This window comes from Molothrus aeneus, chromosome 17, assembly GCF_037042795.1.
Source record: "Molothrus aeneus isolate 106 chromosome 17, BPBGC_Maene_1.0, whole genome shotgun sequence".
In the NCBI taxonomy this organism is placed as follows: domain Eukaryota; kingdom Metazoa; phylum Chordata; class Aves; order Passeriformes; family Icteridae; genus Molothrus; species Molothrus aeneus.
Genome location: NC_089662.1, coordinates 6,540,250 through 6,644,395, shown reverse-complemented (window position 1 = coordinate 6,644,395; position 104,146 = coordinate 6,540,250). Strand labels below are relative to the sequence as shown.

The following is a 104,146-nucleotide window of genomic DNA, read 5'->3' as shown; positions in this document are numbered from 1 at the left end:
GGATGGGGGTCCCGAGCCCCGCGGCAGGGGCAGGGATGGGGGTCCCGAGCCCCGCGGCAGAGGCAGGGATGGGGGTCCCGAGCTCGCCGCTCTCCCCCGCCCGGCCGCCGCCGCCCGCCCCGTCCCGTCCCGCTCTCCTCCCCCGCCGGGAGAAAGGTCAGCGCTGCCCTAACAAGGCCATCGGATCCCAGGAGCTGCTCCCAAAAATAACCCCCCTGGAGCCCGGCCCCCGCCTCGGGGCCCTTTTATGAAGGAGGGGAGAGACACATCCCACCCCCCCCCGCCGTCCCCCGCCCCGGGCAGGGATCCAGGCGGAGAAGAGGCTGGGAAAGTAAATGTCTGCTTAAAATAGAGTCTGGGAAGGGGCCGCCGCTCCCCCGGGCCGGCAGCCGCTGTCCCGCTCCGCCGCAGCCCCGCGGGATGCGGGGCCGGAGCACCCGGGGCCGGGTCACTCGCACCGTGTGTAACTGGGCAGAGGTGGGACAGGCAGTGAGAGCACAGCCGTCACCGAGTGCAGCCAACACTCACTCAGCCCCTCTGCTACTCCCAAAGAGACCTTCCAGAGCTGCTTTGGGGCAGTGAAAGAAGTTCAGCAGTAGTCATTTACCCCTCTGTCCCAAACAACAAAATCCCCAAATTTCCTTAGGTTTAACAGCCAGCAGCATAATTCAGTCTGTGTGTGGAAAAGATGGTAGACAGCTGCAGACACAGGGAGTAGTGACAGGACACCTGGTGTGTAATAATGTCATCAAATAGATGGCAGAGGACAGGGACTGAAAGACCAGCTAACAGGCTAATCCAAGCCCTCTCTTCTTCCAGCACACCCATCCCACTCCTAAAAACACACTCCCAGAAAGACCTTGCAGAAATCACCATCCCTTACTGACCACCACGCTGAGAAGCTGCAGGGGCTGTGGGGAGTTACCAGCCCTTCCAGGGGACATCCCAAAATCCCACCAAACTGGGGCAAAGCTGCCACAGACAGTGGTGGGTTCAGACTCAGTTTTTCAACTTTCAATCTCCACATTGGCATTTCTAGGAAGAAAAGGTACAGAGGAAGCACACAATATATAACTGTGAGAGAAGCTCTGTGTATGGACAGCACATAAACACAGAACACCTGCAGGCACAGGTGAGAAGGACCAAGTTAGAAAGTTAATTACAAAGGGCTTCACTTTTATTCAGCCACAGGAAGGAATGAGCTCTTTGTTAACGGACTCCAACATGACTCAAAAGTGCCACTTGGCAGAACCAGCCCTCTAAAGCCTTCTTTAAAAATAAGTCAGATTTTGAAATTGGCTCGAGTTAATTTTTTTTGTTGTTTTAAACTAAGTTTTTAGACTGCTTAGGCAAGTTTTCAAGGTTCTGGCTGCATGATTAAAGGCCATAAATTCACATTTTCTCAAAGCAAAACCAGAAGGTTTTGCTTTATGGTTTCTGTGAAGACCAAAACATCTGAAAACAACTTGTGGTAACAGAAGAGAAAGCGTTAAGGCAGCGGTTGCTGCAACTCACGGGCTTCTATTCCACGGTGTTCCAGCACTTACAAACCCAAAGATGTCGTAACTGTCCCAAGAGGATGCCAAGTTCAGGACTATGTAATTATTTACTTAGCAACTTTTCCTAATTGCACAGCACAGTTGTGAACTGATGGCACACTTTGTTTAAACATTAATAACTTATGCAGATTTTGGCATTTAAAGAGCTTTTGTTGACCACCAACAAACCCACACAAACTTCAGAAAGCACTGACAGTCTGTGTGCACAAAGGCACCACACAGAAATAAGAGGCACCAAAGAAATAAGAGCTGCTCTTATTTCTTCATTTTGGCAGAAAAATTCCCATTTTCCCTGAAGACTGAGCCTGCTGCAGCAGCCAGCCCCAGCCTGGGGCTGACCTCTAGTGGCACTGCTCATCCCTTCTCAGTCAGCACCAGCTCACATTTTTCTACTATTTTTACATCTCCTGGATTTCAATCCACTTTAACACAGTACTGAGCAGTGGACAGTGCAATCCTAAACCCTGCAGTACAGGTCTGTGGTCACTAATGAATGAAGTGCTAAAAGCAGCGCACTCTTGAAAGGCACTTTCAGCCCCACGACACTGCTGTGGTTGGAATTTGCATTTGAGAGCAGTTAAGAATAATTATTTGAGAAATAAAGTCATTCTGCACTTTGTAGCCCAGTTTTGTAGACAATATTCACCAAAAAATTGCCTTGACTTCAGAACACAGGTGGCAGAAGTGCAGCTATTGCAGAGCACAGAAGGAGATGTGGGACACAGATATGTTTTGCATGGTGCAGGTGACATTTCAGAACTGGCAAAACAGGTAAACTTACATGGCCACTTGTTCTGAGACACCAGGTGCTGCCACAGAAATTGCAAAAAATCCCCAAGAGAAATACCAAATGATTTTGCAGGAAAATGTTTGTCTCCATTCCATCTCCACATCTTACACCTCAGAAAATTGAGGTACCACAAATAGTAAAGACAAACCAAACACAATTCTTCTTACCCTCAACAAATTATATTTGATGGGATGCTCCTTTGCTGGACACTCATAAAAGAGACACTGTGCTGATGCACACCATGTATAGAGAGCTGCTTGCTTCTGAAGCAGTCAATTCCAGGAGAATGCAAAGCTGGATAGGGCAGCTAAAATGATGATGGTTTAGCAGGACTGGAGTGGAGAGAGTGCTTAAGATTCCCCTAAAACTGATAACTGTTCACTCCAGTCTATGGGTTTTAATGCCTGAAGGAAGGGTAATACTTGGTCCTATAGAGCAGGCTAAAAAAGAAGCTAAAAAAACCCAGAAGTGACAGACAGTGTATGAATTAAGACCACTGAAGTGAGCAAATTCTGGTTTGCTCACCATAACAAATACAGTGAGCAGAGCCCATGCCCTCCCTTTTCCTTTGGTTAACCACAGCAGCAACTTCCCTGAAGAATGCAGGGTGTTTCTCTTGCACACAAGTCTCTAAGGCCTGTTAGAAATTCAGTGAAAGGTTTGCTTTCCACTTTTCCAGTAAAAGTACCTAGGGGAGAGTAGGAGATGGTCACACTCCTTTATGAAATAAAATCAGAGGCACAAGCATCCAAAACCACAAGCCTGAGTCTTACAACCTGAGGTCAAAGTGATTTCAAAGGAGTTGAATGACACCAGGTGTCTCACAAGAAGAGCTCCAATCACTGAGCAATCTAGTGACTCCTCTCCAACAAAGCAAAAAGAGGATTTTGGAACCAAAGTAGAATTAGAGTGTTGGGTCTCTTAAGTATGGGTAGGTACACTCTAACTTCATTTACCACATTATCTATTCCAAGCTTAAATTATAATGCTGAAACTAAACTGTCCAGCTTAAATAATCAACATAAACAATCAACATAAATAATCAACAAAGAAGTGTTTTTATTGCAAGCACAGTGAGCAGGGAGTGGGTTGCATGATGTGCCTGAGGGCAGACTTCAACCAGCCACCCTTCTGGTTTTAGTGCTCCTTGCTGTCAGGTGTACATCATCTCTGCCATGTGAGACATTTTCTTTGGAATATACAAGTAATACTCCATGTACCCCGAAAGATCTTCAATTGTCACATCATCCACAAAGGCCCTGGCTTGCTCAGAGCAAGAGCGTGGGGAACTTGAGGGAGTTCTTGATGGCAAGGGCTGGGAGTGATCCTCACAAACCGTTCTATCAGGTGCCAGAGGGAGGGTGTTCTGCAAGCCAGAGAATTTGTACACTTCCATATCTTGCCACAGTTTGCACTGGCAGGCTTTACCTGCACATGCACACGGCTCACTCGTGGTCAGCTTGGACACAGACTGGAAGTCAGAAAGCTCTGTAGTCTTTAGGCTTGTTTTGGATGCTGGAGAAGCTGCAGCTGGAGAGTTCTCCTGTATGTTCTCTGATGTCAGCCGTGCAACAGAAACTCCCAAAGGTTCGTCAGCTCCCTTGTGGCCAACGTCCGGAGTGACACTGCAGTGTTCGTGTGCACAAGCTTCCTTTGGGACTGGCACCCCAAACCCACTGCTGTCCTCCTGGGCATCAGCCTGGCTCTTCTGCACCAGCTGGCTGCATGTGGAATGTGATTTTGTGCTGCAGTGGATAAACTTTGGAGGGTGAAGAATTGGAGACTTGGAACGCCTGCGACGCTGGGTTCTCACAACTCCTCTCGAGGGCTTCTTTACAGACCTGCCAGGAAAAGGCACAAAGGGAATGAAGATTCACCAAAATAATTATTGTTGGGTTTTAAGTAACACTGGGCAAAATCTCTCCTGTATTTATATTGCATGCAGAAGCTTTAGGTTTGGAGTATTTGCTCAATGTAATCTGCTGTCTTGGAATTTGACTCAGTTCTAGACAAGCAGTTGTATAAAATATAAAAGGAACATCATGGAAGTGCATCTCAGAGAGTGGGCTTTAAAGGTCAAAAAATGAGTAAAGCTTGTGAGACATGACAAAAGAATCACTAAAAGAAGGACAAAGCACAAGACAAGAGCACAAAACTAATGAATCAAGGGCAAAGGATGGTTTTGCTTCAGATGAGCATGAAGTTCTGCAGAGATACTCTAGAAACCAATTATTTTTTTTAATCTAGTTCCCAAGGCACAATGACAGCTTCTGCATTGTCAAACAATGATTGAAAGAGATGCATTCATGATTGTCTGATTCAAAACCAGCAGCTCACATTTGCATTGAGAAATATCTACAACGTTTAGCCACCTACAGGTGACCAGCATTTCCTTTCACTTCACGTAACTGTAAAGAACAGCAGTCATATATGAAGACAAAAAGCTGCTGTATTTTATAAAGTTCTGTGGTAAAGACAATTCAGGTCTCTTGTTTAGAGGGACACCAACTAGAAACTGTCTACTTAGTATTCCTTTTCAATGCAGTATCATTTGAAATAGTCTGATAATCCCAAGCTTCTCTTACCCATGCCAGGTTTCCTTAGAAGCACACACATTCTTAGGTTTGGTTTCATCTGCCACTGTTCTAACTATTGCTCTGGGACTTGTCCCATCACCCACAGAGAGAGAAGTGGTACATCTGTGAGAGACAGAATGAAGAGTTAACAGCCTGCTCTGGTTAGCGTTACGAATATGAAAATAAACCCTTGTCCATCTTTTCTGACAGAAAATAGTGCTCCAAACCATTTAGAATACATCTTCAAAGACCTGCCCACAAAGACCCACATCAGAAGGATGAGTGCTGAAGGATGAGTGTTGGCACACTCCCATCCCCAAGGTTTGTGTAACAGACCCTTTGACCGAGGGACGCCGTTCAGCACCGCAGAGCCAGCCCCACGTGTCAGTGACAAACACACACAATGGCCAAATCTCAGCTTCCCAGGACAGGGGAAGGCAGGAACACCACCACTGAAGAAACACGGCTCTTTTTCCAGAGACAAATAAGCCATTCTTTCCTAAAAATAAATGTTCTTTGGACATAAATAGACTTTGTTTAGCTGAAGAACACTTAAGCCTCTGTCTAACATAGCCTGTCAACATAAGCTAAAACTCTTCATACTCCTGCAAGTTGAATCATTTGAGCCACAGAGTTGTGTCAGTCCTTCAGTTTCTATTCAAGGCAGGGGCCCTAGCACATTTAGTAAATTTTCTGGTGCTATGAATTCATTCCACATCCCCATTTTGAAGGACTCACAATAATCCCAGAACAATTCTTTCAAGCTGTGACATCACATATTACACTGGAAGTCCCAAGAAAATTATTTTCCAAATCCTATGCTAAATCAGTTTGTAAACAGGACAAATTCCCTGAAAAGGGAAATTAGGTCCCCACACACTGATCTAGGATGGGTTTAAGAGAATCCAAACTATTAATCAAACTAATTTCCATTTGAAGGACAATGAATACAGAACATAAGATCAAAAGGCATCAGTAAAAACTTCAAAGTAATCAAATATGCCCAGGTGGACGATGGTATTAGAGATACTGAAGAAATTAGAGGTAATTCATTACTAATGAGTTTAATTACTTAAACAAAAGATAACTTTAGAAGCCCATCTACTCACAATCTCAGTTCTGTGCTAATTCTAGTTACCATGTTGATGCTGCCTTACTTGCCCTTTCATTTCAGTGACAGTGTAATTGCATCACTGACAACAGCTTATGGGATCCCAGATTCTACAGGTAATATACAATGGTGCACATTTGTCAGCAGAAAAAAACATTATATGGAAGCCTTCCTTTAATTAATTTCAGGTAAAAATTATCATTACCAACAGAAGACATGTGGTGCTTGTGTTCTGCCACCTGGGACAGTGAAGGTAAGTGCCACGTGACAGATCTCCACAAACCAAGGCAACACAAAAAGCATTCTTTCCCATTTAGTCATTCTGGTTATTAATAGAAATTTTGTGACAGCAATGAAAATAGTTTGTGTGGGAATCGTGCACTGAATCTAACTATCTCTCCCTTACTGACATGGAAAGAAAGTCTCTCTCCTGGGAAAAGATGTGACTTTACCATGGTTCTGAAGGCCTGTCATGAGAATAATATGCTAACTTCAACAGCAGAGTTCTAGTCCTATGGACTCTAGCACTGGTAACCTCTGGCAGCCAGACTCATGCCAAAATTCATTTCAAGCCCTTTGTGAGCTGATCATGATTGTGAGGTTTCTTTCAAACCTGCTGCAAGCTTACAGCAATCAATTTACAATTCCTTAAGAAGTGCAGTCTGCAGGTAGTGAATTTATTTCAGTCTGTTTAACTACAATGAAAGCTTTCTTTGCCTAACCTTCTGCAATTACCTCATTCCCTCAAATTTCACAGCAAGGGTGTTCCCTTGGAGTCCATTTGTAAGATGTTATGTCTGTCCCTTCCTGTGCTGTTACTCACCCAGCTGTGTCAACCCTCAGCTTTTTGAATGCTGTCTGCAGGCTTTCCTCTTCTCCATCCTTAGCTTCTGATTTCATCATTGGGATGGCCAGGAGGTGATGGAATTACGATGTACTGTTACAATCAGAAAAAAGATACATGAAAATAAGGGCCAAATCCTTGTTAAAAACATTAGTTGCCCAGCAGCACCATAATACGTGAAAATAAACTCAAAATAGCACACTGAGCACACAAAGCTGAGGTCATTCTAGTAGCACATTTTTGAGAGCTGACTCAGAACAAGCTTTATGGTACCCAAGAATGAAATGAACAGTCTCTTGTACAACTGCAGGTGAATTAACAATTCAAAATCAAATTTAGTGTCAACAGCATCTTGCACATACATTACAGCCCAACCAGACTCTTCTTTTTGTCTTACAGTGATATCAGAATAATTGCAGAAGAGGTGAAAGTGAGAAGGAACAACACTATTAGAAATAGTCAACCTTCTACAACTCTTCTTTCCAAATTTGGGATTCAGTGTTACACATACACTTGAAAAAAACCCAAACCAAGAGATTTTTTTTTTAAAAACAAGATAAGTTTTAAGCCAAACAAAACTTTTTGACCTTATGTCTAGGTCCCAGCAACAGCTACACAGTCCTATCAGAACATGGTATTATGGCTACAAATAGTTGTTAAAATTTACCAGTATCAGCTTGTGAACAAGTACAAATGCAAACAAATGCAAAAAGCAAATTGAAAGCCTTGCTTTAAATTAAAAAAAAAAAAGGCTGGGTTGTTTTTTTTTTAATCTACCCTGGCCATCATTTAGTCTAGCTACAAAGGACCTCAAATCTTTCTAAATTTGATGCTCTTTGGGTTTGCTGGAGGTCAGGCCCAGTGGTGTACCCCAGGGGCAGGACTGTCCAGTCCTTCATTAATGACCTGGGTGCTGTGGCAGGGGACCCTCACCACGCCTGCTGATGCCACCAAACTGGGATGAATGGCTGAAACACCAGTGGGACCTCAACAGGAACCTCATGAGCTTCAGCAAAAGGAAGTGCAAAGCCCTGCACAAGGGTTTTTTTTTGTAGCAAGGAAAAGAATTCTCTCTTCACTGAGATCTTTTTTGTCAGAAGCTCTGCAGCTCAGTTACTCATGCAGAGGGATGGGGGAAATCTCTGCTCCCTCTCATTGCAGTTGGAGGTGGCAGCTCTCCCTCCCCACTGCTGCTCTGGCTGCTCTCAGTGCTGTGATTCTGCCTGGATTGCACACAGCTATTATGACACACACACACAAGGATAATGCAGCATAACAATTTCAAGGCACATGGTGTCCCATGAGTCAGACAGGGAGTAAACAGGAGAGGAAGAAGCTTAAACACTAACAACATGATGCTCATCTGAACAAGTTACTATTGCATATTTTCTCTTGGCCAAATATTACTGCCCTAGTGAAACAGATAGTCTCTACTTCACTTTTATTCCTTAGCCCCCAAGTCATCCTCAGATGATTCTTTGAAATTAAAAACAATCAGGCTATATAAGTTTGGGTGTTTTTAACAGCAAACTCCTGTATTATAGCCTTAGCAGAAGGATAAAAGTTTTAAAATCACTGTACATTACTCACAATAGAGTACCAGTTTTTAGACTAAATAGTTTATCGTGTTGCCCTTCATCACCAACACGGCAAATCCTCAAAACAATGCAGAATTTATTTAAATAGAAGTCTCACTGAACGATAACAAAGTATGAGCTTAAGTATTTTAAATCCACCAGCAAACGAGCACACACATTAAAAAAAAAATCAATTACTGTGAAAACCAGTCAAACTTTACCGTGTCAAAAAACACAGTGAAAACTTACTGTTTTTTACCTCCCAGGAAAACACGCACCTTTCCTTTTCCATTCGATTTTCGGCTGTTTCCCAGTACCACCGCACTACCAGCCCACCGAGCGCAGGGACAAGGCTCGGGCACCTCCATCCCCCGCGAGTAACCACGGGCACGGACGGACACACCCCGGGCCAAGGCCCAGGGGGAGCACACGGGCCGCGGGACAGCAACTTGTGTATGTTTCATTTCTATTTTCTATTTTTTCATTCTGTGTTTTGAAGCGCCCGGAGCTCCATCCCCAGCCCTTCCCGCCCGCACTCCGGGGAGCCCCAGCAGCCCCCGCCGCTACCCCCGGGCCGTGACTCAGCACCGGCCCGCGCCCGGCGGGGCTCCCCCGGCGCCCTCCGCCCTCACGAGGGGACCGGCGGCGGCGGGAACCGCGCGGGAAGGTCTCGCCGCGGGGACCGGACGGCGCTCACCGGCGCTCAGGGGGAGCAAGGGGGACCCGCGCAGGGGAGTGGGATGAGGACGCGGAGGGGATGAGGATGAAGATGGACACAGGGACGGGAACGGCACTCACCGCGCTCCGCGGGCCGGACCCGCCGCCTCCCGCCGCCCCCCGGAACCGCCGCCGCTCGCGCACGCGCTCCCGGCGGGGCGGGCGGGGCCGGGCGCGCCCCCGCGGGCGGTGACGTCACGTCCTGTTGTGCTGCGCGCCCCGGGCAGGCGGCGGTGGGTGAGGGTGAGTGGCGGCCCCGGCCCGGCCGCCCCGCGAGCGGAGCCGAGCGGAACGGAACGGAGCGGAACGGGGGGGCTGCCGCGGGTCTTCCTGGCGGGGCGGCGAGGGGAGGCCCCGGGGCAGGGGGCGGAGCGGGGCCGGCGCTGGGCGGCTGTGGAGGCTCCGGCGGGCACGGGCAGCGCGGGCCTGGCTCGGGCCTGGCGCCGGTCCCGGCCCCTTGCCCGTGCCAGCGGGGCTGTCACGCCGGGCAGTGCCCAGCCGGCCCCGCGCTGCTGGCGGTGAGAAAGGGCTCGGGAGGGATCTCAGCAGAGTGGGAGATGCCTGAAGGGTGGGCACAGAGGGTACAGCCAGGCTTTGCTCGGTGCTGCCTGCGGACCGGACCGGGCACCATGGGCACACGCTGAAACGCTGTCTGAACGTAAGGAAAAGCTTTTCTCTGAGGGTGGCTGAGCACACGCTGTCCAGGGAGCCTCTGGAGTCTTTCTCCTTGGGGTTATTCAAAGGCTACCTGGACATGGTCCTGGGAAACCAGCGTGGGGTGGCCCTGCCTGAGCAAGAGAGCGGGACCTGCAGGGATCCCTGACATCCTAAACCATTCTGTGACTCCTGAAACCTTTCTGAAGCTTTGCTGCAAGTGCCATGCTCACAGCTCAGTTACACAGGTTGCCAGCATCTGTATTCAACCATTGATAAGAAGACTCTTTGATATTTTTAACACAGGCTGTGCTTATTGTGAAAAACTCAGACTTTGGAGTTCCCAGTGTAAAGCCCAGAGTGGGTCTGGTCAGTGACATTGCCCACAGAAGAATGAGCACCCATCACAGTGTCAGTCAGTTTTGTACAGAGCCTCTGTGTTCAGACTTCAGTATCAAATCCCAATATCTGTGTTTCAGTTTATTCTATATGGCACGGTTGGTTACCCACTGAGAGCACATCAATGGACTTGGAAGCTAAAGATGAAGAGGAGGAGAGTCTACAAACAGCATTCAAAAAGCTGAGAGTGGATGCAGCAGGGTAAGTGAGCAACAAAAAAGGCAATGTAATTTGTCAGGTTTTTATTACCTATTTGTATTTTTTTCTATTATTTTACATTTCAAAAAGAAAAAGTCATTTGGTGAAAGGTTCTTTGCTCTCTCTGAACTGCATCCCTTCAGATGAAATACAGTCATTATAACTGTCTAATATGCAAAGCAATAGTTTATTACAGAGTAATTTTGACTAATATCCAACTGAAATCACACAGTGACTGCATGGAAACATGAAAAAACTCACCTAAAGCAGTGAACCCACTTTTAACTGTCGTCACTGTGGTCACCTGGTGTGACACAGAATTTGTTTGTCTGTCCCTGTAAACACTGGTGTCTGCAGCCACATTATAAGCCTTTATTTAGTGCAGAGAATTTTGCTTGGAAAGTGTCTGGACAGCAGCACCAACACCTCAGAGTGTGCTGGGGAGCCCAGTGTCACTGGGAAGGGCCAGGCTAAATATGAACTCTAAGCATTTCTGGTTTCAGGGGATTTTGTGGAATCTGCAAACATTCTTACTATAAAAACTTACTCAGTAAGATACTGGGTGTGCTGATAATATGTAGTGTAAGAGCTGATAAAATTATGCTGTCTAACACTCTGAGGCAGTTCATTTGAAGTCTTTTAGGAATTTACAAACACAAGAGGAAGTTATGTGTTGACAGTGTTGCCTTGTGAATTCATCCCCACAGCCATCAACACTGTGAATTCAGGACTTCCTCTGCATGGGGAAATATATTTTGCTTTGCTCCTCGTTCCCTCTACTTCAGGGTGTCTTCTGAGCAATGTGGAAAAAAATAGCTGTTCTCTATCAAGGAACTATGGTTATTAATCATAACACTTCTGATGTAGTACCACTGGCAGACTGTGTGGGCTTCTGGTTGATTCCTGATGACATCTTAGGCATAAAAAGATCTTGTTTTGCAGGCATGTGTTGTGAACAGCTCAAATCTTGTGACTAATCCGTTAAGATCAACTTTGGGCAGAGTATTTGGGCTCTTTGCTGAATTTCAGCCTCATTTCTTAAAATTTCCTGTGTTCCAAATCACACCTGCAGCCATCATAATTATAAATAGAGATTCATGTGCTGAGGCATTTATGTTTGTCATCTAGACCTCTAGGGTCAGATGCTTTTTTCATTCCATGCTTATCTCAAAAATTTAATGAGAACTAAATAAATCGGTAATCTGTCCTTGCCTGTTGTACCTCCTCCACTTCTCCACCAACTCCCCCTCAGCCTGCTGCTCCAGGTGCCTGGCTTTGCATTTCAGAGGAGTAGGAGACTGTCTTTAATGACTATAGTCTGACAAGAATGTTTGGAACCCGAGTTTACATTCCTTTAATGTGTCATTTTGGTACAAATAGGGCATGACATCAACCTCTGGACATTTTGGCTGCCTTTTATTTCATCTCACCTATCTTTAGGCACTTGACCAGGCCAGTATAGTAAGAGGGCTTGTATAAATCTCTCTAAGGCTCTGTTTCTACCCACTGACTACAGAGGTAGCAAATTTGATGGGCTTAGCTGAGCATCCAAAGCACAGAGGCTGGATGTGGGCCTCTGGAGCCGTGTGTTCAGGCATTTGTGTGATGTGGCATTTCCCTTTTTACCCAGATGTATTGCAGCTCTGTCCGTGGGCGACGGGACCATTCTCAGAACAGTGACAAGAGCAGCCATGGATGGAGCCAAGCAGCAGCCTGTCAGCTCCAAGGAAGCATGGCATGGGTAAAACATGACTCATTGAACAGTTACAGGCTGCTTTCACTGCCACTTGTTGTTAATTAGTTGCTTCAAGATATCTTTCCTTTCCATCACAAAATGTTTCCATAACTGATATGTTGTTCTTTGATTTCATCAAAGTCTTTAAAAACAATATTGCATCTTCTCTGAGAGAGGGTTCCTAAAACTTTCTTTCCTGTTGATATCATCAATAATACTTTTCTGCAAGTCTTAAACCTTTGCAACCCCCTCTCACCTCACTCTTGGATTCTTTTATTGCTTTTGAAGTACCTGGAGATTCAGTGTGACTCTGCCAGCAGCTCCAACAAGGTTCTGCACTACAGTTCAATTTGGGATGGCAGGGTATCGTTTGCTTAAGGCAGAAGACTTGGGGGGAAGCACCTTGAGTAAGGGTTCCTTGTATGTATCTTTCCTTTGGGGGAACCCGAATTTCTTCAGAGTCCTCCACGGTTTGTGTCCGAGATTGTAAGTGTCCAGTCATCTGGTACTTCTAAACGGAAAAATAACCTTGTAAAATGTTTTTAATCACATTTTAGAGCTTCCTGAGCTGTAGTGTAGATTCTGGAGTTACCCACTTGCTCACCTGTTGAACCCTGCAGGTGTGTGAGAAAGCCCTCCCGAGGATCAGCGAGGGTCCCGCGGCGCCGGCGCTCCAAGTCTCCGGTCCTGCACCCTCCCAAGTTCACCTATTGCAACATGAAAGCCAACAGCCAGCTGAAACACAAACCCCAGGCAGACACTTCCAAGGGTGTCATCAGCTCAGATGTTTTTGTCCCAGCAGAACATGGTACAAAGGACGGGCAGGATTCTCACCTTGAGGCCAGTAACGACAGAACTGAACCGTTGGAAGCTTTCACCGCCGAAGAGCCTTTGCAACAGCTGGGGGAGAATTGCCCTGCTCTCTCCTCATCCTTTGAGAACAGCTTGCAAACCTCAGATTTCCAGTCCTTATCCATGCTCAGCAAGGGCAGGCAGTGCCCCTGCAGGGACAGGAAGTGCCAGTGCCAGCAGTGGCGCAGCATGCAGGTGTACTCCTTCTCCGGCCTGCGCAGCGTCCTGTCCGAGTGCGAGAGGGCTGTCCTGGGAGTCCATGCCCACTCCCTCCACAACAGATCTCCCTCTGGCACAGCCTCAGCAAGCTCTCCCAGGTCTTGTTCTGAGCAAGCTCGAGCCTTTGTGGATGATGTGACTATTGAAGATCTTTCGGGGTACATGGAGTACTACTTATATATTCCCAAGAAAATGTCTCACATGGCAGAGATGATGTATACTTGACTGTAAGCAATAGAGAATCCTGAAGCAGAGTTTGATACAATGGTTGGGCTAATTGCCTTGTCAGTGCCATGTTTTCACTGTTGTGTGTTTGATTAAATGTTTCTTTGCCTCATACAGTTTAGTTTTCTAATAAAATGAAAAATTAAATATAGTTTCTGAGCTTAGTTCTAAAAAGAATGCACTAAAGTCTCTGAATACCTTAACAAAAGCACTCTAGATCAAATGAGCTCTGGTTTTTGGTTTGTGCTGTGGATATTGAAGCTCTATATGCTATTTTCACTATGTTTTGGAAAAAAACCAAACAAAACCAAAAAAACTTCTATTTTTTTCTGATATTTTGATGTGTTTGGAATGTTCATTCTTAATGTACCTCCATACTTAGAGAAAAGTTTCACAGCTACAGCTCCATCTTCTTTATCCTGCTCTAGAGAGAAGGATGAGAAGACATTCAGCATTTTGGATAGGATGAATCTCCTTTCCTTGAACACTGGCTGGCTCCTTTTTTAATTGGATCAAGTTGTGAATGCTTCTTCCGTACAATTTTTTTCGGAGGTCCAGAGCGTGTGTACTTGGACCCTTCCTTAATCTAAATCGCTCACTCTTAAGCAGTTCTATTTTTCTGCAGATAAGTGAAGCTCTTAGAAGTAAAAATATATTTTGTTATTTGTGCTTTACAGATGGAATAATTTAGGGGAGAGTGGAGCAGGCTACCAGGTTTTTTGGGCTGTGCAGTCTCAGAAGTGGAGAGGGTGGAACCGTCTATACAGGATATTTCTGAGCACATCTGATACACAAAGTGGTGTGGAAAGGGGGTGAACAAGATGTGTGTCATCCTAGCTTTGTGCTGTAGAGCTATGACATTCCTGCTGGTTGAAAATAACTGCAATAAAAAATTCTGTTGCCGAGACTTGCATTAATAAATGTTTGTCAAAACCCAGCAACCTAAAGTCTGGATAATTTGGCACATATTCCTCTTCCTTCAAGACCTTTTTAGTTAAAAAAAAAAACTAACAAAACTCTGGTTTCAGTGTCAGCTGTACATGCTCAACAGCCATGTCTGAGTAAAGTACTGTAATTTTTACTTACATGCTGAAAAATAAGTGGTCAGCAAGCCAAGGAGTCACAAGCAGTTGTGTAAAAATAGATGAAGAGCAGATGTGGACAGTTGGCTTTGTATTCTGTGCTGGAAAAGGCTCAGACATTCTAGATGATAATCACTGTAGATTTTCTTCTCACCATCCCAAAAATTTACAAGTCCAGGAAGCTGAGATTTAAAATCCAAATAAATCAAAAACCATAAGAATACAACTAAAACTCATTTTGCTCTTAGTTTTCATGCATATATTTAGCATGAAGTATTTGCTCTTACTCAAATTAAATGTAACTGATTTCTACATTTCCTCCTGTCACCTCCCTCTTCCAGCTCTATCCTGCAATACCCACACACACTCTGGGTTTTCTCCACTTTCCCTTCTTTCTCCCTACAGAAAATCTGGTATCATATGTACTTTGCTTGTAAACATAAATATTTAGTACCAGCTATCTTTGCTGCTGCTATTTTTTGGAGGGTGTTTCTGCTTCAGCAGAGGGTATCTGCTCCTATTTTTATTCATGTTTTGGTTCTGTGCCCTCTTTAACACCATGGGAATTGTTGCTAGACAGAGGGTTGTTTCACCTGATCCAGATTCCATGTGTGTGAAGCTGAGGCACAGCTCTTCCACGTGCACAAAAATTCTTATTTAAGCCTGGTATTGGTTGTCCCCACTCCTTTCTGCATCTGGAGCCTAATGAAGGGGCATAGCAAGGCCCTTCTGTAGAAATGTGGAGTGGCAGCCTGCTCAAGGTCACCTTGGGGCAGTTTTGAATAAAGTGTGCAGAACCCTGGGAAGTGTCTGGGCTGGTGTTACATAAACCCAGTATGGATGAGCAGCGTTGGAGGGCACGTTTTCAGCTGTGGAGCAGAACAATGTGCCACACACCTGCTGTGTCCAGGGAGAGAGGAGGAATTGGGGAAATCGTGGAGGTTAAACTAGTCCAAGATATAACCTGAAATTGAGGGATGAGAAATGAATTTCAGTTGCCAGAACACCAGGTGGGAGGGAACAGCCTGAGAGCAGGTTCTGAGGGCACAGTGTCCTGTGGAGGACTGGAAGAACTGCTAGTGAAGGAGGAAGGAAAAGGGAAAAAAGACAGTAACTCAGTCATTTTGTTTTCTTCCTGAACCCCTGTTTTTGCCAGTGTTTAAGCACATCTAGTGCTGCCTGTGGCAGAGCAAGGGCAGATATTTTGGTTCTTGACTGCAATTGTAAGGTTTGCAGCAAATGTACTGGAACATTGCTGGTGACATTTGCACAGCACAGACCAACCCCTGGGGGTGAATGATAGGCCCTAAGAGGGGCCCAAACTTACTGTTTCCATCAAAACCTTCTCAGTTCAGCTCATCCATGTCACTCTGATAACGCAGTGACTTATTTTTGCTGCCTGCCTGAAACCTCAGGATTTATTGGAAAACTGCATCTTCTCTGGGAATGCCTGCACAGCACCTTTAGTTTGATTGATGGGTAGAGATGCTCTGGTACAGACAGTGCTGAATGCAGCCCTATTGCTCCCAGCTGCTGCTCTACCTGCCCCAACAAGCCTGGGGGATTTTTTCTGTGTGTGGATGCTCTAGGATCTGTTCCCAGTCAATCTACAGAATATGTCTGAAATATTCTGAGAAAGCACCAGTGGACTTGCAGTGCTCCCAGGACTTTCCTGTTGCCAGATCCCAGCTGTCTGCTTCCTATCTCAGCAGAGCCAGCCTGGGTGTTTTCCAGCAGCACAAGTCCCTGTCCCTCTGCTTTCAGGACCAGTTAAACCAAAGCAGGAAGCAGAAGGGTACCCTGCATCAATGACATTTCTTTCTTGCCTTACAGAAGCCAAATCGAATCCAAACTGAGCTTTACATTGGCAGACACTTAATCAGGCCACTGGGGGGAAAAAAAAATCAATGGAGCCTTTTCTGGAGCCTCTTTTCCACCCTCTCCTTCTAAAACAGGGAGGGTTCTTCTGTGCCTGCAAAGTCCCGTGACCGACTCCATCCTCCTGTTCTCTCATCTCTGTAATCTTTGCATCAGCTCTGAAATTCCTCCCCTGGATTCAGTATTCCCAAACTGCCAGCAGCACAACCCTGCTCCCGTGGCACCTTCTGCCAGGGCTGTGCACAGATCCCATGGGGCAGCCCCACACCAGCCCCCCTGGCAGTCAGGAAGGCTCTGTTGAATGCTGGGGATGATCTCAAGGTCACACAAGGTCAGGGGGGCTGGCACCCCTCGTGCCCTTCAAGCCTTGCTCAGTTTAGCAAGCCAAAACCCAGCTAAATAAATAGTCCCCTACAGAGGCTCCGTGTACCGGCAGGACCCAGAGGGATGCAGTAAAACCCGCCGTGTTTTGCTCCCCACACTAACTCATCACAAGCTGTACCACTAGATGGGGCCTTCTGGACAGCGATCCAGGGAGAGCAGCTGCTGCCTGGCCAACCTGCTCCCTGCCTTTCCTGCACCCACCGTGTCCCCTTCCCGTGCAAGGAGCCCCCAAAAATGCCTGCAACGAGGGGAGGCTGTGGAGCAAAGGGCAGGATGGTGCTGCATGGGGTGCCAGTTCTTCAAAGCTCAGTTTTCCCTTGTTTTTGCAGCCCCAAAGCAGAGGCCAAGCAAGAGCCTGTTCCTGTGGGTGACCCTGAGGCCAGTTCAGGGACTTGGGAGAGAGGTTGTTATTGGGGGCTGTTGCTTATGGGGGGACAGGGAGGAGCCAGGGCAGAGCACAGCATTTCCCAACCTCACCCCTCTCATCACCTTCTGCACACCCTGAGGAGCACAACATCACAACAACCAAATAATTCATTTCATCCCCCAGTCTCTAGAAAACTGCTCCTTGCACTATATTCATGCAGCTGGGTACCAGTTTAGCCCTGCTCCCTGCCAGTGCTCCTGGGTGATGAAGCGTGCCTCAGTTTCCCCACTCAAACCAGCTCTTCCAAACCATCCTGTTTCTCTCCTCACCAGCCCCAGTGGTGCACAGTGAGAGCCCTCACACAGCCCTGAGACACAGGCTGGCTCCCTGTGCCTGCAGGGCCTGTCCCCATCCTCACCAGAACCTGCCCCTACAACACCCCTAACGAGACTGGCTTTATCCCCTGGCACTGGCAATAGCTCCAAGGATGGGAAAATATCTCCAGGCTCCCAGATTGCTGGAGATGGGGCACGACAAAGCCAAGTGTCCAAAGCACAGGTCCAGATGTCCAGGTCACTGTGTCCAGCTGCCTACACACCTGTGCCTGCAAACCCCTGTGTGATGCTCACAGGGCTTGGAGAGCAGCAGCAGCTGCAGAAGCCCCAGTGCCCTCTGAGTCTCCTGGCCAGTTTGGAACTGTGACACACCTTGCTAATTCTGGAAGTGACCCCCAGCTGTGCCTACTTTGTCCAGTTTGGGATCTGGCACACAGCAAAGGCTCCTGGGCTCTGCCCCTCTATGGGCTACATAACACCCAATAGGCAGAAATTAATTTGTGCTCTCCAAAAATAATTGAATACCTTTAAAGAGCCATTGCTGCTTCATTCCATGAAGGCTGCAACGACACCTTCTAGGCATTTTAAAGCCAGTGTCCATCACTGTGGCTATTTATTACACATCCGCCATATCTAAAGCACTCAAAAAAAAAAAAAATCATCTTAATCTCTGCTGAAAAATGTTCTTAGGAAGCCGCAGGCGTTGGAGCTGCCCCGGATTGCCGAGCTGGCAGGCGGGAGCCTCCTCTGCTGACTCCTCTCTTGAAGTGATGCCTGCACGTTTCCGTGGGAGCCCCGCCACGAGCGGGGACGGGCAGCGCCGGCGGCACCGGGAGCGGCGGCACCGGCACCGGCACCGGCCCGAGCCGTGACCCGCGCCCACCGCCCGCGGAGCCGGGGCTGCCCCGGGGATGGGCTGGCAGGAGCCCATGTGATGCTGGGCTGGCGCCGCTCTCCCCGTCCCTCTCCCGCTCGCTCGCTGCTGTCATGGCGACTCCCAATAATGTTACTCCCACCAACTGCAGCTGGTGGCCGATCTCGGCGCTGGAGAACAGCGCGGGGAAATCCACGGAAGGGGAGGAAAATCACGACCCGACAGACCCCGCTCTCAAATCCCAGGACAGACTGGTTTTGTACCACTGGACCCAGTCTTTCAGCTCACAAAAGGTAAAGAGAACGATCGCTCGGCCGGGCTCTCGGGCGAGAATCACCTCCAGGTGCCAGGGCATCGCTTTGCTCGGGAGGATGGATGGATGGACGGACGGACGGATGGATGGATGGATGGATGGATGCACTCGGGGGAGAGCGAGGGGCTCAGCCCCGTGGCTGGCCGGGGCAGCAACGTGCGGCCAGGCAGATCTTTGTACCTTTTACAGCATCTGCCTGGGGAGGGGATGGGGATGAGGATGGGGCGGGGGGGGGGCTCAGCCAAATCTTGCCTTTGCTTTGGTCTCACGGCTTGCACCGGGAGCCGCCTCGGCTTTTGTGCTCGCTGCCAGCCCCACACTGGCGTGGCCGGGAGCGCAGACAAAGGCAGAGCCCGGCCGGGACCACCCTGCTGCTGCTGCTGTGCTGTGCTGCGGGAGGAGAGGCAGCCCGAGCCAGGCTGGTACCCGGGAGAGGATCCCGGAGCCCGGCACGCAGCGATGATTCACCCCTCACACTGCAGCAGTGCCCTGGAAATTCTATTCCCGGATTGCCCCGGCAAGAAATCCCTTTTTTCCAGACAATAGTAAATGCTCATTTCGCAGCACGGCAGCTGTGTAGCAAACCCAGCCTCGTCCCCCGGCCCCGAACCCCCCATCATTCCCAAGCCATGAGCACCATATGGAGAATGGGCTGTTCGGAGGGGTGGGTGTTGGAACACCAAGTTCCCGGTGCCAGGGCCTCCCCGAGCTGCACAGCCCGGCGGGAAGGCCGGGCAGAGGTGCCCGTTCCTGCCAGCAGACACAAAGGAGGGAGGATGCCCAATGCAGCAGGGTGGCTGCACATGGTCGGGGCTGCCGCGATCGGGATCCGCACTGCCGGGGATGCTCGTGCCCGGCTCCCCGCGCAATTCCCCGGGAAGGTTTTGTCACCCCAGCCTGGGATCCCCTTTGGGGTGCTGGCAGGGACCCCGGGCTGCCTCCTGCCAGGCCTTCAGCTCCTGAAAGCAGCACAGGGAGCCTGGGGCTGGATAGCCCGGGTGGTACTGGCTGAGGTTTATTTATCAGCTGGGAGAAAAAGGCCAGGAGCGAGTTACAATTGAGGAACCCAGGCTTTCTCTTGTTTGACTCTAAAAGAAAAAATTAACTTGCCAGTCCTGTGAATAATTAGTGACTAATTCCCCAGGAACTCTGAAGTACTCACAGAAAGGCTTATATATGTTAAATTGTATTTTTAGCTGCTGCTAGCTGGATGAAAACAAGTACTTTTGCCTCATTCAGTGGTTCTGTAAATCATGGCTTTCTCACATCCCCGGTGGGCTTTTTTTTTTCCGTGTTTGACATACTTAGTTCATAATAGTCAGGTTTTATAACCCAGAAGCCCAAAATGCCATCCCTGAGTGCATATTCAGCACAGTCTCATGCACAGAGCAGAGCAGCAGGATCAGTCCTGAGAGCTGGTGATTGGGGTGGGGATGGTGATGGTGTTCCACATCCAGCCCCACTCCTGCCTCCTCCTGCCCCTCTGCAAGGCTGGACTCACCTTTCCCACCCCTGAGATGTGTGGGTGCCATCCCTGCCGTGCTGGGCAGGCCCAGGGATGGAGGAAGGCAGGGGAAGGGGAAGGGGGAGGCAGCAGGTTTGACACAAGAGGTGTGAAGGTGCTGGGTGATGCCCTCAAGCTAATGTCAGCATGGAGGAAGAGGAGAAGGAAAACTGTGCAGGGTCACAGGGGCTGCCTGGAACTTCTCACAGAACAGAGCCTTCACCTGGTAAAGGCAGAGTCCACTCCTGAGAGTGGGACATACCTGAGTCAGCATCCAGGTCTCCTTCAGCCAGACAGCAGCACTCACTGGGTGCACGTGTAAGGCATAACATTGCTGCAGCCCTGCTTCCTCCTCTTCCTCCTCCTTTTCTTCCTCAGGTATGTGCTGGGCCATGCTGGGATCCACAGCAGCATCACTCCCCCAGCTGGAGAGCTCCTGCCTCCCTCCACCCACTGCTGAGGGATTGGCTCTCCTCTGCCTGTCACACAGGCCACCAGGACCAGGGAGGATGGTCCATGATTCTGAGAAGACAGGATGGGTTTGGGTATCCCCTCTTTGCCAGGAAAGTTAATTCTTTCCTGGCTGCCTGGATTTTGCAGCTGTCCCATGGCAACAGCTGCCTGGCTTCTTGCAGGTCAAGCCCGTGATCCTGGCATGTCAGGATTAAGTTTAAGTTAACTTAAACTGTGTTTAAGTTTTAGGGAAGGGTCTGAGGGCATAATGGGGTAGGGGGGACTGGAGACCAGCTCAGAGTGTTGGGCTGAGCCCTTTCTCCCCGGCTTCCTGCCCCAGGTGAGGCTGGTGATCGCAGAGAAGGGGCTGCCCTGCGAGGAGAGGGACGTCAGCATGCCCCTGATGGAGCACAAGGAGCCCTGGTTCATGCGGCTCAACCTGGGCGAGGAGGTGCCCGTCATCATCCACAGGGACAACATCATCAGCGACTACAACCAGATCATCGACTACATGGAGAAGAACTTCACGGGAGGTAAGGCAAGGCTGGGCTCTGCCTCAGAGGAAATTCGTATCTAGTTCACATTCTGTTTGCTAAACTAATCTACTTTTTTCCTTTAAAGTTTTATCTTCACCCCAGAAAATCAGCAAGCCACCAGCCCTCTCCAGAATTGTATGTTTTCCCATGAAAGTGAAGAATTTCCAGCAGAAATCCTCTGCTGGAGGGCTCTGAGGGGTGTGGTAGCTAACTTCCCCTTTTTCTGTCCTGGAAGTCACGCTTCCAAACCAGACAATTTCTCTCAGTCCCCATGCTGCATGGTGGCATTTCACCAGAGTCCCTGCTGGGGCACAGCCCATGGGAACACTTCTGACTTCAGCTGTATCTGTGCTTTGGCCCTGGCTAATTGTATAAAGGGGCAAAAGGGCCTCTGCTGACAGAAGGTGGGTGTAAGCTGTGTGCTGCTGCTCCTCTTCCCTCTTCCTCCAGGATTCCTGGGCCATTCCATGGGCAGAGGACCCTGCTGTCCCTGCCGCTGCTGTGCCTCAGAGAAAACAGCCTCTTTAAAGTCAAAACCAGCCAGCGGTGCTGAGGACCATGGGAGGATGATGTGACACAAACCCAGAGGAAGGGACAGCCAGGAGAGGGAAGCTCATATTCCCCTGGAGCAGGGCTGCAGGCCTGCTGAGCCTGGCACACCGGGGTGCTGAGACAGAGCTCAAAGCCACCTTTGCTCAGCAGCTGCACTGAGCAGCCTCTCCCTGGCATCTCACACCCCTTCACCCTCATCCCCCCAGTCCTGGGACACCCACCAGGCAGGCTTCAAAGCTGAGCAGGGATCTCAGGCTTTGCCATCATGATGTTCAGCCCAGCATCCATCCCCTTGCAACAGAGACATCAAAAACATCCCAAAATAGCTCCCGGAGCCAGGGCTCCTTGCCAGCTCAGCTGCTGTCCTCTCCTGGCCCCTCCACTGCGCCGCTGCTCCACAGAGGCACAGAGCTCCCTCCCAGTGGGGCAGCAGGGATGGCTCCATCAGGAGAATCCCACACCAGCAGCGTGTCCTAGGGAATGGCAGCTGCTTTCCTGCCTGGCAGCAGCCCCAGCACCAGGGGACATCAGGGGGTGTCAGTCCCTGCACCACTTCAGTTGGTCTCTGCGAAGGGCAGGTGGTCTGACATATGTGACAACAGGCTGTCCCCAGCAGGAGGGGCACACAGAGCTGTCCGAGTGCTGGGAAACTCCTGTTGTTGAGATTTCCCAGCCAGGTGCAGTTTCTTACCTTTTTGCTGGGAAATGGAGAGGGGAAGCTCCAGGAAAGAGGACCCAGAGCATCACTCCGTGCTCCATCCCATCACCCAGCAGTGCAGCTGCCAAAAGCATTACCAGGATGTGGCAATGCTGATCTGAGGGGGAATCAGCCACCTTGCAGAAATGTGTACAGTTTGAAAAGGCTTTTACAAGGTATTTTTACTGAGCTGTGTTTTCCCCTGGGCTAAGGGCATGGCCTTTATCAGCTGCTTACACACACTGGGGTCCAGCTATCAGTAAAGTGTAGTGTGTGGAGAAATGTTTTCATTTTCCCCAAAATAGTAGTGACTAGTGTCAATAAGCCACGTTTGAGAATGCTTCTCACTAGGACACTGCCCAGCAGTGCCCAGAAACCCAGAAAATGATCAGGGCAATATTTCTTCTTCTGGGCAAGAGTGTCCTCCAAGGTCTGCACCCCCTTGCACAGCCACAGAGTGCAACAGCAGCCTCTATGTGCAGGTTGCTGTGGCATGTAAAGGCAAGTCAGGCCATCCCAATGAAAAACCTCCCTGGAACGTGCTGAAGGGCGTGGGCTGGTGGCCAGCACGCTGCTATTTCATTGTGGTTGCTCCATCTTCCTGCGGGATGGAGCAGTCCCTCTGCATGTGCTGTTCCCAGCCTCAGCCCCAGCCCTTTGGCTGCTGGCCAGGAGCCCTGTGGAAGGAGCACACAAGCTATGGGTCAGTTGTTGTTTCACTCATCTGGTCACTTTTCTCGGGTGGAAAATCCCCACTTGGAGGGCTGGAGCCCAGGCAGTGCAGGCAGCAAGCAGCCCATGGCAGGGAGGAGCCACCAAAACCTCCCTTGGCTCAGGGGACAGTGACACTGATGCCTATCAGTGGAACAACTCTGTGGAGCCTTCCAGCAGGGACAGTCTGGGTCAGAGCCCTGAGATTTCAGGAGGTACCAAAATTTCCTGGTTCTTGTCCAGCCGTGGGCACCAGCAGGCATCATAAAGGCAAGGCCAGCTCCTGCCACCAGCTCCTGTCACTTCAGGCCCTGAAACAAGGGGCTGCCCTGCTCACATCTGCTAAAATCCTGCCAAAATGACCTAACTCAGGTGGGGACACTGGCATGTGGAGAGCCCAGTGCTGCAGACAGGATGTGGGCAAGAGTCAGAGTCCTGGTGGTGGATTTACTCACTGCCTCTAAACACTATAAACATTTATGATCCCTTAAAAAACTGGGAGAGTTAAAATCTTGGGGGAGACAAGAGCAATGTTTTGCTTCTTCTGGTGTCACCTGCCATGTATTTTGAGCTGACAGTGTCATAAAAGGCACAATGCAAACCACTATCCATGGAAAGTGAATAAAACCCAACAAGGCAGGGAGGAGCAGAGCCAGCCAGGGCAAGGGATGTTCCTGCAGCTGAGACACTGGCTGAGCATGGAGGGAAGATGCACTGGGCTTCTTTGGTCACCTACTCTGATTGCCATTTTAGGGATTTTCAAGGAAGCCCAAGAGAATGAGGTACCTCACTGCCACTGGAGTAAAGAACATGTAACTCAGGAGATCCTAAACTCAAATCCCCATCTTTTAGCTCTTTTCTGCAGACCAGGAAAGTTTTTCTCCCATTCTAAGAGACGTGAAATTAGCGTGTGGAGACTCAGGGCTGGCTGCACTCACCCCAGGGAACACAAGGGCTGTGGGGCTGGCTAATGCCATCCCTACACTCCCTGTGATCCTGTGGGTTTGCCCATCTCGGGGCACGGGCTGGCTGCACTCTGGCCGGGATGGGCAGCAGGGAGGGCAGGGCAGAGCTGACAGATTTGAGTGAAAGCTCTGCCCCAGGCAGCCCCGCTGTCTCAGCAGGATTGCTCCCTGCTGTCCCAGCAGGCTGAGGAGCCCCTAAGGAGCGCTTGAGCCCTCCCAGGTGCCGCTGATTTGTGGAAGCAAAACAACTCCACAACTTTTGTGAAAGTTGTGAAGCCGGTATGTTTATTACAGAGCTGTGTTTATTACAGAGCTGGACGCATGTGGGGACTGCTCCCTTCGAAATATATGTGTACCTCTGGGAACTCTAGATCCCTTTTTATCTCTCCCTCAAATACATATGCATGCAATTTCACAATAGGTTCATACATATTCATTCTACTGTTTTCGTGTGACATTGCCACTAATTCTTCTTTATCAGAAAGAATTCCTGGGCCAGGCTGCCCCCTCTCTAACAGTCTCTCTGTCTGCCCCCCTTATCTCTGTCCTTTGGCTGAAGCAGTTTCTCCGAGCCTAGGCTTTCTACAAGAACAGGCAGTCACACTAAACAGCTGTGTTTTCAAGCTAAGACTCAAAGATATGTGGGAATCCATAAATCAGAAAGTTTTGGGAAAGCTGCAAGAGGCAGGCCTCAGAGACAGCAGAACTGTGATTAGAGCTAAGCAGTAGCCATGAGATAGATCAGCAGAAAAATTATGTAAAAAGTAGAAAAGCAAGGATAAATAGAACAGTGGTCTGTGTATTAACGCTTGTCTAAAATAACTCCCTAAGCTACAGAAAAGTTTATCTAGCAAGATATTAGGAAGTTTTAAGCTTAATAATGGAGCTCTGTGCATTGTGTTTTAAGACTCCTGCCTGGATGAAATATTGCCTGAATATTATTGTATTCAAAATAAGCAAGAATTGTTTTAACCAAAGGTATGTGTGCTTAGAGTGGTTGGATGGAACTACTGTCAGTATGCTTTTGTTTTGTGTGATTGGTCAAAAACTTATAAAATAAGTTGTAACGTTAAGTTCTTGGTCTGCTGCCTGGGATGTGAGCTGATGGCATCTTCCCATTGTCATAACCATGTAATGAGAGTGATGCTGGAAAATCAAACAGCTCAAGGCACGTTCCCAGCAGTCCCGTCCCGTTTGTGATTTGTACAGCGATAGATGTGCATTTCACCTAAATCCAAACTGATTTCTGCTCTGGAGAATTTCCACTGTGTCTCGCTGCTAACACCCTTTCCTTGGCCCTGCAGAGAACGTGCCCCAGCTGATCCCCGAGCCGGGCAGCCCGCTGCACTCGCGGGTGCTGCAGTACCGGGAGCTGCTGGACTCGCTGCCCATGGACGCCTACACCCACGGCTGCATCCTGCACCCCGAGCTCACCACCGACTCCATGATCCCAAAGTACGCCACCACTGAGATCCGCAGTAAGTCAGTCGCCTTCCCAGGGGCCTCCCCAGCTCCTCTAGGCTCCACAGCCCACCGTGCTCCTGCTCATCTCCCCTTCCTGCCAAAGGACGGCTGGGAAATGGCAAAGCACACAGAAGCACCCACAAGGTCCCCACCACACCCAAGAAGCTCTGCCTGCAGCACCCGCACAAGTGCAATTCTCTGATCTGGGAATTGCAGGCATCCTAGAGAGACTTCCTAACTCAGGGCGTGTCCGGGCTCCCATGCTTCTCCTCAGCTCTTTCTGGGGCACAGGAATTTGCCCCTCTCCCTCCAATAACTCTAAGGGCAAAGGCAGGAGGGAGCAGCCAGAGTGAGTTGCAGGCGGTGGATGAATCGGCATAAGTCTGTGTACCTGACCTTCAAGTGCTCATGAAACATTGACGATGCTTAATATAACTCAATGGCAGGGATTGCTCCTGGAGAGAATTCCTGGCCAGAAAAGTGACCTTGTCAGGAGGGTGTTGGCATGTCCCAGGTCTCTCCCTTCCTTTAGGCTCCAGCCCCAAGCTGAGCCCATAGAAAGCACTGTTCCCACCCCCATCCCTTCGGTTGCCTGGGTCCCAGATGGCCCTGCTGAGGTGGGATGCACTTGTGCACAGAGAGAAACAGGCAGCTCCTGAGGTGTAGCCTGTGGTCTGCCCTGCCTCTGCTGACACCCGTCACAGACAGCTTTCCCAGCGTCACCAAGTGTCACCTCCACCCCCAGACCTCAGGCCGACATAGGCCAGAGCCCCTCCCTTCCCCAAAGGGTGTGGCTGTGATGGCTTCAGCCCCCATCTGCCTCACATCACCTCCCCAGCACTCTGCCGAGGTCTCTGAACACAACTCCTTATCCAAACCTGGACAAGGTGGCATTTTTCCCAAGCCACAGAAGGGGTACAAGCAGGTCCATGGGCAGATGGTGTCCTCCTCCCCAGCTCATCTCCTGCCCTCAGGCAATGGCTCAGCTGCCCTGTTGCCGTGGGTGCTGAGGGGAATTGATGTCGTGGTGTCCCAAGGAGAGGGTGAACCCAGGTTCCAGGCTCTCCCAAGGGCAGGGAAATCAGGATGATGTCCAGGTTTCCATCTGAGCTGCAGCCCCAGGAGAGCTGGTTGGCAGCCTTAGCAAGCACAAGCTCGTGGCAGAAATGGGAATTTCAGCATTTTATAGCGGTGCACAGCCTGCTGCTGGCTCCCACCCCAGCTGGCCCTGGCACCTCCTGCACCAGCACACTGGCAGAGCCAAGGTCTCCCTTGTTGGAGGGAGCAAGGAGGGAAAGACAGATGGTCCCTGGCTGGAAGACATTAGCCCAACCCTGGTAATTTATGCTGTCCCTTAGGCGTTACTCTTCCTCTAGGATTCCTTTCTTCATTTCACTCTGCCCCTTTCCCTCCTTTAGCTCCCTTGCCCAAAGCCCTTCCCATTCTCCCTGTGCCCAGAGAGGCAGAAGGGTGAGCATCTCTCCATGCTCCTGATGGGCTCCACACCATGGAATTGAGGGACAGCTTCACCCAGGAGGGAGCACTCCCTCCCTGCCCCACTGCTCTGAATGTACACCTGAGTGTGGGCAGCCAGCTCAGGCATCCCAAAGGCTCAGCCTGCTGGGGATGGAGCTGCAGGAGCCTGGTCATGGGCAAGCCCAGGGCTGTGCTTCACCAGCAAGAAACAGACAGAACTTCCAGCAGCTCTACCATGAGCCCAGCAGGGGAAATTAAGAGCAGAAACTTCCCCTGAAACTCCCAGGCTGGGACTCACCACAGGGAGGGGGATTGGCCATACCTTGGGGCCAGCCCTGCCCTGTGAGATCCCCGTGTGCAGGGACAGCTGATGGAGCCACAGGCCCTCAGATGTGGGAGCACAGCAGCAGCAAGCCATGAATTTGGCCCATTTTAGCTCTCTGGGATGTTTTCCCTTGGTGCTACAGCCATATTTTGGCTGCAGGATGAGGTGATTTGCTATCACACACACTGGTCATCCCAGCCTCTCTGTCTGTGCCCCCCAGGACATTTAGCTAATGCCACCACGGATCTGATGAAGCTGGACCATGAAGAGGAGCCACAGCTCTCTGAGCCTTACCTCTCCAAGCAGAAGAAGCTCATGGTGAGTGGGTCAAAGCCACACACATCCCTGGTGCTGGGGGAACACAGACCTGCCATGGGCACCTGATGCTTTGTGTCCCTGCAACCACTTATTCCACATTCTAACCCTGCTCTCCACCCAGGCCAAGATCCTGGAGCACGATAATGTGAACTACTTGAAGAAGATCCTTGGAGAACTTGGGATGGTGCTAGACCAGATTGAGGCTGAGCTGGAGAAAAGGAAATTGGAGTACCAAGGTAGGCACTGGGCTGTGCTTATGGGGTGTTTTTCCACAGGAGGCTGAGGTGGAACACCAGAAACAGCCAAAAGCTTTGCACCTGATGAACAATTCTCATGGAGCAACCACTGCTGGGTCTGGGGCTGCCTCTGGGCTCTCCTGGTTTTGGGTGCACTGCAGCCAAACCAGCCCTGCACCCCTTGCCACAGGTATTAGCAGGAGCCCTGTCCTCATGGGTGCTCTTTGGGAGCCCCAAAGGGATCTCAGGGTGATGGCAGGTGCCCTCTACCCCAGCAAGGGACTGACACTGATGCTCTGCTGGTTTAGGAAGCAGCAGGCTGGCCCCAGCACCACCAGGAGCACTGGCTGCTGAAAGTGCAGAGATGGGGACATGTGCCACAGCCACACCCTCACATCACCAGGCTGTGGCACATCCCAGAGGAGCACAGGCAGGGAAACCCAGGAATCTGAGGGGCCCTGGAGGGGAGAGCCTTTACAGAGCCTGCATCCCATGCCAGCAGGTGGGAGAGAGGGACACCAGCCATCCCTGACAGGCAGCAATGGTGCTGGGAGCCTGCCCAGAGCAGCCCTGGCAGTCAGGGGTGCCTGGGCACAGCTGGGCAGCACTTGTCCTGCCATCACCCCTGGGTGATGCCAGCCTTCCTCCTCTCTGCCTCACTGCTGGCAGGGCTCAGGGCCCTGGCAGGGCTGCCAGCACCGGGTGCCAGCTGCAGAGCAGAGCCCAGGCACAGGTAATGAGGGGATGAACAATTCTGGTCCCACAGCTGGCCCTGCCCTGGGGAGCCCTGCGTCACTCAGGGCCACCCTGGAGAGCCCTCGGAGGTGCCAAGGTCGGGCCCTGCAGGGCATGGGGCTGGGGATTTACCAGGAGCCCTGATGGGCTCACTGTGGCGTCCTGCCTTGCCCTAATTTCCTCAAACACCCTCATTAACCGGTGTGAGGGCTGGGACAGCAGAGTTCAGCCTAATGAGGTGCCCTGGGAGGGCATCCCAGGTGCCTGGAGCAGAGGCATCGCTGCTGCTGCTGCTGCCAGCACCCAGGTGCTCCAATGCCTTCAGTCCTTGGGTGCTGCTCCCGCCCTCTGCTCCAGAACCCCAAACTCCCACCCCGTGGCCATGGTCAGGATCTCAGCAGTGGGCAGGATCACCACTTTGGCAAGCTCCCAGGAGCTGCAGTGCAGCAGCTCTGCTCCCACGCAGCCCAGGCTGCAGCAGGAGCAGGGTGGGAGGTGCTGCAGCAGCACCAGGAGACCCCGGCCACGGGCACCCCCTTCAGCTGGGACAGGCTGAGCCCAGCTGGGGCTGCTGGGCATGCAGAGGGAAGAGGAGTCTGTGCTTCCACCCCCTGGGCGCTGGGCAGGGCTGCAAGGGGCTCCAGACCCCAGCAGAGGTGCAAGCCCAGAGGCAGGAGGGACAGAGGGACAGGGCTGGATCACAGCTCTCTCCCAAAGCCACCATCCCCACATGTGCTTCCTCCTTCACCTGCAGCAGCTCCTGGAGTGAGGCAGCTGCCGCAGCCCTGCTCCCCTCACGCTGAGCAGCAGCACCCACAAGGTCCCCAGCGCACCCGGGAAGCTCTGGCTGCAGCACCCGCACAAGTCATTAGTCACTGAAAATATTTATTGATTAATTAGGCACCGGCAATCTGTCCACTTGGGCAGTGCCTCCAGCAGGATCTGGCAGGCTGCCGAGCAGCTACAAATGAGGGTTGCTAATTACCCATAATTGCCCCAGGCTGGTCCTGCAGGCAGCCCTGCAGCAGCTGCAGTGCCTGCCCTGGGGGGCTCTACTGGGGCCTCTCCTCTCTTTCCTGATACAATAGCCACAGCACAATGAAGGGCCCCAGAATCAGGAATCTGGAGCAAAGCTGACTGAGGGTGGATTTTTGTGTCCCTTCTGAGGTTCTTTACCTGCACCTTCTTTCATCTCCCTCAGCTCCATCCCAGCCCAGCTCCTCGGTATTGAAAGGGCACTGAGGGAGTGCTTAACAATACCCTGGCCTGAAACTGCTTTTTCCAGCCTAACAGCAGCTTGGTTTATTTTTGGATGTCTCTCTGGTGGGGTTATTTCTGGGATCACCCATTATCAGGGGTTCTCAACCCTTCAGTGTCTTTCTTCATGTCCTGCACTCACCCTGAGCTCTGTCTCCCCAAAATCCTGGCTCTTGGCACAGAGGTGCTGCCAGTTTTGGTGTCCTGGAGCAGGGTCCCTGGTACAGGAGAGAGAACAAAGGCAGAACCTCCCCAGCAGCACACATGGGAGAGCAGCCAGGCCATCCAGCAAATGGTTTTGATTCCTGAGGATTTCTCACATCCCTAAAATAGGCCAAGTTGACGTGACACTCCTGAAACAGCTCCTGGTGCTGCCAAGGGCTGACACTGCTGCTCTCCCTGAGCACTGACACAGCTGAAGGGGTCACTGCACAGCATCTTCCTTCAACAGGGGCAAAGGGCTCTTCTCCAGGCACCTCCTGGGTACAGGAGGATGCCATCTCCTGCTGCTCTTGACTTGAGGGAGAAGCAGCAGAGCTGCTTTGCAGCCAGTAATTTGTATATTCACACAGGCTATAAATCATCATCTCCTATTCCCAGCTTTTGGCACCCCCGTACTCTCCATCACAGTAGATGGGCTCTGAGCTCCTGGCCCATCAAAGAGCTGGGAAAAAACACCCCAGATCTACGAATGCTCCTGCCTATGTGGACCTTTTGAGCAAGATTTTAGGTACCCCCCCAAGGGACTCTTACCTCTGCTCTGTCTCTTCTCTCTCCAGGGCAGAAGTGTGAACTTTGGCTCTGCGGATGCGTCTTTACTTTGGCCGATGTCTTGTTAGGAGCCACCCTGCACCGCCTCAAGTTTCTGGGACTCTCTAAGAAATACTGGGAAGATGGCAGCAGACCTAACCTACAGTCCTTCTTTGACAGGATACAGAAACGCTTCGCCTTCAGGAAAGTTTTGGGAGACATCCACACCACGCTCCTCTCTGCAGTGGTACCCAACGCCTTCAGGCTGGTCAAGCGGAAACCTCCCTCCTTCCTTGGAGCCTCCTTCCTGATGGGATCTCTGGGGGGAATGGGATATTTTGCTTATTGGTACTTAAAGAAAAAATACATCTAGTGCTGACTGCTTGGTGTTTAGTTTGGTGTCTCTGTGCTGTGTGAAATTATGATGAAGCCTCAGTAACTGTAATGAAATTTGAAGCAAGGTAATGAATAATTATATTGTTTAATGTAACATTCCATAGTCTAGAAGTAGAAACCTATACTGCAAGGAAATAAGACAACAACAACAACAACAACAACAGCGTCAACTTGTAAATGCCTTTTTTAGGTTTAGGTATTCAACTCCAGCCAGAGGCTCAAGGGTTCATGGGCTCAGCCCTGCCCACCGGGAAGTGGCACTGCCTCCAGCACCACCAGCTCCAGGGGGACAGACAGAATCCCAGGAGGCTTCCCAACACCCAAGTTGACTACTGGGACTTGGATACTTGGTCCTGTGCGTTTGTGTTTCCAAATTGTTCACTGGCCACATTTCACACATGCAGGTAGTGGGGACTTTCTTCTTCTAGAAGGCGTTGTGTTGTCGTGCTCGGAGCAGGGTGCAGTAGCTGGTCACAGTCAAGGTGGATTTCTGTTCTTCAAGTATTCCATTTTAAAAATTATTTTCATTAAAAGGAATATTTTTTATTGAGCTGCTCTTAGAATGTATCCACTTTCTACGTCTGGTTTTGGTGGGCTTTTTTTTAAAGAATTTAATGTCTGTCTTTAACTGCTGCACTTTTTTCTTGAGATAAATCATTTTGACTTTCATCCTGAATTCTGGCACATGAAGGAGATTATTGTTTTAAGCCTTTTGGCTCTGTCTCTTGAGTTTTCTTTCACGGATTTGCAAAGCATCTTTCACCAACTGAGCATATTTGGACTCTGAAAAAGTACAACCATTTTCAGAACTTTTCAGCACTTTCCTGAAGGCGCTTTGGCTTTCTTCCATCGGGGGCTCTTTTCTGTCATTTCCTCGCTGTGTGTTTTCTTAGGGACACTTTGCACAGAATCACATTGATGACTTTCTTGTGCCTTTTGCATGCTGGAAAGAATAACAGGCCTCACTGCTACTCATGCTTTGGAAACTGAGATCCTCAATAAACCATATGGGAGGAGTAATGGCTTTGCATCTCTAAATGTGTTCCACATCCTTCTGGTCCCAGTGCAAGGCATGCCCCAGGGCATGTGGTTTGTGCTTTGCCTCATGTACTGCACTGGTATAAAACTTGCATGGAAATTATATGTATTCCTCTTCTAACCATTAATTTCTATCAGCACTCAGCCTGCTGGCTTTCCAGGCACTCCAGTGATCCCTGGGAGCCATGCTGTATCTCAGGGCTTGGGAATGAATACCAAGTGCGGCTGAAATAACAGGAATTGCATTTGCCTCTGATTCAAAGGTTATCTTTATGCATTTGAAAGCAGCAAGCTTTCCCAGGACCTTTTGATACAACCTGGCAGCCATAGAATTGGGAATATTTAGCAGGAATTACAGGGGATGAGCAGATATGGAGAGTGCAAAACACACATTTATATGGTGCTTGTCACAAGGCTGATCTGACAGGCTTCTGGAATACAACAGGCTGTGTAGCTGCAGAGGCTCTGTGTTATCCCTGTTACCACGCTGTGGTTGGGTAAGCACTTAAAATTGGTGTGTGAGAACCTAAATCCACCTGGCTCCTGCAGCTGAGGCTGCTGAGTGAAACCTTGCAGACACACCTTCTCCCAAATACATTCAGTATTTGCTTCATGGAGTCAGTGACTTCAGAAGAAATAGTTATTTTCCTTATTTTTGAAGAGGGAGGCAGGAGGGTGCCCTGAGCTCCTCCCTTTTGCTGAATCTGCAAGGTGTAAGATGATGAACTAGGGGTCATCTCTCTTTGGTCGATTAGCTGGTGATAAACCCCCTAGAAAGATTTATAAAGGTACACCAACATAAAACCCTTACCAGGATTTCACCCTTTTCCCTTTGTTTGTTGTTCTACATGCACATTCCCTGGTGATCTCCAAAAGCTGATGAAATGCACACACCAGGTGGAGAAAGGAATATTAATGAATTACAAGGCCAGGAAACGCAGAGGGAAGGAGAACAAAAACTTCCTCCATTGCTAGGATTTCAGCCCAAGAATGAGGCAGAAGGAAGCTGCTTTGCAAGACTGCTGCTGGTTACTTTGCTCCTTAATTTTATTTATTTTTGTATTTTAAACCACAGAAATGTGAAGTCATGGAGCAAATCAGATCTCTAAACAGTGGAGAAAATAGGTGTGTGTTTTGTTTGGAGCACACTGTTAAAATGCAGCTGCTATGAGGAATCTGCCAGGCAGATCCAGCAGCTGGAACAAGGCATGGACAGGAGCTGTCACCAGCGCTGCACTCTGGGCTGCTGGGAAGCCCTGATGCTGTAGTGGTGGATTTTGTACAGGTCCTCAGCTAGAAATAGTTAATAATAAGCCTATGTTCTGGACCAAATAAAAATCACATATATATATATATATATATAAAATTGGTGCCACTCCCTGTCACTAAGCCTTGTTTTCCTGTCCTGGTAATGAAAAAGTACCAGGACTTTGCCCCAGGGAAAAGCAATTGGTGAGAGTGATAAAAGACAATTACTGTGGCAGGCAGAGGTTGGATTGATGTGTGAGATCCCTGGATGAACGTCAGAGCCCTGATCAATCCCCTCAGCCCGTGTCCATGAGCAGCCCTGGGGTGATTACAGGCTGTCATCTTAGAAAGTTGCTCTTGCTCTGACTGATCTCAGCCTGATCAGACCTTTCTGCTCCAGTTCCACTGCAAAGGGGAGCCCACTGCACGACCTGCCCATGAGCCAGGCACTGGCCTGTTTGCTGCCCAGGGCATGTTCTGTACACAGAAACATGAAAATGATGGCAAAACTCTGGTTTCTCACTCCAGGACTCTGTGCTTTGCTCTCAGCAAGGTGTGGGGCAACAGCAGTGCCCAAGGGGAAAGGCTGGAAGGTGAGGCACCTCAGAGGTGCTATTTTCTATTTTAGACAAGAGGGAATGGCTCCTGCTGCATCCTGCACCCAACACTCCTGTGTGCCTGACCCAACCCCAGCCAGGGTCCTTCTTTACTCCAGATGAACTTATTTACCCAAGCAAATTTTTATCTATTAAAATCCCTGTGTTTTAGAGACAAATGTACTTTGAGGCACCTCAGTGCTTTAAAATCTGTGTCTGTGCTGAGGTGTGGAACTTCTAATTATCAGAGGGATGAAAATCAGGGGCTTTCTATCAAGTCCAAGCACCCCTGAGATGCAGCTTCATGACACAGAGCCTTTCCCTGCTGCCTCCCAAGCCTCTTGTTTAACAGGCTCCCAGTGTCACATTTGCAGAGCTGCAGCTTCTGAAATCTTTTTACTCTGACAGGACTTGCTCAAAAGACTCGATTATAAAAATTGAAAATGTACATGTCAGCCTTACTGCTGGCTGGCAGCATTCTTTGCTTGGCAAGGGATGGAGAGGACTTCTCTATGCAGAATAAAGGATTTCAACACCAAGCTGGCCAGAGGACAGGGAACACACCACAGAGCCTCTCACAACTTGCCAAATAAACCAAGAGCTGCCTAAGAATGTCTAGTGACCATTTAGTGGCCCTGTCAGAAATTATTTGCCAAGTGCTCCTCTGTTTTCAAATGAAAAAAACCATCCTTACCCCCCAACTGCAATTTCAGAATCCAGGCTACAGAGGCAAGAGGGATGGTGTAAGAGCTGCCCCTTCCTTCCTTTCTGCTGTGAAAGTAAATGAAGGATTTCCCCACATACCACCAAAACATTAAAGCTTGTGAAGATATTTAACATCAGGTTGTGTTTGGTGGCATTCACTGCCATCATTAGGATCAAAGCCAAAACCACCCAGACTGGATCCACAATGCAGGCAATGACAGCAACTAAATCCCTCAGGCTACTGAAAGGTATATGGGATCAAAATAATGGAGGATAATATGAATATAGTATTTTGAGATGGCTAGGGATAATATAAAATATGATGAAATGAGATTAAAAACTAAAAACCCAAAGAAACAGGAAATAATGTACAACCTAAGAGCTAACTATTGTAATTCCAAATTTGCAATTACCTGAGGCATAGTTGAGGATAAAAGGGCAATTCCTACTCACAGCAAAGCTGCTCTTGCTACACAAGTCTGTAGAAAAGCTCCTTCTGCCATGGTGGGACAGAATAAAGCCCCCAGTTCAGCAGCAGTGCCCAGGGAAAAGTTCAACCCCACAGGTGTGAATTAAAATTGAAAACATCTCTGCATGTAGTGAACAGGAACAGATTTTGTATGCCTGAAAGATTTCTCAAAGCATGGCCTCAGTGGCCAAACTGCAGATGTTTCAGACCCAGCCATTTCTACTGAATCTAAAGTTACAAGCAGTAATAAAAACACACAGGAACTTGGATTCTCTGATAAAGCACATTCATGACAAATACATTTCCTGGTTTTCCCCTGGTGCTGATCCTCAAATGTGCCCAAAGGACATTTCACTGTCATTTTCTTTCATTCTCCTTTTAACTGGCTTTCCTCTGGAGGATTAAACAGAGAGCAAACAGCCTGCACTGAGCAGCTCTCAGTGGAAGAAGGAATAGCAGCTCTGCCATAAATCATGAGGATGAGGAATTGCTGTGTCAGAACACAGGTGCCCATCACTGCAGCAGTACCTGTGTGTTCTGGCCAGGCTCTACCTGCAGAGGGGAGATCATTTCCATTTCCATGTCACTTTGGTGCTGGAAGGAGCTTCAATAAGCAAAATGTCAACCTCCACCCACTTCTCAGGAGCTCACAGGATTTTTTCTTCCTTTTTGTTCCCTCTGCACAATGATCTACTTTCAGCCCCTTTTTTTCTTCACCCCTCTCTGCTATCCTACCCCTTTGCTCTCTCCTGGACTCTCTGGTGTCACACTCCTGTCACAGACAGCAGGCCATGTGTGACCATCCCCCAGAGACATTCCTGTTGTCAGGAGTCCCTGGGCTCTCAGGTTCTGCATCACCTCCCCTTCCCCCTGTCTGAGGAAGAGCTGCTGAGAGAGGAAGGAGATGGAATCCTGCTAAAAACCTCTTAACAAACAGCACAGATCAATGATTTCTAAAACATTCCTTTAAAAATAACACCATCCATCCCCCTGCTTGCACTGCCTCCCTTCTCAGCCCTTTCCTACCAGCACCTCATCTCTCCTGCGACCTAAATCCTTTTTAGCTCCAGGAGAGTTATCCAAATAAAGCTACTTTGCAGTGAGAACAGTGTAACCAGGTTTGAGGGTGCTGTGTAATGCTGCAGGCAGTTCTTGACACAGAACCAAGTATCCTGCATAGTTAAGTGCAGTTTTGCACACGCTCTTTACATCACAAGGTCATGGCACTCCACCACCAGCCTCCTGAACACTCTTCTATTTTTGCTTACCAGAAGCAATTTCTTTCCATTCTGTGCCCTTGGATTCAAGCACTACACAACAGCAAGAGGTTTTTCTTCCCTTGGTCACAAGAAAAAAACCCAAACAAAATCTCTGAAAACAACAAAGAAAAATCCCCAGCAAACAAAATAAACCAAAAACCATTTTTTTATCCTAACTTCCAAACTATGACAATCAAGACAAAAAAATACATACATTCTTAAAAACCTCAACCCTCTATCACTCCCATTCTTCTAAAAATGGAATCAGGTCAGGCTATGAGAAAGCTGAAGCACCAGAGCTGTGGTCCACACCAGGTCCATGCCTGCTGCCATCACCTGCAAAACCTGCAGCAAGCAGGCCCAGGGTGCCATTCCCAACAGCACAATCCTGTAGGTGTGGGAACAACAATTCACACATTTGGGTAAGGCCAACAGGCTCTGTGGGCTGGGCACCATCCTTATTTCCCCCCCTTTTCATGGCTTTCCCCCCGCAGTCGGCTGTTCTGAGCTCAGCCCGCTCAGCTGAATTCTCCTCGGTGGTGAGTGACGGTGCTCAGGCTGTCACCAACACGGCCACACCACGTGTGACCTCCCAGCACAGAACCCATGAGATGGGAAGGCTCTGCAGACAGGGCAGGATCCAGGGAAGGCATTTCAGAAGAGCTGGCACTGACACTGAGGATGTGCCCAGTTCCTGCTCTGGTATCAACCAGGACTGAGGAAATGCACAAAACTAACCCGGACTGGGCATGGGAAAAGGCTTCAGAGAGGTGAGGAAAAAAGTAATTGTTTGCATTTATTCTTGTTGAACATTTTCCTTTCTTCAGCCTTCACCTCCAGGGAGATCCTCAGCTCTGCCACAGATCTCCTGCCACGGCACACATTGTCAGGAAGAGCACAACAGGGAAAGGGCATTTTTCCAAGTGCTGCTTTCCCATGATATCCCACTCTCCTGGAAGACTGTAAAGCTCTTCCCCTACTGTTAATTTTCTTTTAGTCCCAACGCTTTACAGAGGAGTAATTTGGCTTGTTACAAGCACATGGCACTGGCTTTTGTGATGGACAGAGGGTAGTTTAAAAATAAATAACCTTTCAGACTAAATAATACAATTATATAATTGCCTTAGATTTCATGGACTGCAGTCAATCTTGTTAGCCATTCCCATCTCTGCTTTTTCAGCTTTTAAACTTTATGCTCTCATTCTGTACTTTATTTAAGCACTAAGGGACTCTTCCCATATCCAAATTAATGATTTCCTGCTGAGCACCTGGATGAAAGTACTCTCCACTGAAGTGAACACTCGGGCCCCAAGAGAAGGACAAAGGTAACTCTCCTAATGCATCAAGCTCTGCTGTCACATCACCTTTTTCCTTCCCTGAGCTCAAGCACATCAGGTGCAGTTCTGCTAAAATGAATAAACCATTTGCTTTTCTCCAGGTTTTCCACCAGTACAGCGACAGAGCAGCTCTGTTTAACAACAGTTAAAAATCAGTTCAGAGTCACAACAGCCTTTGTGTGTCTATTAATTACTTTCATCTTAAGCTTTGCAAAATACCTCAAAGAAGGGAAGGCAAAATACTGAGAGAGCACACATCCAGCAGAGGTGGAGAGCATTTATTACTAATCTGTGCTCCAGGAGGAGAGATGAAGCTATGAAAAGAAATAATCCCAGGAAACAGGTTTCTGAGCAAAAGGAGATAACACAAGGTGATCAAAGAGCTGGAGAAGGCCAATTGCAGAGAAGCTGCAGGGAGCTACTTTGAGTGTCCTGGTTTGAGGAACACTAAGCCACAGTGGAAAAATCAGTTACTATTTCATGAAGTGACCATTGACTTGTGTTCACAACTAAAGACTGATTTCCCAAAATATTTAACATATCACAGCAGTTTCTTCCATTTAAGTGCACTCCGGGGCATAACTGGGTGTTTCTCACTTTGTCACCAATTGCCACACACCAAAACAGAAAACAGGATTTTTTTTTTGCAGCCACCCACAACCCAGGTTTCAGCACACACAAATAAATTGGGAAACCAGGAATATCATTTAGCACCAGGGAAGCATTCATGGACGACGTTTGCTTTAACAAACTTGGAAGAAAAATCAAACCCTGGGTTCAGGCATGTTTAAAGTCTGAGCTGCTCACATGGCTCTTATGAAAGACCTCAACTTTCCTGTTTGCCTGAGCTCACCTGCAGTGACACCAACATTTGAAAGAGTCCCAGGTAAGTGAAGAGTGAAATGAATCCTAAGGCAGTTTCTCTTCCCACTGTGCTCTACCTGTTCTCAGCAGAGGAAAATGTTTAAGTCACCAAGAGCTGCCTTGGCCACACAGGCAGGCCAAAAGCTGCTCCTGTGAAAGAACTGTGAAACAGGGCCCACACAACAGCCCAAACACAGGCAATGAAAGATCAACGGACAGATGTTGAAATATATTAGTGAGATGTTGGAGACAAAAGTTCCCTAGGTAATTCTGCAGACAGAAAGCTCAGTGAGAACAACAGGAATACTTTAATGCAGAAAAATAAAAAAAAATAATCCATCCCAACACTTGAAAGAAACCAGTAATATCTGTTGACAGCTGATTTGTGCCTTTGGCACAGGATACCAAATCCAGCTGCTCCCAGCACTGTTTCTCTTTGGCTGCAGATCTGTTGTGGAGTGGCTGCAATTTTTATTTTAATGATAAAATTTGGGAGAGAAAGGAAGTCAGATAAATGTGATGGCAAATATGTGAACAAGAAATTTGCAACCTTAAGTTTCCAGATGGAGCACAAGGCAGCAGATTCCTGCTCTGGAGTAGAGCCAAAAAGCACAAATAAGGTTCTGGAGCACAAGGGAACCTTCTGAGCCAAGAGCTGGCCCATGGTGTCTGGGCACTGAGAAAGACCCCAGGATTTCCAAACTCACAAGGAGTATTCCAGCCCATGGGAGTTTCCCCATACATTTCAATGGATTAGGCTTTCCCTCTGCTACAACAAACCATGCTTACAAAATGAACTGCTTGGTGTAATAGGCACACATTGGGAAACTTGCTTTAGTTAGCCATGGCTTTTGTTTGGTTTTGTTTCTTTTTAAAACCCTGCACTCCTGAGAACCCATCCTCTGTTAACCCTTTAAAACAGTGCAGAATTTTCAGTGCCAGTTTGATCAGACATCTCAGTAGTCACACAAACTCTGAGGGACTGGGTCATCTAGGGATGTGGAGAGTAACAACAGCATCTTTACAGATAGCAGGAACAGATTCTCAAAGACACAAACACTGATAAAGTTTTCAAATGTTTTTCTTTCATTGTTTAAATAAGAGAATAACCATATCCTACATTATTTCCATTTAAAAAAATAATCTGCATGACACTGGTTAAAGTGGACAGAAATATCCACAGTGATTGCACAAAACATTTGTGAAAATGAACATAATTTCAGCAAGTCAGTTGGTTTAAGTAAACAGCATTTCCTGTTCCAAGGGCTTCTCTATACAGCAAAGTTACATAAAGATAACCTAAAACAGAAACTTAATGAAATTAATCATAAAACCTTCTGGGTATATAATCCTTTTTCATGGTGAATGTGGCTTGCAGTCTAGCTTAGCTCTACTGGGAGTAGGCTTAAATTACATCAAAAGAGTGTCTGCAAATATATTTGCATTGTTTAAACAAATTTAGTTAAACCCAATATGAGTTAATCAGTGCAATTTTCAAAGAGTCAGCTTAAAAGGCAATTTAATACAAAACCAAGAGGAGTTTGACAGAAAAGACATAACCCCGTGGACAGCTTCCTTCTGAGAGGTGAATTGCTCTTTCTAAGGACACACAACTCCCACCTGCCACCAAATTCAGTGGGAATTCCAGTGAATTTAGCTCTCCTCAGAAGCAGACCACAGCATGGAACTAACACTACTGGAGGAATTGCAAATGCTTCCACTCTCTTGCTGAAGAGAGAGGTTGAGCTGGCAAAACGTGCCAAGATTACCTGATGGAGCATCACACCCTGTAGCCAGAAAAAGTCACTCTGCAGTCTGTGGGGTCAGTGGAGGTGACCCACAGCCTTGCCTACAGCCCTTCCTGGCTGTCCTGTCATCACTGCCAAACACACTTCATGCAACTGCACCATGAATGAGCCTCTATGGAATAATTAAAAGCTTTTAGAGATAAAAACTATGCTAAACATCTGACTGATAAGATGAGCAAACCCACCTCACCCTTATTCATTATCTAATAGCAGGGTTTTGTTCAGTAGTGGGTTTACAGCCACATCAAAAGTGGCCACAGCTTTATGTGCAATCAAAATTAAATAGCTTATTGGTATTGCAAGGATAAATATTGCTCCAAGCACACTCTGCTTTGCAGCTCCCAGGATAAACAGTGCATTTCACTCATTACCAAGCAGACTATTTGGGAAATAGCAGGATAAGCTAGCTCGTTCAGAACACCAGAATTCCACAGTTGTTCTAGAAGAAAAAACAAACCCAAGGAATTTGTTGTTGCAAAGTGTGTAGTGGATTAGATTTTTAAAAACTTAAAACCCCAATCCTCATACTAGACTTTTTACCAAACAGAAAGAAGTTTGGGTTTTTTAGTGTCTAGAATAAAATGACAAAATATTATTACATCTACCTCACCTAAGGAGAAAGTTAAGGCTTGTTTTTCCAAGAGTTTCCTTTTAGGACATGGCATGAATTGATAGTCACAGTCTGCTTCAGACAATGCACCTCAGATTTACTCTCTGTTGCAGAAGCAGCTATGAGGCATTTCTGGCAAGTTAGTGTTTTTAACACTTGAGAACATGAGATGTTCCAGTTTCACAACAGAACTGCTTTCCACAAGAATTGATATTTTTGCAATGCTTAGCAGCATTGTGATTATTAGAGCTTTCCCATAAGGCAATACAAATAGGAACATTAAAAAAAGCCTGAGGTTTGGATCATCCACAATATCTTGACATAATTCAAAAAGGAAGAGGGAGAATTAACTGAGATAAATCACACTCCTAAAGATCAAAGGCCTCTTTTAGCCTTAGGTCTGCTACTCCATTTATTAGCAAGAGAAACAGATTCAGCTCCTGATTTCTTTGCTGACAATCCCAGTTGGCAGCTCCTAAACAAGAGCAGACCTCTTCCAATCGTGATTTTTTTCTTCTCCCAGGGAAGAAGCTCATTACCACCTGCCAGCCAATGGCTAGTAGAGATTAAGTTTCCTCCAACCCATGACCTTGTTCCTTACACTGGAAATACAGTAACCATTCCTACATTCAACTACTCCAGTACTGAAAGCAAAATCCAAAACATTTCAAACCTTATTTTATCTGCTATAGCTGTATTTCTTTGAACTCAAAGGTATATTTGGAAGAGGTAGTCCAGGTGAAAAGGGCTTTAAATACCAAAACCTGTATGTCCCATACCAAGCTGCCAGACCTATCAGCACACCGAGAAGCTTTTGGCTGAAGTCATGGAAATACAGGGCAGTACAGAGGAACATGAACACCCAGATCATGGTGAGGGAACACAGGGAAACCAGCAGCACGTTGATCACCACCCGCAGCTTGGAGCTGTGCTCTATGGCCAGCGCTTCCAGCACAGCCAGCTCCTCCAGGATCATCATGGCACAGTAGGAGAGCAGGAAGCAGTGGCCCGAGATGTCGAAGCCGCTCCAGACGCCGCTGTCCCGCTGGCACTCGCGCTTGGAGCCGTAGAGCCGGGGCGGCTGGCCTGGCTGGCTGGGTTTGCCCTGCAGGGAGCACTCCCCTGTGAGGTTCTCTATGTAGATGAAGAGCTCAGTGCACAGGTACCACACAGCTGTGCCCACCAGCAGGGCCCCCAGGCGCCGCAGCACCAGCAGCGCGCTCCGGGTGCGGCCGTACAGGAGCTTGCTCCGGCCCAGCTCGTATGTGGTGAGGGTGATGAAGGGCAGCAGCAGCCACAGAGTCCAAGCCCAGGCCACCTTCACGAAGTATCTGCCAGAGGAAAGGCAAAGGAGACACCAGCATGGGTGAAGTGCCACAAGCAGTGGGGTAAGTGGTGGAATAAGTGCTCGAGGTCAGTGTTCAGAACCATCTAAATTACAGATTTGTGCCTATTGTATTTGCAGGGAGTGTCCTGACAAAGGCAGGAATGATGCATCTGACTCCATGTTCTCAAAAGGCTAATTTATTACTTTATAATTTATTACTTTACAGTACTATCATATATTAAAGAATACTATACTATACTAAAGAATACAGAAAGGATACCTAATGCTAAAAAGATAATAATGAAAACTTGTGATTGTTTCCAGAGTCCCGACACAGCTTGGCCCTGATTGGCCAATGAGTCAAAACAACTCACACCAGAATCCAATAAAACAATCACCTGTGGGTAAACAATCTCCAAATACAGTCCACGTGAGCAAAACAGAGGAGAAGCAAATGAGATCAGAATTGTTTTCCTTTTCTCTGAGGCTTCTCAGCTTCCCAGGAGAAAAATCCTGGGTGAAGGGATTTTTTCAGAAAATGTGAATGCCACACTTGTGCCCTCCTCCCAAACTACAGCTTAGCCACAATCTTAACCCTCTCCCCAGTACTTCCCTCAAGCCCAAAACCTGAATACTTCCTCAGGCAGGTACTTGTTCCCAAGGCAGTGTTGCCTTGGGCCCAGAGCCCTCATTCATTGCAGCAGACCTGCAGTTCAGTTTTGCAATCACTTTGACCCTACAAAGCAGCTCAACTCTGCCCTACTCAAAATGCAGCTGCAAAGAATGTATTTTTAGCTTGCCACCCTGACCACAGTAACCCCTTCTCTGACTCTTCCACCATCTCAATTATCCTTGCTTACAAAGCCTTTCACAACCTCAGCCTCTTAAGACAGCTAGAAGTGCTGGCTCTTTCCCCTCATCAGCCTGTAAAGCTTTTTCTCTCTCGTGTCCTTCTAAATAAATGAAGCAGCTCAATGTTGTTCCTTTATTGTCCTTTCAATCAATGAGAGCCTTCTTTTAGCATACACAAATCCTTCCATCTCTAAATTCACTCTCTGCCCTGAAAACTTTTGCTGTGATGCCCATAAAATCCTGAAATCCAGCTGACAATGTGTTGATATCCTAACAGAAGAGAGTACTGTGTTAACTCAATCTCTTTTCAAATCTTAAACTGGAGCACGTGTAAGTGAATTTATTAATGAGTTAAGGAGGCCACAGTCCAGGATCTTGCTTCTCCCATCAGCACTTTCCAAGGTGCTTGCTTCCTCTCAGCTGGTTGAGAGGGAATTGTTCAGCCCCTTTGTTACCCAGAGCCCAGTTTGAAAACAGAGACAGCTGAACTCTGCTCTGTGGCTGAGCTATGGACAGACACACAGAATCATCATTTAATCCTCACCTGAGCATCAAAGGCAAAGCCAAATCAGCCTGGAGTTCTCCTTATGACCCTAACAAACCTGTCAGGGCCTTGTCCAGGATTTTGAGGAGTACCTGATTCACTCTTTAATTTTACAGGAGAAGTGATGCCTGTGTGGCAACTGCAGCTGCTACCATGAAACAGTAAATTGAATTATTGAAAATAAACCCCCCATTTTATTTAAAAGCAAGAAAGGCTGCCAAGGTTACTGCTGACAAGCCAGGAGGCAAGTAATTTGCAGAGAAAAAATACTTGATTCAGGAACTGTCAGTACAGATCACCTTCCTCTATTTGATAAGGAGAACTGAACTGAAATATGCTTTTATTGTAAGATCAATTTCTCTCTAAGTGTTTCCTGTCAATGCTCTTTCAATCACACTGAAAACAGCTCTTCTCTTACGTCACCAAATGACAGATTTGAATCAGTAAAGTCCAAAGCTCCCCAAGTCACGGAGGAAAACAGCAATTTAGTTTTACTTTGAGACCTGTAGCAGGACAGTACATGTGCTCCAGCCCAGCTCATTGCTTCCTTCAAAATGCTCAAACTAATTTCACAGAATGACTAAGCCAGTTAGATCATCACCCAAGTGCCAAGAAAAGGATGGCAGCCACTCTGCTTTTAGGAAAGATGCTAAAAGACCTATTCCTTCAGCTGGGTTTTAGATCAGCTCAGTCACTATCAAAGAACCACAGAATCTGCTGAGTTGGAAGGGACCCACAAGGGTCATGGAGTCCAACTCCTGGCCCTGCACAGGACAGTGCAAGAGTCACAGCACGTGCCTGAGAGCATTGTCAAAATGCTGTGAAAATGTCCAAACGCTGAGCTCTGCCAGCCCTGGTGCTGTTACCGCTGCCCTGGGGAGCCTGGTCCAGTGCTCAGCTATGATCCCGATGAAGAACCCTTTCCTAACACCCAGCCTAGCCCTCTGAACAGCTCCAGGCCCTGCCCTCGGCTCCTGCCACTGCCTGCTAGAGAAAGTGAAATCACTTTATTCAAATACGAGGAATTATCTGCGAGATTAAGAAGGAAAAAAAAAAGCTCCTTTTCCCCCGTTCCAATAAAGACTGAGCCACAAACTCCCGGTATTCCGAAACCTTTCAGTCAGGAACAGGAAATCTCATCACCGAAGCACCAACCCCGACCCAGCGCGGCACTCGCGGCCAGCACCGACCCCCGGCCCTCAGCCCCCTCCGGGCACCCCGGCCCGCTCAGTCCGCCCTGCCCGGACCCTCCCGCTCGCACCGGCCGCGACCCCGGGCCCCTCCTCACACGTTGAGCGGGTTGCGCTTGTTCTGCAGCGGCGTGTCGGGCACCAGGTCGCTGTCCTTGAGCGCGGAGCCGAGCACGGCGATGGCGAGCAGCAGCGCGGGGAGGCGGCGGCGCAGCGGCCCACGGGCCAGCGCGGCCCGCAGCCAGCGCCCGCTCCGCTCCAGCCGCTCCATGGCCGCCCCACAGCGCCCGCACCGCCCGGCCCCGCCCCCGGAGCGCCCCCGCGCGGCCACCGCCGGCGCCGCCGCACGGCGCCGCCACACAGCGCCCTCTGCTGGCAGCTCGCGGGAGCGCGCCCGGAGCGCCGGGAGCCGTGAGCACGGATCGGCCCGCAGGGATCGGCTCGCAGGGATCTGTTCACAGGGATCTGTTACAGGGATCGGCCCACAGGGATCCGTTCACAGGGATCTGTTCACAGAAATCTGTTCACAGGGATCGGCCCACAGGGATCCGTTCACAGGGATCTGTTCACAGAAATCTGTTCACAGGGATCGGCCCGCAGGGATCGGCCCGCAGGGATCTGTTCACAGAAATCTGTTCACAGGGATCGGCCCACAGGGATCTGTTCAAAGGGATCGGCCCACAGGGATCCGTTCACAGGGATCTGTTCACAGAAATCTGTTCACAGGGATCGGCCCACAGGGATCTGTTCAAAGGGATCGGCCCACAGGGATCCGTTCACAGGGATCTGTTCACAGGGTTCTGTTCACAGGGATCAGTTCAAAGGGCTCTGTTCACAGGGATCCATCCTCAGGGATCCATTCACAGGGATCCATCCTCAGGGATCCATTCACAGGGATCCATTCAAAGGGGTCTGTTCACAGGGATCGGCCCACAGGGATCTGTCCACAGGGATCGGTTCACAGGGATCAGTTCACAGGGATCCATCCTCAGGGATCTGTTCAAAGGGATCTGTTCACAGGGAACCACCCACAGGGATCCACCCTCAGGGATGCATTCACAGGGATCCATCCACATGGATCTATCTGCATAGTTCTATCCAGAGGGAGCCGTCCACAGGGATCTGCAAGGATTCATCATCCACACAGATACATATGGATCCATCTGCACAGAGCCATCCACACAGATCCATCCATGCAGGCCCATCCACACAGATCCATCCATGCAGACCCATCCACACGGATCCATCCATGCAGACCCATCCACACGGATCCATCCATGCAGACCCATCCACACGGATCCATCCATGCAGACCCATCCACACGGATCCATTCATGCAGACCCATCCACACAGATCCATCCATGCAGACCCATCCACACGGATCCATCCATGCAGACCCATCCACACGGATCCATCCATGCAGACCCATCCACACGGATCCATCCATGCAGACCCATCCACACAGATCCATCCATGCAGGCCCATCCACACAGATCCATCCATGCAGACCCATCCACATGGATCCACACAGACGCCTCCCCACAGACCCATCCACAAAGCCATGTCCCCAAGTGCCACATCTGCACATCTTTTAAATCCCTCCCGGGACTGTGACCCCTCCACTTTCTTGGGCACCCTCTGCTAGTGCTCTTAACACTTTTGGTGAAAAAATTTTCCCCAATCTCCAATCTAAATCTCCCCTGGTGCAACTTGAGGCTGTTTTCTCTTGCCCCATTAAAGAGCAAGCACTACTTTTAACTAGGTTACCAGTACATCTGAAAAGAGGGTCTTACCATGATATTCATGAGAAAATCTGAGAATGTTCTCAATCAGAAGAATTATTTTAATTTTTCCTAGGTCTTAAGAGGAAGGGAGAAAGTATTTCTGGAGCTGTTAAGGCTCTCATGCCTTTTCACTCTCCATGTCTATGGCTGAAAGTGGTGTCCAAACACTGGCCATTGCTGTGGTATTTGAGACCTATTTCATCTATTAAACAGCTGCCGCTGTCATTTCAGCTTAGTTTTTAAAATATAAAAAAATCATCAGCAAGAAAAGAAATGGCTGAATGAACAAAGAGTCTTTATTCATCCCAATGGCCTCAGTAAGAAAAATGTGAGTGTGGTGGGGGGGGAGAAGCAGATCCCATCTGAGACAGGATGGGAAAGTATTTCTTGCCAGAGTATTTCAAAGCTGTTTCGCCGTCATCGTCAGCAAATTTATGACAACATCTGGGCTGAGAGAGCAGATCAACACATCAAAGCAGCCCCAGCAGATATGGAGGGTTTGGGCTAAGAGGGTTACCCAGGGTAAATGGCATTTGGCAATTTATTAGCTGTTGTTTTTAACAAGACTGCCACGGCCATGTCTAGCACCCCGAATTAGAAACGACAGGCAGCTGCGCTCACTCAAACGAGTGAGGATGAGCAGGGCTTGGGAGCAGGTTTCACAGAGTCCCTCATTGTCTGCCTAAATCCCCTGTGCCTTTGAAACCTTGCCTCCTGTGCTTCCCAGGTTTGGGTCTGTGCTGTGCAGACTGTTTGCAGTGGAGGTGGGAGCTGCTGGGCTGGCTGCTAATGAAGCGTGCTGTGCTGTCTGCCACACGCAGGGGGATTTCGTAAGCCTGGCACCTGCTCCAGATGAATGCAGCTGATGGCATGGGCTGCAAATGTTCTCTATCCTCAGCCCAGCTTGAAATGTCTGAGGATTAGCTCTGTAAATCACGGATTCTCGCAAGAGCAGTGAGCAAAGCTCGCTGGGTCCAGGTGTTCTGCAGATTTAGAGACAATCTCTACTTTCAGGCCTGGTATTTGCTGCCATGAGCACCAAGCCAAGGCCAGTGGACCTTCTGAAGAGCCGACTGCCATACCTCTGTAAAGAATCAGAGTAGTGGAATTTAAGTCTTTCAAAACAGCAGATAAAGCTTTCATTCACGAACAAGGACTAAAGTTTGTTCTAAGGGAATTGCAGAAGGCTCCTAAAAAGCTCTCACGGATAATTGGTCAAGGTGTGACATGTATAAACCACACTAAACTGAGTTAATTTGTCAGGTACAGCAGATCTGGCTTTTTTTAACTTCTTCCTTAACCTCATCAAATCCCTGCCTGGTTGAAACTGAAATTTTTCAGACTATTTGATTTTAAAAACTGGATTGGGAGTAATTTCTTTTTCTGGTTTAATTTGAACCAAGGCCTCCAACAAACTGCTTCTCTTTGAGTAATCCCATTTTGCCTCTAAAATCCTCAGGGACAGATTCATTAGGAGCTGTAGAACAATTTCCAGAGCTGAAGAGTGGCTGGTAAGCCTTGTCCCTTCATGCCCAGTCACCAGAGCTTAGGACACTTAATTGGACAGGTAATGGGGAGATCCCAGCTCCCTGAGCAGAGATTTGAAATAGGATCCAACAGAGCTGAAAAAAGCATCCTCATGACCTGCAGCAGGCTGGAGGGAAATCTTTCCTGTTCATAGAGTTCACGTGGTATCAACTATTAATTAGAGAAGGAATAACGACACTAGGAGTTGTTAATTGTTTTAAATAAGTAAGTTGCTTAGAAATTTTATTTGTCTTGTTTTGGTGATTCTGTTAATTATCTGCTAATCATTTTGAGTGCAAAGAAGTCTGCCTTGTTGATGTGAGACTACAGTGTGGATACCCTCTGAGAGCTGAGGCTCCTCATCTTGAAGCAGACACCTCTTTCAACATAGTCAGTGGAAAGACAGCCTCAGCAGCCCTTTCCAGGAGCCCAGGGCCGCTGCTCACCTAATTTGCACACTTAAATTTAGCTGTGGAGAAATTCAGACCTTGCAAGACAGTGGCACTTTGCTCAGGTGCTGCGTTTGTGATCTGCTGTCACCTCAATGCTGAGAAAATGATGCTGCAGTGGGGTCACAGCCTCACTCCTCCATGCCACCACCTGAGACTCCTGCTCACAAGTTCTTCCTGCAGATCACTTAAAAATATTACAGGCTAGAAAGTGGCAAGATTGTTACTGAAAAGCTGATTATGCCTTAAAGCCATCACAGGATGAGTTACTGGAGTTTAATTCTTCAGTTCTGCAGGATGTCCAGCTGTCTTGAGTGTCCTGACACTTAAAAATAAATTGGCAAAGGCTGGGAGGTTTGCTGTGGAATAGGACCAAGACATTTGAATTGAAATCTCAGCCCAAACAGCCAAACTAAACCTCTTGACTGTGCTAAATAGGAATAATTTTATTTTATGAGATTTCTGGGTTCACTGCTCTGTGTTGTGGCCAAGGGGGGATGCTGTGAGAAGGAGAGAAAATCACTTTTTTTTTTTTTTTTTTTTACCAAACTCAGGCAATGGTTCTTCTCTGACCCACGTTTGGGGTGAGGTGGGTTTTTTGGGAAGGTGTGCTCCAGGGGCACCAGGAGCAGCTGGCGGGTGCCCATCCAAGCATCCAGCCTGTCAGGCTGGCAGAGCCATCAGCCTGTGTCCACACACTTGGGGGGGATGAGTTACCCCAGTGCTAACAACCCCTTGGGATCTGGGAGATCTTCTGTCCTCGCAGCTCATCCTCCCCCCTCCCAGCAATTCCCACAGCCTGCCAGCACCTGCTGACCCATCCCTGCCTGCCCGGGGCCCTTCCCTGGGGGAGCCAGGTGCTCATTCCTGCCCAGCCTCCCCTGCTCTCTGTTTTCCTTGGTGAGCACTGCTCACATCTCCATGACTGATTGTGTTTGAGTTTGATCCTGGAGTGTCCTGGGATGTTTGCATGAGAGGTGCTACATAAGCGTAATTTGGGCTGTATTTTCTTTGTCTAATGGGAGCTTAAGCTTGAAGTTAAGATAGTTTTGGCCCTTTGCTGAGACACTTCCATCAGCCTCAGTGCTTTGAGCTCTGCAGCCTTCTCTATTCACTGCTGGCTTAGGAACAGAGATCAAAAAATAATATTGGGCTTTGTTCCCTTGTGTCAGTGATGCCTTTGAAATGCAGCCCAGGGTGGAGGCACAGCAGCCTTTCTCTCAAGCTGGCCTGGATCTTTGCTGCCCATCTCTGATGGGAAGGGATGCTCTTCCTACCAGCCCCAGCCTTGCCATGGGTCCAGGCAGAACCAAGGCTGATCTGAAAGGGGATATGTGTTATTTAAAATGGAGATGCTGAGCAGGGAAACAGAAGGGACATGTTGGTAACTCATCACCTGTGTGGCTGCCCAAATAAATGGGAAAGGTCTTTCCCTGTCCTGAAACACCAGGAATTTCAGAAAAAGATGTGGAAATTACTCCAGGAAATTTAGACAGACGCAGGCTGAAAACCTCTGCAGGTCACACATTTTCCCCCCAGCTCTCCTCAAGTGAATAGAAAGGGTATGATCTGAGCTGTAGGGAATTTGCAGCGTTTGGTGGTTACATCCAAAGATCAAAATATTTTGGTATATGGGGCAAAGCATAAGAAAGAACCAATTCAGTTTTCAGTGGTGCAAACTTTATTAATGCTAAAAATTAATACCTCTTGCTACAAAATATTTACATTTCTTGTTTGGCACAGCTAGATCACAGCAGAGCAGACTAATGACAGGGTTTGATTTACAGGAGAGAATGGTCTTGTGAGAAACATGAGTTTAATTTGTGGCTCTGACAAACTCCCTCCCCAGCCACAGACCCTTAGGCTCTGTATCCCCACACCCAGAGCAGAGTATGGGAGAGATTCTTTTCTTCTCACTCCTAAATGGCTTTCAGAGAAAATGGTGAGGCTGCAGAGGGCTGCAATGATGGTCTGAAGAGCTTAAAAATAAGCAGAGTTCACAAAGATGTAAAATAGCTACTCTGCATAGAATACAGATTAAGGAGCCCATTAGCAGATGAAGTGGGGATGAGATTACATGTGAAAAAATATATAATTCCTGTGATTAAGGGTACATGTACTTGGGCATAAAATGATCTTAATTACTCATGTTTATCTCTAATTGCCTGACTTCCTTGAGCAGCTGTGGTGGCTGCACTTGCAGCTCCTTGATGAAATACTCCCCTTTTTTCCCTCAACACATAATTCACACCTTCCGTGTTTGCCAGAGAACCTCCTCATCCCCACACCTGTGCATTTGAATTAATCTGATTCTTGATGTGTTTTCTTTCAGGGGTAGCTGCTGAGAAGTTTTTCCCTGTAGGCTGAGTGGGCAGTGCTCTCCCAGCAGCAGTTATGGGGAATTAATTCCTGCCCAGACCAATTAACCTTCCTGTTAGCCATGCACTAAAAGCATTATTTATTGTTCCCTTTTATTCCCATTCTATAAGGATTATCAAGCACAGATTAGAGATCACACAAAACTCAATGACAACTTCCACAAAACCATTTGCTGGGTGGCCCTCAAGGTACTCTACCAAAACATTGCTGCTTTTTTTATTTTTAGATTAAGAAACTACTTTTTATTGCAACTGATCAAACATGGGAAGGAAACTCTGCTTATTAATTCAAATTCAGAAATATGGACTTTTTAAACTTCACTGTTGCATTTTTAGCTCATATATTTGCAGGAAAGAATCAGAGTGTAAAATTTGGAAGTGACTTTGTGTTGATTAGCTGCAGGACCACAGTTCACAGTCATGGTTTCTTGACTGGATACCAGGTACAGCCAGCCACAAAACATAAGCTATTTCAGTCCAAGGTATAATTATAAATATTTAAGTATAAATCTAAAATATAGGTATACATAATATTTAATCTGAGCTTTACTGGCTTGGATAATGATAAAAGTGTTGGCTGGAAATGTGATTTGGATTTTTCCTGACCACAATGACCATTGAAATGCTCTGCAGACAAAAAAATAATAATTACAAAGATGTTCAAAGGGTATGCCAAAGAGCCAGTGCACTCAATTCTGTCACAGGCTTAATTTGGATGCCCAATATTATAAATTATTATTTTTAAGAGTTATTTGTTTGTTTTTTTACCTATGCATTCCCTGTGTTCAGTGAGCTCAACATCTCTGCTAACCTTGCCATGCTTTCACCACCAGGCTGCCCCATAGTTCAACCTCTGGCAGAAGAAACCAGGATGCCCCAGGCCATGGAATTTATTTATATAAATAAATAAATTTATTTTATGGGTGGCATGGGTGGCACCTGACAGACAAGAGGGGCAGGAAGGCACCAAGGTGAGAGGATGTGTCAGCGTGAGGTGCTGAGCAATGCCCAGCTCAGCCATCCCCAGGGTGAGGGGAGGGAAGGAATACATTTACCTCAAATAGAAGCTCAGACCTGTTCTGGTGCCTGGGCTCCAGTTTTTCCCACTTTTTCCCATCCAGGACCCTTCTCTTTATCATCTGCAGGAGTTTTGGAGCCCCATGAACAGAACTGCCAGTAGGCTTAAATGCTCCCAAACATCTCAAGCAGATTGAGCCTGAAGTGAAAGTTCTTGAGCTCCTGAACCTTCTTCAAGGCATCTCCTGGCATTTCACTGTCAGGCTCGAGGGGCTGGCAGGACCATGACTGGTTCATTACAGTCTGGCCCAAATTTGCAGTGTGAGGTGGCCCAGCCTGGCTGCTCTTGGCTTTCACCAAGGAAGCACATCCCAGCCTGCCAGGCACACAGCATCTCCCAAAACACAGCAACCCAGCCTGACCCTTGCCAAGTGGAAGGAAGGTGTGGAGGGTGGTCAACAGTGCACAGAGACCAGCCCCTGTCACCAGCAGCACAAGGAGGAGGTGGTAGGTGATGGGTGTTGTGCTCCTCCTGCTTAGACTCTACCTGTTCTGAGAATAAACAACTTTTTTTTTTCCTCGTCTAGTTTTAATTCTGGTGAAAAATAAAATTAAAGCCAAATCCTAATGCTTTAACTAAATCAGAGCATTTACCAACTTCACTTAAAGAAACAGGATTCTTTTCACAAGTGTTTATTTGTACAGTTCAAACAAGATTTTTTTTTTTTTAATATAAGCCCACCACATATGTGCAACTCAGCCCAATCTCTGTTGACACCACTCAGAAGTTAGGAACAAAAATACAGGTGTAACATGTTCTGCCTCTGCTGGAACAAGGCCTTTCTTTGGGCTGATTATTCAATGTAGGCCCCAAACAACTGGCAAAGCAGATCTTGCTCTGGAGTGGGAAGATGAGCAGGACCCTGTGAGATGATGGAAAATGCCAGGATTGCACCTGGTGCCCAAGGAGGAGGATGGGGGATGCATTTGCCTCCTCTCAGAGGAGAGGTTTTGCATGCTGGGGTGAGCTCCATCCTCCCAGGACGTCAGCATTGCTGGGGCTTTGAACTGCACTTCAAAGCTGGGGCTGGAGCGAGGTTTCTGCAAACCAGAGAAACAGGTAAATATTTGTCAGAGTCAATTAACCCCCCTCATCACCTCAGCAGTCACTGGTGTGAGACGGCTGGAGGGGTTTCAGCAGGCACAGAGGGGAGCCTTGTTGATTTACTGAGCCACTTCAGGAGCTGGGCAGACACAAAACACTGCCAGGAGACCTGGAGGCCTCCCCTCAGCACGGTCCATGAACTCCTGCACTCACCTCATCCTTTCCATCACTGGAGCAGGCAGAGGGGAAAATCCTTTTCTTGTCTGGGGAGAAGACCAGTCCTGCTCCCAGCACTGCTGCTGCAGCTTTATAACAACTTCACTGATGCCAGATGGGCATCAGACGGGCATCAGCTGCTCAGAGAGCACTTTGTATGTCCCACCTGCTGCTGCAGGTTCAACCATGGACACTGTGAGTCACCTATTCCAGGAGACACAACACCATAGAACACACATGAATTTATCAAGTTCTGGCTTCTGACATCCCACCAACCCACTGCAGGGGGACTCAGGGTGTTTGTTTGGGAAAGAGGGCTCTGCCCATGATGTCTGTACTGCAGCAGCTGCTGGAGGGGGAAACTCAGACACACTCAGCCACCCCCAGGATTCCTCTTGCTTATCAGCACAGCATGAAAATGCAGCTTCAATAAAAAAAAGGGAAGGGAAAAAGTAGAAACAGCTGAGCACCAGGTGAGATGAATGCAAATGGATGGAGCTGGGCTAATTCCTCACCCCCTTTCCAAACCTAACCCTGCACCTTCACTGCTCCAACATGGTGCCTGGGGCAATACCACCCTCCCTTTCTCTAGCCAGAAACCCTCAGCTGGATGTTAAAAACACAACAGGAAGTGCAAGGGCTGTAACAGGGTCCAGCTGGGTCTATGCAAAGCCCCTGAGGGTGTCTTTGAGGGACACGGGCTGGGAAATGCTGGGGGAGGCTCTGGGGGTGCTCCCTCCCCGTGCTTGGGGCACTGTACTCTCACCTCCCCTGGTTTCAGGGCAGGGCAAGCACAGGAGGGGCATCAAGACAGCATGAACCTCATCAGCCCTGGTCCTCATGGGCCCCCACAAGCTCAGGCACCTGAAAACCTCTGGAGGCCACACATTTTCCCCCCAGCTCTACTCAAGTGTGAATAGGAAGGGTATGATCTGAGCTGTAGGGAATTTGCAGCATGTTTGGTGGTTACATCCAAAGATCAAAATATTTTTATATATCAAAAAATATTTTTGATCAAAATATTTTTATATATCAAATAAGTATTAGGCACACCTCCTGGCACTGAGGTGTCCCCAGCTCTGCTGCTCTTTCCTCCCCATTGCTCGTGGCTCACAGGCAAGGTCACATCAACGTGGGTGTGTCAGCACAAGCCACTGTCAGGCCTCTGTGTCACGGTGTGGACACAGCCTGAGCGATGGACAGAGATGCCAGTGAGCTGCAGGAATGCCCCATTCCACTCCTTCTATCACAGTGGAGCTGCCAGCACTCACACCAGCCTCAGAGCACTCATCTTCAGAGGAGGTGTCCCACTTCCAGGATTTTCTGGGACTCACATGTCAGCATGTCCTCTAGTCAGGGAGGAAAGACCCTGAGAAGTGTGTGTCCCTTCTGAGAGAGATGTAGACATAATCTCTCCCATTTTACAGAACATCCCAAGAGTCTCAATTGCTGCTTTCCCAAAGTTTTTCCAGCTTTGTGCAAAGTGGTTCTTGCAAACTTCTGAGCCTCCATGGCTGTACCTGAGAAATTTCATGTCTAGGCAGAGAGAAATCTGCTGGCTTGGATGCAGCCATCTGGATGTGGGAAAGCTTGGAAGTCCCATGAGAAAAAGGAGATTTCTTGGTAAAGACTCACAATACATCTGGGAGATACATGGGAGAGTGGAGGGGAAATACAAAATGTCCATCAAACTTCTCACTTTCTGTAGGCAGAAGTCAGGAAGGCCCAAGATGTGCAGGTACAGCAAGAGATTTTAAAAGTGAAGAAAAATATCATAGGCTCCTTTCAGCTTCTATGCCAGGAACTGGCAGATAATGCAGAAATCCTGCACAGTCCTGCCCTGCTCACCTGGAAGGGCTGGACTGGCTCTGATGCAGGACAGATCACAGGAACCTCTCAGAGCCCTCTGGTAGGTGAGATCAATCAAGATGGGAGAGTATGGGCAGAGAATTATGTATGGAAAGTGATTTGCTCAGTGTCACTCTGGAGATGGAAAGCTTCTGGATTTCATCCCTGTGTCACCTGTGAGTTGCTCGCTCTGCTTCAGCACTGCTGGGGAGAGCTGAACTGCTGCTGGTTCCCAGCCTTGTGCAGAAATGTGAACACACCCAAAGCCCCTGAATCACCTCTGGATGTCCCTGAGAGTTCCTGTGCTCTGCCTTTCCTTCTGCACCACCTTCCTGCACTCACCAGAGCCTGCTTTTAAATCCCCCCAAGCTTTGGATGATCATCACCCACCTAAGCTGCATCTCCCCCTCCCTGCCCCGGGCAGACCCCAGGGAGAATTTAACACCCATCCTAACATCCCACGGCATGAAAAAACACTGCAAACATCGCCCTCTTCCTTCAGAGGCAGGGAGGAAAAGCAGAATCTCTCTTAGCCCCAGTCATTTAATCTGAGCCAAACAAACAAACACTGGCAGCGTTTTTCTACAGTGAAAACCTTTTTTCAGCTGGAGACAAGGAACCTTGCAGTGGTGGGATGGTCAGAGGGTGTTTGCTGGTGCTCCAGTGGAGTTATGGGCATGTGAGCAGTGAGGCCACCCCAAGAAGAGGAGCAATGGGAACAAGACCTCCCTGTGCAGCCACGAAAAACCTGTCTGTGAACCAGTGCCAGGTGCTCAGTTTCTATCTTAATTTTGGTCTTGGAAAATAAGGGAATGGAGTGAATACACAGGGGCTGCAGTCAAGCTGTGGCACACCCCCGTCCAAGCAAGAAAATTACACGGTGAGGCTGCCAGGGTGTCCTGACTTCACTTCCCTGGGTCTGGGCCTTCGGGGCTGGGATGCACTAGCCCCCATCCAGCAGCTGATCCAGCCCTTTGCTGGACCACTCCCAACCACTACACAGTGGTTGTGTCAGTTCATGAGGAAAGACATGATCTCAGCTCACCCCAGATGATGAATTTTGTGCAGGCTGGTGAGGTGGGAAATTCCCAGCAGGACTCCTGGGTGTGAGCGATGGGTTTCCCACCACTGAGCCTGGAAAACAATCATGCACAAATCTGGCAGCAGCACGGTGAAAACCCCACCAGCGCCGTGTTTCCAGGGCTGTTGGTTCTGGCACGGGCCCGTGGGCACAGCTGGATGTGGGCTGCACCTGCTGGGGCAGCTGTGGGCGTGCAGTGGGGATGGAGGGTGGGCACAGCACTGCTCTGGGGCAGGGGGTCTCAGGACCCAGCCTGGTTGCAGCTGCTGAGGAGCTCACAGCTGATGTTCAGCTCCAAGGTTTGGGTCTGTCTTGGTCTCAGCTGACTCAGGGTGTGATGGGTCTCTCTTCCCACGGAGCTGAGAGTTTCTTCTCCCCTTGGTAGTGTGCAGTGAGACCATCACAAACCCACAGCACTGGGCTAAAGAACCATTTGTTAGCAAGCAGCAAATTAACTATCTTCCAAATTGTGCTGAGAGGAGCTTCCGTGTTATTTAAGTGAATTTCTAAACTTAGCCCAGTTACTGTAAAAAAATACCTTTGCGAGCAACTACTGTCCACAGAGCTTGACTTCAGAGATGTTTATTTCTAGAGCTAGTGGAAAAATTTCTCACCTTTCAAAGGTTCCAAATATATCTTGGTGCTGGCTGGAGCCATCAGAGTTTCCTCACAGGTTGATGGTGGAGCCACAGCTCTGACAGTGCCACAGGGGAGAGGTGGGGGCCTGAGACCCACCTGTTCACAAAGGGGCTCATGGAGGATCATGCCAGCCTTGAGGGACACCTTAGTTAATACCCCAAAACAAGTGGTTTTTACTTCAGGACTCAAAAGCATTAGTCCTGGCCAGCTGCACCACTAAAAGGAGCCAATTGCAGAGCCCACGTCCCTTTTGGAGAGGGGTCAGGAGCCAGACTGAGGGCAAGGCTGCTCTGTGCCTGGGTGGTCAGACCCACACGTGCAGGCTCCTGCCCACACTCTCACCTGATGCCTCTCTACGACATCACTATATACAAAATGGGAAAGGTTTTTCTTCACCTTAGCAAATACAGAAGCAGGAACTGTGGGTTATAAGAGGACATTACACCTGAAGCAGAGGGATGTGCTGGGCATTGTATGAAAGGCTCCAGAAGAGCTCCTGTCCCTGTTGATGGTCACCTCTTCAGTGTGAGGTCTGACAGTAGCTGAACCTCTAAGGTTCAGCTTAGCTCAGTAAGGGATTCAGCATTTACAAAGAACTCCTAAATAGGAAGAAGAATGACTTTGGAGCCCTCAGACTTCAGGACTGATCTCAGTTTTGTTACACCTCAGTGGGTGTTTCACTCCTGGAAGATCACAAAAGAACATACAGGAGCCCAGCCTGGGCTTATTCAAGTCACAAGATGTGGAGATCAAATCTTCCAAGCTCCAAGTCAGAAGGAAGATCTCCCTTCATGATGTGTCAGGAGGAACCAAGCTCTGGATATGCTGGACCTCTACAGGACTCCATAAATAAAAACATCCACCAAAAGCCCCACTTTCCTTCCCTGCCAGGGTGGGCACCAAGGCATCTGGTGCTCTTGATGTTTGGGGTGGGACTGGGGGAAAGGAACATCTTTCAGCAAAGATGGAAAATGAGCCTTTCTGTCAGTTGATAGGAGGGGAATATTTTACTCGAGCAACAGAGCTTGTGCATTGCCTGGGGAAAGTTTTGTTCAGACAGGACCCTGGTTTCATTGTGTTTTACCCCAAAATGAGAAGTCTCCTGCTATGGAAATCCACATAAACCTGCTCCAGGCATCAGGAGGCTCAGGGAGCACAGCAGATCCTGGCGTCAGCAAAGGGCAAAGCCCTGCTCAGTCCTGTATGGGCTCATGTCACCGTCTGCCACCTTGGAATGTGGGTGATGGGTGATGCCCAAAGCCAACAGATGGGAGAAATAAACATGACAGAGAAATCCTGCAAGTCCCATTATGTCTTATTCTGGAGCAAGCTGCTGTCTGTTGGTCATAAAAGCATCAGAGGGTGTCTCTGCCAAGAGAGTGCTTGAACGCAGTGATTTATCTTTTTTGTTCCCCCTGATGCTCATTAGAAAGGGAATTTGCCTGCTGTGGCTGTATCCAGCTGAATGCATGTGCTTCTTGGCTCCAGCGAGGTCCTCGCTGCAGATACCGTGTGCTTTGGCAGCCGGGCCAGTCTGGGCTGCAGGATATTACGCCTGGCAGGGACACAAACCCCTTCCAGTTCCTGGAATTTGGATTGTCTCGTGGAGTGCTGATTAAGCAGTGCTTTCAATCTGCACCCAAGACAAAACCCTCGCCCTGCCTCTGCGCAGAGGCTCAGCTGCTGCGTGGCACAGGGAGCTGCGGTGGGTTCAATCTCCCTGAGCTCCCAGGAGACAAAAACTCAAAAAAAAAACCCCCAAATTAAAAGCTTTGCAGTTCACAGTGTTGGATGAGCATTTGCTGCTCAGGGCTCTGTCTTCTGTGAAATAATAGATCATTAAAAACCATCCTCTCCCCAACACAGCCCCAGAGTCTTTACCTCAGTGTGCACTTGGCAGCAGCTCCACCTCCCAGTCTGCCCAGTTAAGATCACTGCTGCATGTCCCCATCTGCCTTTTTAATCTGCTGGGAATGAAACTGCCTTTACCAGCCTCGCTAATGAGAGATTTGATATCCAGGTTTGAGTGGAGGGAGGCAGCACCAGTGCCTGCCCCCCTGGTGCAGCACAAAGCACTGTCCTGCTGCTGGTCCCTGGAGTTGACAGACCTGTCTCCATAGATGAACGTGAAACAGGGGTGTCTGCAGAGCTGGCAAACCGGGGATGGCACTTTGCCCAGCACCTGTGGAGAGGTGGCTGGTGTTTTGGGGTGACCTGGTGCTGGAAGGTGAGGCTGAGCTGGTTAGACCCTACAACAGGCAGGAAACTCAGAGGGCTATGGGAGCCACCCTGACACCCTGGCATTCCCAGTGCCATCCACAGCACAGCCCAGCTCCCCACAGGATACCCAGCCCTGGTTCATGGGGTGCTGCTGCTCTCTGTACTGAGGGATCCCCTCCTGCAGTGCTGCACTGGGGCCAGAGATGCCCCAGCTGCTTTTTCCCTGTCTCCTCAGTGGCACAACCATCATCCCACCTGCTGGATGGGGAATGGATGGAAATACCCCTCTGGCACATGTCTCAGCAGCTCCCCAGGGCCCACAGCACCTTGAATTGCTTTATGAGAGAGACAATGCCAGGAAAAATGAACAAAGGGGTCTCTTTTGCTGGAGGCTCCCAGTAGGGTGAGGCTGTACTGATACAGCACATCAGCTCAGCACCTGGGCATTATTCCTGCTCCATGCTCAGGTCTGCGCCTCCCTGAGCTCCTGGGCAGCTTCTGCTGCACATCAGGTCTCTGGGGCAGCTGGGTGCAGCCAGCCAGGCTCTGGGACATGCTGTCAGTCCCTGCACAGGCAGGAGTTATGGGGCTGGGATCCTCAGTTCTTGTCAGTCAGAGCTGTGGGCATGAGAAGCAGTGACCCGCTGCTGCTATGGAACTGCCTTCTCCTCCCTGCACTCCATCTCTGTGCCCCTTGACAGCTGAGGAGTGGGAGTTTGGCCTTGGTGCTCCTCTTGATGCAACTGAAGAGCCAGATCCTGGCTCCAAAGCTGCCTGTGGTGAACCCAAAGCTGGTGAGGCACAGGGGGACCAGCACCTTGCTCACCTGGGGCACTGTAGCATGGGGGGGGATGGCAGCAGCGAGCAGGTCACACATGGCCACCTGTGCTGGCTCTGAGCACGGTGGGAGGAAGATGTGACAGGCATTGCAAGAAGCCTCCAGCTGGCCAGGTGTCTCTGGGACCTGCAATAACTCAGTTGTCCCCTGGCATCGTGACTGTGTAGGGATGTTGTAGGGAAACACACTTGATGCTGCAGGATATGGCTTTCAGATGCTACAGCCATTTCCCCTCCCTGGGGACAGACACATGGACACCGTGGAGGGAGCACAGCTTTCCCCTGAGATAACCCTGGCTGGGCACTGCCAGCTCAGGTCAGTAGTGGGGCCATGGGCAGAGTCCCTGTGGCTGTGACAAGTCCCAGCCCTTGGGTTACACACAGGTGGCGACGCCCAGCCCAGCAAGTGGCTTCACCTATAACGGGGAGAGCTGCTGGCCCAGGGACGTGTGTGGCCACCAGGGACATCTCTGCCATCTGCTAAGCTTGCACCAAAGAGGGGTGACCCCGGGGCTCCTGCTGCTTCCTTACCGGGGCAAAACCCCCTGTGCATCCCTCACCGACCTGGGTTCGCTTCTCTGCCCGCTGCTTCCAGCAAGATCCCAGCTAGGGGACGAGCAGCAAAGAGATGACTTTGGGAACCTGTTCCTGTGGGTAGCCTGAACAAACCCGCAGGCAGCAGCGAGGAGCAGCCCCTCCGCCCGCCGAGGCATCCATCGAGCCGTGCTCTGCCCGCTCCCCCCGGCGCCGTGCGGGGCTCCTGTGCCTGCGTGAGCCTGTGTGCGCCGAGGCACTCACCAGCCTATAAATCTCCTGGCAGGGCTCTTTCCAAACTTCAGCACGTTCCCCGGGGGAAGAGTTAGGATGCAGCTTGTGCGTCAGCGGCCGCAGCGGGCTGCCCGCCGGGGCTGAGCCGAGCCTCCCGCATCTGCCCCGCAGGCTGATCCCGATCCCGCAGCTCCATCCCGCCGGGCTCCGCCGCTCCCAGCGCAGCGCTCACGGTACGTGCTCGGGGAACATCCTCCCGCTGCTCCGGGAAGGGCTGGCAGGGATGCTAGGAGGTGCATCGGCTGGCGGATGAGGGGATATTCCAGCGTTTTACGTTGTTTTTTTTTTTTTTTTTTTTTTTTTAATAAAATACTCGGCTTTTGCAGTGGCAATTTTTCTTTTCCACCTAAATCCTAACGACTCGACAATGCTTTTAAGTCTTGCCGTGAGTTTCTTTATCTGTGTGAGGTTTCTATTTGTGCTGGGGATTTATTCAACAACCCAGACTCCTGGGAAGTTACAGGGCAGGCAGCTGCAGTGGCTCTCAGCATACTCCTAACTATCCCCTGGGCCACAGGTACGTGCCATAAGTGAAAAAATAGGGGAGACTTTCTACTGATTTTATCTTTTTTTAAAACAAACAAGAAAATCAATTCCCCAGGCATATCCCTGACAGTCCTGGGGAGTTTGCTCTGATAAATAAGGTTATTAAAGAGATTAATTTTAAATATTAATATTTTAATAGAGAAAAACTACTATTATTAATAGGGAAAAGGAAAATTTGTTTCCACCTTATTTTGGGCAATGGTGTTTGCAATCCTGACTGGTGCCTGTGCTGTTTTCTCTCCTAGATCTGCACACCAGCAGCAGGGACCAGCAATCCCCCTTGTCCTTGCTTATCTCCGTGCAGGAGCAGAAATCTGCCGGCTGTTCCCAGCGGGCGGGCTGGCATGGCCGTGCTCCACCTGCACCTGTACCTCACGGCCCTGGGCTGCTGGGTGACACAGCTGTCCAGCTCCCTGCTGCTGCCCAACGCCACCGAGCTGCTGTCCCCGCCCGCGGGCGCGGCCGCGGGGCTGCTCCGGGGCGAGGGGGTCCCGCGGGGCCGGCGGAAGAGATTCCTGTCCCCCCAGGACATGAGTGTCATTCTGGACTACCACAACCAAGTGAGGGCACAGGTGTCCCCCCCCGCTGCCAATATGGAATACATGGTGAGTCAGGCTGGGGCAGGGTAGTCCACAGCTCTGGTGGGATCAAGGGGGTCACTTCTGATGTGGGAGCCCCAGCCTAGGAGGGATGTCAGGTTCCTGGCTGAACACATGCCCTGGGGGATTTTTTGGGTCCCAGGAGCTAAGCAGACACATGCAGCCTCTGTGCAGGATGGATGGAGTCCCAGCACAGAGATGTTTCCGCATGAGGGTAGATTTAGGATCTGTGGGCCAGTGTCTGGGACATCTGGGAGGTGGCCACAAGCATGAAAAGCTCAGGTCCCAACCCAAAGCCCAGGTAGGAGCTTCCCCTGATTGCATCTGTGAGGGATGATCCCATCACAATCTCCAGGGTCCCTTTTGAGTGTTCCAAGGGGTGACAGCTCCCAGAAGAATAAATGTTCAGGAGTGAGTCAAGGAGGATATGCACAGCCTTGACAGGTGGGCAACTCCAGATGAGGGTCACCCTGGGCAGAGCTTTCCCCAGGTTCTCTCCACCCTGCCTGGAAATTCTAACCCAGCCCTAAAGGTCCTCCAAGAGGAGCTATTTCCAGCCTACACAGGGCAGGACCCTCAGGGCAGGAGGTGCCACATGCTGCTCTGCTCCCAGGAAGGGGACCAGCTCTGAAGGAGCAGCTGGGTGGTCCCTGGATGTGGTTTGGAGAAGCACACAGCAGCCCATCTTGCTGGGTACCAGGGCAGGTCAGACATGCCCAGGAGCATCCTGCACTGCTTCTTGCTTGGCCTAAATTCCTGCCTTCCAAAGCAACTCACACAGGCATCTCCCCAGAGGCTTTCAGGATGGGTGAGGGAGCTTTAAATAATGCATGAAGGAACCAGCTGTGCTCACCGGTCAGGGCTGCACTGAGGCCTGGGACAGCTGTGTGGGCTGCAGGGTTTCACCCCTGTGCTCAGCTCCACCTCGTGCAGGAGCTCATTCCTGGAGGGAGTCACACACACAGGGCACTGCAGGGCATCTCTGCTCTGCTATGCTGTGTGTCCAGAGCTGTGGCAGCAGCTGGGGAGGTCCATGGCTCCTGGAAATGCTGCTGTGCTTCCTTCGACTGGCTGTTCTCAAGCCTGATACATGAGTCAGTGTTTTTTGGACATTCAGGGATGGTCAGAAAGCCCACATAGCACAAGGGAGCTCTTCCCTCCTCTGGGAATCCAAAACTCCTGCCTGCCCTTTTCCTTTCCCTGGCCAGGTGTGGGATGAGCGGCTGGCCAGGGCAGCGGAGGCGTGGGCTGCGCGCTGCCTGTGGGACCACGGCCCCCCCGAGCTGATGAAGTATGTGGGACAGAACCTCTCCATCCAATCGGGCAGGTGAGTGCCCTGCAGGCACACTGAGCTCCTGGGAAAGCCCCACACCCCACAGTGCTGCAGGAGGAGCAGCAGCAGCGCCTCAGTCAAGGAGCAGAGGGGCTCTGAGCTGGCATTGCATGGAGTGAGATAGAGCTGAGAGGCACGTCAAGGACCCCAGGGTGGAGGAGGAAGGTCCAGCTCTTGCAGATGGGTAAATAAAGGAAAGCAGAGGTGCCTGCTGCTCATTTGGGAAGTTTGCCATTATTCCCCTCTTTGCCAGGCACCCAGACCAGGGGGATATGGGTCCTGGATCTCCTCCACATGGCTGAGTGCTCAGGTGTCTCTGGTTTTCTGGCCTCGAGCACAAGTGGTCTTGGCACAAGGATGTCCTTACCCCCCTTTTCCCATCAATGCTTGTTCCCAATGAGCCCTGGCCCCAAATAATTTCTCTCCTCCACTTCCTCGGTGTGGATCTTTCCCTTCCTTTCCTTCACCCATGACCCCTGATGTGGAGGAGATCCACCTTAGCTGTAGCACCGTTGCAGGTACCGCTCTGTCCTGGACATGGTGAAATCCTGGCACCAGGAGAAGCAGCACTACTCCTTCCCCCAGCCCCGGGAGTGCAACCCCCGCTGCCCCTCCAAGTGCAGCGGCTCCGTCTGCAGCCACTACACACAGGTGAGCACTGCAGCCCCCCGGGCTCCAGATGCAAAGGGGGGCCTTGTGCAGCTCACAGCTCTTCTGCCAGCAGCAGCTGGGATCCAGGGTCAAACCCTGGCAGCTCTAGCTTCAGATCAGGCAGGTCAAACCCTGGCAGGGATGCCAGCGATGGAGGGATGCCAGAGATGCCCTCCCACCCTGGGCTTTTCCAGCATTTGGGCTGTTGCAGGAAGGTCCCAGGGGTTCACAACCCACTGGAGGAGCAGCTGGGACCTTCTGGCCAGTTGACAAGAAGGTTTCAATTTTTTAAAAAGCTTTTTTCCCTCTCCTTTGGCCTTTCTTTCTTCACTGCACCTCTGGCAACTTAAAGGTGGTGAAGAGAAAAAAAAAAAAAAAAAAAGCTGCTTTGTACTTTTGCCAAGCATGAATCCTCTTTGTGATGGAGCAGCTTCATAGCACCCAGCTGTTTCTGGCTCCCTGGGAATGCAACCCCTTCATCCCCTGGCACATCCCCACACAGCCTGGCCAGCACAAGGTGGAAAACTCCTCTGTTCCTCTGCCTGGCATCAGAGCTGTGCCAGCCCCTAATTACCTCTTCTTCATTCTTCATGGCTCCAACCTTTACCTGAGCATCTTCATTCCCATGTGGCTCATCCATGAGGATACTCAGGGATGCTCTCAGTAGCAAAAGGGCAACATACACTTTTTATGGAAGAGATTTAACCTGGAGAGGCTTTAGGAGGAGCTTTAGTCTTTGCTTGACCTCCCTGTGCGCAGGGTAAGCTGCTGGCCATGATTCAGCGTGAGGTTTAGGAGCTAATTTGGGTAAATTGGAGCAGGGACCCAGACTCTGCTGCTCATGGATGTGTGCTTGGCAAGGCAATCCTGTGTAGAGCAGTGCAGGTTCAGGTAGGAGAGAGAGAGCAATAAGTCACTCTCTGGTAACAAAGCACTGCCTGTGATGGGTCAGGATCCAGCCAAAGAGATTGGGGCAGCTGGGATGCAATTCCCTGGGCGGACAGAGCCCTGTGCTGGCATCCTGAGGCTATCAGCTGTGGGATGTCTGGGTGGATGGACACCAACAGTGTGTGTTCTCTGTCCTGGCACAGATGGTGTGGGCAACCTCGAGCCGCCTGGGCTGTGCCCTGGGCACCTGTGCCAACGTGCGGGTGTGGGGCAGCACGTGGCGTCACGCCATCCTCCTGGTCTGCAACTATGCCATCAAGTAAGTGACTGGGAGAGCCCCCCTGTGCCATCCTCCCTCCCCCCAGCAGTGTCAGCAGTGGGATGATGATGCTCAGAGGTGATGCTGTCCTCTCTTTTTAGGGGCAACTGGCTGGGAGAAGCGCCCTACAAGGTGGGGCGGCCGTGCTCAGCCTGCCCCCCCAGCTACGGCGGGGGCTGCTCCAACAACATGTGCTTCAGCGGAGTCAAATCCAACCAAGTCAGCTGGTTCTAGGGCTGCAGCCCCAGGAGGAGCCCTGGCAATGGAGATGGGGTGAACAAGAATTATTTATAACACTGACCCCCCCAGCAGCCTGGCTGTCCCACCTGCTTCATCCTAATGCCACGTAGGAAAATGCTTTTCTAACACAAATCTCCAGCAGAGCTGTCTGGCTGCTTCCCACTTTGGGGGAACTACAGACAGTTCAGGTCCCTATTTTCTGAAATGGGGATGGTGTAGGGGTGCATGGAGGGAGTGGGGCTGGCTGGCATGGTCCCTGCTCTGCAGACTCAGGGGGTTTTCCCCTCGGTGCTAAGGCTGGTGTAAGTGTTCCAAGATGTTCCCCTCATGGTGAGCAGCTGGATAAGAGGGGAGCCCTGAGCATGCTCCTGCTTCACAGCAGCCCCTCTGACCGTGGGGCCCCCAGCTCTGAGCCCCCCAATAAAGCAGCCTGGAGACCCCCATGCTTGTGTTGGTTCTCCCTCACTCGCAGCCTGAAGCCTTGGGGTACCACCGAGCCAGTGACTCTGCTCTGGTTTGGGGTGTAAGCAGCAAAAGGGGTGCAGAAGCCCTTGGTGGGGCCACGGGCTACGGGCACAGGAGATGCCTGGGCGCTTTGCTCCATCGTGTGGGAGAAGCCAGCACTGCTGGGACACGGGCTGGTGATGACGCTGAAGGGCCACACACTCAGTGTCCCGCCCATGCTGTCCCACACCATCCCACTGCTCTACCTCTCCCCCCGTTCCACTGAGCACCGCAATATCCACATCCCCTCCTCCTCTAGAACCTCTCAGCACTCAGCAAACTCAGGGGTTCCTGAATTACAAATCCTTGGATATGAGCATCCAGCTGTGGATTCCTGTGCTGCAGCCCTCTGCATCCAGCAGCGCTCTCCCCACTGCATGCTCCCTTGGGATGTGCTTTTCCATTCCAGAAGAGCAGATAATCTTAATTTGGCCCCCTCAGGGCTGCAGGCTTTCAAGAGCTGAGCTTTTGGGGGGGGATCCTGAGACTGGGAAGTACCTCTCTGTGCCTCCTCCAGCCTGGTCTCTTCCTGAGATGTACAGGAGATATGGAAGGCTCTGTGCTTGATGGATAATCTTTTTTCAGCTTCAGCTCTGGATTCCCCAGGTACTTGGTGTCCTCTCAGCAACACTTGTTGCACATGGCCCTGCTGGCCTCAGCACAGCCCCTGCCAGCCCAGACTGCTCCTGACATGGAGCCCCCAGTGGCACAGGGGCTGCCACAGCCTCATGGGGAGCCCATCTGCACATCTGCTACCATGAAGTCCTGGATGCAGCAGTCCCAGAAGGAGCACAGATGACCATAAATGGCTGTGGCACCTGTGATTTGGGGAACAGAGAGACACAGGGAGGAGCTGCAAGCATCCTGTGCTCAGGCTATCACCCTGCATCCACCACAGCATCCCCAAGCAACCTCTCTGGTTTGGCACCAGGCAGACAAGCCCCAACTCGTGGCCTGGGCTTTTTGCCTCTTGTGCCTCAGCCAGGCTCTGCTGTGCCCGTGCCAGTCCCTACACTTGTCCCACAGCCCCTGGCCCCCCAGGCTATGTTTTCCCTTTGCAGCACACAGGCTCAGACCTGGTTTTCCCACCTCGGGCAGGTGATGGCACAAAACCCAGCAGCATCTGGGGCACTGCAGAGCTGGATGTGGCTGCCCACACTCCCCGTGGCCAGGGGTGAACCCCAGCCCGGCGGCTGCCCCGGCCTTGACACCATCTGCAAGCGGGAGCCCCAAAAGAGTCCAGTAAAAGCCGTGTTTGAGTTTCTAGCTTGGCAGCAGTTACTATAGCTACAGCAACGGCACCTTGCAGATTGGTTTCCATAAGAGCTTGGTTACTATTTAACATCTCCACCCACATTAGCCCTGATTAAGCGAATCAATAAGATAACAGGAGAGGCAGGTTTCCTCGCCCTGCCTCTCCGCGCTCCCTCCTGCCTTCACCTAGTTCCTTAGTGAGAGACATTTTTTATTTATTTATTTACATTTCTTTTTTATTCCTCTACTTCCTCTGGTTTTCGCCCCAAGTCCCCATAGCGGTAGCCGGCGAGACATGGTCAATGTAGGCACCCAGCTAAGCGCTAAGATGGAGGCTCCATATGGTGAGTACAGCGTTCCCAGCGCCCGCGCTGCCGGCCTGGCGTCGCTCGGGGAGCAGGGCTGGCAGCGGCCAGCAGCAGCCCCCAGCCCCACCGTGCTCCCCCCGCCTCAGGCAAGGCTGGAGGTGGAGGCAGGAGAAGGGTTCTGGCTGATTTGGATGTGATGTAAATCCTCTATGTGCGTTTTCTCTCTTTCACTCTGCTTGACCCAAAGAGGAAGGCACGTGCCTGAGGGAGCAGATCGGCCCCACGTGCTGGCAGAGGGGCTGCTGCTGCTGCTGCTGCTGGGATCACAGCAGAAGTGGCAGCAGTTTAGAGGAGGTGAAGTGCTGCCCTAGGACACACAGGCTGCAGGTGGCCCGTGGCATGCCCGGGCTGTGAGTGGGCACAGCGGGCACCTGCCAGCGCCGCGCTCCCGCCGAGGGCCGGCGTTACGGCTGGGCAGCTTTCCCAGCAGGGAGTGGAGTGCCTGGACAAGCAGCAGCCTCCAGCCTCTGCAGGGCACAGCATCAGGTGGCACAATGCTGCTGGTCACCTGGCCACAGCGAGATGCCTGCCAGGCCTGTGTCTGTGCTCCCAGGGTGGTACAGTGGGCACCAGCCTGGAGCAGCCCCATGTTGTGCTCCTTGGCTGTGACAGATGCCAGCTGCCAACAAATGCACGTGGACCCCTGGGGACAGGTGCCCTTGCCTGGCCTGACATCAGCCCATGGTTATCCTCAGGATGGGACAACTGTGCCTGTGTGGCAGCATCCCCACACAGCTGGTTTGGTCCCATGGGTTCTGGGAACCCTGTTCCCTTGGGCATGGCCAGTCTGTGGAGTGAGATCCCAACAGTTGAGATCTCACAGTTAAGAGGTTCTCCATCAGATCCTCATGGCTCTCCAGCACTTCCTTGTGGCTCTCCATCAGATCCTCATGGCTCTCCATCACTCTCAAGGGCTCTCCATCGCTTCCTCTGGCTTTCCATCACACTCCATGGGGCTCCCCACCAAACCACCTTGCTTTCCTCGTTCTATTTTTCATATCCTGCTCCTCTTCTCTTTCACAAGTGTGCAGCCCCTGCTCAGCCCACCTTCCAGGTACTCTGTGTGCAAACCCAGGCCCCAGGAGGGCTTGTGGGACTCCCAGACCACTTTCTTGCACTTTGCTCATGGTCTCACTTTAGATGGTTGCTTCCCTTGATCCAGACCTGCAGCCTCTCACAGGTGTGTCACCTCCAGCCCTAACCTACCTCTGTTGTGGCATTCCTCTTGCCATGTGCCTCCTTGCCCCAGCCCCCAGCACTTTAGTGCCCTGCAGATCATTTTATTTCAGGTAACATCACCCCACAGTGAGCCATGGCCAGACACAGGCCATGTCAGCATTTTGGTGGGTCCACGGTCTATGGCAATGGAAATGTGTAGAATTATATAGGATCTGCTGTAGTGTCACTGGAGCAGGCAGTTGTGATCAAGCAGTTACAGAATGCTGAGTTTTAGCCTGCTTTTATCCAGTTGTGCATCCCCAGCCTGCAGGAGCCAGGTCTCTGGAGGAGCTCTGTTCACTCCTGCCTCTGAGCTGCAGGAACCAGCAGCAGGAAAATGCCCTGAAAAATGTCCAGGTTTTGGTCTGTTTAGTGCAGGCTGTGTCTTTGTGTCAGCTGGTGCTGCTTGGACAAAGTGCAAGGAGCCATGTGGTGAAGGACACATGTGAGCTGGTGAAAGGAAGGACTGATTCCTCTGAGATGGGCAGAGGGTGGGATCCTGGAGTGGGAACTGGCCCAGGAGAAGCCAGTGCTGAGCATCCCCCAGGCTGAAGCCCCTGCTGCTGGTGGGAGATGGCTCCTGATCCACCCAGCTCCCAGGGACTGACCTGCAGCTCATTTGCAGAAGGGGAGGTTCAAGGGATGTTCCCACCAGCCTGGGAGACCTGGTGGTGCAGGGTGGCCAAGTCTGGCTGTCCCCACCTCCAGGGTGCCTGCATCCAGCTTTGCCCCAGGGTGCAAAGCCAACCTCATTTCTGCAGTGAGCAACCTGTCCTCCTGACACATGCAACAGGAGGAGCTGAACAAGCCCTTTAATCACTTAGGATGAAGTTATTCTGCCCACTTGCAGCTGGCTCTAATGTGAGCAGCCACTTGCCAGCCCTGGCACATCAGTGACCTTAAACACAGGCAGGTAAACATTTCTGACAGTAATTTTCTCCTGATTTTTTTAAAATAATTTTTATTAGTTATGATTTTTAAAGTTGTTTTTGTTTTAACTTTTCAGTCTGAGAGTCAGTAACTGAGCCATGTGTTGAGTGCAGGGCAAGTGCAGGCAGAGCCAGGTGCTGTGGGGTGGCTGGGGAGGAATCACTGCCCATCCCACCTGTGGCTGCTCTCCCCATCTGCTCCCATGGCCCAACAAAAGCAGGCTCTGGCCAGCACCTGCTGCAAGCCTGGGGCCAGGCAAGGGGGAGAGAGAAATAATGAGAATAAAAAAGCAAGATGGGCCTCCCAGACTAAAGTGAGAGGAAACTCAGAGTGTTGGCAGAAGGAGGGGAGTCCTCATAAATAAAATGGGTGAAAAAGTTATCCAAACAGAGCTGAGGAAGGCTTGGTGGGATGGGGACTGGGCAGTGCCTGGCTTCCCTGGCATCTCTGTAGGGTTGGGCTGGGGCTGGGCAGTAAAGTGGGCACAGCAGCTGGGATGCACCATCCTGCAGATGGCAAAAGTGGTGGCCAAACCCTCCCCAGGGTCACTGGGAAGTTTATTCCCTTGCAAAGCAGTGGGGGAGCTCACTCATCAGTGGTGGTGCTGAGCCCCAGCTGTGCCCATAGTGATGCCCTGGCAGCCAGCAGCTCCCAGCCCTCAGCAGGACAGGCCATGGAGCTGGCATGCCTGATGGAGGCACACCTGGGTCCTCCAGGGGAGCCTTCAGCCTTGGATGCATTGAAATTTTTACAGGTTTCCTCTAGATATGACCTGAACTGAGCTTTTCCTCCTCAGCTGCTCTTTAATACCTCTGTTTAGTCCTTGGTCTCTGTGTCCAAGGCCTGGCAGCCATCAGGGGCTGATGGCTCTTAGGACACCTGGCACAGCCCCCTTCCTTTTCCCCACTCTGGCCATCCCTGCTGGATGTTGGGGTGGCTGTAACACTGGTGCTGGCAAAGTCAGCACTTTCCAGTGCCTGAGCAGGATATTGGTGCAGCCAGGAATAAGCACAGATATTTGCTGGGATGCAAAAGGGACAATCACTGTGTTAGCACCTTGGACTGCTCCCAAGAGCTGTTTGCTGGTGCTTGGTGAAGGTTTCCTTGGGGAAGAGCTGGGGATGCTGCTCAGTGTCACAGGGTGTCTGCACTTGCCCACAGGGCTGTGACTTCTCCCACCTCATTCCAGCCATTTATGGGGCCAGCAGCACTCCCTCAACTTCAGCTTTGCTTGAAACACAATGGTATTTTTATAGGGGGAGTGAGCCTAGAGGGCTGCTGTCAGCAGGAAATGAGCTCCAGCTCTGGAAGGTGAGCAGCAAGAGGCTCAGAAGTGCCTGAGAAGTGCTTGAGAAATGTTCTGAGCTCAGCAGGGCAGATGTAGGTCTGCCAGTCATACTCTGTTAGTCATCTGCTGACATTTCTTAAATGGCATTAAAAAATGTTTACTTAGCAAGAGTGCAAAGGGGTGGTGAGTGATGGTGGTCCCACAGACAGCAAGGGCTGGGTGAGCTTCTTTTACATACAGCAGTATTTGGAGCAGGACCAGGGCCAGCAGTGGGGCACAGGGCAGAGCCAAGGGGTACATCAGGGGGTGCCTGCAAGTATCTCTGCTGGCAGGCTTGGGGTTAGAACAGGACAGAGACTGCAAAAAAACATCCATGACTGTTTGTGTTCAGGCTCCTTCTCTGTTTGCTTTCCTCAAATATTCAAGCAAACAAGGTTTCTGGCAGAAATGTATGTGGAAATGGCAAATGTTGCAGAATTTTCACGGAAGGTGAATTTCAAGGTAGGGGATGTAGGGTGAACCCGGGGCTGAGGGCTCTGCTCTCCTGTCCTGGGCAGAGGCACTGGGACCTCTGAGCAAAGCTGGGTCCCACAAACAACTTCTCCCAGGAACAGCTCCTGTCCAAGCTTCAGCCTGAGCATCAACAGAGATTACTCAGCAAGACACTTCAGGAAATACATGTCTCAAAAAATAAAAGTAGGTGCAGGATGCTGCACCAAAAGGATGGGAGGAGTAGATCAGGCAGAGCAAGTGGCTGTGAAAATGCACCAGCAGTCAAAGAGCAAACAGACTCTGGCTCTGCAAGGCTGGACCAGATTTTCTATCCCAAAATCCTGCAGTCACCAGAGGGATTCCAGCTGCATCCCCACAGTAATGGAGCTCTGGTGCTGAGAGAGAGATGGGGACCATCACTGTGAGCTCAAGCCCTCTGAGCCTCCAGCACCAAGGTGTCCCTGAGGGCACAACTGCTGCTGGCAGCTCCTGCTGGGAAGAGGACTGGAAGCAGGAATGGGTGATAGTGTGTGCCTCCATCAAGGGTGACCAGGCATAGCCATATCCTCCGTGATGGTGCTCTGAGAGCATCTTCTCCTTCTCTGCACATCAAAGTTGGTTTGACAGCCTGATTTTCATCACAGCCCTACAGACCTCAGACCTTGCTCACTCCACTCCAGAATTCCAGGGCAGGACCTTCCCTGCAGCTTTGCTCATCCATCTGTCAGGGTGGGTGGCTCATCTCCTGTCACTGAGCACAGGGACCCCAAACCCACCAGCCAGTGGTGGGGACCTGCAGACACCTTTCACCTGCCTCTGCACCAGAAACCTGTACCAGCCATGGGTGTGTGTGTGAGATTTTATAGGTGATAACTCCTGGGAAAGTGGGAAACACAAGGAGAGACACACACTCAGGTTCCTGGCATGGCCCAACACTCTGGTTAGGAGAGCCAATGTCAACAGATAGACCTGAAGGAAGGAGCAAAACCAAATACATGGGTACTTCTCAGAACAAGAGCTGTAAAACCTGCACAAACCTGAACAAGTGCCACAACACTGGGTTTATATGGTCAGAATCAACAGTCGAGCTCACTCAACATGTTTGCCAACACACAACGACAGCCACTGTGCTGGGTTTATGGCCCAGTGCCCCTCATGGAGGCAGAGCCCAGCTCCTCCTGCCCCACTCAGCCACTTCTGTCCCCCTCTGCTCCCAAGGATGCTGATCATTTTGCCACACGGTCCCCAAAGCCTTGATACCCCATGGTAAGGGGCTGCTGCTTGACCAGGTCCTGTTCTGGAGACAGGCACGCTCAGGTGGAGGTGACCCAGCAGGGAAGAAAGGACAAAGCACTGATGGATGCCTGAGGGAACCAGCTCATGCAGAGTTTCATTGTGGGCAAGCCAAAGGTGGCAACAGGAAATGAGAGTGGAATAAGGAGGCAGGAGGGACAAGGGGACAAACAGCCAGGGTTCAGATCCACAGCCCTGCCGAGAGTCTGCTGCCACCTGTGGTGGTGTTCACAGGGGTCCCAGGACGAGAGAAGAGACAAGAATCTGACTCCATGTTTCAGAAGGCTGATTTATTATTTTATGATATATATTATATTAAAACTATACTAAAAGAATAGAAGAAAGGATTTCATCAGAAGGCTAGCAGGAAAAAAGAAGGAATGATAATAAAATCTTGTGATTGACCAGACAGTCTGAGACAGCTGGACTGTGATTGGCCATTAATTAGAAACAACCACATGAGCCCAATCAAAGATGCACCTGTTGCATTCCACAGCAGCAGATAATCATTGTTTACATTTTGTTCCTGAGGCCTCTCGGCTTCTCAGGAGAAAAGATCCTAATGAAAGGATTTTTCAGAAAATATCATGGCTACAGCTACCAAGCTGGTGGGACTGAGGTGGTGGAAGCAGAGCCAAGTGCTGCCTGTGGCTCATCCATGGGTGTGTGCCTGGAGACTGCCATTGTCTGGGAGAAATGTCTGTTGACTTGGGTGTGTTTGCCTGTTACAGCCACTAAAACCTGTGTGGCAACACAGGGGTGCAGGGAGGTGTCACAGGGTTACACACAGTTCAGTCCCAGCCCTGCCCTTGTTGCTGCTCCCTGCTCCACGTGGGAATGTTGGGCATCAGCCCCTGTTGCCAGCACACCCCTACCTGGGCACAGAGCTGCTGCTCACTCCCCATTCCTGACCCACCAGGAGCATTCTGGAAGCTGCTGACTGTGGGCACACCAGATTAACTCAAATATACTGCAGGCAGGCCTGAGTGGAAGCAGAAGCTTGTGGAGACAGGACAGGAATGGTTTAGGAATGCTTTTGCTAGTGCCTTTGAAGTGCTGCTTGGGGCCTGATGTCTGGAGGACAGGAATGAGCTCTCTTCTCCTTGGCACAGCAAAAGCAGTGGTGGGCTTGGCAGGAAGAGTCATCCAAGGAAGAAGGAAAATGCAGGAAAATGGGTGTTTCACATGGGTTTGTCCCTGAGCTGGTTCTTCTGGACACAGAGGGTGATGAGACCTGGCCCTGGCTGGGTCACAGCCATACAGCACAAGGCTGAATTCTGTGGTACCCAGGTTTCCCTTTCAGCAATTCAGTCACTCAGTGCCTGTGAAACCCTAGTGAAGTGCCACTCTATTCCCTCACACGATTTTCCTCCTCCATTATAAACAGGGCCACACTTGCCAGGCCACACTTCCTGCAGAGAAGAAAACTCTGGGTGCTCAGCAGCCTCCCTGCTCCCCTCTGGACTGAGTCATTTTACATTGTAATGTCAGTTGGGAGGGGAGACCAAGGTTGTTGCTCAAGGATATGGTGTTCTGACTATTTATATAGAAACACTTTAAAGCAAAAGCAGTCAGCTTCTCCCTGAGGAGTCAGACCCACTCCTGCTGTTAGACACACCCAGGCACAATTTCTGGATCAACCTCCAGGCCTGCACAAATGGTCAGGTATCCCTGCCCTAAAGAAACCCAGTGGCAGGGCAGAGAGCAGGCAGGGACCTCAGAAAGGTGGCCCAGAAAGCAGCAGGCACTGCTGTGAGCACGGGCAGCGGGGCACAGACCCAGAGCCACCTTATAATTTTCCTCCGGGTAGTGGCCAGAACCCTTTAAAACCTGTGGCTCTGCAGCACAAACTGCTGCTCCCCATCAAATCTCATTGTGACCAGCATTAAGGGATTAGCCTGTCCCTGCTCTGCGCCACAAGCAGCTCCTGGGCATGGCCCGTGCCCCGCTGCCCACGGGGGGCTCGCCGGCTGCACGGCCCCAGCCCGGGGCCAGACTCCCCTAGCCCTGCCCACGGAGCTGAGCGCCCCTGGAAGATGAATGGCAGCAGATACCACCTGTTCCAGGAAACACCAGGTACCCCCCTGCTCCCCCAGCACTTGCAGCAGGGAGAGAAGCAGCTACAGAACCAGCGCTGCAGAGTTTATGTGAACGAAGGGCATTGAATGAAGGGTGTCGGGTGTGGGTTTGGAGCTGCCAAAATATGCTCATTCCCCATGGTATTGCTGGTCCCCAGAGCATGGCACCCCCATGTCTTTGGTTTCTGTTTTGCTTCGTGCAGGGTGCACATACCAGCTTTGTGGGTGGTGGTGGATCATGTCCCCACGTTGGTTCTGGGGCTCCAGAGAGGTGCCCCAACATGGGCAGCATGGTGGGTGCTGTGACTCCTGGGGGAAGAGGTGGTGGAGTCAGGCTGGCTTCCCATGGATACCCCAGTGATTGCCTGTGCTGTCTGCTGCCAGTTCCCAGTTCCTGGCATTACTGCCCTGGGCTGCAGCCTCAGCTGGCCTGGGGACAGATCCTGCCACTGGCAGCACAGCCTCTGCCCCTGAGCCAGATCTGCAGCAGGACTTCCCAGCCCTCAGAATGAAAGCTTAGAAGTAACTAAGAGAAAAACACTTCCAGTGCAAACTTTACTGGTTGTACAGAGTCCTTAACAGAAAGGTTTTTAGGGTTCCCCTTTGTGGCCCCCTCCAGCCAGCTCTGTGCTCAGCCCCAGCACCCACGGGGACCTCAGTGTAGAGGCCAGGAGGCTGGGTGGGCTTAGGATGCACCAAACATGTCCAGGTTCCTGCACACCACTGCCAGCACCGTAAAGAACTTGGACATGTTTGGTGCTTCCTGAGCCCTGGACCCTCACACAACCCCATCCCCAAAACAGCCCAACAGCCTCCATTCCTCTCTGGGACTCAGTAAAAATTGAGCTGCTTGCTCAAGCAATTCCTGCCAAGCAGGGCTTGTGCTGGTGGTGGGGTTTGTGCTTCCTGGGGTAGCCTGCACCCCCAGCCACCATCCCCACCATCCCATGCCAGTGGGGAGTCACATGCTGGGGGCTGCTCCCAGCACTACCTGCACTCTTTATCAGCTGGAAATTGATTTAGGACAGTTCATGGCTTCAGTGTCCCGTGATAAGTTTACTACAAGTGGTTCATTTCCTCAAATGATGTCGTTTATGGTCATAATATATTTTAATTTCTTTATGATACAAGAGGCCAATGGCACTGGGACTTGCAGGAATGTAAAGGCACAAACAATAGTGTTATCCAGTGTTGCAGACCTAGGTTGAATACTCACAGGCTGATCAGCAGTTCCCATGTTTGTTAGCTGGGAGCCAGGCAGTTGTCCCTGCAGTGTCCTGGTTTCTGGAACTGTAGGGACGTGTGATCCCCCTGCCCTTGCTGTGTTCCCATGTTCCCATACCTTGCTTTCTGCTGTGTTTTTGTTTCTCTGGCAGTGGACAGGAGGATTGTGTCACACAGGAGGGTGTGTGGGGGGCGTGCAGCTGCTGTGGACATGGAGCTCCTGAGTTTTGTCTGGCTCTCACTCACCCCTTGCTGTGCTCTGGTCATTGAGGACATTGGGGAGAGGTTACTCAGGCATTCCTGCAGAGAAAAAGCATTTTGCACTAACTTGTTTCCTTCTGTCTCCACAAACTAGAAACTCCCAAATTTTGACTCGTCAGTGCTCCCACCTGCAGCAGCCTCCCTCCTTTCTTGTGCTTCCTCCCATCAGGCACACATGGCCCTGTCCTGAGATGTTCCCCCAAGTTAGCTGCCCAGCTGGGGCTGACTTTGCCAGCCAGCCTGGGGCAGGAGGGCAGCTGGAGCTGTTGGGTCCAAGAAGATGCTTTTTGCCCCTGACTTGCCCTTCTCCAGGGCCATAGGCTCAGACTGTCCCCTGACACCCTTGCCCTGCTGCAGCTCTCCCTCCACCCCTCAGCAGCATTGCAGTCTTTTGCCTTAATTTTGAGGGAGGGTTGATCCCAAGAGCCCCAGCAGCCACTGGAGGTCACTTCCAGGCCTCGCTTGCTGATGCACCTAGCTTTGCAAAAAGATATTTAAAAAAAAAAAAAGGTAAAACTTGATGTGTAACCACTGTTGATTTTGGCTGTTCTCCTCCTTCACCTATTGCTCCACAGCTGAAACGATTCAGGGGCTGTTTCATGTGTGTATAATGAATGTATAAAGTCAATGAAACCTAAAAGCCCTGCAAACAGCTGGCAGGGCTGAAGGGAGAGACTCACTTGCCTGCCAGACTGTGAGCTCAGTAGGGATCCTTTTCCTTGGAAGCTTCAGGATTATTTCAGGCCCAAAGGAATCACATCCACCTGCTAAACAAGTTCTCCCCAGGTCCAGAGGGGGCTGCTGAGATCCCTGCCACACTAAATCTGTGAGCTGGCAAGGCACAGACAGCAATAGGTGTCTGCTGCTGGCAGCAAACCCTCTCTCCAGTGCTGCTGCTTCCCTGAGGCTCCTGCTCCCCCATTTCAGTGGGGCTTAAACCACCAGATTTCAGCCAAGCTTCTGCCAGTGTAGTTGGTGAACCAGGAATAGCAGATGGCAAAGTCAGAGCTTTTGTGGACTTCCTCCCAAAGAGGCAGGAGAGTGTTCAGCAGGAAAGTGTCTGGGTCTCTGCTGGGTTGGGATTTGGATGGAGTGCAGAGCCTCTGGTGTAGGGTTTGAAGGGGGCAAGTGGGATCAGTGGTGGGAGCTGGAGCTTGGGCCAAGTTGCAGCCTGTGGTGTAATGGAAGAAGATGAATCTATTCCCCTTCCTCTCTTGGGCCTGGGCTCATTGCATGATTTTATATAAAACAGAGCAGGCAGATTTCCAGAGTCACAACCGCAAAACTGCAGGTCCCAGAGCCAGATGCTGCTTTCAGTGCAGGCAGAGTGATGGCAAATACACATCAGCAACTGCCCTGGCATTTTCCAGTACAGCCACCCTTCTGGGAACAGCTCAAATTTACTGTTCTTGCATAATAACAGCTCTGAGGAGAAATAATAATTACTTCCTCAAGAGTTCAGAGCCCTTGTTAGGCAGGATAATAAACCCCTCTGCAGTGCTGGGAAGAAAGGCAAGCACAGTGTTATCACCAGAGCAGTATATGCTGAAATGGTCTGTCTGTCCCCACGCTTGCAGTTCTTTCCCCACCACTTTTGCAGAGCAGCTATTTATTTTAGCTCCAATAATTGCCTCCAGGCTCAGCATCATCCCAGCTTCAGCTGAAATGCACATGTTGCTTTTGGAGACGAGTTCAGGCAGAGTCTTATACCTTCTTTAAAGTGACTCTTCCCCATGCCCAAAAGCTGCCTCAATTCTCCCTATGGGGATTTTGTGGTCTGGGGACCAGGACAGTATTGGTTGGTTTGGCTACTTTTTGATAACTCTGCTCAGAAACAGCCTAAGGTTGCAGTGGAGCTGCCTCTGTCACCCCGAGCTGTGCTGGGGTGCCACCACATGTCACATGCTGATCAGTGACAGTGTGTCTGGGGTCTGCCCAGGGTTTGTCTGCCCAGGGTTTGTCTGTCCTGGCCATTGCCCCCAGCTCCAAACAGCAAATCTGCCCCAACCACAGAGACAGGCACTTCAGCCCTGGGGAAAGCAAATCACCAAGAGTGATTGCTGTGGAACAGGATGATAAAATTGATTGCATCTTCCTCAGGCAAGGTCTGGCACATGGCTGTGGTCTCCTCCTGCCTCTCACTGCTGGACCCTTCTGATTCACCTCCCTGGATGGAGCTGGTGGCTCATTTTCACCTCCACTAAGTGTTTTGCTGGGGCAGGGATGTGCAGTGTGCAGCTCGCAAGGGGCAAACAGACCCTAAACAACCTCTGCTGAATCATCTGTTTTCCTGGAGCCTTCTCATAGCTTCTGGGGACATTCTGGGGAAGGACATGGGAGCAGACCCCCATCTGTGTGTCTGTCATATGATTGCCCAGAGCAGAGGCAAAGATCTGCCCCATGAGCTGGGGGCTTGTGCAGCTGCACTGACCTGCAGCCCTCCAGCCCCAAAAAATTCCTTGGAGCTGCTTATTAACACACTGACAACTCTGCTCTGGAGTCACAGCACGCCGAGGTAGAAGGCAGGAGGGTTTGACAGTATGGCCTAAATACCCCTGTTTACAAAAAGTCTGACAAAACACAAGCCCTTGGCTTTATCTTTCCCATTTGGAAATAGTCACCGAGCAAATATACTCAAGGCATGAAAGGAGGGGGGTTTATATTGACTTTAGAAAAAGCTGTTCTTTAAAAACAGGAAAAAAAAGCTCATCCTCGAGCTGTGCAGACTGGCTGTGAGACCCAAAAAAATCAGTGTAGGGGCTTAAAGCATGCCTGCTAATCTGTAGCAATTCTGTGAGAGCAAGTCATGCAGTAAACTGCTCTCTGTTAATTTTTTAATGCAGAATAAACAGGTCAAGAAATGATTAGCATGAGAATAAGTTGAGCTTAATTGAGAGAATCAGAAAAGATGAGAGAGAAGAGGCAAATTGGAGTTATCAGTTAACCATACAGAGTGGCTCTGCCTCCACAAGCTCATGTTCCCTCAAGTTTATCATCCCCTCTGAAGCTGCTTTTTTTTCCCCCTTCCCTTACTTAAATGATGAGCTAAAATTGCTGGTACAAGCACAATGGAAGCCCTTGTTCCTCCTTCTCCTTTTCTCTCTGCAATGGCTGGCCAAATGAATTGTAGGTGATAAGGCTCCTACCTGGTTATTCCCGAGGTTCTTCCCAGAAAGGAAGCTGCTGACATTAAGTGCAAAATCCGCTTTGTGCAAGTACCAGTGCTGTGCTCCAGTACAAAATTTTCAGCATGATCCTGGGAAATCCAAGGACTGAGCAGACACATCCGTGGGCAAGGGGAAGAGCAGTCCTCAGGACTGCTTCAAGTGGAGTTTGGTCAGTGGTCGGAGATCTATATTCTCAGATAGGCAGGACTTTGTCCACAAACTGGAATTTGAAATTTCAAAGGGGAAAAAAAAAAAAGGCAGAAGGGACCTTTGCATGTGTGGAGATGACTACGCCGGTGACGTTCCCCTGGGACTTTTGTTCTTTGTCTTGTACCTGGGCTTCCTGCTTCCCCTCAGCTCGCTCGTGAAATGGCGGCGGGCCGGGCAGGGCCTGAGCAGGGCCTGGCCGTGCTCAGGGCTTTGCTGCTCTGCAGAGGTTCCACACCTGAGCCCATCTCTGTGGGCATGAGGGGGAGAAAAAAAAGCCATGTGAAATATTGCAGCTCCACAGTGGCCTTGGAGCTGTGAATAACAGGGAGCAGAGCTCTGGAGCCGGGGCTGCCAGGCCAGCGATGGCGTTGCCGATGAAAGCTGAGGGGGTCCTGCTGGCTCTGGGCACTGGCTTTACTGCCAGGCACTTCTTGTGAGAGAGAAAAGCAAGGGGCAGGAGGGTCCCTGGTCATGGTCCAGGCTCAGAACATCTGCAGGCAGCCCCAGATTGGGGTGCCTGGTGGATCCACTGGCAGGCAGGGCTGTGTCCTGCAGCAGGGGGGAGAGATGGGCCAGCAGGGACTGCAGGAGCATAACACACACAGGGGCATCAAAAAGATGGGGCCAGGCTCCTCACAGGGTGCATGGCTGGAGATCAAGGGGCATTAAAACTGGAAAGAGGTTCAGCCAGTGTCTAACCATGAGGACAGTCAAGCACCAGCTGGCTGTCAAGGTTGCTCTCCATCCTTGAGGTGTTCAATAAAGTTGCAAGGAGCCCATGCTGCTTTAACAGCTGGCCCTGCTTCCAGCAGGAGCCTGGGGCAGAGACTCTGAGGTCCCTTCTGACATCAGTTATCCTCTGATCCTACAACACCCTGTTCAAAAACACCAGGGAGGAGCCCCTTGAGCCTGCTCACCTGCTGGACATGCAGAGTTGGAAAGCGCAGTAGGTGACAGCATCCTTTCCAAAAATGCACTATTAAATACTCTGTTCCTGATCCTCACCTATTGAGAAGCACAGAACTTATCTTCAGGGAATCTCCTTTAGGTTTGCATGAATTTGCCAGACAGGGATATATAGATAAGGTGGAATTAGTGCCATGATGTGCCAGTGTGGGAAAGGATTTACTGCTCCTCAACAGATAAAAATTAAATAATCTCTTGGCACAGAACAGGTCAAGCCCCAGAGCTGTCATAGTCTCCTTTGCAACCATGTCCTGACACAGGAAACAGTGGGTAGAGCGTACAGAAAACGGGAACAGGAGAGAGGGGCAGATCTGGGAGCTGAACTTCCCCAGAGCACCTAGTCTGGGAACAACCTTCACCTATATGGAGGTCTTCCAGCTATGAGTTGTCTCTCTGTGTGGAATAAAAATGGCAAAACCTCTTCTGTCACCAGGAGTGTTTGAAACAGCCCCACAAGCAGCTGCAGACTCGAACATCTCCCACCTAAAACAGCTACAGAGCTGTGGGGTCCCGTTGGCCAGTACAAGCCATGACAAGCTGCATTGGCAAGCTGTCCCAAAACTCACTACACGAGGATGACAAGGGGAGACACCAGGGGGGACATCATCTCCAACAACAGTGCCCAGGGAGAAGCCAATGCTTCCATCAGAGCCCATCTCCAGGGCAAAGGAAGTGTGTGGTGTCCTTGGCTGGTCTGGCCCTCGACCTCCACACCAACATGAGGGATTTGGGAGGGGCCACTGGTGACCCACAGAGGACACTGGCAGTGAGAAAACAACAGTCAACACAGCCCTGGGAGGAAAACACCACGTCCCATTGACAGCCCCAGCCTCGTGAGCCACCTGATGCTCTCCAAACTTCCCCGCTCCTTATCTGCTGCTCTCCTGCACATGCTGCCTCTCTGATTTCTATTCCTGGCCCTTCTAATCCTTCCTGCCTGGGAAGTAAATGGCCTTTGCAGCCCCCTTGCTCAGCAGGCTATTGAAGCAAAAGGTTTGTTTTGCTGAGCAGGGCAGAACAGGCCCTGCTTTTACGATATTTTACTAGACGTTGTGGCAAATCCTGCACATATTTGACCTGGTGTCTGTAGCATTTATCTAATCAAAGGGATCACCGTGGCCTGGCTGGGATTGGGACTGAGGTCCCTGGGATGAGGCTATGGAGGGGGCTGTACTCTACTCTTGCATGTCCATCCCAGACTGCACATCATAAAGCCAATTTTTGGCAAGGACTGTATCTGCCTAAAGGAAGAGCCACCAGCACATGAGCTCTGGCCTGTCCCTCAGGAGCACTGACCAAATGACTCTTTCCTCTGCAGCAAAGGATCATTTATCACCATTCCCAAGTGAGAGAGGAGGGGCTCTCCCCTGTGCTCAGATTCAGACCTGTAGCCTCAGGGTAGAAGAGCTGTTCAGAAGTGCTATGTAGGTCATGGTTTTGGGGGGCAAAGGGCTGCTTGAACAATTCTGTGTGCTCCTAAAATGCGAATAGAAAATCATCACTAGCACAACTGCCCAAAGGCATGTACTGGTGTGGAGCCAGAGACCTTGGATTCATGCTGTGGCAGTGATGGCACTGTGGCCAGGGCAGCTCGTGGTGCCAGTGGGGTTGGGGCTTCATTGGGGTGCCTGGGAAGAACAAACACAAGGCACTGGGAGCCCAGATCAGCAGCATGTGGACTCGGCCACCACTGGTTGCGAAACCAGGGGCTGTTTTCAATGCAGAACAAACTGATACCAAATCATTAATTGCTGATTCTCTTGCTCCACGAGCCAGTGCCATTCAGAGATCGATTAAATTCCCACTCAATGATCTCGCAATTGCACTGAAAACTCTCAGTTCTGGCTGAAGTGGAGGAGTGGTGTGGAGCAGCTGGGGAGGAGGGCACAGGCAGCTCTGGCCCCACTGCCCAGCACCAGCAGGGTCAGACCCAGATCTGGGCAAGGCACAGAATCACTGCTGGTGCTGACAGCAGGCAGTGCACCCCCAGGAGGAAAGCTCCTGCTGCTCTGTTCTAACCTGTCTCATGAAACTTTTATGACAGATCAGCCAATACTCGAGGCTGGGGGTGTCCAGCACAGAGTGATTTCAGCTGTGGGACTGGAGTCACCCTGGCCATTCCCAGGGTGTCTGTGCCACCCCTCGGCCCTGCTCGCTCTTTGGGCATGGCTGCAGAATGGGATCTGTTTATAGGGCATCCAGCCTCCAGTAATACTTGGTTTATAGAGAAGTAAAAGGAGCCATACATTTCACTTTACATAGCAATGTGTAAGTTTCCAGGCAGGAGCTGACCTTCTCTGACCGTGAGGGAGAGAAAAGGAGGAGTGGAAGGGATGGAGGGAACAAGAGAAGGGAAAAACAGGGGTGTAGGCAATCAGTGGCGAGGAGAGGAAGGCAATGACAGAAATGGTGAAGAACCTTGTTCTCTTGACAGGGTTTTTTCCAAATTTTCCACCCCAGGTATAATTAAGAGCAACACCAGCAGCTCAGCATCAAGGTCAATAGCCCTTGCTGAGTGCCTGCACTCAGGAGCCAGGATCAGAAACACCTTGAGATTCAATAATAAACAGTCAACAAGAATCACTGCTGCTCCACCAAAAAAAAAAAAAAAAAAGCTTAGCAGTATTCGGCAATGGGTGAGATGATTAAAGATTAACCCCCTGCCTCCTGCCTCCACCCCTCTGGGAGTATAGGCCCTGAGGCTCAGCAAATCCTTTCAGAGAAATATCTGAATTAAAAGACAACAGGTAGGGGACGCAGTGAAGGCAGAGGGAGGCAGGAGGGCCAATAGCCTGGGCCAAGGGAATCGGTACAATCTGGCCCGTGTTTGCCCAGGATAATGCGCCTTTCCAAAGCCCTCATAGACATGGAGATGGCAGATTACAGCGCAGCGCTAGACCCGGCATACACCACCCTGGAGTTTGAGAACATGCAGGTGCTGGCTATGGGCAATGGTGAGTCCTCTCCACCTTCTCCCTCTGCTGGGTGGGATGAGCCGGGGGCTGCAGGAGGAGAAGTCCCTGCGGTGGCCACAAAAATGTTCCTGGGGAGGGAAGGGGTGTCAGATGGGGAGCGCTTGGGAGGGTTCTGTTTCCCCAGGGGAAAATAGAGGGGGAGAGCAGAGCTGTGTTTGGTACAGGTGGGATGGCGACCAGCAGGCACACACCAGGAGCTGGCTGGAATGAGAGGTCCCCTCCAGACATTCAGCCCAGGGAATAGGGCAGGGGCTGAACATGGTGGGGGTCTCCCAGACCCCAGCCAAAAATTTCTGCCTGAAGTGCTGCTGATGGCTCAGACAGACAACTGACCCTGTGCCTCCAGAGCTGAGAGCCAGTGCCTGGAGCAGAAAGGCATTTAGCACCTGGTAAGGGTGAAAATCACTGCCAGAAGTGATTTAGGCACTGCCGCTTCTGTGAGCCACAGCCCTTCCCCAGTGCAGCACTGGGGTGTGGGGTGCCACCCCCTTCCCTGGCTCAGCCCCCAGTCAGAGGGACAAGGGGACCTTGAGAGGACAGACAAATGTTCCCATCCCTTCAGGAGGGTAGCATCACACCTCACCCTGCAGAATTCACATTGCTGGCCCACCCATTTGGGATTTGGGATTTGGGAACCAAAGAGTCTTGGTGATTAAATGCTCAGAGATAACAAGAGATTCCTCTCCAAGTGTCCCCTAAAGTCTCTCTAAATATGAGGTTAATAACTAAACGAAGCCACAGAAAGTGGCCCTCTGAGCCCTCTCCTTCCAGCCCAGGGCTGCTGGGCACCTCTGTCCCAGAAGGGCTGTGCTGGCTCTGTGGACTCTTCCATCACAGCCTGTCTGGGTCTTCCCTGGCCTATGGCTCTGCTCTGTCAGGGATGTAACATCGTGGTGCCAAAGTGGCTCTGCTGTGCAATAGCCCCCCACCCTCTGGGTCCCAGCCCCTTCTCCACTACTGGGGGCTGGTCCTACCCCTTCAGGTGCCTCTGGGCCACAAGTCTCCCCCTTTGGCTCTGTTGATATCCATCTGGACACTCTGGGACAAGCTCAGGCCCTGCTCCCTGCCCGTGCCCCTCTCCCCTCCAGCGAGCATCTGCACAAGGGGGCTGTGATCTGCCTGCCCCAGAACCAGGGCTTCATGGAGCAGAGGGACAGGAGAATTCCCTGTGACAAGACCCAGTGTGACACTCCAGGAGTGGATGAGTCAGCTGGGGCAGGCAGCACCAACTCCTCTCCTCCTGGGCCCAGCTCCAGGCCAGGGACAGCCCTTGCTTCCAGGGCTGTTTTGGCACTGCCCTGGAGGACACACCTCCTGCAGGACCTCCACCGGCAGAACCTGTGCCTCTTTTTCTGGCCAAGGACTGCTCAGAGCCCAGCCACTGCCTGCCACAGCTCAGCCCCAGGGCAGCTGCTCAGCAGAGACTAAGTATGCCTCTCACAGGCAAAATGCACCCTGTGTTCAGACAGGCTCTTGAGCAGCTCCTGTCCTAACACAATGCTCAGCTGTGAGGTCTCAAAGTCAGATTTTTTCTTTCTTCCATTTACCTTAACCCCTACCACTTGACTGCAGCAGCCAGAGCCCACATTTTTAGCACATATTTGTCAGAATAAACTTAATTGGAAAATTATCCATTAGGCAATAATTTCATTGTTGTTGACTATTAGACTGAGATGTTGCAATTTCCTTGATAAGAGTGCCCGTTTTTCCTGCTCTATGTTCATCTGATTACAGCCTGATAGATTGCTAAAAAGGGATTTATCTGGGCTGCCACAGATATACAAGTAATGGGATTAGAGGCAGATCAGCTCTTCCTCTCACATCTAAGTCCTATGTTTAGCTGGAACTGGGGATTTGACTTTCCTTCTGGAGTGAGCTGCATTTAGCTGAGCCCTGGGGATATGCATGGAGGAAGGCTGTTTTCAGAAGCAAGCTGCTCACAGGGACAAGAGACAGCCAGAACAGCCTTGGGAAAGCTCAGGGCTCTGGGAGTGGAGACAGGAGCTTTGCACTGGTGCTGCTGGAGCTGCGTGACAGGGTGTGCCAGGCAAGGACAGAGAGGCAGCAAAGTGACTCACGAAGAAACACAGGAGGGACATGAGGAATTGGAAAGACAGAAAGCAGGCAGGGAAATGAAAGAAGTTGCCAGAGGTAGGGAGCTCAAGAATCCCTGTGCTCACTCACTGCTGGTTCTGTGCCAGTTACTCCTGCTGAGGGGTGGAATGAGCAGGATGTGCAGTACCTGCTGAAATACCCCTTTCTCTGAAAATAGAAGCTAAAAATGCAGCTCTGCCCCAGCCAGACTTGCCTTGGCCCCCCCAGCACCACAGCTGGGCTACCATGGGGAGCCCAGCTGGGACCAGCCCTTTTGCTGGGTGCCAGGTGGGAGCAGCTGGGGTCCTTAACGGAGTCCCTACAAAAACCCTGAAATCAGGGGCCAATAGACTCAAACATTAAAAATCCCTGCAGGTTTCTATGGCTTTGTAGATCCTGGGTATGATTTGTGACTGGCATTTCCACTGAGGGAGGGGGATGTGCCTGTGCTGACACAGAAAAACGTACATGGGAGGGGACAATTAGATCAACTGAATTAAGGGCTGATCCCTTCAGCCTTGAGGTTTGTTTGGCTTGCTGGAGGGGTTTAGTGTAGCCCTTGTATGGTTTTTAGCCTTTCAGATGTCCTTTCCTCTAGAGCCTGCTGCAATTCCCTATCCTCCAAAAAAAGCCCTGCAAGTCCCAGTCCCCCTTGGTCTGTAAGGACTGCAAGACAAATCAATTTCCACTGTGATCCTACCAGACTTTAGAAGATACCCAGCCTACAGCTTTCTCCATGCCAGAGTGCCACCTTTTTTCTTTAATCAGTCCTTCCTTGCATGGGTAGCCTTTGCCCACGTGAGTTTTCCAGCTGAAGTCATTTGAGTTTGCTATTTACCTAAAGTCTTGTTTTCCCAAAGAAGGGCTGTGCAAGCTGGAGCTCCATGCCTGGAGAAGGGAACTGCTCAGGGCTGTCTTGGGCTCTTTCAGTGCTATAACACAAACACCTCCCTAACAAATCAGCTGCTCACCCTGAGCTGTAATGCCTCAGCTTTTACTCTGCATCAGCTTTTTCTCTGGCCACACTACTGCAGCCCAAAGTGTCTGCAAATCCCCGAGGAATTTTGGCTCTGTCCTGTGACTCCTGTAAAATGGGCTTCCACTTTATCTGAAGGCATTGCTGCTGCCAGGCCTTTGGGAAGAGGGATCTCACCATGGAATACAGGAAGTTTTAGTGCACCCAAAATGCAATTAAACACTGAGAGCTTACACACTCTCTCCTTACACATCTCTCACACAGCCAGGCTGCAGCTGCCTGGTTTCTCCAAGAGTCTCTGACTGGTAACTGAATTAGCAAATGTTGGCTGGCTGTCTCACTGTCTTCTTCTTTGCTGTGTCCTTCCCCAAGCAGACACATCTCCATCAGAAGCAGCCAGCCTCAGCAGCTCCAGCAGCCTCGGGGTGAGCACGCTGTGTGCCATCTGCGGGGACCGTGCCACTGGCAAGCACTACGGCGCTTCCAGCTGCGATGGCTGCAAAGGCTTCTTCAGGAGGAGCGTCAGGAAGAACCACATGTACTCCTGCAGGTGAGGACAGAGGGCACAGAGATCTGTGGCTCACACAGGACAGCCCCTCACAGCTCAGTGGAAAAGCCCTCCAAGTGCCCTGCATCCTCCCTGCATCCTCCTCCACTCTCCCTGAGCTAAGCCTGCACCTGGGAGGGCTCAGTGACTACCCTGACTTTGGGATTGATCACTGGGGAAAGACCCTGGGAGGTCCTGTCCCATACTTTAGGGGCCAAATGGATAAATCCTCCTGGGGGTTTGTTAGTTCACTGTAGACATCCTATCCCTAATGTTTACTGAGTAGCCTCAGCTCCTGCATGTGACTCAGTTCTAGACTGTCCTTATTGACCATCCAGGCCATGTGGCCTGCCATCCAGCTCCAATGCTGTCACTGCCTGTTACATGACACAAAACACCTGAGGAGCACCATGAAGGGCAGCATAATATTCACTTTTCTGAGGATGAGGTACTCATGTTGCTCCTGAAATTCATGCACTGCACCTCATGCCATTGGGGGTAGTCCATGGCTCTCCTGTGCCATCAGCAGCTGTGACCTGCCTGCTGCTGGCTTTGAGCAACTCACAAGTAGAGAGTCACAAAGGAAACTGAAGAATCCTCAGTTCACAGTGTCTAAATCCCTTGGGCTTTTTCAGTCAGTTACTCCTGATGGCCTGACAGCCACATGGAGAGCATGAGGAGCAACATGACCTAAAACCTGAGAGACAGAAGGAAGCCCCAGGTTTATGAGTGCCTGTGAAGCACATCATCATTTGCACCCCAGGGTTATTTAAGGTGGCTGCCCAGGGAGCCCCCTCACCACAACTCCATCAGAAAAGCCAAGATGCCCAGTTCTTTGGAAGCTGAGGCATTTATATGCACTACAGGAATATTTTAAGAGCTGCTTTCAGGCAACCATTTGGACAAATCATAGCTTGGGGGCTTTAAAAAGCAGAGTAGAAGGAAGCCCTTTCAAAAGCTACAGAATTCAGCATGGATGGGAGCCCTTCTCCAGTTCTGTACTCCTTTGTCTTTACTCTGCAAACTAGATCAATCTGCTGTAAATTAGAGCAAATTTGCAAGTGAAATTCATGCTGCAAGTGGCCACCAGGCTCGTGAGTCACACACATAGGGGATCAGTTTTCCCCACCATGCGCAGGGAATTTGATGACACAAGCCTGAAGGGAAGGAGCTGATTTCTTCCCAAATCCTCTGAAGTACAAGTGACAGCAGAGCAGTTTGCAGAGCAGCAATGCTGTCCAGGGGTCAGAAACAACCTCTGAGAATCCCAGACGTAGCCCTGGAGAGATACAGGAACTTAAACTGACTTCTTAACCTCACAAATGGGCTACTACAACCTTCCACCTCTTTTTAAAATTCACAATAAAGGCATTCTTCCTTCCGTTCTACTGGGATCTAACTCACAACAGCAGCTTCCAAGTTGGAATCACACTTTTAACTTTCCTGGGGGTTTGTTAATCCACTATAGACATCCTATCCCTAATGGTTACTGAGTAATCTCAGCTCCTGTGTGTGACTCAGTTCTACTCTGTCCTTATTGACCATCCAGAGGCAGAGGGGAGAGCTGAGATTTTGGTGTAAAAAGGAAACCACAGGTTAAAGCAAGAGTGGAAAAATCAGAGATTGGAGCTCCTTTCTCAGGGTGAGCCTCTGGGAACCTTCTCTAAGCATGTCTTGGAGCTTGGGGCTCTGTCTTGTCCTGTCTTCAGGCTCAGTCTTGCTGCTCCTCACACCTTTCTTTCTTCCTTCCTCCCTTGGCAGGTTTAACAGGCAGTGTGTGGTAGACAAAGACAAGAGGAACCAGTGCCGGTACTGCAGGCTGAAGAAGTGCTTCCGAGCAGGAATGAAGAAGGAAGGTGGGTGCCTCTGCCCTCCCCCAGCAGCAGTCCCTCACCCTTGGGTATGTTTGGGGAAGCTCTTGCAGCCAAGGCTGGTCCCTGCCAGGTGCACACTTGCCCAGCCACCTCAGCCCTGTGTTCCCTGCACTGTGCTCTCCTGGGCACAGATCTGACCCCCACCACAGGGGGATTTAGGGAGGGTCCTGTGTCTCAGAACTGCCCATGTTTGTGCACACAAATCACACCCAGGGCTCTCCAGCTCACACTGACACACACAGCACCTGGGCTCCCACTCTGCCAGTCCACTGGAGGGGTTTGGGAATGCTTCTGCACATCACTGAAGAGCAGAAACTTCAAAGAAGGCCTGGGAATTTGGAAATACTTTGGTAAAACTGCTCCAAGTGGTCTTATCCTAGAGTGACCACAAAACCCACAGCTGGCCAGCTGAGTCCAGCAAAAGTCACACTGACATTTTGCACCTTTTTTCCCTGATAGATATATAGGTTCTTGCTGACCCTCTGCAGAGAGGCAGTGAGTTTAGTTTCGTTTCAGCACAGCAGAAAGGATCCAGAGTAAAGTGGAGCATTTTTGCTATTTAACTGTATGAACAGAGTAGAGATATCCCTACATGGCCCATGCTCACCCCCTCAGCTCCCCTACCTCCCTGTCTCTGCAGCCCTTACCAGCCCTTACAGGTCCCCATGGCAGGATTCTCCCCTTGTTTAGTCCTGTTTTGAGAAGGGGCAGGAGAACCTGTTGGCCTTGATGGTGCTCCTGTTAGTGGAGGGACAAACTGCCAGGGCAGAGGCATCCCACAGAGCTCACCCCATTCATGTCTCACTCATGGGAGGCATTCAGCCCCGTTATTCCATGCAGGGAAATTAAACCCCATGCTCCTCCCAGTTCACACTGCCTCAAGGAGAAACTTTGGAGTAAAAGGGTCCTTGAAGACAACAGGGAAGTACCAGTGTTGTGTTGGTGGCTGCAGGAAGACCTCTGAGCAGGAACATTTATTCTCTGTAGAAGATGTGGTATCACAAGCAACTTTTCTTAACTTTTCCTGAAGAATATAGGAATCCTCCTCTCCATGCAGCTCATCCCCTGCCCAGAGCTGTGCTGTTGTCTGTTAATATTCAATAGAAGTTACATTAGGTGCATGACCAGCTAATACTGAGCAAACATTTGGAAAACATCATGGCATGACTGAACTCGGGGGCCTGCTACTGATAACAAGCAGCATAACCTTGAGAGCTCCTATTTACAGCCGCTGACTGCAGGGCTTTTCTCCTGGCCCAGCCTCATTATTACTTTTTATCAGCTGGATTTATACATGGAGAACATATCAATGCAGAGAGCCACCAGCCCAAGGCAGGGACTGTGCTGTTTCCCCTGCCATGGATCAATAGCTTATTTGAGCAGATGGCTCTGAGTGGCATGGCCAGGGTGACTTAGAGCCAGCCCAGGCCTCGTGACAGACAGAGCAGGCAAATCCTCCCCCTCCAAGCCCTCAAGACTACACCAAACAGGGAGGCACACTGGGGTGAAACCTGTCCTGGGATGGTTTTACAATAAGGTATGAGAGAGCTCTTTTGCTCTGGATGAATCAGCAGGAACAGTTCTGCACTTCCTTCCTTATTGTAGTTGAGACAGAAGTTTTCCAACTACACCTAAACAGTGCAAGGAGCTTTTCTGAATGGAGCTCACAGGAGTCATGTGGGCAAGGAAACCTCACAGATACTCCTCCATTTCACACATCAGCTCTGGGCTGCATACATGAGCATGGCCACCCTTTCAAACCCCATATCATGAAATCAAAAACTCAGATCCTTTGCCAGGAAATTTTCCCCACTGAACTCTACAGGTGTTTTGGGTTCTGAATCAACACCATCCCTGGAAAATCTAATAAAGCAAATAAGAAATCAGATCCACCAGATGCAGTCAGCTCTCACTGGCATCCATCGCAAACCAGACACAGCCGCACCTCCGCCCTGCCTGGCAGGGAAGCTGGGAAACTGCAGCTAAGGAAGGGGAATGCCAGAAGTCTGTGCTAGTTTTCAGTGTGCATTGCCATGAACCACCTGCAGCTCAGCCAAAATCCTCTCTTGCAGCTGTACAGAATGAACGGGACCGAATCAGCACCCGCAGATCAAGTTACGAGGACAGCAGCCTGCCCTCCATCAATGCCCTCCTGCACGCAGAAGCACTGGCACAGCAGGTACCTCTTCTTCCTTCTTTACCAAGTACAAAAGCATCAGGCACTACCTGGAGTGTAGAGCCAGCTGAGTATTTAATAGCCAAGTCTTCAAATTATCACCTCTTTTCTAAGTGGTTCATCTGCCAACTCAACACTGATTTTTCAAAAAGTATTTGTTACCTGAAACCGTCCCTTTGAATCTCCTTAGTCCAGAACTCAGTTGTAACAATATGCAGTGATTTGTTCTGCTTTAATGGGACACAGGAAGGCTGGAGAGCCTGATGGAAGAAAGTAGGGTAGAATCATTGCATCCAAAGAGCTGTGTCTGCCTAAGCCCATGAGGGGCTGGCCTTGCATGAGCAGCCTCCCTTCCCCATGAGCTGTTAGGAACTTTGGATTCCTGCACAGTTTCATGAGGAATCAGTTTCCTGCTTGTTTTATGCAGATACCTTTTCCAGTGCTTGCCTGAAATTCCCTGTTTCCACTCACATACTGCCAAGATTAGTTTCCTAGAGTGTTCACATTGCAAAGATGACTCTGATTTAAGAGGCTGGATACTGCAAATGGTGTCCACAGCTCTGGGAGGACACAGGACAGGATGGGCACACACAGCCTGCAGGGAGGGTTTGGCTGTGAGAACAAGTGATGAGGATGGAGCTGTGCTGGAAGCAGGAGCTGCCACTCTTCAGGGAGCTGGGGAGAACAGAACTCTGTGTCCTGGGGAAGACAAGCAGGGGGTTGAGTTGGCAGCCCATGCTGCTGCAAGGGTCACAATGCCCTGAAGGCTGCCCTGGGAGATGCTCCAGGACAGGATGTGCTGTGCTCTGGGCTCCACATGAGGCTCAGGCTGGAAGGTCCACTTCCTGAAGGAGGGGATATGCCAGAATGGCCAAGGGCCAAACTTGTGCACAAAAAGCACATCCAATCTCATCCCACATCTCACCTTGTCCTATGCAGGCCCGAATATATTTATATACCGATAAAAACAAGATTGATGCTGCTCCCAGAGGTGTGAGATAATGGGGTCTCCAGTCACCACATCTACAAGGGAAGGGCATCTCTGGGGCTCAGAGTCCTGCAGTGCCATCACATGAAAGCAGGGTCTGCTGATAAAAACTACAACCATGGACAAATCCAGGGGAGCTCGGGCTCTCCCACAGAGCACAGAGAGATTCATTAAACAAGGCAGGCTCCAGCACGGTAATTGGTAACTTTTATGTGCCTTGCTAATTAGAACAAGATACTGCTGAGGAGCTGCTTTCTCCAAGATCTAGGGTCACTCACCCAGAGGTTTTTATTTATTTGCTAAGCCTTCCGGGCCCTCTGATTAGGGTAATACATGGTGAGATTTTTACAATCTTATTTATTCAATAATAGCTGGTGAGCTGGAAAGCCTCCAGGTAATGCAACCTGAAAAAAAAAAAGAAAATGCAGGTGGCATTTGAATTCCATTTCCTTGGGGAGGCCAGCAGGGTCCGAGCTGAAAGTGCTGGCAGGAATAGGACAGGAAGAGCTGATGTTGTACAAGAGCACAGAGGGCAGGCAGAGGGCAGTGATGGGGTTGAGTTAATTGCTTACAGAAGCATGAGGATAAAGTAGTGACTAAGGGCAAAATTTTAGATGACCTGGGTGAGCAGCTATGCATGAGAACCAGGCAGGAGGTTGGGTGCCTGGTATGGGGGAGATGTTCTGTCCAGCTCTGTGTGACAGCACTTGCAGAGTTGTCAGGGTTGTGCTTTGCAAATGAAGTGGCAATCACAAATAATTTGCCATGTAACAAATGTCACCCATGCTGTGGGCATGTTTGAACTTGCCCAGTTTTGCCAAAAGGACCTAAAAGCCAATTGGGAGGTGGGAGACTGTTATCTTTAAAGTCTGTCTTTAGCTATTCAGAGTGGGTGATGTCAAATGTTAATGACCTGGTGCTCACAGAAAGCAATGTCAGACCTAGAAAGCTGTGGCCTGGTGAGCTCATGATGACTCAGGAGAGGAGCAGAGCCTGCTCTCCTCCTGTGGAAAGCAGACAGGGCAGCTCTGGCCAAGCCCTGCCTCTGGAGCAGGCTGGAAGGGGGAGCAGCTCTCTGCACTTTGGTGGGTAGATGTGTCCTTTCTGCTGGTGAGGCTGACTGCCACACAAGCCCCTCTGTTCTCTCCTGGATCTTGACTGAGCACACTTGCTCAGTGGGAGGAAGATCCTGGCTTTAGGAATGTTTCCTTGAAAGTCTATTCAAGGCATTGCAGTTTACCAAGATGATGCACAGCCTCTGCTCTGCAGCATTTCATGTTCAGAGACCCCAGGCTGATCGGACTTTAAATGAGTCTTGTTGGGTTACCTGTTCTGGGAGCTGGGTGTGTGCAACAGAAAAATGTAATTATAATTTCTGGAGTCTGCCCAACCCATGGGCTGGGGATTTTCCTCTCTGTGGTTCCTCTGTGGCACGGAAAGCTGAAGGATCTCTTCTCTCCTTCCAGATATCATCCCCTGTTCCTGTGCTCAACGGAGACATCCGAGGGAAGAAGATTGCCAATATTTCTGATGTGTGTGAGTCCATGAAGCAGCAGCTGCTGGTGCTGGTGGAGTGGGCCAAGTACATCCCCCCCTTCTGTGAGCTGCCCCTGGATGACCAGGCAAGTCTCTCCATCCACCCCACCTCGCTCTGCCCTGGTAAAGGCAGCGGGGAGCCAAAGCCAGCTGAGACCTTCAGAGAAAATGCTCATTGTGCACTCTGTTATCCTGACTGCTGCAGCTGATTGGGAACAGCATCCATACAATGCCAGCCCAGGCCAGGAATCCATACAATGCCAGCACGGGCCACTTGCATGTGCCTCTAATCAGCCCATGAGCACAGCCAGATAACACTGAGCTTGAATTAGGTCGTTATCAGATGAGCATTTTGGGGTCAGCCAGTCATTTATTAATTATGGTTTGCACAGCACTTTGAAAACCTGAAGTGCTTGACAAATGCTTGGGGTAATCAGAATTAGCAGGAGAGATTTCTAGCCGAAGGTCTGCCCAAAATTTAAAATCTGCCTGTCTCTTGCTGCTTCCTGCCTAGGGGTATGCTTGTACCCATGCTCCTAGCATGGAATTTTGAAGCTATACACTAGTTTGCTCCCAAGGCAGTGGAAAATCTTTTTTCTAGGATTAAAAAGCAAGGATCTATTTGCATTTAACAGAAATTACTAAAATGGCATTTGTGGGTTCCCTAATGAAGACAAGCACAGTGGCTTTGGTGTCCTCTCTAGAACTGCACTGCAGGATCCCAGGCAGCCTCAAAGACGTACAAGAAGAAGCCTCCTGTGGATGTCTGAGTTTCAGAGGTCTGCAGTAGGTGTTGGAGGACATGATGTGCCCAGCCTTGAGCAGCACATGTGGCTGGGATAGCACTTCTGGCAGGGCCAGCACAGGTCCTGTCACAGGCAGGAAGGTATTTCCAGTCTGTCCAGTGCACAGTCACAAAACCAGCATGTGTTCTCTTTAGCTAGGACCAGTCTCCAGCCCTATTGACCTAGAGGTAATTTTTATATAATGAAGAAAAAGGATATCCAGTTGAGAGTGTCCAGCTGATCAAAACCCCCTAAATCCTAAATCTGAGCTCTTTAGTAACCACCCAGTAGCACCCAGAGATCTGGGGAATTCAGTGCTCTTAAAATGGGAGCATGTTTCCTTCTTTTCTATTGTGTGCAAGTGCTAAATTGTTTAAAATTATAAGAAAGCTGTTAAACTGCTAAGGAAAATACAATTCATAATTTCTGGAAACCACAATGGACTCCAATGGCAAATGCCATTTACACAGCATATATAAATGAATAGGCTGCAGCCCAGCACAGACCTGGGGCAGCTCTGCACAATCCATCACATCCTTGTGCCATTTGGAACAGAGGCCCTAAACCTGGCCAATAACTCTGCAAACTACAGCAACTTCCACATGAGCTCATTTTACAGTTGTGGGGCTGCAAAATTCCTCAAAGGAGAAAAGAGAGCCTAAAGATGGCACAGTTTGAACTCTTCCTTCCCACAAGGGAGATGCTGCTCCATGAAACACATCTCCTTTTGTAGAAAAGATTACACCCAACCCCTCATTCTCCTTCTGCACCAAAATGTCAAAACTACCATGTTTTGTGGGGCAAAGACATTTCATCTCAAAGTTCAGGTTCTGCTTTGTTGTGTTACAACTGTATATTTATCCTAATTCACAATGGAATGATGTATCTCAGGTTCATCACTGCAAGAACAAATATCAAATGAGATGGTTTGGCCTTCTTGAAATAATTCACTTTAACCCTGCTCAAACAAGGAAATTCTGTGGACACAAAAAAGGTGGTTACAAACTGAGCCTTCTTGAACTTGCAATAGGCAGGAAATTTTTGGGTGAGAGCTTCACTCTTTCCTGGGGGCTATTCCTTGTCATAGCTTTGTCAGGTAGGAAAGCTCAGTTTTGTGCAGCTCTGATAATTCCAACAGCTCAGCTAACATATCCACCCATGTTTGCACAGCAATAGAGAGAGGCTAGATTTTGGCATCTAGATAAAGATTCCCCAGTATCATGTGTGCACAGTCTTTTTGCAAGGATCTCTATTTATTTTGCATAACCTTTTTTACCATCTGGGGTGGAAAAAAAGGTAAAAACCCGTCTCCTAGACATCAGCATCTTTGCTAACCAGAGCTCTCTCCTATGGGTGATACATTCTCCTTGCATTCCTGGTGGGGTAAGACTTGTCTTGGCTTTGACAGATGCTGAGGGTAACACACTGGAAAAGTGGACCATTCCCATCAGGACATACTTTTCAGCATTTCTCTATTAATGTTTAATTATTGTTTTCTCCAGCAGAAGGTCCTGGCTGGACATTAAGAAGTCTCTGTGTCAGGATGTCCAATTGATTGTTAACTTCTCTTTCTGCCTAAATCTCTGAAATTTTTAACTGAAGGAGGGCAAAAGATTCAGAACATTCTCAGGAGCCACTGGAGGGTGTAAAGTGAAACACTTCAATCATTAACATCGGAGGAGAAAAACATCCCTCTGTCTTCCCTGTCCCCAGTTCCTATGGCTGTGCAGGGGATGAGTGGCCAGGGGGTGACCCCACTGCCCAGCTGGACATGGGTCCCCATGGGTGTGATTGCAGTGGGAGGTGGGCACAGCTCAGAGGGACAGCAATGTCCAGCAGCAGGGGCTGTACTTCTCCTCACTTCCCAGGATGGAGTGTGGTCCCTGCTCTGCACTTGGCTGTCTGCAAACAGCCCACACTGGTGGGAGGTCCTGGGACAGTCTAGCATGGTCCTGCTCATGGCATCTGTCCTGAATATGGGATATTTCAGGTGCTGTCTCCTACCTGCTGGTTCTGCTGGATTTATATAACTGGTTTAGCACAGAGCATTATTTTATCTCTTTCTCTGCCTGTAACTGAAGAGGGGCCCTGACTCCCATCCTTGAGTGCAGTACAGGAATGCTGAGCTTTCCCTCTTGCTGACATGAAATCACAGTTTTGTCTCAGTCTCTGCATCACCCAAATAACTTTTCCCTGCCCTTGCAGGTGGCACTGCTACGTGCACACGCAGGGGAGCATCTGTTACTGGGAGCTGCCAAGAGGTCCATGGTGTTCAAGGATGTCTTGCTGCTAGGTAAAAATTGCACTTTGCTCCCAGCCAGTCTGCTTCTGTGACACTTCCCTGCTGGGGTGAAGGAGAGGGTGGTTCAGTGTTTGTGGACATCCTTTTTGCAGGGTGGTGGCTTGAGCTGTTCTGTATTTTAGCAAGCACAGCCAGGCCTGGCTGACATCAAGGCCTTGAGGTTTGACAAAGTTGGGGACTGTGTGAACATTTATGGTGCATCCCCAAGTTTGTGTAAGCAGGCCGTGGTGGGATTGAGAAAAAAGCTCTCACCCATTGGTCAGCTTTTCCTCACTTGGGTGGCTCCTGTGTAATGATGAGCTGCTCTAGTAAAACAGATCAAAGTTTCTGGTGTTCTGAGACAGAGTAGGGGCTGAAGGAGGAACTTCTTAATTCTTCCACCCACTAAAATTATCTCAGCATTAGCTCCCTACCTTTTGAACTCCTTGTCACCCCAGCTAAGTCTGAGCAATGACAAGGTGATGGTGTCTGTGCTGCAGGCAATGATCACATCATCCCACGGAACTGCCCCGAGCTGGTGGAGGTGAACCGTGTGGCCATCCGCATCCTGGACGAGCTGGTGCTGCCCTTCCAGGAGCTGCAGATAGATGACAATGAATATGCCTGCTTGAAAGCCATCATCTTCTTTGACCCAGGTATGCCCCAGCTTGGGGAAGGTTACCATCAGAGGGGCCTAGTCTGGATTATGCTGACTAACACCAGTCCTGAGTGGTGGAAAAGCTGCCTGGTGTTTCTCTCTGGGCCAAATTGTTCTTAAAAAGGGAGGAGAGAAGTCAGTCTTGAGAAAGATTGTCCATTGCTGTTATAGTAGCTTTTTTGAGCTAGATCTTATAAGCTTTTGGAGGGCTATAACACACTTACAATAGCTCAGCTACTTTTGGAAGCATAAAAATCAGCAAGATGGCTTCTGTTGCAGAGTTAAAAACAAAAAGGTTTAATAAAAGGCAAAATAACAAACAGAGAAAAACTGAGTCAAGTGTAGGAAGTCCTTGCTCTTAGTAAACACCTTACAAAAGCGATCAGTTTCTTTGTTCACTTCTTTTTCTAGTAAATTGCCTAAGCTTCTGTCCAATTAACTATCCTTAAGTTTGAGGTGAAGTCTTCTAAGCCTATGAAGTAGCTTTTTCACTAATTAAAGAGAGAAACTTCTAAGCTTCTTCCCTTCTTAAGGAGACAAAAAATAGTTTTGCCACTCCATCAACAAAGAACACACTCATATAAAATTTCATATGTAGCTATGATATTTTATGAAAAATCCCTTCGCTAGGATTTTTCTCTTGAGAAGCTGAGAGGCCTCAGGAACAAAATGTAGACAATAATTATCTGCTGCTATGGAATGCAACAGGTGCATCTTTGATCATGTGGTTGTTTCTAATTAATGGCCAATCACAGTCCAGCTGTCTTGGACTGTCTAGTCCGTCACAAGATTTTATTATCATTCCATTCTATTGCTTGCTAGCCTTCTGATGAAATCCTTTCTTCTATTCTTTTAGTATAGTTTTAATATATATCATAAAATAATAAGTCAGCCTTGTGAAACATGGAGTCAGCATTCTCGTCTCTTCCCATGTCGGGGTTGCCTGCGAACTTCCACATCCTAACCCTATCCACCGCAGCAGACGATGGGCAATCAGAGGCAGCTCCCCTCAGGCTGTGCCCAGCTGTCACTGACAGACAGCAGCCTGGAGAGCTGAGAGCTGGCTGTGTGGGTCGTTGCAGATGCCAAGGGGCTGAGTGACCCGTCCAAGATCAAGAGGATGCGGTACCAGGTGCAGGTGAGCCTGGAGGATTACATCAACGACCGGCAGTACGACTCGCGGGGCCGCTTCGGGGAGCTGCTGCTGCTGCTGCCCGTGCTGCAGAGCATCACCTGGCAGATGATAGAGCAGATCCAGTTCGTCAAGCTCTTTGGCATGGCTAAGATTGACAACCTGCTGCAGGAGATGCTGCTGGGAGGTGAGTACTTGAGGGTCTGACAAGAGGCCTCTTGGTGTTCCCTGATTGTTGTCCCCTTGAGACCCTCCTTGGTCACTGCTCCCTATCCAGAAAAGTTAGAGACAGCTAGTCTGCAGGACTCACACAAAATCATCTCCCCTGTCCTTGACAGGGGGAACCAAGGGTCCTCTACTTCTTCTCATCTAAAGAGATGTATCAGCTGTGCCTCTGCTTACAGAGAGGCACCCCCAGCCCTCTGCATAAACTTTGCTGTGCACCTCCCAGACTCCCACCTGGCAGCCATTTCACCAATCCTCCTCTGTCAGAAGGGACTCATCCAAACAAAAAGGTCTGAAAAGCTCAGGTTGAAAGAACATCCTAGATTTTCTAGTGGGAGCATCCAATGGGACAAAATGAAATTAAAAGTTCCCGCTGTGCTATTCTGCATGTGGAGGTGTGACTAAGGAATATAATTCTTTATGAGAGGACATGGAGGCAGCAGGCAGGGGTTAGTTAGTTCAAGGCATGCATGGAGGAAAAAGTGAAGGGTGTGCTCCAATCACCTGTGCACAAGGGGATGGTGCACAAAGCCTTGGACATTTGGGTACAGTGGGTGTGCCCATCTAAGCTGTCTCCTTCTGCCACTGTGGCAATTAATGTCTTGTGCATATTCTTAGGCTCATCAAGTGAAACGCCGCACACCCACCACCACCTGCACCCTCACCTGATCCAGGAGAACCTGGGAACAAATGTCATTGTGGCCAACACAATGCCTCCTCAGATGCACAACGGGCAGATGTGTGAGTATATCCAAAGACAGAGAGCTCCTGGGAGAAACCAGGAGCTTTCCAGTGTGCCTTTGGAGGTAGTTTCTACCTTGCATGGAATTCTGCAAGCAAGACAAAGTCTCTGGTAATGAGCGTGTGAGAAATTCCTATGCAGAAAGGAGGGAAAGACAAACAGAGAGGTGGGTTAGATTAGATTAGGCCAGACTAACTGATTCAACAAGATACTCCTTGGCAGACTGCAACTTTTACATAGCCCTTAAGGGATGAATGATCCTATCCAGAGCTTAGTGAAATCAGTGGAAAGGCTCCCCTTCGCTTGAGTGGTTCAAACACACCTCAGTTTGTCCTCTGCAAAAACACAGGAGGATCTGGCCCACCACATGGGGCCACCACTGGAGACCCTGTGCTGAGATGAGCTTGGCTGACCAAAAATGTGGTTAGTAGAGGTCAAAATGTCAGCAAAATGCCCTTATTTGATGTTGGCTATTGTGGTTCTCCTGGGGCATCAAACCATGCCTGCATGTCTGGGCTGCCCTACAGCAAACACAAAAGCCCTTAAGAGGCTCTGCTGTGCTGACATCTGAACCCTGCATGACTGAGGACAGATCCCAGTGCTGTCAGGTTTGTGAGGCCCTCTTTTAATTCAGTTTCTCTCTCTTCAGCTACACCAGAAACTCCACAGCCTTCTCCACCTGCAGGCTCAGGATCAGAGCAGTACAAGCTGCTGCCTGGAGCCATTGCAACCGTGGCCAAGCAGCCCACGTCCATCCCACAGCCTGCCATCACAAAACAGGAGGTCATCTAGCAAACCCAGCCAGCCAGCCTCCTTCAGAACACCGTGTGGGAGAAAAGCCCAAACTGACTCTGCCACTGTGAAAAGAGAAGCCATCCAGAGGTCCCTGGGCACGGACACACGGACTTGCTTTTTGGACTGACCACCACCAGAAGGTGTCTTCCTGCAGCTACGGACAGCACGTGCCATGGGCAGCCCCAGAGTCCCAGAACTAAGGCTGAAGCCTTGCCAAAACCCTCAGTCCTTGTAAGGAGGGCCAGATTCCTGCCTCCCTCTGCGGGGAGGTAGCAGTGACTGGCTGGGGACAGGCTGCTGCCCCACTGCCACCTCAGCACTGGTTCAGCCACAGCAGACGCTGTGAACGAGAATTCCCTGTGCTGTGGGAGTGGAGGGCTTCCCTCCCGCAGCCATGCCAGCCCCCTGACAGTCCCCAGTCCAGCCAGACTTGATGGAGGTGGAAGCTCCCCCAGGAGCAGCACAGCAGGTGAAGCACATGGGGTTTGCCCAGGCAGCACTGCCAGAACTGCTCCTCAGCCTTGGCTAGTCCCAGGTCTTTGCGTGGTGTCACCCACCTGCACTCTAAGCCCCCCAGCCAGATCTAATAAATCTTTTCAGCTGATGCTGGGGCAAAGTCTGGCCCACCAAGATACTCCACTGTTTGGATCCCTCTGCCTCTTGAGGGGTTTTGATATTTCCATGCCATGCCTGCCCTCTGACCACAATGCTCAGAGAGGCAACCACTGCCAGACCCTTCCCTTGCAGCACTCACTGCCTCCTGGCAATCAGAGGGACCAAGGGATTCCAGAGATTTCAGCTAATGGGGTGGGGTCACCCCTTTGCAGGCTGGCAGCACTGCCCAAATATCACTGGCCCAACTACTGCTTGTCAGCAGTCAGAAGACCACTGGATGCCTATTTGAGAGGGAGTGGGGGAAAGATGTAGGAAGGGGAAAGACCTGTGGGGTGAGAAGAGCTTGAAACTCACAGGCTGGCCCAAGGTCTTGGGCTCTCTAAGTGCTGGGAGCATTGGGACCCAGGATCTCAGTTCAGACCCAACTTAATGCTAAGATATGCCACACAATCCACTTCTCTAGTGCAGTGCCACTCCTTCAGCTTAGAGTGAGTGGCTGATAACAGATTTATAGGTCTTCATAACATGATAAGAATTCGTTATGACTCCTTCAGACCTCAGAGTGTTTGAGAGCACCAACCTCAAAAATACAATTCTTGGGGTCCTGCAGAGAAAAGCCCCAGAGGTCAAGAAATAATCCTGTCTCACCCAAGCCCCTTGGGTCTGCCCCAGCCTTGGGTGTGCCCACCCTGCTCTGCTCCCTCCTGCCCCTGTTCCTCTGCCTGCCTGTGCCAAAGCCCTGCGGATCTGACCTTTGGTTTACAGCTGAAAGCAGGAAAGGAGCCCTCCTGCTGCAGGTGCCAGCAGGGCTGGAGCTCCCAGAGCCCTGCACCACGGCAGGCCTGAGTCCCTGCTGGCCTCTCAGGAGGATGAGGATGGTGGTGGCCCCATGGCTGCCAAGAGGTCTCTGGTGGGGACAGATCTGAGCCAGCTCAGCCAGAGGAGCTGCAGGTCTGTCCCTTGATTTCCAATGCAAAATGAAACCCCTCGTGCTGGCGGTGTCAGAGGTGCTGTATGGTCCCAATGCTGGTGGCATCGTACCAAGTAATTTATTGCAATGATGAATCCAATCATTTTCTGTAAATTATTTTGTAAATCACATTGATTATTTATAATTGGGAGATTAAATGCAAAAAAAACCCCTCAACCCTGTAATAACCAAGCTGTCTTTTCCAACTGCAGCAACCTTTTTTCCTGTACGTAGACATACTTTGTGGGGAATTCTTTTTGGTCCATTTACACCAAGTATTCCTTATATTGTACATTAATTTTTGCTGGTTTCTGCCTTCCAATGGAAACAGAAGAATATTTCTTCACAAGAGTTTGTATTCATAAAAAAAAAAAAGAAAAAAAAAGAAAAATAAATGCAAAAATATTTTCTAACTTTTCCCAGACAGATGGATTTCTTTCTTCTAGGAGGATTTATTTTAAATCAAGGGGCTAACTTCCCTGTTGGTCTGAGCACAAAGCATATGTGTGTATGGAGAAAAAAGCCCAAACAAGTGTTTGATGCTGTTGCCAGCTGTCACTATTTCCTGGCAAGCCCAATGTGTCTGTCCTGAAGCCACGTGTGCTGGAATCATAGATTGAATGACAATCCCAATTTTCATTAAAAGAAAAACAAACATGGAGAATAAATATTTGCTTTCATGATTTCAGGGAGCTTAAAGGCTTGAAGTAACCACATTCTGAAAGCCAGGCAAAGGAACCTAAAATATATTATTCACATTTCAAACATGTTCATTTTATGTCCCTCTTGTATTTCAAAGGTAATTTCTGAGCACTTTGGGGTGGGTGATTGTCCTTTGTTTCAAACACAGCCACCCTACTGCTGGCAGCAGGTGGGAGCCAGACTGAGCCTATGGGCCACAGTAAGATGATCAAGTGAAAATCAACTTATCACTGGCTGTAAAGGTGAAGAAATACACTGGCAATTAGAGAAGGCTCTTAATGACCTGCTTTCCTGACCACGGGAGGCTGTGCTCAGCTGTAGCATGCCCAGGAAGAGAACAGGAAGAGAGGAGAGGTGTAGATGGCTGTAAAGATTAGGTCTCTGGGAAGGAGCAGCATCCAGCATTTCCAGCTCTGTCTGCAGGAGCTGGCCCTCATTTACCCCATCTCCTGCCTCTGATGAGAGTCGAGGTGGGCAGTCTCATCGTAGTACAAGGGATGAGAAGCAGCCTGATTTTCCATCCCATTACACTTCCAGTGGTGTCCCAGTGGCAGTCATGCTGGTGAGAACTCAGCAGGGATGAGATGCAGGCTGTGTTTGAGGGCTGTGTGGAGGCAGCATTTAGAGCCTGTCCCCACTCTGAGTCAAGGACCTGGGAGAACAGGACAGATCTTAACTAACCTGCCCTCACTACCTGTGCACCTGTGATGATCCAGAGCCCCAGCACCACGGCTGAGTGCCTGAACAAGGGAACCAAAGGCAGTCCCAGGACATGTTATCCCAGCACACACAGGACTGAGTGGTTAGTCCAGTCAAGGGAAAGAAAAGGACTTAATTTTTTTTTTTTTTTTTAATAAAAAACCCCGGGACTCCTCTGCTGTGATTCATGGTTGGTTTTACCTGGGTATATGCCCTAAAAACTCCATATATGTAATATCAAATCTTTGAAGCAATAAATTCTCCTGGGCTCCTTCCCATGAACTGCTCTATCAAGGTTGCCCTTTACCTGGTTAATCTTAAATCAGTGCACTTCCTACAGGAGATTTCTTATTGCTGGATTCAGCTCACTTGGGAAAAAAACCCCATGAACTGTCCCAGAAGCAACCTTGTCCTTAATTGGTGTCCTCAATCCCAACTCTCACCTCTTTTGTCCCTCCAGCCTGGAATCACCCTGAAACACTGGTGTTGCCACTCCTGGGCTGTGTTTTACCCTGCTGGGTTCCCTGGAGCCTACAGGCCATGTCCCATGTCACAGGAGGTGGCTGCTCTGAGGATTGGCCTTTGACACACAACTTCCCTTACATTGTTTTTAAATACAAGAGCTCTCTGTGCCTGCAGCTCAGCCTAGGGATGATTTCCTGGAGAGCTCCATCTCCAGCTGAGGAATCTTTTCATCATGTCCAAGC

At 50.1% G+C, this 104,146-nt stretch overlaps 6 protein-coding genes across 10 annotated transcripts; 4 read left to right on the top strand and 2 right to left on the bottom strand.

Moving 5' to 3' along the window:
* Positions 1 to 3,384: 3,384 nt before the first annotated feature.
* LOC136563841 (oxidative stress-responsive serine-rich protein 1-like) lies at positions 3,385 to 9,339 on the bottom strand. Of its 2 annotated transcripts, none has more exons than XM_066561472.1 (4): positions 9,256 to 9,339; positions 6,860 to 6,973; positions 4,935 to 5,048; positions 3,385 to 4,190 (listed from the first exon to the last, which is right to left on the bottom strand). In XM_066561472.1, the coding sequence occupies exons 2-4, from the start codon at positions 6,937 to 6,939 to the stop codon at positions 3,503 to 3,505; spliced, it is 882 nt and encodes a 293-aa protein (XP_066417569.1). In that variant the 5' UTR covers positions 6,940 to 6,973; positions 9,256 to 9,339; the 3' UTR covers positions 3,385 to 3,502. The 2 variants fall into 2 exon arrangements, with proteins under 2 accessions (XP_066417569.1, XP_066417570.1); XM_066561473.1 differs by lacking the exon at positions 9,256 to 9,339 and adding an exon at positions 8,736 to 8,956.
* Positions 9,340 to 9,356: 17 nt separating this feature from the next.
* LOC136563840 (oxidative stress-responsive serine-rich protein 1-like) lies at positions 9,357 to 14,393 on the top strand. Its single transcript, XM_066561471.1, has 4 exons — positions 9,357 to 9,417; positions 10,308 to 10,428; positions 12,056 to 12,166; positions 12,781 to 14,393. The coding sequence occupies exons 2-4, from the start codon at positions 10,352 to 10,354 to the stop codon at positions 13,454 to 13,456; spliced, it is 864 nt and encodes a 287-aa protein (XP_066417568.1). The 5' UTR covers positions 9,357 to 9,417; positions 10,308 to 10,351; the 3' UTR covers positions 13,457 to 14,393.
* A 3,878-nt stretch (positions 14,394 to 18,271) lies between these two features.
* On the top strand, positions 18,272 to 32,084 carry GDAP1L1 (ganglioside induced differentiation associated protein 1 like 1). Of its 2 annotated transcripts, none has more exons than XM_066561351.1 (6): positions 18,272 to 18,669; positions 20,987 to 21,179; positions 25,412 to 25,585; positions 27,593 to 27,690; positions 27,812 to 27,926; positions 30,849 to 32,084. In XM_066561351.1, exons 1-6 carry the CDS (start codon positions 18,490 to 18,492, stop codon positions 30,977 to 30,979), a joined length of 891 nt encoding a protein of 296 aa, XP_066417448.1. In that variant the 5' UTR covers positions 18,272 to 18,489; the 3' UTR covers positions 30,980 to 32,084. The 2 variants fall into 2 exon arrangements, with proteins under 2 accessions (XP_066417448.1, XP_066417447.1); XM_066561350.1 differs by having other exon boundaries at positions 18,274 to 18,669; positions 30,698 to 32,084.
* A 7,559-nt stretch (positions 32,085 to 39,643) lies between these two features.
* On the bottom strand, positions 39,644 to 45,182 carry FITM2 (fat storage inducing transmembrane protein 2). The gene is made up of 2 exons (XM_066561457.1): positions 45,010 to 45,182; positions 39,644 to 42,329 (listed from the first exon to the last, which is right to left on the bottom strand). The coding sequence occupies exons 1-2, from the start codon at positions 45,180 to 45,182 to the stop codon at positions 41,678 to 41,680; spliced, it is 825 nt and encodes a 274-aa protein (XP_066417554.1). The 3' UTR covers positions 39,644 to 41,677.
* Positions 45,183 to 60,873: 15,691 nt separating this feature from the next.
* Positions 60,874 to 65,845, top strand: R3HDML (R3H domain containing like). The gene is made up of 6 exons (XM_066561724.1): positions 60,874 to 61,013; positions 61,632 to 61,991; positions 63,194 to 63,312; positions 63,837 to 63,969; positions 65,061 to 65,176; positions 65,278 to 65,845. Exons 2-6 carry the CDS (start codon positions 61,731 to 61,733, stop codon positions 65,408 to 65,410), a joined length of 762 nt encoding a protein of 253 aa, XP_066417821.1. The 5' UTR covers positions 60,874 to 61,013; positions 61,632 to 61,730; the 3' UTR covers positions 65,411 to 65,845.
* Positions 65,846 to 83,508: 17,663 nt separating this feature from the next.
* HNF4A (hepatocyte nuclear factor 4 alpha) lies at positions 83,509 to 102,402 on the top strand. 3 transcript variants are annotated; one of them, XM_066561468.1, is made up of 10 exons: positions 83,509 to 83,623; positions 87,090 to 87,264; positions 89,023 to 89,117; positions 91,208 to 91,314; positions 93,766 to 93,921; positions 96,826 to 96,913; positions 97,402 to 97,557; positions 98,642 to 98,878; positions 99,535 to 99,657; positions 100,308 to 102,402. In XM_066561468.1, exons 1-10 carry the CDS (start codon positions 83,509 to 83,511, stop codon positions 100,448 to 100,450), a joined length of 1,395 nt encoding a protein of 464 aa, XP_066417565.1. In that variant the 3' UTR covers positions 100,451 to 102,402. The 3 variants fall into 3 exon arrangements, with proteins under 3 accessions (XP_066417565.1, XP_066417563.1, XP_066417564.1); XM_066561466.1 differs by having other exon boundaries at positions 99,535 to 99,661; positions 100,267 to 102,402; XM_066561467.1 differs by having other exon boundaries at positions 87,087 to 87,264.
* Positions 102,403 to 104,146: the final 1,744 nt, after the last annotated feature.

What these genes read in the sequence shown, in the direction of transcription:
- LOC136563841 (XM_066561472.1), bottom strand. Translation starts at nt 6,939, where the DNA reads ATGATGAAATCAGAAGCTAAGGATGGAGAAGAGGAAAGCCTGCAGACA. An exon ending in CTGAGGGTTGACACAGCTGG is followed by an intron (nt 5,049 to 6,859) that starts GTGAGTAACAGC and finishes TGTCTCTCACAG; the next exon opens with ATGTACCACTTCTCTCTCTG. An exon ending in TCTAAGGAAACCTGGCATGG is followed by an intron (nt 4,191 to 4,934) that starts GTAAGAGAAGCT and finishes TTTTCCTGGCAG; the next exon opens with GTCTGTAAAGAAGCCCTCGA.
- LOC136563840 (XM_066561471.1), top strand. Translation starts at nt 10,352, where the DNA reads ATGGACTTGGAAGCTAAAGATGAAGAGGAGGAGAGTCTACAAACAGCA. An exon ending in CTGAGAGTGGATGCAGCAGG is followed by an intron (nt 10,429 to 12,055) that starts GTAAGTGAGCAA and finishes CTTTTTACCCAG; the next exon opens with ATGTATTGCAGCTCTGTCCG. An exon ending in TCCAAGGAAGCATGGCATGG is followed by an intron (nt 12,167 to 12,780) that starts GTAAAACATGAC and finishes TGAACCCTGCAG; the next exon opens with GTGTGTGAGAAAGCCCTCCC.
- GDAP1L1 (XM_066561350.1), top strand. Translation starts at nt 18,490, where the DNA reads ATGGCGACTCCCAATAATGTTACTCCCACCAACTGCAGCTGGTGGCCG. An exon ending in CCAAGCAGAAGAAGCTCATG is followed by an intron (nt 27,691 to 27,811) that starts GTGAGTGGGTCA and finishes CTCTCCACCCAG; the next exon opens with GCCAAGATCCTGGAGCACGA. An exon ending in AAGGAAATTGGAGTACCAAG is followed by an intron (nt 27,927 to 30,697) that starts GTAGGCACTGGG and finishes TTCTCTCTCCAG; the next exon opens with GGCAGAAGTGTGAACTTTGG.
- FITM2 (XM_066561457.1), bottom strand. Translation starts at nt 45,182, where the DNA reads ATGGAGCGGCTGGAGCGGAGCGGGCGCTGGCTGCGGGCCGCGCTGGCC. An exon ending in AAGCGCAACCCGCTCAACGT is followed by an intron (nt 42,330 to 45,009) that starts GTGAGGAGGGGC and finishes TTCCTCTGGCAG; the next exon opens with ATACTTCGTGAAGGTGGCCT.
- R3HDML (XM_066561724.1), top strand. Translation starts at nt 61,731, where the DNA reads ATGGCCGTGCTCCACCTGCACCTGTACCTCACGGCCCTGGGCTGCTGG. An exon ending in CTCTCCATCCAATCGGGCAG is followed by an intron (nt 63,313 to 63,836) that starts GTGAGTGCCCTG and finishes GCACCGTTGCAG; the next exon opens with GTACCGCTCTGTCCTGGACA. An exon ending in GTCTGCAACTATGCCATCAA is followed by an intron (nt 65,177 to 65,277) that starts GTAAGTGACTGG and finishes CTCTCTTTTTAG; the next exon opens with GGGCAACTGGCTGGGAGAAG.
- HNF4A (XM_066561466.1), top strand. Translation starts at nt 83,509, where the DNA reads ATGCGCCTTTCCAAAGCCCTCATAGACATGGAGATGGCAGATTACAGC. An exon ending in GGTGCTGGCTATGGGCAATG is followed by an intron (nt 83,624 to 87,089) that starts GTGAGTCCTCTC and finishes TTCCCCAAGCAG; the next exon opens with ACACATCTCCATCAGAAGCA. An exon ending in CAAGGATGTCTTGCTGCTAG is followed by an intron (nt 96,914 to 97,401) that starts GTAAAAATTGCA and finishes TCTGTGCTGCAG; the next exon opens with GCAATGATCACATCATCCCA.